At 37.4% G+C, this 144179-nt stretch overlaps 11 protein-coding genes and 1 long non-coding RNA gene across 21 annotated transcripts in view; 1 reads left to right on the top strand and 11 right to left on the bottom strand.

Annotated features, from left to right (window-relative positions):
* Positions 1–28059: 28059 nt before the first annotated feature.
* Positions 28060–31499, bottom strand: hoxb1a (homeobox B1a). The gene is made up of 2 exons (XM_007232243.4): positions 30156–31499; positions 28060–29458 (listed from the first exon to the last, which is right to left on the bottom strand). Exons 1-2 carry the CDS (start codon positions 30781–30783, stop codon positions 29142–29144), a joined length of 945 nt encoding a protein of 314 aa, XP_007232305.2. The 5' UTR covers positions 30784–31499; the 3' UTR covers positions 28060–29141.
* Positions 31500–42030: 10531 nt separating this feature from the next.
* On the bottom strand, positions 42031–45408 carry hoxb2a (homeobox B2a). The gene is made up of 2 exons (XM_007232242.4): positions 44107–45408; positions 42031–43283 (listed from the first exon to the last, which is right to left on the bottom strand). Exons 1-2 carry the CDS (start codon positions 44561–44563, stop codon positions 42544–42546), a joined length of 1197 nt encoding a protein of 398 aa, XP_007232304.3. The 5' UTR covers positions 44564–45408; the 3' UTR covers positions 42031–42543.
* A 1631-nt stretch (positions 45409–47039) lies between these two features.
* On the bottom strand, positions 47040–95388 carry hoxb3a (homeobox B3a). 8 transcript variants are annotated; one of them, XM_022668450.2, is made up of 5 exons: positions 94972–95388; positions 69140–69349; positions 55674–55737; positions 49998–50595; positions 47040–49245 (listed from the first exon to the last, which is right to left on the bottom strand). In XM_022668450.2, the coding sequence occupies exons 4-5, from the start codon at positions 50485–50487 to the stop codon at positions 48485–48487; spliced, it is 1251 nt and encodes a 416-aa protein (XP_022524171.1). In that variant the 5' UTR covers positions 50488–50595; positions 55674–55737; positions 69140–69349; positions 94972–95388; the 3' UTR covers positions 47040–48484. The 8 variants fall into 8 exon arrangements, with proteins under 8 accessions (XP_022524171.1, XP_022524172.1, XP_022524169.1 ...); XM_022668451.2 differs by having other exon boundaries at positions 69140–69346; XM_022668448.2 differs by lacking the exon at positions 94972–95388 and adding an exon at positions 82919–83051.
* hoxb4a (homeobox B4a) lies at positions 70820–74948 on the bottom strand. Its single transcript, XM_007232239.4, has 2 exons — positions 73397–74948; positions 70820–72479 (listed from the first exon to the last, which is right to left on the bottom strand). Exons 1-2 carry the CDS (start codon positions 73815–73817, stop codon positions 72166–72168), a joined length of 735 nt encoding a protein of 244 aa, XP_007232301.2. The 5' UTR covers positions 73818–74948; the 3' UTR covers positions 70820–72165.
* Positions 83872–86725, bottom strand: hoxb5a (homeobox B5a). Its single transcript, XM_022668460.2, has 2 exons — positions 85678–86725; positions 83872–85011 (listed from the first exon to the last, which is right to left on the bottom strand). Exons 1-2 carry the CDS (start codon positions 86255–86257, stop codon positions 84764–84766), a joined length of 828 nt encoding a protein of 275 aa, XP_022524181.1. The 5' UTR covers positions 86258–86725; the 3' UTR covers positions 83872–84763.
* On the bottom strand, positions 87772–90384 carry hoxb6a (homeobox B6a). Its single transcript, XM_007232237.4, has 2 exons — positions 89593–90384; positions 87772–88560 (listed from the first exon to the last, which is right to left on the bottom strand). The coding sequence occupies exons 1-2, from the start codon at positions 90014–90016 to the stop codon at positions 88304–88306; spliced, it is 681 nt and encodes a 226-aa protein (XP_007232299.1). The 5' UTR covers positions 90017–90384; the 3' UTR covers positions 87772–88303.
* Positions 95389–97581: 2193 nt separating the features above from the next.
* hoxb7a (homeobox B7a) lies at positions 97582–101648 on the bottom strand. Its single transcript, XM_007232235.4, has 2 exons — positions 101154–101648; positions 97582–98398 (listed from the first exon to the last, which is right to left on the bottom strand). The coding sequence occupies exons 1-2, from the start codon at positions 101581–101583 to the stop codon at positions 98133–98135; spliced, it is 696 nt and encodes a 231-aa protein (XP_007232297.2). The 5' UTR covers positions 101584–101648; the 3' UTR covers positions 97582–98132.
* A 1161-nt stretch (positions 101649–102809) lies between these two features.
* hoxb8a (homeobox B8a) lies at positions 102810–105591 on the bottom strand. Of its 2 annotated transcripts, none has more exons than XM_007232233.4 (2): positions 104649–105591; positions 102810–103865 (listed from the first exon to the last, which is right to left on the bottom strand). In XM_007232233.4, exons 1-2 carry the CDS (start codon positions 105070–105072, stop codon positions 103549–103551), a joined length of 741 nt encoding a protein of 246 aa, XP_007232295.1. In that variant the 5' UTR covers positions 105073–105591; the 3' UTR covers positions 102810–103548. The 2 variants fall into 2 exon arrangements, with proteins under 2 accessions (XP_007232295.1, XP_007232296.1); XM_007232234.4 differs by having other exon boundaries at positions 102810–103862; positions 104649–105590.
* Positions 105592–109942: 4351 nt separating this feature from the next.
* On the bottom strand, positions 109943–114959 carry hoxb9a (homeobox B9a). The gene is made up of 2 exons (XM_007232232.4): positions 114132–114959; positions 109943–112020 (listed from the first exon to the last, which is right to left on the bottom strand). Exons 1-2 carry the CDS (start codon positions 114643–114645, stop codon positions 111785–111787), a joined length of 750 nt encoding a protein of 249 aa, XP_007232294.1. The 5' UTR covers positions 114646–114959; the 3' UTR covers positions 109943–111784.
* Positions 114960–119175: 4216 nt separating this feature from the next.
* On the bottom strand, positions 119176–121094 carry LOC125784431 (uncharacterized). Its single transcript, XR_007427230.1, has 2 exons — positions 120342–121094; positions 119176–119694 (listed from the first exon to the last, which is right to left on the bottom strand). It is a non-coding gene; the product is annotated as an uncharacterized LOC125784431 (long non-coding RNA).
* An 11009-nt stretch (positions 121095–132103) lies between these two features.
* On the bottom strand, positions 132104–133771 carry hoxb13a (homeobox B13a). Its single transcript, XM_007232231.4, has 2 exons — positions 133025–133771; positions 132104–132773 (listed from the first exon to the last, which is right to left on the bottom strand). Exons 1-2 carry the CDS (start codon positions 133689–133691, stop codon positions 132526–132528), a joined length of 915 nt encoding a protein of 304 aa, XP_007232293.1. The 5' UTR covers positions 133692–133771; the 3' UTR covers positions 132104–132525.
* A 1409-nt stretch (positions 133772–135180) lies between these two features.
* eve1 (even-skipped-like1) overlaps positions 135181–144179 on the top strand; it is a 10007-nt gene continuing 1008 nt past the window's right edge. Inside the window, exons 1-2 of one of the 2 annotated variants that reach the window (XM_022668515.2) lie at positions 135181–135910; positions 143703–143947. In XM_022668515.2, coding sequence (XP_022524236.1) covers positions 143783–143947 — 165 coding nt within the window. In that variant the 5' untranslated portion in view covers positions 135181–135910; positions 143703–143782. Of the gene's footprint in view, positions 135911–142825; positions 143319–143702; positions 143948–144179 lie in introns of those variants that run through there. The other variant, XM_007232230.3, reaches the window with a different exon arrangement.

Genomic DNA, 144179 nt, shown 5'->3' with positions numbered 1-144179 from the left:
CAGATTGGAATGAATTTGTTGATGAATTGTGATAAATGTGGATTGTCGTGTATATCATTGGTGTAATTAGTCCTGTTTAATTGCATGAAGTGCAGCACATTTTGAATGAAAAAAAATATTTTTAAGTAACCTTTTTTTAAGAATATACCACTACTAATGCACTTTGTCAATGTGAAAATAGAAGTATCGTATATTATGATGATTAAGTACTTTATTTATTTATTTATTTACCATATCGCCCAGTCCTAGGTATAGTATAAGTGACACCCAATACACCCAAAAAACACTATAATTAAAAAATATATTTTTGCAGCCAATTTGCATATTACAACCTTTTGCAGTGGCAGTTTTTGCAAAGACCGATATTGTGACAACAGTTTACAGGTTAAATAGGCTACTGTGCCGCCCCAGTACAAGCTACTGAAAGATACAGAGATGTGTACACTGTAATCTATTCTTAGCATTCCAGCAACGGAATGTACAAACAAATCCTCGGGGTGTGAAGATGGCACAGCGATCAAAAGCTGTTGGAATGATCAGTGTGAGGGGACTGCGTGTAGCATGACAGGAAAAAAAACAACTACAGCGCATTGCTCTCAGTAGAGCTAAACCCTTTCAGCCTCACCTGTTACAAACATTCAAAAGCTGTTGGTGTCATTCGCGGGCTTACACTCCATCCCACACAGGCCAGTATGGCTTAGCCAATTGGTCCCCGAAGAGCCCTGTCACGAGATAAGGTCCCGCCTCCACTCTGCTGTCAGGGTAACGGTTGCCGGTGCAGTTACTGTTGGCAGGGCGACCAGCAGGGGAGCAGGCGAGTGAGAGCGACAAATACTGTCAGCAGCGAAAATGAACTGTCACCTCAGATTTTTCAGCACTGCACCGCTGCTGTATTGCTACCCTGAACCCGCACGACCCAGCCCTGATTGAGTTCCGCTGTCTCGTTTTTCCACACACACGCGTGCACACATCCATACACACACACACACACACACAGGGAGGAGTAGACTCCCATAAGCCTCATAGCCAGTGTCTCCGAGTGCATCAATTTAGAGCTAAAAGCGGGATGTTTTTTTTTTTTTTTTTTTCTTCTTCTCCCCGTCCAGGGTTTCCTCATTTACTCTTTATACATGCGTACAGTGTATATTTTGAAATACAGCACTTTTAGCTGATTTTCCTAACAGGCTTACAATGCTAACGATAGAAGGAATTTTAAGAAATGGCAATTTTTACAACATTAGCAAGCTCAAAGTATCTCTGCACTTCATTGGTTGATTTCTGAAGGCTCCGACATTTAAAACTAAGCACTGAGACCTTTGAAAGTGTACATGTATACCCCAAAGTACCCAAAGTTAGGATTATGTCACAATAATTCGACTGACGGGCATGAATGAAATCGTGTAATATTCATGCATTGCCATTAAATTAATTTTGCAATCTGTTCAATACAACCCATTTGTTTGTGCTTGTCAGTCACTTACTGTGACTTAATTTCAAGGTTCCAGTAACTGGCCTTAAGTTACTGTATGTATAAACAGTGTTTTTTAAGACTCAATTGTAGTAGACTATGGAATTGTCTAACAAGGTTTTGTTGTGTCACCAGGTTCTTAAAAAAAAACTAGAAAAACTAGCCTTTTTTCTTTTTTTTGGAGCTGTATTATTTACCTCATTTGCAATGTATATTTCCAGAGAGTTGTGGGTAACTTAAATCAGAAAGTCAGAAAATGCCTCAGAACGTCAGCTTTTTTTTTTTTTATCATCAGCATCTTTAAAGTAGCAGCCTTATCTCTGCTGCACTCTAGGCTTTGGAACACAGCTAGTGTCTTGCTTCCCAGTTTTCCTATGAACTCTACTTTCCCTACAAGCTCCAATTCCCAGAATTCTAAGCTGCTAAATGCTGCTCATGGAAACAAACTTGCATCTGCCCAACGCCTCACAGACAGTTCTCTAGATCATCACCTGAGTTCTTGTCATACGCTTTTATCATTTAGCTGTTTGTATAAATACCTGTTGATTATTATATTTTTTACTTATATATTAGTTTGTGTGAACTTAGGTCTTTTCTAAAACATCACAGAAACTTATCCAGATTGTTAAGGACGTTCCCAGTGCACAATAGCACACAATAAAAAAAATAATATAATAATAAATAATTTGTTACAGTGCTCAGTTTTGTATTATAGTTTTCTGCAGTATCAATATAATAAATGCTTTCTACACATTTTAGTATTCTAACAATTCATATTCTAACATTGACCAATCAGCCACAGCATTAAGACCTCTCACAAGTGAAGTAAATAACATTTGATCATCTCAGTATTCAGTGGCACCTGCCAATGGTCTGGAAATATTAGGAAACAAATGAGCAGTGATTTCTTGAATGTGACGTGTTGGAAGCATAAAAAAATAGTAAAAAAGTAAGGATCTAACCCACTTTGTCAAAGGCGAGTTTATAAGGTCTAGACATCTGTGTCATAACGTCTTCAAAAAGGACTAGTTTTGTGGAGTTGTTCCTGTATGCAGTGAGCAGTTGCTACCAAAAGTGCTCAAAGGAACGACAGCTAGTGAATCAGCGACACGGTCATGGGCACCTAAGGCTCACTGTGGAGGCCCACCTCATAATTTATGTGATTTAACCCCTTATGCTCGGTGACTTTTATGACACCCCGAGGATTGCTAATCGGTAAACGCCTTCTAAGCAGTGCAAACTGGCTTGAGTTATTCGCAAGTGGGGAAAAAACCCGGAACCACTCGTGGTTCTACAAAAAAGCTAATGTTTTGCTACAGGATATCACAAGACGAGTCCATGCCTCGATGGACCAAAACTGTTTTGGCAGCCCAAGGGGGACCTACACAATATTAGGCAAGTGGTTTTAATGTATATTTAGATGAAACTACAGCTAATGTTTAATCTTTTTCTGGCTTTTCCCTCATACGTGTGTATTTGTTATTTGTGTGCATGTTTGTGTATCTGTTCTTATCAGTGCATTTGTGTCTTTAATAATAATGAGCTGAGAATAAGAACACTGCATGTTTAGCCAGTTAGCTCTAGCTTCCATGGGCTAACTGTGATTTATCACTGTGGGAAGTGGGACCTTAACATGCTAGTAACATTGCTTTTAGAGACAGGATATATATCTTCATAGCATTTACATTCAGCATGGGGCGGTTTGTACTTGGATGGTTTGGTTCACCTTCCTTTACCTACCACTGAAATGTAGCTCTTCTGTAATAGCTGAGCTGTTCATGTTCATCCCATTATGGGGGTTTATGGGGACCTTTTAGCATAATCTGTTTCCACTCTAATTTTGAAAAACATTTAACACATTACAAACACATAACAAAGCATTACAGTACAAAGGAGGCATGCAATTTTAATCCTGATGTTTAACCCCGATTTACAAGATGATCATGTTAAGACGGTTACTTATTGCTTTTATTTTCATGTTAGTAATACTCAGAAGTATTAATATGCCACATATTCCATGTAGGTTAATTTGTTAGCAATAACAACGGTTTTCAACATAGGGAACTGTTCCTTGATCCAGTCCTGCGCTGATGTTTTACTTTCACCACCTAGATTAGCTTAACTACCTTGATGGGAGATTTCATACACTGTAGAAAATTATCTTAATAATTTGGTACCACATATCCCCAATTTTTCCTTGCTAATTCAACTTTTTGCTTAACCAACTTAATAAAAAATCGTCATTCAAACTTTTACGTTTTTTTTTTTTTTTTAAACAATGTGAACATGTATATTTTAATATTTTATCTTTAATTATGTTGCAAGGGAATCTCTAATAGGATTCCTTCTTTGGCTTTCGTTTGCATGTTTTTCACACACATTCACATATTTTACTCTGCCCATAACCCATTAATTGCATGCAAGAGTCAATTTGTCAGTACATTCTTGTTTTTACTGTGTTTTAACTAGAAGTGTAAGTTGAAGTGAATGCATTTTAATAATATAAAAATGAAATGGGATTACCATGTGTTAATTGCTTATAAAGTGTTACCTCAGGAAACAACTTGGGAATGCCCACACCTGTGTAAGCTGTGTGGTGTTATCTTGTGAGTGAGGTTGAACACTGGCCAGTGGGACCTAATTGTAGGTGGCAGATGGATGTGGCATTCCATTTCTGACATTGTGTGGCCATTAACATTCCTTGATCTACAGAACTGTGTGTTCCAGGAATATGTCATTATGAATATAAAATTATTACTGCCCACAGTGGGCAGTGCGAGTACAGTGAGTGATAATGATATAGTAACTGGCAGCATCTGGCTAGAAATGTCCATGCGAACAGATGAACAATTACACCAACATGCAATGCAGTAGGCCCTATACACACACATCCAGCAGGTGAGTGCTGCATTATTTAGCTTCTATGGGACATGGCAGAACTATGGGACATACCAGTTCCTCTGCCATGACATGGCATTTTAGTGTATGTTTAAATAAAAATAATAAAAAAAAAAAGTTTTCTTTACATACCCTGGAACTTTCTCTTGAGAATCCAAGTAGATTAATTGATTAATATCAACTTTCCTGTGTTAAGAGATACCCAAAGAAGACACAATCATCATCAAACCTCTTCACTGAGATTTCTACTGAGAAGTTTCTCTCACCTGTCAGTTCTTGGCCAGCACTTCTGTGCTTTCTTTTGAAGGGGTGTCCCTACGGAGAGACATCAGTGGCTCCGGCACAAGGCCCAGGAAATGAAGCCAAAGAGTATGTTTGATAAAGAGCTCTGTGACAACTGCACCCAGCATGGAGTCTATTGTGTTTCAAACGTCCTCTCTCTCTTTCTCTCTCTTTCTCTGTTTCCCCCTCAACTCTTTCTGCTGTCTCAGCTGCTCCTAGCTACTGTACAGAACGTGTGATGTGCTAGAATTACAGGTTGTGTGCGCAAAAGGCTTCAAGTTTGGTTCCTATATAACATCCTTCTGAGTAGATACAGGCATGTATTATCATTATCTGTATGTATGCATGCATGCATGCATGCATGTTCTGTGCATGCGTAAAAAAACATATCTTTGACATTCTGTGTGTATGTGTGTCTGTGTGCTTTTTTTTTTTTACAGCCTACTGCATTCTTCCCCTGGGAAGCATCAGCCATGATACCGTGCCTGCGCTCTTTGAGCGTCTGGGTCTCGCAGGAACAATCACATCCTTACAGCGCAGCCTCATAAAAACTCTGAGCATTCACGGGCCAAGCAAACCCTGTCCCACGCCAGCCAAGTCCCTTATAAAGCCGTCATCCCTCGAGTTATAAGAGCGGCGCGCTGAAAAGAGACCACAAACGTGATTTATCTCGCTCCGTTCTCTGTCTCCTTTCCACAACAAGAGCAGGCATAAAGCAGCGCAGGAATAAATATAATATGCAGGAGCGCCCCGTAGCCCAAGAGTCCCACTGTGCGATGGGAGACGCCTCGTAAAACAGAATTTGTGAGCGGGATCTGAAATCATTGCTGCGTTTAATCTCTATGGCTCATCTGGCTTCTGTTCCATGACTAAAACACGGCGATTGTCTTTCTTTCACATACAGTAGCAGTCCGAATTGAATAGATTGTCCATGAGGGGATTGTAAATTCTCAGCGTTTCCCACAGCCAAATAACATTCCGTGGGATTGGGAAAACAAGCCAGTACGCAGTGCAGTGCTGTGCCGTGCAGTAGGGGAAGAGCTAGAGGTTGAGCCGTAAAGCAGATACAGTGTATACTACTGTATCAGTGAGAGGCTGATTGATGAGTAGATTAATAAACACATTAAAGTGGACTGCAATAAACATTCAGATTAAGATTTGAGACTGCTGTGTGAAGACAAATCACCTTCTGCTCTGTAAACAGGGATATATGTCCATTCTTTCTGTTTCTCTGCTCATTGTGCTTTCTGCTCTTTTTTTCTGCTTTCTTTAATTTCCCTCATCCACACATGTATGCATCAGCAACGTAAGCAGTATTTCAAGCTGTTTTTGTGGAACATGACTGGACTAGGATGCTCCAAGACCCCCTTAGTTAAAAACAACTAGATAAAGAGGGGTATAATATGTGTCGTTCCCCAGCATTATTATCTGCTCTGTAATATATTTTATATAAATTTCTGCATTTTTATAATCAAAGTCATCCTTGTATAAGCTTTTCTCCTCTGCTGTTGCCTCTATGCTCATTTGTTTGGTCCGCAACCATGACAAGCCTTGTTTAAAAGTGTTCCGCTCTGATTGGTTAACCTGATTTTTAACACATCCGACACTGCAGAACACAGGATCTTTTTAAAAAGGTTTTGCAATTGCAATTTGTCATGTTTGGACTGGACTTTTGTTTGATAGACAACATTAATATGTCTGTGTTTATTTATTTTTTTTTTAAACTTAACATGCATTTTATATGTTGGCCAAAAAAAAAAAATGTAATCTCTGTGAATGGGCCTTGAGACATTGTCACAACTTTGTAGCACAGCTCCTGAACCCAAAATCATAAATTCTACACTTTTGGAACCTGTCTCACTCATGTGTTCACCAGATGAGCAAGCCAAAGCTTGTCAGTGGCTCATGCTCTAAATGATTTAACTCACTGTATGATTACAGCAGTACTTTCTCTTTTCCCAGCAGTAAGCATATCAGTGATCTAACATAATCTAAGAGAACCAGTTTTGCAGGCTCATTCAAGATGATCAAGATTATATATCTTGGGTGGAGAATCACCACTGAAAGTTTGATTTAAGGAAATTTTACACCTGAGTGACTAAACCAAGGTTCATGTATTTGTTACATTGTTTGCAGAGCGCATTTGAGCAAGGGCACTGTAGAACACCTGTCATTGTCTTTGTGGGCTACATATTCCTGTACTTGAGTATAGTTAGTTTGTAGAAGGGTATTCGTCAGATATACAGGGGTTGGATAATGAAACTGAAACACCTGTCATTTTAGTGTGGGAGGTTTCATGGCTAAATTGGACCAACCTGGTGGCCAATTTTCATTAATTGCACATTGCACCAGTAAGAGCTCAATTAGCAGGGTTTTGCTCAAAATTTTGCAATGCACACAACATTATGGGTGACATACCAGAGTTCAAAAGATGACAAATTGTTGGTGCACGTCTTGCTGGCGCATCTGTGACCAAGACATCAAGTCTTTGTGATGTATCAAGAGCCACGATATCCAGGGTAATGTCAGCGAGATACCATCAAGAAGGACCAACCACATCCAACAGGATTAACTGTGGACGCAAGAGGGAACTGTCTGAAATGCTCGGGTGCTAACCTGGATTGTATCCAAAAAAACCTCTAGAACTCTCCGTCAGGACAATAAATTATTGTGGTCTAAAACCAGGTGTTTTAGTTTCATTGTCCAACCCCTGTAGATATGTTGGCAACTCAGCCAATTATCTTCTATGCTGTTCTGCTAAATTCTGATACCTGCCGATATCCAACTCTCTATGTATGCGTGTCGTGGCAAACTAAGTGTAATAGATTACAGAAACATTGGATTCCCTTTATTACTGTTTACAAATATGTAATACCTGAAGGAGTAAAGTGACCTAAGTGATTTTTTTATGTTCATTGTTGACTTTGTTGATTATTGCAAAGTTAGTTCGCTCTGTTGTAGTATCTTCAGCTTGAATGCAGACAGTATACTTTACTATATTTGCTTTAGAGCCACTACAGATTCTTACTATGCTTGAAAAAACTCAAAAAAATAATAATAATCTAGATTCCATTCAACACCAGGTTTTCCTGCTGAACTTACTACCAAACTAGCCTTAACAGATCCTGTAAGGATAAATCTGAGCTCAAGTACATGTTTTAAAATGAAGGCATATTCTGATGAATCGTTTATGAACCCACTGCGTCCAAGCGAGGCACCAGGCCAAAACTCACCGCAGGCAGGCGTAAAGCAGGTCCACCGTTCTGCGCCGGCAAAAGCACAGCGATTAGGCACTACTTAATGAATTATGGAAGGTGTTCTGTGAAACCACAGGATGTGTGGGCTCTTAAATGGGGATGCGGGCACTTTCCCTACCATCGCCATTTTTCAAAGGCCAGCCAAGTCCTGATGTTCCATGCTGGTCTGCAAGCTTTGCATCTCCATTTAATTGTTTGAGTGCTTGTTCATGTGTGAATTCATACTCGCCGGGTAAATATACGAAAGGCGTTGCTGTAATTCCTCCACAGTGCGGGGTTGGGATCACTTTGGGCCTTTGACATCCTATTTAGGTTGCCAGGGCAACATAACCAGAGAGTCTCACGGCCAAAAAGAGCCCACCTGGACCTGCTGTTGCCTCTCAGCACCTCTGGGGGGGACGAGAGGAGAGAAAGAGAAAAGGAGGTAGAAGAAACGGGGGAGGAGGGTGGAGATAAAACGAGAGGCAGAGCAGAAACGGCAGCCAGGAGCGCGTGCCAAGAAACCCCGGAGACAGCGCTTCACTGCCAGATGTTGTGTCGTTTGGCCTTGCGTCGCCCAGCAAAGAGATCTGAGCTGACGAACCATTTTTCACTGTCATGCCGCGAACAACGAGCAAGAGCGCACAGGGAAATTAAGACGCTCCACAATGCTCCCTCGCAGAATGGAAAGAACAAGAGAAGAGGAAAAAAATAAAGAGACAGAGAGACCTAGACACTGTCTGTGTACCATCTACAAATTTGGAAGAGTGCGGAGGGAGGGAACGCCACCTGGTCTGTGACAGTCCTGTCAGATCACATCAGGTACCCTGCAGCGAGCTGGGAGGTTCCGATCCGAGGCCTGGTAGCCCTGAAGACAGCGGAGAAGCTACAGAAGGACAGTATGGGGGGATCCAGCTGCCAGCCGAGCACCTATCGATCTGCCGCTCATACAGCTCTTACTGCTGAAATGGCTGAAATCATCCCCTGTTGCACATGCTGTTGCTGTTTCTTAACACCTGTCTAGCTAAAACAAAGGACGAGTGCAGTGACACAGTTCCCAGGACTAAATCCAGTGTAAAATCTTTCCAAACCATCTTGATCCCAGCCAAGGTCAGGAAGCCGGAGTTGATTTTGAAATGGCGTCAACTTGAAATGGTACCCAAAAGGATAATTATGTGTTGGTGTCCGAGGCAGCAGCATTAGAATCATATCTGCATTCAACACGTTCTATATTTATCATATACTGTATGTAGGCCTATCACAAAATCAACTTATCGCACAGTGTGTGGACATAACCTTAATACTTTCTGCTGACCTCAATATCGTCTATTGTGTTTCTACTGTGTTTGCTTACCTACAAAAAACATCATCTATATTATAGCCTGTTGCATATCAACCAATACATTAAAGAGTGAACTGCGGCAGGTAAATGGTCTTTAAATGTCAGTAATATTGTTAATCGCAATTATTTCTAGGGCAATATGTCATCCAAACAAAAATAGTAAAATCATGTTTAATTTACCCTGGAAAATAAAATATAGGTAAAACATTAGCTTACAGATTATCGGATTAGTCTTCAGTTCTTAGGAATATTCTGTTAGTCCCTTTATTGCCCCTGAAAAACTGAAAGTTCAAGCTTTTTGAGGGAAGTGCTGTTTTGACTGGTTTCATTTGATTGGTTTTCCCTTTCAATTGAAACTCTGGGATCTTCTAATAAAAACCTTCTGGCTGAGACCTCAGTAAAGTCAGCTGTATTTTTGGACTTGTTTCGGACATTTTTTCAGTTGTCCTCCCTAGTCAGGCACATGTTTGTACAACTGTTTTGGTCTACTCTCCAGGGCCTCCAGACTTTATTTAGTTGTCCGCCATAAATCTGTTTCTCCATTTAAAATCCTTAACTGGGACACAGTAGCTCTTCCCTGACAGAGCAGAGAAGCATTGTCTTGGATTCTGGATCAGTAGCTCACATGTGATTAATGTTATTAGCAAGATATTGTCAGCCGATAACACTCATAACAGCATAAATGAGTCTTTGGCTTGGACAGCTGGAACACTTGGCACTATGTGGAATCATGTTTTAAAAAGAAAATCATAGAGAAAAACAAAGAAAAACTTTGGTTATAGTATCACACAGAACCATTACTTTTAATATAGGGCTGCAACGATTATGTAGATTATTTAAATTTGTCAACTACACATTTTATTGTCGACTAATTGTTCATTTGTAACTGTCCCGCATTACACAAAGTGCTGAGGACAGAAACGAGAAATGAGAGATGGGTAAATGGCTCACTCACACAGTTCATACTCAACTCCAAAAGTGCCCAAACACAAATGATTACATTTGTACTCACTAAGTAAGTATCAGTCCTTTCCATGTTTAAACCACATCCAGACATTTAAATGGCTTTAAATCTCATGTTCAGCTGTTTTTATTGTTTTAGGAGATGGAGAACATGGCAGAAATAATCGATGACTGATCGACTAATTGAAAAAATAATCATCAGATTAGACGACTGCCGACAGCCCTATTTTACAAAAAGTCCCCTGATACAGATAAAAGTGCAACATTTATTTTAAATTATTATTTGAAAGAATTAATCTTTCAGTGATTGCTATGTTGTATGATTTTTAAATGCTTGTTTGATCGCGTGCCCCACACTTAACATAGATGATTATGTTCATTCAAATATATTAACAAATTCTCCATCCCAGATCTTCATTTAGACATGCTCAGATGTTCATGCTGTCACCCAAAACGCACCATACCCTGCCACGTATACATCAATTGCTCTCATCCCAACTCTGGACAGTTCCTCCAGCTGTGTCGTATTCATCGGATCAGAAAGGGAGGGAGTCCCCATTGCCTGCCTGTCCCATCAATAACACCAAACTGACAACAGAGTGGTCTGGGAGGGGGCATGGGGTGGGACAGTTCCTCTGGCCTGAGGCCTGTGCACCAAGGACACACACACCAGCCCTCTTCACCGTGTCAGAGGCCACAAAGCTGTCTCCAAAGCCTGCTCAACCTGGTCTGGACAGCAGCACCTAAACCCCCCACTCAAACCAAGACATCTCCTATTCACTCAGTCACTTTACACAAAACCACAACTCTTTTTTTTTTCTTTCTTTCTTTTTTTGGGTGGGGTGTTGCAATCTGGCCTGTAAGACACAGTTAGGATTCCTGATAATGGCTGAGACTAATAAGGCAGCATCTGGGCTAATGAATGCAGTGCCTGTTTTACATAATTTCCACTGTCTTCATCTTGGTATATCTATGTCTGGTATAAATAAGAAGTGCACAAGAGAGATAAAACACTGATTCCTGATTACATTGTTACATTTTAGGCTATTGACTATATTTTCTTTCCAAAGGAAAATCTCCATTTAAAATGCTGTGTAGTCCAAGACTAGGCTTAATCTGTCTGTAAAACTGCAACATAGTGATTTGCAAAACCTAGCCATATAGTAACAAATCAGTAATTCAATAATGTGACAAAGCAATGTGTAGGTCTGCTCTACATCAGTGGTGCTCAATTCTTTTGTACAAACAACTGGAGTACTATAGTTGTTCTCAATCAGTCTCTTCTCTCAACACACTTAAGGCACCAGATTTACAAAATATTTAGGATTTTCTAAATATTGGTGAACTGATTGTGAACTGAGAATGGAGAAAACACTAGGACAGTGGGACACAGCCTGGAAGTGAGAATCACCTACATTGTTTTCGACCAAAATTACATAAAGATATTAAAACAACTACATAACACTTAAGTGGAATTGGGACTGCTCCAGATTCAGTAAAAAAAAAGGAAGTGTTATTTCTACTGTAAATAACCAGAATTGTAGTAATGGTTAACAATCAGACAGAATGTGCATCTCTGCTGTAAGTGTTAGAAATGTGAAATGCGCAGGCATAAAGATGAGGGCTTTTACAAAGGGCAGGTTGTTTTGGCCAGTCTAATCTCTGAGATGGGAAGACAGTTGTGGTGCTTCCAGTCAACAGTGGTGAAGATTTATTGACAGCGGTCCAGGGAGGGACGAGACGCATACCAGAAACAGACTGGTCGAAGGCCATCTCATCTGGTTTGAACCAACAAAAAGGCTACTATGGCATAAGTTGCAGTAGTCTTCGTTGATACTTATAAAAGGAATGTGTCGCATCACAGTGTTTCTGTCATCAAAAGAGGTAACAATGGGCATGAAAAGTGCCTCAATTTTCAGGGTATTATATGAAATAGAATTATTTATAAAAAAAAAAATAAAAAAAACAGTTGTTTAAGGCCAATTTTGCACTGGACCCTTGTTGGAACTACTGGTTTGTCAGAAAGTACTGGAATCACAAGCTTACTGTAAATTGGGGTATTGGGGTTGTGTGCATGTTTCCAATTTGGTATTGTGAAAGATGATAATTTTGTTTTTAAATGATATTAAAAAGCTGTTTTTATTTCATTTTCCCCATATCTGCAGATATCCTGCCTGTGGAACATGCTGGCTCCACCACTTAATGTGAAGTACTTAAAGAATCTGCTGCTACTTTCCTGGTGCAAGAGACCATAGGGCATCTTCACCTTTGTCTCTTTCTTCTTCTTTTATCCCTCGATCCAGCTGGTTTTGTGAGTACAGCTGTGGTTCATCTTCTCATGGCAGACTTGACTTTTTCTTTCCATCACCACACGTGCTTTCTGGAAACACGCTTGTTTGATTACATGGGGAGCTGAATAAATTCAAAAACACTTCAGTTTACAAGTAGAAGTGTAGCATAAAGTAATTCATCATCGGTTTATTAGTCAGCATCCTTTGATCAGTGTCCTCTTTGACAGATCTGGTTAGTTTGTATAGAGACAGCATTCTAATAGATCATAATTAGTCAGTCAATCTGCAACAGGGAGAGAGGTCCTAGAGCTATAAACAAAATACCACATCACAACACCTTCCTAACATTGCATCCTTTCTTTCAATCGTTGCATGTCTACAGTGTCGGTTTTATGTTTCTGTTGTTTTCCAGTGTTTGGTAAGGTTGCTTATGTGAACGTGCGTGTTCATGCTTTTATCTGGCACACTAGAAAGCTGTATAGAATTACAGATCCTTCTGATTAGACCAACAACTGTTCCCCAGCCATTCCTAATGACCCTTACACAGGGAAATTAACGCTAACATGTTTCCGCCTAAATATTTCATTCTTCTCCATCTGATCACACGCACACTCTCACACCGATGTTGGAGGATATCAAATGCGAAAGCCGTCTGTTTGCTGCTGTTCCAGCTGTTGTTGATTACAGTTGGAGACGAGGGGATCTGTATTGACGCAGCATCAATGTTTCAGTCTTACAGAGAAAACTTCTCAAATATATTACCCAGCCTTTACCATTAGTTTGTGAATACAAGACCACTTTAAACATCCACTCAGCTCTTGGAGGCTTTTAGGGAATGGAGCCCTGATCTCCTGAAATCAAATTTCTTGTCCATTATGTCATATGTCGATGTTCTGTTGTTCAGACAAGGCTGCTGATGTGTTGCAGAAGATACTGTGCATTTAAACTGTTGGAAGTATTATGCTTTACATGGTTAGAACAAAATCACTTTGTAAAAAAAAAAAAAAAAAGTATTACACTGAAGTCACTTGGTTCAAAACTCATGGTTCATAACTATTTTTTATGCCTCTCACAAACTAAATTAAGTCCACTTTCACAATACCAATGTCAAAAAAACAAATTCATGCTTTCATAACTAGCAGGACTATTGTCTATTGTAACGCTCTCCTCTCTGTCCTACCAAAAGCTATAACACACCAGCTACAGTTCATTCAAAACTTTGCCAAAATAAGAGCATACATTACACCGATTTTAAAGTCTTTACACTGGTTGCCTGTTTGTTTTCGTATTGGTTTCTCTTATTTCATAAAGCACTACATGGTCTTTCACCAGACTATCTCACTGAAATGCTTTAGACTTATGAACCAGGAAGACCCCTCAGATCCTCCAAATCTACAACTTTTCGTCGTTCCACAAAAAAAAAAAACTTTGGTGAAGCTGCTTTTAGCCACTACGCTCCAAAATGTTGGAACAACCAACTGACGTGAGAGAAGCTCAAAACTTAGACATTTTAAGCACCAACTTAAAACACATTTGTTCAGCCTGGCTTTTATGTAGTGCTGGTAACATTTAATATTATATATATTATTTTGTCTATTTTATATTAAATAATAATTAAGTTATGTTTTTTTTTTCTCAATCCCCTGTGAAGTACCTTGAATTTTAATCTTATTTGTCTAAAAAGTTCGATATAATGTTCTTTTGACAAAGATTTGCACACGCAAAATAAAAGCAGGAACCAGTGCCTATGCCTAAAGTAATGTATAAGCTAGCTAGCCAATTTCAAACTTGCATAAGAACTTTTGGAAATTGCAAAATTAAGGGTTCAACAGTAAAAACAAAAAAAAACATTTTATTTGTACTGCCTGGAAGACTTTTGGCAGGGAAATTAAGGATTCGCAGATACCCTTTAAATATAATGCGGTATCGTATATTTCAAATTCAGTTATAAAAATTATGCTGCAACTTACTTCATACAAAAAGAAAGTTCAGAATTCCTGTGCTGTGATATTTATAGGCATAAATATCAGAGAGCAACAGAATATCGCAGCAATTGGCTCTAATTGGTTGCCAAAAAGAATAGATTTTAATCTTAAATATATGTTTAAAAAAACATACAGCAGTATTTTTTCTTTCTGTTCATTTAAATCAGCATGTTTTTTTCAGTCAAGTTTTAAAACATATATGTGGGTCCTTAAATGACTTATAACTTTGAAATAGTTGATTTGGTTGAAGAAAATAGCAAAGTACCATTTCTCTTTTCCCAAAAGGCACTTTTTATTTAATTTTTTTGCCATTTTTATTTTAGAAGTGTTGCCATCTTTCATTCTTCCATAAGCAGCATGCTCATCAGGCCAAGGGCTATAATATGTCCGTTTAGTTGATTAATGGTGATGAGAGTGTCCCCAGGGCAGAGCTGCACGGTGGGGCTCACCTGAGTGAGCTGTGTGGGTTGGCCACTGCTGAGCCAGGAGCGTGTGAGGACCTCAGGACGCAGCTCTGTGTCGGAGCCCTGGGAGGGAACTGGAGCTGGGCCAGAGAAAGAGGAGAAGTGGAATGGAGCCACGCTAGCTCATGTTTGGCTGGTCAGGAGGGTATTGTTGAAAGGAATTGCCTATTGAAATTAAGTGACTTCCATGTTGTGCACTTGTTTAGCCACATTGTCACATGCTGTGAGCTCTGAGCTGTAATTATCCATGATATCCCTGGCTACATGTCTCAGACTGAGACAGATGGTAATGTACAATACATTTCCTCAAATTAAGCCATAATTCTGTGTTATTGCAAGAAACTGTCAAAGAGGAAAAGAGAAAAGCCAGAAGGTATTAGAGGCAGTGAGAGAGTCTGGGGATGCGCCTTTTTACAGAGAGGTGTGTGTGTTACTGGTAGCCTATATGTGTGTGCAAGTGTGGGTTTTGTGTGTGTGGGTAAAGGGTTCAGCTGCAGGTTAGCTGTCATACGTAGCCAGACTAAGTGTAGTTGAAGACTAAAGTAAACCAAACTCTCTCTAGTGGAACCTCCCAGACCCTATGAATCAATAGCACAATGCCATAAATTTAATCTCATCCCACGTCTTTACAGCGCCAGGTTAATGGCAGAAAGTGTGAGTGAGCAATATGGAAAATATATATCAAAACATGTACTTATATATTTTGTTCTATTCCAATAGAAAAGTTATATCTTTTCCATTCAAGATGTATTTCCAGTGTTAAATTGGTTAATCGAGACATTTGTGAGAACTGGTTGGTCAGTAACTTTTCGGGTCTGTTAATGTGCTAGCCTGTACCGACGCAGTGCATAAAAACACCTGTAACTATTTAAAACAAATCTATATTTGTAGTAAATTAATAGACTACAAATATCTGTAATTGATGCAGCACTGTTTTGCCGAGTTTGATAAGTCTTGAAGAGTGTTTACATAATTGGGGCTGTGTATTCACATTCAAGTACTTAGTGATACAACTTTTATCACGATGCAGTGAGTATGATTCAATAAATTGCAATATATTGTTGACATTGATTCTATAAACAGGATATTGTGCATTTTTTTTTTATTTTTTAATCTTAAAATTTTAAGAAAAAACTGTTGTAGTATAAAAATATATATATAAAAACTGAGTAAAAAAGAGTAAAAAAAAGTTGAGACTCCAGGTGGTCTAAAGTGCTGCCACTATGAGCGGGAGATTGCTGGTTCGAATCCCAGTCATGTAGCTTGCCATCAGCTGTCAACAGCTCCAAAGGGTGATGTCTGTCAGCACAAGGCGTCTGTGAGCTGATGTATACTTTATTGATCCCAAAGGAAATTTAGCAAATGTATGCAAAACTGTCGATCTGTCTCAATTTTTCAACTCACTTTTACCTGAAACTACTCTTGTTGGCAATTAAAAATAATGTGTTCAATGGTATTGCATTTTTAAGAATTTGCCGTTTCATACAGTTTATTACCTGTACATTGGTTTGCATGGCACTTCAATTCAGCTTAGCCTTAAGTCCCCTGGTCTCTCATATGTTTTTTTTTTTGTTTGTTTTTTACTAAAATGCTAAGCAGCAGTGGTTTCACAGCGCAAATTCCCCTCCACCTTGGTCTGAATGACTGATTCTGTTTGATTCTATTACCCTATTCTTCGTTCCCCTCCCTCAACTTCCTCTCTTTTTTTCTTGCTCTTTCAGCGTAAATTTTTAATGTCCCGATTTAGAGACTTTAAATTGGTTTCTATTTGATTAGCCGTTATGTTCTGCTACCCGTTGGCAACTATGACAGACGAAGGGGAAAGAGAGAGAGTGGGGGTAGTGACAGAAAAGCACATGCATATTGTCTGTCTTCCTCTTTCTCTCTCTCTCTCTCTCTCCCTCTCTCTCTCTCTCTTCCCCTCTCTGGCTCTCCCCGAGAGTTCAAATCTGAGTTCTCATTATGGATTTGATTCATAGGAAGCTGCCTGTAGGGGCAATGGATCTCCCTCCATTAACCCACTCTTCTCAATGTCTCTCTGTCTCAGGCTGCAAAGCTGCACTTCTGTCAACTCACCAGCAGAAGCAGCAAGAGCAGGAGAGCTACAGGCTGCAGGAAACAAGAAAGCAAGATAGTAGATACAGTGGAACATAGATATGAACAGGTAAGGAAAGAGGGAGGGACCATAACCATGAAGTCAGTGTAGTACTGTATTAATTTGGCTGATTTCAGTTCACTTACTTTTTAAATGTGATTTTCAAAATGGGATATTGTTTACAAATAGAAGCTGCCAGATGGATCTAAGTAGAAAGACTTCTATTTCTACTTGCACTCCTTTCAGAAACCTGTAAAAAAAAAAAAACTCTTATGTGACCGTGATTTTCATATTTTACATTTTTGTAACTGAAATATAAGGAGTTTATGTTTGCCCCTTCTTCAGTATAAAACTCGTTTCAAACAAGTTATATTGTGCTTTTTTGACTCCCTTCAACATAATTGTAAAGTAAACGTTAGTTTACATCTTGTTATGTTTAAGTAAAATGAACAGTGTTGTTTTATTCTATAAACTACGGACAACATTTTTCCCAAATTCCAAATAAAAATATTTAAAGCATTTATTTGTGGAAAATGAGTAATGTCTGAATTTAAAAAAAAAATACAAAGCTTCCAGACCTCAAATAATGCAAAGAAAACAAGCTCATTTTCATAAAAATTTAAGAGTTCAGAAATCAATATTCAGTGCAATAATCCTGGTTTTTAATCACAGTTTTCATGCATCTTTGCATTATCTCCTCCACCAGTCTTACACACTGCTTTTGGATAACTTTATGCCAATTCTGGCGCAAAAATTCAAGCAGTTCAGCTTAGTTTTGATGGCTTCTGATCATCCATCTTTCTTTTGATCATATTCCAGAGGTTTTCAATTTGGTAAAATCAAAGAAACTCATCTTTTTTTTAAGTGGTGTCTTATTTTTCCAGAGCTGTATATGAACTAATAAAAATGAAATCATAATCGAGAATAAATAAAATTATGAGATACATATATTATTAATTATTGCCCAACCTTACTTTACAGTAGACATTAATATCTACTATAAACTAGTTCAGCATAATCATTGAAATCATATTGCATGGCTTGCAACTTCAAATAAGGCAAATAAAACAAATGTATCATTTATCATGCTACAACTCGCCTGACACCAAAGCAGAATTCGTATTGTGCTCATTTTCAGTGTCATATCTAGCACAGGCATCATTTATTATTCTGGAATCTTTGATGTGCTGAATGCAGTATTAATGTCATGAAATCTGGGGGAAATTCTTGTAGTTTTAAGGCAAAGTGTGATAATTTACGCTTGCACTTTTCATAGTGATACCCTGGTGGCTATAAGTTTTCGTAAGTTATTGGCTATAATGACTTTGAATGTTTTCAGACTTTGGACATTTTGCCCTTTTGTTGGTTTTGTAAATGGAATCATGGCCAATATTATTTGAAGGTGAATATTTTTAGAGGCACTGTAGCTAAAGATATTAGCCTAAAAGTTTTAGAGAGGATAGTTCACAATCGATTTTTATCCAAAGTCTCACTTTAATAAACAAGAACATGTGGAGTAGGTTAAACTGATCATCCAGGGAGCAGGTGGAACATGAGCAGTTGGGATATAAATAAATGATACAGACAGGGAAGGAGAGATCAGATAAGAAAAACAACAGCTGCCCTCCAGAGCTGGCCCTTCACACCTCCAGAGTCTTGGGCCCACCTTGTGTTTCTGTCCTCACTTACACACACACACATGCATACACACACAAACACCTCTCTTTGGTTCCTATCATGCCTTGCCTCAGTATGGAGGTGTTGAAGACGGGAGGAGTAAGTTTTTTAGGCAAAGGGAGAGAGGGGGGCGTGACCTTTGGTGTCACATGGAACCTCCTTTTAAGCTGTCAGGAAGGTGTCGATGTAACGTTGTGTCTCTAATTACCTTTTAACAGCAAGCTAGCTGACTTCAGATCAGCTCCGCGAACCCTGCCGCCTCAATTCTGATCACTGTAGCTTGATCCATCAGAATGGGCTGAGGTCAGTATGAGCAGGCGGCGCAAATCGAACTCTTACATATGAACTCTATGGCAGTTCAATGGAAGGTCATAATACAGATGAATGAAAGACAAATATATGATGTGTGTGTGGGTGTGGGTGTGCATGTGTGTGCAAGAGGTCAGAGGGTGAAGGCATGGCCTGGCTATGAACTTTGTTGACGAGCAGGCGATGAAGTGTGCTCGGTTTCTTTTTTCCAAATACACACTCCCATGCCTGTTCTGCTAAAAAGAGACAGAGACAAATAAGGCAGAATCACAAGCTGGAATGCTAGAAGTAAAAGGTCAACATGAAGGAATTTGCATTTTTTTTTTATTTACAGAAAGGTTTTTGTACATAAAAAGAATTTGATGCCTGAAAACATTAAAGTTTTAAATGCTACCCCTCATTCCATACAGTATTATATTCCAATGTGTAGAAATGACCAGAGGTGGAAAGTAATCAATTACATTTACTCAAATTACTGTAATTGAGTAGATTTTATGAGTAATTTGTAATTTTTAAGTGGTTTTTAAAATAGGTAATTTTACTTTTACTCAAATACATTTTGACACAAGTAATTTACTTCACTACATTGGAAAACTCCCCATTACTGAGTAAATAATTAAATGGCGGGGGGGGGGACAAATTGTCTGAATAAAAAAATTTAATTGAGTTTTGTTCTCCATGGCAGCGCAGCTGAATTTTTCCCAGCAGTGTTTATTACGGTTAGCGGGAGGGACCCTGTGTGAATCAGCTGTGCTCGGGGGAACCGGTGTTCTGTCGAGTTATGCTACCCATCGATATGTGCTTCTTTACGGAAATGCGCATGCGCAGACAGTTTTTTTTTGTATGATTTATGTTTTTCATGATAATTCCTTAATTTTTTTATTGGAAACATTAAATAATCTGCTTAAATATAAAAAAACATGTAAATAGCAGTTAAAGCAAAGAAATGGCAATTTAAACAATAATAATGCTGTAAAACTATAAAAATACAGTTTATAGTCATCTATATGATCATAACTTTTTAACAGTAAAGAAAAAAAATGGATCATAGAAACCTATGCCACTTGTTCTTGAAAGTGTTTTATGGGGTGGTCTGAACAAATACTGCCTGAAAGGTCCAAATTATTTTGTGGAATAATAGTTCGTTTAAAACGATTTAATTTATGATTTATTGTGCTTTTTTATATCAAATAATTAAAATAACTATGTAACTTTTACTCAAAGTACATTTTAAATTGAGTACTTTTTTACTTTTACTCGAGTAGATTTTTAGATGGGTACTTTTACTTTTACTTGAGTAGAATTTTAGCTGAGTAAAGGTACTTTAACTTCAGTACGTTTTCCACCTCTGGAAATGACCCATAATAAATAAAATGTTATTGTAATGTCACAAATGTACGTGTGAAGATAAATATTAACCAAACATAGTAGTACATTGACACTTTACTACAGTACAGTTGGTTGATATTTGTGTAGTTTGTTTTCTACACTGTAAGAGAAAAGAAAGGTGAGGAGAATCCATACACACAAACACACAACCATTTGGGTTGTCAATATTTAAAAGAAGGTTTATTTCCATCTTGCAGTTCACATACACACACACAGACACACACACACTCCATCTAGATGCTTAAGTTTCACTCCTGTCCTGCCTGTCCGCAGCATTTCATCTGGACCTCTAAATATTGCACTCTAACATTCACACACCCATCTCTTGAACCCCCCACTGGGGATTCTGACAGTCCTGAAGGGTCACACACCCCATAACGCAGGGAGGGGGTCCCACTGATGGGTCTTCTCAGTAGTTTAATCTCACCATGCACCTACAGACAGCACACACATCAGTTTTTTTCCTACTGAGATAACCAATTTTAGTGTGAAATAACAGCCCTTTAAACAACAGATGCATTAAGCGTTGAGAGATATTGCCTCAAAGACTCAATAAGTAAATAAAATGGCATGGCATGGTGGACAGGTCGAGCATGACAAACAATCAGAAAATTGTTGCACTTAGATAGGTGTAGCCCTGGCTGTCTAGAAACAGGCAGGCCCACTGTATCAGAATCACTTATTAATTTAGTTTGCTTTCATTGCTGGCATTAGGGAATGTTCAGAGTCAATTGACTGTATAATGTTTTATGTTTGTATGTTTTTAATATTAATATTAGTACACTGCCTAGCCAAAAAAAGTAGTCACCTGTATTTTACTAAGGAAATAATGTGGGGTTGATGCTGCAGTTGGTCTGCAGGTTTAGGTTCAGCAACAGTATGTGCTGAAAGAATGAGGTCAGATGACTACCTGAATATACTGAATATAGACCGGGTTATTCCATCAATGGATTTTTTCTTCCCTGATGACACGAGCATATTCCAAGATGAGAAGGCTGGAATTGTGAAAGAGTTCAGGGTTCAGGGAGCATGAGATCATCTTTTTCACACATGGATTGTTCACCACAGAGCCTAGACCATAACTCCATAACAATTTTTGGGATGTGCCGGATGGAGAAGACTGTGTGCAGCGGTTGGTCAGACTCTACCATCATCAATGCTGCAAGATCTTGGTGAAAAATTAATGCAACACTGAATTGAAATAAATCTTGTGATATTGCAGAAGCTTATTGAAACAATGCCGCAGCGAATGCGTACCGTAGTCAAAGCTAAAAGCGGTCCAACAAAATATTAGTGTGATTTTTTTTTTTTTTTTGGTGCTGACTTTTTAATATCGCATTCCTTGTGGCAGACTGAGCAAGATCTTTAGTGCTACATTTGCCTATCCCATTAGATATTTCATGTTAACAGTGTTGTCTACTATATTACTATATTATAGTTGTTTAATGCAGTTGTTGCACTCCTGATCCCAAACCAATAAAATGCATCAAAGCCCTGCAGCTGAGACCTGTTAAAGAACCTTCACTGGAATGTATTTCACCCAACCCAGATAGTAGTTCTTGATGTTTTTGATCAGACTCAAGGCTTAGTTCCTTATATCAGGCTCTCTTAGCATGCCCTGTCCATTAAAGACGAGTTAGCTGTGCAGACAGTTGGACGAGGTGAGGTGAAGATGGGGAAAGGAGAGGAAGAGTTTGCATGTTTTTCTTGGCAAGAAGCGGAGGACAAGGACTTAGAGTGGAAGAGGAGAGGGAGGAGGGGTTGTTACGGATACCAACCCAGCACACTGCAGGGGAAACATGGCAGTTAGTAAGTCATCCCCCTGCAGCGTCACTCCCTCTTCCTTTAAACCACTGGGTCTTTCTCTATCTTTCCAACCATAGCACCCCACCCCACCCCCACCCCTCTTTATGTACTTCATAATTCATATGTTATTGTCCCTTTAACATATGTTCCCTTTTCTCTTTTTATTTTATTTTCCCTTTCACCGCTCTATCATGCATAAGTTTGTGATTTTATGTTTTATCTGACTTTTTTGAGAAAAATTGCTTTTATTAAAAATATATATATTTAATTTAAATTGGTTATGTGAAATTAAATTTATTAAACGTAATATAAGATTATTCTTATGTTAATTGAAGGAAAGTTCAAACTTTCAAGGCAACTATGCAACTTACCGACTTTCTCCCCCTGAGTGGTTAGAAACCTTTTTAATGGAGTGCACTCCCTCAAACCCATCATGCATGTCAGACTGTTGTCTTCTAATATATAAACACCCACAGGGCACACACAGGCAGTCACAGACTCACTGCATGTCCATCTAGAGTATTCGCTTTTAAACCATGTTCAGGATTTTAATTGCTCAAATGTTAACCTTAAATATATGCATGTTTTGAGTGATATATTTAACTAAAAAAATAAATACTTTTTTGTTTATAATACTTTTTTCCGGTTATCTTTTAATAGATACACAAAAAAAGTTTACTTCAGTAGTTGGAAAAAGAGTATGACCAGAACTGCAAAATAGTTGCAAGCACTGTTCTGTGCAAAGCACTGATGTTTTCTGATTTACTTTAGAATTAAAAAGTTTGAATTAGGGCTTAGTTCATAATATTCTCAGATTCCTATTCAGTTACAAATAACATGAGAAAATGCTGTCTTTGTGCCAGGTAAGTAAAACGAAGTTGCAGTTTGTTTTTATGTTGTGTGATTTTCAGATAATCGGAGCATCAGTTCAAGTCTACCAAACTGTTTGGAAAAGTAAATAAATAAATAAAAGTGCTGTTTGTACAGTAGAGCAGCGCTGTTAGTGCCTAATTTGGGCTTTATAAATTAGGTGTTGACATGGTGACTGAACAGCGGAGACAAATACATTCTCACTAAACAAGGCTGAACAGCTTCAGTGACCTGCCTGTTTCCAAACTGAGCTATTAATAATGGGCTTCTAGTATGTCACCATCGCAGAGCACTGTATTATTTAATAGCCTAAATGTCTTTGGATCTCAGCCTGCCAGTCAGCTGGCTGACTTTTTCCCTGGCCTTCCTCATGAGTTAAGGAATGAAGGAATGTTTTTCAGATAACCTTTTGCTCTGGATTCACCTAAGAATGTGAGAAGATGCAGAAGTTGGTCTGTTTTTTCCGTTCTTTTCTGCATTAAGGGCATTTAAATAATTAAAAAGTTGTTTTGTGAATTTGATGTTTTAATTTAAGAATATACGGTTAATACAAGCTAAATATACATCGTTGAAATGTTAAATATCTTGGAACTTTTTCAAGTTATTTAGTGGTAATTGGTGTAGATTGTAAATGAATTACTGTTAATTACTTTATAAATTAGTAGTCGGTGTGAATTATTTTAGTAAATGAATTATTTTCTTGCCGATTGTATTACGTGCCTGTGCGGCCGGTCAGTGCATGGGTTTGGTGAGATCACCGCCATTATGACACATTCAGGAGCAAGTTAATAATAATACTCATTATTATTATTATTAGTAGTAGTAGTAGTAGTAGCAGTAGTAGTAGTATTCCCTTTTTGTGCTGTCTATTGGTGTTGATGTAATTAAACGAGTTTGTTATTATTTTTAAAGTTTATGATGTTTTTACTTATTTTCTAGTAAGTAAGAAATCATATATTCTAAACGAGTTATAAATATTGACCGTCACATTTTAGTGGTAATTTCGTAAATAGGTTTTAGACATAATGTTCCTTACAAGCATGTCTGGGCTAAAATCGAAACAGCTAATGTATTTAAGTAGTCTGAAACTAGTTTGTCGTCATGATGTTACAAATGTTTTTTTTTTTTTCCAACTAGAATTAAATTCGAAATTCCGTGCATATTTTCTGAACTTAGCAAATAAGTAATATATTATTATTTAAACATGAATTATAGATTCAAATAAATTAAGAAAACGATATGTAATTTGTGTATTTAAACTTTTTTCAATTATATTTTGATTCTTAGGTTTACATTGTCCCATTTATTTGTTTTTATTTATTTATTTGTTTATTTTGTCTTTTTCTATATATGAATGTGAATTATTTGATGGTAACGGCAACAACATTATCCCCAACTAAATCTCTCTGTTTTAGCCTTACATAAAAACTGGTGACAATGTGCTTTTTTATATGTTAACATGCAAAGGAATGGGACAATCCGTCACTTTTATTTAGATTCAAATGTTACTGAAAAATACTATTACTACCTATATAATTGAATATGCGGTCGATAATTTGTGTGGAAGCCCAGGGAATGTTATAGTTTTTGTCTACAGAAACCCTATAAAAGAAATACGATATACGTAAAACAATACACTTCATTGCAATTCATAATAAACGTGGGTATTTTTTTATAGTAGGAGTGGAGTGGACAGAGTGAAGCTGCAAAGTAGGAAAGATAAGAGAGGTGACCAGGGCGAGGTGATGGCCCGGAGTGGCGCTGAGGGGAGGGACCCACGTTTGACCTCGATGAGGCTGAGCTAGAGCAGCTCCTCTCAGGCTGCCCCACTACGCCTCTACAGAATTAATTTGGGCCTGAACTCTAGGTGAACCGAGGCCGCAGAGAGCGGGACTGGCAGGCCGGAGCTGTTTGAGGCCGGGGCCCGGGGCAAAGCCATCCTCCTGTGCAAATATTGAGGCAGTCCGTCAGAGGGTCGGTGGATGAAATGGACCTGTCAAGTCCGCGTAAACTTTGGGGAAGGGGTGAGCCCACGAGAGAGGGAGAGCCGGAGTGAGAAAAAATCTTTGGTAAAGTCGTTTCCTCAAATGTTGGTAAAAAAGCCGCCCCTCCAAACTTTAACGACCTCCTCACACTCTTCCCATCTTTCGCCACACCCGCTTGTCAGCACCCTTCCAGTCATTCCCCTCGAACCTTTCACCAGAGCCTTTAGAGGAGCGGTCTGAATCTTGGTAATATAAATGTGATGTCTAATTTTAAGAAATGTCTATAAAATGCTGTAACTTGGTGTGCGCATTTTAGCGTTGAATGAGATTTTTGATTGGGGAGATGTAGAGGGATAAATAAAAATTACAAACATAGCACTCAACACCAATTATATTCATTAATATAAAGACCACACATTAGAGGATTGATTCCAAATAAAAAAATATATATTTCACTTCACCCAAGTTATTCTGTTTTAGTGTATTGCATTTAACAGAAATTATGCGAACGTCATTTGATGCAAATCATTTATTTCATGCATATATAATATACAGGCAATTAAAGGTAAATCAAATTACATTTTACATCTTTTAATTGATTAAAATCCATTGGTGAGTTAAAACTAGTTTGTTAAAGGATTTGTACGTTTTTAAATAATATTTTACCTTAGGTGTATGGAGAAAAAAAACAATTACAATGCTTTAATAGTATTCAATCGTAACAGCTTTTGTACGTCATTGTCTTTTGAAAGTTTAATATGTTCTATTCCACAAAGATGCAATTAAGAACAACATAATAACAGTTCTCATTTAGTTATTAAAGAAGTGACAACATTTTTACTTGAGCATCAGGTTGTGTTGAAATGTTATGTACTTAATTACAGCTCTTGTGTTTATGATGACATGTGATTAATAGCTTTTCTCTTCTGTACTTCCTTTACCACACCACGCATTATGATAGTTGACGTTCGTTATTTTGTATTGAATTTGAACGTCAATAAAACTGCATCTCAGTACAGTGCAGATATGTAGACCTAATATAGTTTACTGCAGTGTTATGCTGGAAAGCTACTTAATGAAAGTTGATAAACACTGGTGTGTGTACAAAGTTTCAGCTTTGTGATTTTAACACAAAGCATGTTGAGTAGTGTTTGTAAAACGAATGAAATACAGTTTTAGCGTGGAAACTTCCAAAGTGGAAGGGTTCACCTGAAGTTAAGTGTGACCTTTGGTTAAACCCGCCACTGTGTGTGCTGGGCTGCTTTGCGTTTCAATGCAGGCTCGAGATGGTGACCGCGGGGAACAGGGATTTGATCAAAGGCCGTTTTAGGGGGTACAGGACAAACGCCCTGAACAGCGTGACTGAAATCCACACCAACTGGGCCAGCAGATGGTCAGGAAAGACTTTTTTCTGGAGAATGTTAGGCGATGTTTCTAGTTATGATTTAAGACAATTTGTCCTATAAAGTGTTACGAGCCACCGATGCTACGCCCTCGCGTACTGGAGCGTAGTATGTAAGATGAACTGTGTGTTAAACGCAGTAAAACTAATTAGAAACTTGAATTATGAGCTTCATAGGCAGACCACAAAATATCTGTCTTTGTATTTTGATGCTTGAGGTCTAGCTGTAATCCATTCTTTCAGCAAGAAAACCACCCAGGGAGTGAAACAGTAAATAAATAAAAAATAGCCAAAGTGCAATAAAGTTTAAATTGATATTATTCCCACTTTCCTCTGTGTTTAAATCTGCACACCTTAAAAAATATTCACAATTCACAAAAAATTCTGAGTTGTAGAGTACTGTACTTTGAGTATTTTGGGGGCGGGGGGGTATACATATCTTTTGTCTTCTAAGTGGCACATCTCATTTGCAAAACTAGTTCTATAAAAAACACTTTAAAGTGTATATAAGGCAAAAAAAAAAATACCTTATTGGTTGCGTCTAAAATTAAGAAAGTTATGAATCGAATTCAGGTTTCAGGTTGTATGGTAGGCAGTAGATTTTTGTAATCGTGTTTGATGTTAATAATAATAATAATAGTAATAATAATAATTTATTCAGTTCAGCACGTTGATAGTTAATTGGACAGGGATAAAGCAAAGTTGTAGACTATATTTTTCTTTCAATAGAAAAACTCCATTAAAAAAACTTTATTGTCCAATACTAGGCTTAATCCATGTCTGAGAAAATGTCCCAATGAGTTTGGCTTTATATCAGAGCAGGTTTGCTGCTGTAGTGCCACTAATACAACTAATGTGACAGGGTTTACTTATTTACTTGTTTAGAGATTGCAGAGGTAAAAAGGTCAGCTTGAGCCACCCGGGACGTAGAGCAACATTCCTGTACCGAAAACAACACTACCTAGCTGGTGGTCGCTTTCTCAACCTGTCTGAATGGCGTCAAACCAAGCTACGGCTCTGTGCCTACATTAGAGCACATTAAAGCCTAGGCAGACGTGAACACTGAGCATGGTGCACCAAAAAAAAATGTCTCATTTTAATCACTTGCCAAAATTATTTATACACTAATAAAGTGTGTTTAAAAGATTGGACCTTTTTAAAGATAAGCGCTGACTGTTTTTTTTTTTAATTAAAATGATTTTGTTGCTTCTATGTATTTTACTTTCCTATTTTAGGGGTATATGTTTGTCAACGTTAAATAATAGCAGTTACATTGTTTATTACATGAGTAAAAGATTAGATTCAGTTGACATAATTTTTTGCACTGACTGTCTTACATATTAAATATTTCCGATGAAAAGTTATTCAGTAGAACAGTAATCATGTTTACATGTTTATTTGTAAAATTATTCTCTGAATTTAAATACTACTTTGCTAAAATAACCAAATTTAACATAGGGCAATTACTTTTTAAAGTTTAAAGATAAAAATCAGGCAGTGTAAAAATGTATCCCTACATTAGAGCAATACATAAATATATAAGATTCAACATATTAAAAACATTACATACACGCCCAAACTTTAAATGTTCATAATCGACTGTGTAAAATATTTTTTATTATTGTTTGAGGTAGATACACAATTAAAATACGATTTTCATAAAATAATACAGACATAAACTAATAAAACTCAGCCAGTCTGTTTTTACACAATAAAAGAAAAAAAAATACAGCTTTATCCAAGTTGTTGGTCATTTGCAGTTAGGATGCACATTTTGTTGATTTTCTAAGTTCAACACATTTCTAAAAACGTTGTTTTTCCATGTTCAAATTAAGCGGATAAACAATCGTTTTGTTTTTTTCAATGTGCACAATGAGCATGTTTTTAATGTATTTACACTTAGAAAATCAACAACATATAAATTACCAGATACCCAAACTTTTGCATACGACTGTATCAATTTCTGAAACGATTTTTAAAACAAAAAGTAACCCTGTATTTGTTCTAAAAAGTGATCGCTAACATTCTCAAAATTAATTGTCCGTGACATGGTGTTGAATGGGCTCACTAAAACAGACCTCCAAGTTAAGAAATCCCCATTTAGTACATTGCACCGTGCTTTTGGTTGCAGTTCACTGAAATCCAGTTAAAATAACATACATGTTCATGAAAAAAAATCGTCCATAGATTCCCATCTGAGGTGCATCGCTCCAGTGGAGGCCTACCCTGTAACCGTGTAGTGCAAACGGTTAGATTAACCTTTATAACATAGCTAGGCATACTATCCACCATCAAATCTCAAAATTACATCTAAATAATCACAAAAACACTATAACAGCAATAAGTCACTATTTGCCTTTATAGGCTCCCTGTATTAAAAAAGGCCAATTTAGAGATTTGTAAACATGCTAAAAGTGCACTGCCCTAGAGCAAACCCTGAATTACTTTACTTTCAGCACTGCAGAAGTGGTCCTTCACTTAAAACTAATAGTCAGAATGTTTTCACCTCAGCAGTATAGGATGCTCTGTTCATATTTCCCTCAGTCCTTATGCATAAAATATATAGTACGATTATTGCATGTAAAGTGTGTTCGTTTACAAATTGTAATGTTTAAGATATAATTATGACGTAGAGCTTGTCGGTTGATTTAGTGCATTAGGTTCTGCCTATATAATTCTTCAAGACTCAGGACTTGGGGATGCGCCTGGGGACGTGGAGGTGGAATGGTCTGAGTTCTCTTCGAAGTCCCTTGACACAGAAGATGAGGCAGTCGCGAGTCCCTCTTTTTCGCGCTTCTTCTGCTTCATTCGCCGGTTCTGGAACCATATCTTCACTTGAGTCTCATTCAGCTCTAGCGTTGCGGCGATTTCTACGCGCCGCGCGCGGGTGAGATACTTGCTGAAGTGAAACTCCTTCTCTAGCTCTGTAAGTTGCTTCGTGGTGAAGTTAGTGCGGATTGTGTTTTGTGGACCCAGTCCAAACTCGGCCACTTTCGCTGCAAAAAAAGAGATAAAAAAAAGTTTGAATAGTTGTGCAACAACATTTATGCTTTTAACAATGGTCAGTATTTTTTTCTGCATAGGAATCGTGTAAAGTGTAAAAAAGTACACACATATATACACACACGCTTATGTTTTAGAAGTGTGAGTGGCTACATTGAAACTGAGGAAAATTACTGATGGTGACAAAAAAACTTTGTATTTACTTTTATTATTTTTTAGTGAGCTCACAGCAGGACACATCCACGCGCATGATGTATGTAAATCAATACCGCCGAAGATGCGTTTTACTACTACACTATTTTGTACAATGAGTCAAAATCGGGGTCCCCTGCGTAAGAGGTGGTATTTTTAATCATTGTCAGACAGCTATTGATAGGGTTCTGGGGGAAATCCTAAGAACACAACCAAGGCCAACGAAAACGAATGGAGCACAGCAAGAGTCGGGGACAAACTAAATATAACAAAGTTGGGGCATTTCCTAGGGCGTAAGAAAGCATGTCTGCTGGATGCATTAGCGCGAGGGGTAACGGGCAAGGAAGGAAGGATTTTTGAGTTTTTCTTCGACCGTCCCCTGTAAGCTGGCATGGATTTAACAAATTTGATTAATTAACTATATGTAAAGCAGTGATTACATGACTGAAGTGATTTCTTTATAACCATTGCGATAAAAGAGGGGGGAAGCCAACCCACCAGTTTTAGGAGGGTTTCTTTTTACTTTCATCCAGTCGAAGGTCTTCCCTGGTATTTGATCCGAGTCCCTCTCCTTTTCCTGGAAGGATGAAAGGTCGGCGTATGTGCCCTGGCTGTAAAGTCTCTGGTGGTCTTGGCCCTCGAGGCCGTGATGTTGATATGGCGCAGCCGGAACTGCACCCTGCGTCCCGCAGTATGCACCGGCCAACGTCCCATAATTAGGCCCCACGTTTGGAGCTACAAAGCCAGCAGATTGATAATACATTCCATCCTGGTCGTGGTTCATGAAATACTGGTGGTGACCATAATCCTGGTTAGCTGAGGCCTGTGCTCCATAGCCCGAGTTTCCGGTGCCACCGTAAGATAGGCCCATACCACTGTGAGAAGTTTGGTGCTGGTGATGCGCGTAGCCTCCGCCATGGTGCTGATGTTGTGCCGTGGACTGCGACGCACTCCCCCCTCCGTAAAGTCGTCCATCAGCGTTATAGCTGTCATTTGCTTGAGCAGACTGGAAGGGGCCCGAGAAAGCCTGATCCAAGTGATGGTATCCAGACTTGGACGAGTAGCCGTTGGTTCCACGGTTACAAATTGTGTACTCCAAGAAAGAGTTCATTCTGGAATTGTCCATGCGCAGCTAACCGATGAGGGGAACTTGGAAATGTAGGATTTGCCTGTCGTGCGACCCGGTAGCAGTATGACATGAGAAAAAGGGGAATGCTTACATCCAGAGTATTTGCCTGTGCTTCCCTATAACACATCTTTACCTCAGCTGCTTGTCACGTGACCCATCACGGCGCCAATGGTGAGGGGACCTCCAGAAGTTTGTCAGCACACGGCGACCATCCATCACGCGCTTGACATTTGCATGACAAAGCCACTTCAATCAAACTGGCCCATCAATCTGATAACAGCACGAATATGTCAAACCCCGCGTGAAAGACTCGGCCGAAAGAGAGAATGAGAAACGAAGAAAGGGAGTTACAAATGTTCTTTTGAGATTTCAAACCTTCTTCCCCTCTTTTCTCTTGCGTCTCCGTATCACTGTGGAGATGCATTTATGTAAACTGCTTTAAGATATTGTGATAATTTTGTTCGTTTCGTCTCTGTTTAATGTATAAAAGCGTGCACTGTATTGCTTAATGCCGTTTATTTCTTGTTGGTGTTCTGATATCACAGAAGGTTTATAGAGAGTTCAATATCTGCATTCTGGTTTGAAATCTATTTAACACTTGAATTGGAAGTGACGGCATCGTTTTCAGCCCGGGTCCCAGATAGGCTTTGGACCCTTCTAATTAAATCAATAGCCTGATCCGTTACCAAAACGAGGTTAGACCGACAGCAAGCCTTCTGTTGAGCCCGGACCAACAGGAAAACATCGCGAAAAGAGTTTCCCCCGCGTTGCTTCATCACATAACTATGTGGAGTGTTAATTTTTGCATCTGCATATCTGATTGCGCATATGCATTTTTACCAAACCCATTTAGCCTAGGCTCGCTCTAGCCAGTACACGCGACCACACTTCGGATTACCTGACAGGCGTTGGCGGAGAACACGGAAAGCACGAAAGGGCTGCAGCTAATTATTAATGGCACTGACAATAGTCTAGCAAATCTCCCTGTTCATAAAAAGACCCACGCTCAAAGGAGGGGGCTGAAGGATCTCGAATATATTTGCTCACGGGTACATGGAAAGACAAGAGCAACTAACAATATGACGCCCACAGCAATTTGTTACTTGTCAGGATGTTTACTGCCGTATCGCATGTCTTAAGAAGTGATGGTTGTGCGGCCAAAAGTTCAGAGCTTGTTAACCACACTTAACTGGCGATAACTTCTCTATGAAGCGTGCTGAAATCTGAAATTCCCTCCAGCTAAGTATCCTATTGAAACATACTACATTTGTCAATGGGTAAATAATTATTGGATGAATTACCCTGAAGCCTGCTCATTTTCTGTCTACACGTCACCTCCACAGGTTATGAAACACCGTGGGATAGTGGAATATTGTAGACATTAGCAGGTAGACATTAGCACCCCCCTCCACATCTGTGGATTTTTGTAGTGACACATTAGAGCTAGACTTAAATTTGACTTTAAAATCCATTAAATAATTTCTAAAAAAAAAAAAAAAAAAAAAAAGGCAAGGCAAAAACAGAATAACCGACCTTAGTGTTTTTACGTCAAAACTGAAGTTATGATTTTGATAATTAAGTTTTTTTTTCTGTGTCGAATTCGTTTTGTTTTTGTTTTTAAGTTAAATAGCAAAATATATTTTATTCACGTGTCAGTCTTAATTTTCGTTAACATTTTAAAAAACATCAGTGGTACTTACTAAAGCTGGATTCCTTATCAGATTGTTGTTAATAGTCCGGTTGTTAATAGTTCTATAAATAATTACGGGAATACCATTCCTAATTAATTGTCATTTAAAAAATGTCTTGCTGCCATGTGCCTGTATAATCTGTATTGCAAGGATCGATCGGTTTAGTTATGTGTGTATAATCATAGTTACCGTAGAAAAGTAGAAAACGAATCTAACAAGAATAATTATTTACATCAGAAGTAGCTATGTTTCACACTATTGACTTGCTACGTGTTTGCTACGCACTTTTATCCACCTAGTGGTGAAAATGAGGAGGCACAAGGAAAGCAACAAAGCCATTGCATTGTCGCCTGGGTGCGCACTTTTGTGGTTCCATGAATATGTGCTAAGCAGCTTTAGTTAGCCTGGTATTTTAAACACATACTGCATGATTTTTGGATTAATATGTATGAACCTTGTCATGTCAAGCAACTAAACCAATATGATAATATACATGATAAAAACAAATACAGCAAAACAAAAAATAAATTAAACACATTGGTCTAAATTGTTATACTTTAGACCAATACATATCATTTGATAAGTAAATTACCAAAGCTCCTCAAGTATTCAAATTATTTTTATTTTACATTTAGGACATCAATATATACTATTTATTGGTAAGAGAATGACTGCTTGTCTTTGTTAGAAACAGCAGTTTAAGGTTATAAATGCTATCCAAAGTTCTAGAAATGTAAAAGTTATTACAACAAAAAATCCCAGTAAACTTGAATGTATTGTGCTTGTGGACAGTTGGAGTATTCACCAAAAAACTGATCAACGTAATGCTTTACTAACTTTAAAGAAAAGTTTAAATGAGCTTCTGGTTACTTGTCTTAGTTTTCTCACCCTATTTTGAAGACTGCCAGTTAGAGTTTTTGGATGTAGTAATATGTAAGACACTTACAAATATGTTCATTGTTAAGCCTGGAAATAAAAAACACAATTACATTAGATAAAATGTTGTAAAATGTATTATGTATTGTGAAATTGTTACCATGAGGCCTTACACATGGCATTCAACCAAAGTTTTTAGAATATGGTGAAAAATGCAGTCATTAATTACAATCAATACTCTCTGTGACAGCTTTTTTTTTAATAATACACAACATATAGTAATCTCTCAGGTTGAGAACTCCTAGGAATTGTTGAAACTAAATAAAAGTTTTCTATACTAACAGTGAATAGGATAAACAGCATATGGGTGATTGACATTACGTGGCCTTTTTTTTTGGTCCAGTGTGTCAGAAATATGTAAATAATTGAAGAATATGTTAAAAACTGTGATTTTGTTAACAATGCTGTTTTATATGAACTTACAGAGCATTCGTGAGATTAACATTTAACATTTTGTTTAATCAATCATTTATTAATAATCCTGGTGTCTACTTGTGAGTCTGCATGACACCATGTCATTTGGTGTGACATTCAGAATTGTAAAAAAAAATAAATTAATAACATTGAAAAAAACATTTTGGTTATTTATCATAAACTCTTCAATGTGACATTTAGGGAATAGTGCCAGCAAAGGTTACAAGAATTTTGTTACTTTTCTAACAATACATTCGCAACATAATTTTAAATATTTTGAAAGAATTATGAAAATAATGCAAAAGGTAACATATTTTCATGTGAACAATGCTATACTTTTACTTAGTAATGATAATGAATCAGGATAAATTGACTTACATTATCACATTATACCCATTTTTAATTTAATACACAATAAATGTCAGGTCACACCATATGACAAGACCGTAAACTAGTGAATAAATGTATATTATATATATATATATATATATATATATATATATATATATATATATATATATTTATACCCATTTATATATATATATATATATATATATATATATATATATATATATATATATATATATATATATATATATAAATGGGTATATATATATATATATATATATATATATATATATATATATATATATATATACACACAAAGAATCGGTAGTGATTTCTGTTTTAATTTTAATATTTTTTTTATAAACATGTTTTAAACATGCATATACAAAAGTTTGTAATGTGATACTATTTGTGTAGCATCAACTAACTGAGACCATATTAACTAGCATTACACAAAGTGGTAGAGAGGGAAATGGGAGGCCATCCTTCCCACCCAAAGAGAGTACATATATGTTCTGATAGACTCCCAGTCACAGATGTGGTAAGACTGGCTTAACAGTAAAGTGTCCAACAGATGACTTGCTGTGCCTAGGCCCTGAGTCATTAGATTTTCGCATACTTTTTAAAACTGGCCAGTCCAGTTACAGCAGATTCAGGCCATCTCACATTACTTCACTAACAATGGTGCTCATGCAGCATGCAACTGTAATTAACTGTTAAATGTACTTCACAGAAAAGTCACTACCCCCTCTAAGTTAAATCATTAGACTTTTGGTAAAAGGATGGCACACTTTGAAAGAAACAAAATATTATTTGACACTACAAAGCCTGTAGTAGCATTTACTGTGTTCCAGTGCACAACAATGCTGTTCTCACCATGGTGTGTTAGGGTTTAAATTCCTGACTGGCAGGTATATTATGCTATACCACTAAAAGTCCTTGGGTGAGACCCTTAATGCTATATTCAGCTACCTCTTTTAATATCTTCTGATTTATATTATATTGTTGTGTAACTTATACATATACATGGCGTCCATGTATATTTTATACATTCGTTTTGGTGTAGCATAGTAAATAGGAACACTGCCTTCCCTGAATAGGATTTGATTCCCTGCTCAGTCTAGTACACCATGGTACATCAATATCCTTTGGCAAAACTCTGCTACACTATATAGCCTGTGATTACTAACAGATCACTGATTTACCTTGCAGGGCTTATTGTAAATAGTCACTGTTCAGTCTCCATTTTTGTAGATCTGTAGTTGGTAACACTTGGGTGGTTCATTTGATGATGCTCAACTGACATTCAACTAACATTCAACTGCATGTCTATTAAATATTTGAACTGAAGGGTGAAAGTAAATTATTCTCTATTAAATGTAACCCTACATCCAACTTTAACCCAAACTCCAATCTTAACATTTTAGCATCGGGTTTAGAGTTACATTTAAAGTTTAGATTAGGGTTAGATGTAGCGTTCTATGTTCTATTTTGAATCATTTACATTCAACATTAAGTTAAATTGCAGTGTATAGATATTCAGTTGAATGTCAGTTGAGCATCATCAAATAGACCATCCAAGTAAAGTGTTACCTTGTAGCTTACTAAACAATTTAAACACACAAACTATCCCATACTATGTGCAATGACAGTGTAATGATAGACCAATAGAAATTCTCCAGAGAGACTTTTGAATTCCGTGTTAAGGTTTTATCTCTCTCCTGTAAAACTGCTGGTTTAGACATACATATTTTCATTGGACAGCAATGGTGTAGTTGACATTCGTGAGCATTACTTAGTTTTAAAGGTGCTAAAAATAATAAAAGGCAAATCTTATGTGCTGTGTTATTTATTTGTCTGTTTTCTACTATAATGTTCTGGTTAGGTTTAGGTTAAGTAATTAAGGTCTTAATAGTGAACATTTTAACTCAATCTACCATGTTGACTCAAATAAAAATCCAAAATGATCCCCTATCATGTCAAGTGCTGCAGTACGTGTAATACCTTTTAGTAGATCTATTAACAGTTTTACTTATCAGTCTACATTACCAGTGTAGAAAGTTACATTGAGTCTCCAGAATCTTTGTCATAAACAACTATATGGAAACTGAGGATTGGTGCCCTCATTTCACCTGTTCATGTGTAGAGTATTGCTGTCCCCCACTCACCTATATGCAAATGAGATGTAAACCCTTTCCAGAGATGTTGTCGTTTCAGGTGGGTGAGCACCGAAGTGGTGGTGGGCCATGCATGACTGAATTTGGAGTGCTTTAGCCAGATATGAACACCAACATTTCCATACAAGCAAAGCTTTCTCAATCACCATGCAGCCAGAACATTTCCTGTATCTGCTTTCTATTTATTTACTAGTTTTTGCAAAGCTTCCTTGTAAATCACACATGATTAGCATTAGCATTCCATTGTAAGATAATACAAAACCTAAATTGTTTTTGGCCAATTCACAGTAAATATATAAATCACAGTTCTGTTCAGAAAGTTCCTTTTCTCCTGCTATGTGACATTTTTATTTAGACATTTTTATTGTCTGAGGTGACATGTTGTGGTTTTCCCTAAAGGGTGAGCTTGCATAATCTGTGGTGTATGACACATTCTTATACGACAGATATTTGTGTTCTTATATATACCTGTTACCATTTCATGCTGTCTATGTTCAATAGGCGAGACTATTGTAGCCAAAACTTAATGTTTTATTTTAATAAACATTTTAATAGATAACTCTCAGTGGGCAAATTAAGCCGCATTTGCACAACCCTCATTCTCACTTGGATTTAAGTTTTGCATTATGTGTCTGATTTGCATAAGTTTTAACTGCATTGCAAATATTTGTGGGTTGTGTATATGCTGTATATGCCAATAATAAGTCTACATGTTATTGTACTATGTTTTGTGGCTATATGCCTTTGACCTGGATCTCTTCCCAACATATATGCTTAGTTTTTCTCAACATTTTGTTTAAATCAAATGTGCAGTGTACACAAGCATTACATATATGAATACAAAGAATCAGTACAATTATTAAAAATTCTAATTTACCGGGAGGCATCTTACTAGTAGTCTCAGACATTTTTATGTAATCAGTCTTAACTGACCCTGTTCCAATCTTTCATCAGGTCACATGATATGCTGAATGGCAATCATTACCACTTTACTGTACACAGGAGCTGGCTTACAGGACAGTGGAATATGATGGGCCCTCTCTAAGTAGATGTTCCTCTATTGTCCATTTTAGTGGGCTTTTTCCTTTATAGCATAAAAGATGATAGATAGATGTATTTTATTGAGATTTTAAGTGATAAACCAACATAAAGTAGCACACCCCGTGCAATCAATTGCCTTTAGATGTCACTTGATCTGGTCCAGCTGTGTGTAATTTAGTCCCAGTATAAATACACCTGTTTTGTGAAGGACTCTGTGGTTTGTTAGAGAACCCTAGTGAACAAACAACATCATGAAGACCAAGAAACTAACCAGAAGTTTAAGGCAAAGTTAGGTTATAAAAACATATCCCAAGCTTTGAGCATTCCAATGAACTCTACAAATACAAACCTACCAAGACACCCAAACTGACACATCAAGCAAGCAGAGCACTGGTCAGAGAAGCAGTCAAGAGGCCCATGGTCACTCTAGAGGAGCTGCAGAAATCCACAACTCAGGTGGGATAATCTGTCCAAAGGACTACTATAGGTGGTGTGTTACACAAATCTGCCCATTATGGAAGATTGGCAAGAAGAAAATGATTGTTGAAAAATCATAAGAAGGTGCTATGTTCAGATGCTTCAGTAGAATTCTTTAGTAGGGTCTTGGAAGCTGGTCAGAGTCGATGGGAAGATGGATAGAGCTAAATACAGGGCAATCCTAAAAGAAGACCTAAAAGACTTGAGACTGGAAAGGAGATTTCCCTTTCAACAAAGGCCCTGAACATACAGTCAGATCTACAGTGGAATGGTTTAGATTAAATATTGTTCACCTTTTGTCAAATGGCCCAGTCAAATTTTTGACCTAAAGGCTGCAATAATAATTGAGAACATTAAAAATCACTGAAATGAATGTAATTTTTGTTACTGTGCCTTTAAGACTGATAAAAGATAAAGGCTACCAGGATCAATACATGATTCGAAAAAATAAGGCTGATATAAGCAAAATTTTGGAGTTTTACAGGTTTGTAATAGTGTCCTGTAATAATCAATCCAATGCAGCTAGAATATTCGCATGCATTACCTGCAGATTTTGCAGTAGGGATGGTGTGTTGATAGCACTTCCAACAGCCTCTCACAGGTTTTGAATTAGGTATAGATCTGGCAGTGTGTTTGGCTATGACATAGCATATATTTTGTCAAGATAAGCTTTATAGCAGCAGTATGCATTGTCCTGTTGAATTAGCACAATGATCTGTGAGTTTAGAACAATTAAGATTGCACAGGTTGCAAGGCCTTATTAACTAACAATGGGCTTTCAAATTGCCTTTAATGAAGACCAAATGTGATCTGGTATCACACAAAATTGCACCCCACACCATGACATCTTCTGATTTGTGATGTGTGACAACAATTTATTCTGACCACAGTGCTTTCACATAAGGATTCGTTGGTTGTATCCACCAAGGCAAAAGCTTATGACTGAAACATGTCTTTCACGACACCACTGGTGTCTTGGGAAACATTAATGTGGTGTTATGGGCTGCTGTCATAATGGTTTGCCTGCATGCATGTTGTCTTGTAGTCCTGCATAGGCCCATTACTTATTACTTGCTGGGTTTTTCAGATATGTAATTTCATTTTCCTTTTGTTTCTGAAATAATAATGTCCTACAACTTTTGACTTGTGCATCGACTTCTCAAAACATGACCCCTCTCTGACTCTTTCATCTGCTTGATTTGCTTTGCTTGCAATGGATGCTACCAATGGAGCCAATTCTTTCTTACATCACATGAATGGCCGAACATACCCACAAAGTTTAATTCCTGTTGGTTGATTCTTTCTAGTTGCAACAACTTTTTTTAATGATTAGTGTATTCAATCTTGTAGCTGTTCCTGAATGCTAACTTCATATCTCTTGCTAGTACACTGCACCCATCTTGAGTGCCTAAGTCTAGCATATTGTTTGGCAGCCTTTATGATCCAGACTAAATGCTGACTTGTAATGTTGGGGCATCGTGCCATTTATGATCATTGATTAGGATAACATTGTTGGTGTTGGCATGAACTTACTTTTATTGTACCCAATTGTACATATGGATAAACAGAAGTGACTGGATGAAGTCTATATCTTGAGTGTTTGCTGTGCATAAATGGATAATTAGGACTGGCAGTATTTTCTCTGTACTGGTCTTTTGAGATCTTATATTTTGTATTTTAGATACTAATGAGATCACTGAAAAGCAAAACTGCATTCCAGTCAACACAAGCTGTATTAGATTTGTATAACAATATTTTAGTATAGACTACCAATAATTAATGTGCATTGACTTATAAACTTTGGTAGTACTTACTCAAAAATTGTCTGATTCTTAGAGAATGTTGTAATATTATTTGTAATATAACTGTAAATATAACTTTAAATGAATTGTATTTAAACAAACTGTACCAGGCTAATAATCACACAAATATGTGTAATTTGTAAGATAACAGTAGATATATAGAAATGTGAACATTTGTTTTAAAAGGATAACATTTGTATGTCATATTTGCATTTTTATGCTGTCTCAATGAGTAATCTGATGGCACCTTTGCTTATTTAAGACAACTCCTTACATTAAGAGGAAGCTAAAACATGCACACTAGAAAATAAACAATCAGGCTACTGATTATGGCAAAGCAAGACTGAGAATGCATACCACTGAGTTGGCCAAACCGGGATTAAGATATTAGTTGACCTGGCACCACACCTTAAATTTTATGTTGTTCAGGAGAAAATGTAGCTTGTAGACATGTAAATGTTCACAAGACAGCCTCAAGTGGTGTATTGTTGATTGTGTTTTAAGGACAGTGTGTCTGGCTCATCTAGCACATACTAAAACAAAAATAAAGTGTTTTTTTTTAAAGAAGCATAAAGTGAATTGACATGTCTATTTTGGGAAGTGAAGGATTGAGCAGCTTGCTGGAGACTTGCCTAAGTGGCCCAGGTGAGGATTAAATGGCCCTCAGGAAGAAATATGTCTATCTGTTTCGCTGTCTGTCTACCTTTTTTGATTTGTTGTTTTGACTACATTATTTTAATTAAATTTTGCAGTAATTTACACGCACATTGTGTTTCAAAAACACTGTTGCTGCTTTTTAGGTAACCTCTTTGGCAAAAGCTGGACTGGTTTAAATCAGTTTAGTTATTTGCAACCAATGTTTCAGTATGTCCTAAATTTGTCTGTCTGCTTTACCTGATGTTTATGTGTAAATGTATCTGTCAGACACTTCCTCGCCTTGACGCAATTGTATCATTCAAAATGTGACAGGAGATCGAAGTTCATTTAGTCTCCTTATTCTTTCAATGTCAAATTGATTCATATCTGTCAAAAATTTGTCCCTGCATTTGTTTTGCTAGACCGAGGTATTAAATGTATATTGATGAGACTTGCACACACTTGAGCTTTGGTTTGATTTTGTTAATGCTAATATGTTAAATTTAGCCTACCCCCTATCAGCTGATAAATATATATATATATATATATATATATATATATATATATATATATATATATATATATATATATATATATATATATATACTTAATAGTACTATCATAATTTAGTGCCATCACTGAACCTTTCATAAATGGTGTCCTCATATGTAAGTGTTATAACATTTAAAAGTGTCATTGCATATTTAATTTGCTTATTGTTTATTATTTTTGCTGTTCTTTGCCAAACAAATCTATATATTTTAAAATACTGTTTGCACAAAAGGTTTAGGTATTACCTATATGAAATGTTCTTGTAGTATTTATCCCACTTAATGATTTGAAAAATACAGAATGGCAAGTCACTTTGTCCAGTATTATTGTTTTTGCAACAATGTGGTTTTCTTCAGAATTATTGTGATGTTAAAAAGACTGCATTTGGGTCAGGTCCAGCTATTACATAGGGCGTTTAATATTGATTATCATGTCAAAAAGAATCATAATTATTTATTATTAAGTGTAGGTTAAAATTTTCGTTTTAAATGGATGTATTCAACTAAAGGCTTCCAGGTTCCCCTCTCAGCCTCAACCAACACGTTCAATAATGGCCGCCGCGTTATTGTTCATATCCTTCATTGTGTGCCCACCGCCATTTTGGGCTGCATCTCAGCCTATGCAGCCATAAGCGCATAGCTCAAAGAAGATGAAGACCTTGTAAAAGAACGGTCTACATAAAACGTTTTTTCTAAATAGCCCATTTAGTAATTTTGTTAGTGAAAAAAATAAATCAGAATTAAATAATACCTAAAAAATGCTACTTATGCATTATGCATAAGATATTTCTGATGTGATGGGTTTATGCTACTCATATGCAATAAAATGTGATAGGTTAATTTTTTTCAAAAGTTTATTACTACTACTACTATTAATATTAATACTACTACTACTACTACTACTAATAATAATAATAATAATAATAATAATTATTATTATTATTATTACTATTATTATTGTTGTTGTTGTTATTGTCATAATAATGATTTTCTTGTATTAATAATTGTTCTGATTTTATAGTTTGAAGCCCATACAATAAATATGACTGCCAAATGTAATGTTTTAATTACTAGAGTAATTATTTCTTCATTCATAATTATAGTGACAACAAAATAACATACTGCTGCTGAAGTTCTTTCAGTTTGACCTTTGAAAATCATCCACACTGTGTTCCAGCTTATAAATGTTTTATTTTCAACTATGAAAATAATGTACAATAAATAATTTGAAATTTACTATTAAAGAATCTCAATAAATAAACTAGTTCTAAAATTCATCATTGGGGCAACGCCCGTCTCGGGAGAATTTCCTAAAAGCAGTTCAGCTAGCCTCATTTCTGACACATTTCCTGAGAATTCAATGATTGAGCTCCACTGAAAACAAGTCCCCACAACATTTATCTGCATAAGTCAGCCCCAAAACTAAAAGCGAGACAAACAAAAGACAGTAAAATACCTGAAACTGGCCATGGGTAATCCCGTGGTAGATTCGCTATAATAGGTCACCGTAATACTGTCAAAGCAATATTTTTTTCCCGCCACGGCTTCGTCTCACAACTATGCCTGCATATAACCCAGAAGGGAATTTGTCCTTCTTTTTCAGGAATGTTGTAGTCAACAAAATCATTAAACTGTGATGAGATGCATTTGGATTTGAATTGTTCTTTCTAAACGTTACAGTCAATTAGAACTGTAAATGTTGTAAATCTATGGTACAAAGAGTACTCGTAAACAGGTCAAAATCCTCTTCGGAAAAGTCTACGGGGCTGTCCAGTGAGCTTTGCAGACTCGGTGATAAAGCGTCCGAAATCTGTAGGCAGGAGTCAGTGGAAAAGAAATTCAAGTCAGCAAGTGAGTTGGTGTCCTGCGGCTCAGGGAACGCGCTGTGCTCTCGGCCTTCGCTGCCCATTGTAGCCGAAGTCTCTGCAGTGGGCGTTGGGTACGGGGGGGAGTGCATCGCTGTGTCAGGAACAGATGTGCACTTCGGCCGCATCGCCTGACCTTCCTCAGGCGTGGGCTGGCTATTGTCGGCACTGTTCGTGTAGCAGGCGGCAGGGGGGCATGATTCGCTCTCCGAAGCTGCCGCCGAACCTGAGCTGGATCCCGGACCCGACGATTCCGGGGGCTGGTTCGAGTAAGGCGAGGCGGCGTCGGTGCCGTCTAGGGGCTCAAAGCCGCTAGGTTCGCCCTCTTGGCCATCTCGGTGATGCGTCGTCTGTCGCTTGTGCTTCATGCGCCGGTTCTGAAACCACACTTTGACTTGTCGTTCGGTTAGATCCAATAGTGCTGCGATTTCCACTCTCCTGGGTCGACAGAGGTATTTATTAAAGTGGAACTCCTTCTCCAGCTCGAGCAGCTGTGTGTTGGTGTAGGCAGTCCTCAGACGCCGCGAACCACTACTATTGTCCAGCCCTCCTTGTATGTCTGCAACAAAAAAAACGATAAATTACTAAATTGCGCAAAAAGTCTATTCAAAAGCTGGTCCGCTTTTTGGATGACTGCGCGGCACTGTTTTGCAGAACCAAGTTCCCAAGCGATGGAACCGCCTTGCAGTATGTAGGCAGCAAGCCCCATATTTTGTTTTGTTCAACTGCCCTCACAGTGCATACTGACATCCAAAATGGCTACCCCAAGCCATGAGACATGGTTGTGAATATATATCATTAAGACAGCGCTGACATCAACTGCGATTAAACAGTCATTCCAGAGAAAGATTTACTATCTACATCAAAGTAACGGCAATTTTGTCTGCCAGAATGCACATCGAATATTAGCACAAAAAATATGGGGAGATGACAATAGTTATCTTATGAGTACACCTTAATCACAATGATTTTAAAAATATTAATTCAATTACTTATGTACTGTGAAATTATTTTTTAAATAACTGACAATTTGATATTAAAAGATAGTAACATAATTTGAACAATTCACAGTACTGGCACACTGTATTTCAAATTAATGTTAGGGATAAAAGGCATATCAGAAATGTTGCCAAAAATGTCCTATATAATATAGCAGCAGGGAACATTTTCGATGAGAGACCATTTGAATATAAAAGCTTGGAAAATTTCATTATTGTTCTGAATCGCTTAGAATGGACGACAGTTGATGCTTTTTGTAGCTGCACTACATGTTATTCATGAATTATTTTGATATCACCCTTATATAATTACAGAAAGCATGTGTTCAGAAACAAAACAGAAAATTACGGGGAAAATATATATATATATATTGATAAACTGACCTGTCGGGGACTCAAGTCCCGCTGTGGTATAGCCAGAGGATGCTGGAGATGGGGAGGCAGCTGCAGAGGCTGCTGCCGCTGCCGCTGCCGCTGTTCCGGGCTTGGGGCACTTCTTTGACGATTTCTTCTCCTTCATCCATGGGAACTCGTGGGCCAGAGGACAACCGCCCGATAGTGCAGCCGGGCCCTGCTGCTGCTGTTGCGTTGGCGGTGTTGCCTGCGTCCGGAGCTGGAGGCCATTGGAGGCGGTTCGCTTTTGGCTCTTCGGTCGCGCCTGGTTGCCTGTGCAAGGGCTCAGGCTGGGGATGGTGTTCTCGAAAGGAGGTGGAATTACTGTCGAGTCCTTGATTGATGAAGTTTGAAATGACTCCAGGACAGCGGGGAAAGACGTCAGGCACTCAGCAAGGGAAGGCTGGCTGTTGATGAACCCAATCTCCCTCTCAAATTCAAAATTCATCGCTTCGCCTAGTCAAGAAGGGCGATCAGCGACACCAAAACGCACAAAAATCACATCCAAAAGGCGTCGTTTTATTTTGCGCTCTCGCTATGGCTGCATTTGCGGGCTTTAATAATTGTGTATATTGGTGATATTACTAGCGTATGGGGACCTGTGTCTACTAAACTGAAGACTATGGGCGAAATTGCAGCCAATTCCTGATCACATGACTGCTATCAGCCAATCGAAATGCGGGGCCTTGTGGCAAAAAGAAAGCATTATTTTTCTGATTTGATCAAATATTCAAGATGATCATAGAATTGGGATGTAAGCGGGGGCTTACATATAAATAAAATGTACACGGTTGCCATGTGTTTATCCAGTGCTTGTCTGCGTGGGTGGTTAAGTACGGTCCTACTGAGACAATGACCATATGAATACACAGCTCGTGGTGATGTAATCCTCAGGCCTAAAGCGACTGTTAAGTGCACATCCACAATATGGCTAACTGCGCATTTTAGTGAGAGTCATTAATCTTAAAAGTTTTGACAAGAGTAACAGACAAGACATGTCTGAATATACGGCCTGTCTATGAAAATCTACATGTATTGTGTTATTAAATATAAATACATCGAGAGACTTTGAGATTCGTAGTCATTTCTGTCGGACAAGGGGGTTCCTAATTACACCTAGACGATGCGAATCCTGTATGTAGATATAATTTAATAATCATTTAAGCCTGTTCATCTACCATGAGACTCATTCGGAAAATGGATTCACGTAAGTAGCAGCTGAAGTCTTGTTTTGACTAGACTAAATTAAATAAAATTCACATACAGATATTGTATTACATGTTCTTACCAAACAATAACTATTTAATTGCTATATATATATATATATATATATATATATATATATATATATATATATATATATATATATATATATATATATATATATATATATATAGTAAAAAGGAAAATAGCACAGTTTACTATACATGCTAGTTAACCGAGTCACCTTTAGCAATATACGACATTTCCGTTGAAATACATTTATAGAGCACAGCCAATTTTTTGCAAATTTAAAGCGAATGAGATATGGGGTAGATATTCTTAGAAACTAAGTAGTAAAGGAGCAGCGGTGATCAATCTTTTCTCAGGCAATGCGCTTGACAGGAACCACCCTCAAGAATTCGCGTCTACCCTCCAGGATCACAACAAAGAAAACCCCCATTATTCCTACACATGATTAGATATTTTTCTTGTTTTTTTTGTTTTGTTTTTTTTTTGCAAAAATGCTTTATTTGCTTGGGATCTAAATCAAAAGGATTAAATCGCTGATTGAGCAAGACTAAACGTATATCATGGCACAATATGAAAGCACAAGTTGCTGTTTATATGTGCAGTTTGTTGCACAAGCTCGTCTCGTCGCTCATTTCGTTGCTGGAAGAAGCATAGGAAAGAATAAAATGTGTGTGGGAGTTTGGGTATTAGAGCATTCAAACAGAGCTGGGGGAAGTGGGCATGTGAAAAAGAGGAGGTCAATTCAAGAGGCCCATTTCTAGAATGGAGCTGGTGCGGGTTACTGGGATACATCGATCTCTCCTTCTGTCTTTTATTTTACCCAGGATAAAAGAAATGCTGATTAAGAAAAAATATTTGTAGACATTTTTTGACGAAAGGATTTACCGTGTTCTGTGGACGTTTTTTTAAAGGGTACTACCGTATCTATCTATCTATCTATCTATCTATCTATCTATCTATCTATCTATCTATCTATCTATCTATCTATCTATCTATCTATCTATCTATCTATCTATCTATCTATCTATCTATCGATTTTACTTATTACTATTTGTTTTATTACTGTTGGTTACAAAATATATGAGGGATATTACATTTATTAAGATATGAAAATGTAGTTATTTGATACGTGAATTGTCCCTGCTTGCTTTACTTATTTTGTTTTGGCTTTAGTCATTGTAATCCTGGTCTGTTTACCTTTGTATGTTTTAATGAAGCTGTCGAAAATTAATTAAAAAAAAAATACTCAGCGAACCTTCGTTTTGTTTGTATTTTGCAAGAACAGATAAATGCCACTTATATGCGCTCACTGCAAATGATATATTTATAAGACAATGTGATTCAAAATATTTCATTCAATTTGATACTATTAGAATAGTTGGGTGTTTTGTAAGTGATAATGTTTATTTTAATTGAATAAATTATGATTAATGTTGTTTAAACCCTACGACAAAAAATATTGAATAAACAAAATCTTCTTTGTTTTATCTTTTAATGTACTGTTTTTTATGTTAACTTTTTAAAGGGGCTTTTGATTTACAGAGGGAACTCAGAGAGTAGACCTGGGTTAACCTCACCTCACGTGACCAGTGCTTTGCGTGCTGCCTTGAGGGCAGTTCTTGAGAAGCCATGAGGACAGATGTACCACGTGTGTGTGTTGTGTGAAAAGTTGAAGCGACGTAGGACAAGAATGGAAATGAATAACATAACATTTATTAAAGAATTGTTCAACAGCCAACTGTTAACAAGAAAATCAAAGTAGCTACAAAGAACAAATAAAGATTCCAAAAGAAATGTTCGCTATAATGTCTATTTTCCGACTAAGCAGGAACGGTTCGAGTCCGCTCTCACGTACCCTGTACAAGTCAAATCATTGCTTATGTACAAAGGTAACAAAAACCTACGTTTCTCTAAAATACAGAAACTAAAATTAGTTACAATGACAAGAACACAATGTCTGCTTTTTATAACAGGTAAATACTAAAAAAGTACACTTTCTCGATATAAATACATGGGGGATAAATAATACAAAAAAGAAAGTATTTAAACTGGCTATAACAAATAAATATATATTTATGAATGTTCATTTGAACACACATACTGAAAGACGCTGATTGAAGGTCTTTCGCTTCAAAATAAGATTTACTTTTTCCCATACCCATCAAAATGTAAACTCTAAGTGCAACAACGATGCCCAGAGAAGAAAGCAATCGGCGTAAACCGAAACGTCTACACCACTGCCTGGTTTCTCGGACATGCATTTTGTTCAATTATACCCTGTTTCCACGTTAAGTCAAGACATGAGAAAGTGTGGGCCTTCCGCATTAGTGTGGGCTAATGTAAGCAAACCCAGAGAGAGAGAGGGGGGAGGGGGCGCAGGAGAGCAAGAGTAGGAGGGCGAAGGAGGGGCTTAATCAGTTAAAAAATGTAGGGATGGCCATGAACGCCCACTGATCTTTTTTTTTTTTACTCTTTTTTTTTGTTATACCCTGTACCAACGTCAAAGCAATTATTTAATTCTAGCCAGTTTACGAGAGAATGCCCAGGTAGCATAGATTGAAAACGTTCCTCAACTTATCAAAGTGAAAAAACAAGTATGGACTTCTACCATGTCTTGCCAAAGACACTGCACACATTTTGTTTTTGTTTTTTTCAGGCTGACAAGTTTAAATAAGACAGAAAAAAAGCAAATGTTTAATGAGCTGTTTAAAAAAGAGGTATGTAAAAGAAGGGAACTGAATGAAAAACAGTCCAGTGGTTTCCTAATGCCAGTTTCAGAAATACAATAACATTCCACACTTAAGCAGTCCTAAGTTTGGAGAACTCTGTGATGTATGGCACAAATGCTCATGATGACCTAAACAAGGGCCTCACTGGTTCATACAGTAAAATAATCTATTTCTTGGCATAAACTAGCCATATTTAACCAACCTTTTTCTTTAAAAGGGCCTTTACGGGTTCTATGTAGTGGATTCCTCTGAATTAACAATTGTGCTCACAGGTGAATAAAGGACAATACTGACACCAACTGCAGTTCTAGAGATGGCAAGAAACCACTGGATCATGTTTTTCAACCCCATTGCATCATCCCATGGGTTTTTGTTTCTATTTTTCCTTTTTGTTTTGTCCAAACCTGCTACAGATGAGTCAACTTGGGTGCTTCTTGAATTCTACCCTGAGAAGAATGGTGCGCTGACAGATCCGTGTATGTCGGGTGTGTATCGCACGGTCCATGATGTTGGTTGGCTGACATCTGTGTGGCACCATTGTAGTCCATGCTGGCAGACTGGTGGTGTGGTAAGTGATTGAGACCATACATGGATGGCCCAGTGGCAGGCATGGCATCCACATAATTACCTCCCACATAAACAGGACTACCCTGCATGTTAGGCGTCCCGTAATTGCCACTGTTACCCTGTAGAACGTGTGGGTCATATTCCGATGCTGTGCTACCGTACTTCTGTTGTGATGGGCATCCTTTCATGGGATTTTGATAAGCTGTTGACATGGCATAAGCATTTTGATGAGGCTTGTTAAAAGATGGTGGTGACGGTGCATCATAGCTGCCCATAGAGTGCATGGAGTTCATAAAACCAGCAGAGGACTGCATTGAGAGGGGAGGGCTTCCAGTGGGAGATGGCCCTCCTGAGGAGGAACCCATACCTTTCGATTTCTGATCCTTCTTGTACTTCATGCGTCGATTCTGGAACCAGATCTTGATCTGCCTTTCACTAAGGTTGAGAAGATTGGCCATCTCCACACGTCGAGGCCTGCACAAGTACCGATTGAAATGGAACTCCTTCTCAAGCTCCACAAGCTGAGCACTCGTGTAGGCTGTGCGTGCTCTCTTGGAAGCCGCAGAACCCGGAGGGCTTTTCTCACCACCACTGCTCTCCGCTGGGGTGGGAATGAAATAAAACATAATTACTACATGCAGCAATTGAATGCGTCATTCCCCTTAATAAAGCTGGTCACATAAAGAAAAGCTTACCCCTGCCCCCACCTTTGATATTGGTTGTCAACATATCATAACTGGCACTTATTAAGAGGTGTATGCCCTAACATTGACCGGGTATATGTAAATTGTATTAAGACCAATGCCCACGGCCACAATCGTCCTGTGCAACATGCAATTATATTTGCTCTCTATTCACTGACTATCATTAAATAACTTAGCTGCCCTGTGAACCAGTCTTAGTAAACAAGTGTATGTTTATCAAAAAGGCTCTATATGATATTGAATCAAATATTGATTAAATGTTTTCCATCATATGTGTGTGTACTGAAGAGTCCATATGATGGAATGCATTTACTTCAATATTATGTAGAGCCTTTCAAAATCATATGAACCATTAAGGAACCAAGTTTCAGGTAACAGATAGTCCACTTAACCAATATAACACTTAACTGTTGGTTTTACTGCAGTTATTCTAAACATTTTTATGATCCTTTTGTCCACACCCACAATGCAAAAATTATTATTGCTACTGCTTGAACATTGTAAGCAATTTAGCAACAGTTTCTGTTTCTGTTTTAATCCTAGTTCAGGGTATGGCTAAAACATGTCTTCGAGGGAAACAAAATCAGGTGGGGTTGTAATTGGGAAGGGGTGGGTGATCATTGATGGGTAGGGAGGGGTTGGCACACACCGTTAGCTGAGCTTGCGCTGGGGGAGCTGTTTTTTTGCTTGGTGTTCTGACGCGACTCTTTCATCCAGGGGAAGATCTGCTTGCTGATGGTCGGATTCGGGGCAAGCGTAGATGACTTTGATGAGGATTTGGTCGTGTTTCCACTGCCAGCCCCACCACTGCTGCTGCCACCTTGCTGCTGGGGGGCGCTAGATCCAGTTGGATTCACAGGGTTTTGAGGAGGGGAGACTTGGGGCGGTGGGTGGTGCTCAGGTGGCAGACTAGGCCGCATACAGCTGCCGTTGAGCTCTTTCGTCTTGGCATGCTGCGACTGTGTGGGTGCGCTGGTGCCGAGGGACTGCAGAGAGCAGGCAGACCTCTGGTAATCACCCTCGAGGTGCGCCGAGCTCTGGAAGGCGGCTGGCTGGGACTCATAGCCGAAACCATTGGCCCCCTGGTACGAGTAACCTCCGAATAGTGTCGAGTTGTCGTAGTAGGTCGTTTTCTGCATTTCCAAAAGTCGCGTTACCGGCTACCAGGGTCCTGACGACCTTCTGGAAGAACATTGGCACCAGATGTCACGTGACGATCTTTTTCCAACGGCCTCTTGGAAGCTGACCTGAAAGGTTATAAGAGGCACATAATAAGAGCGGCGCGAGGTAAATCCATCTTACTGCGCTGAAAGGCACCATGACATGAATAGCACGTTCCCACAACGCGGCTTGCAGATGCTATGTCAGGAAACGGTGCATTTTTTCTCTGTTTCGTACACACAATAAACAACTGCTGAAGTATTAAAACTGCCATTTTCTTTATATGGCTTTATATTTATATATATATATATATATTCGATGAATGTACTTTGATTTTAATGTATTATTTCTCCGGTGCTAATAAAAGACCTGTGCTTTTTGTTGGCCTGTTATTTCTGTAATTAACACACCCACGTGTGTGCGTGCGTGTGTGTGTAAAATAATATATGAATTTAATAAATACAATATATAATTGTATTATTATTATTGCCAGCCTTGTGTGAATATATAGCCTTATTAATAAACAACAACAACAAAAAACACAACAATAATAATAATAATAATAATAATAATAATAATAATAATAAACAGTCTGAAATTGTTTTAAAAACTAATAAGTATTTTAAAAACATAAGAATGCTAATTGTACCATAAAAAGCATCAAGAAGCATCGTCAATAAATGGCCTGAGCTCTGCAAAGTAGGCTAGCAGCTCAGACAAATCGATAAATATGCCCCATGAACAGAGAATGTTTTTAGAGGGGTTTCAGTTACATACAATATATTTCGTCAACATTAAAAACCTGAAAAACTTTATTTTGTTCCAAGAACAATGTGGTGAACTTAGTAGTGGACCCTAGGGCTATGGGGTGAAAGGAGGTATCCGGAAACCCTCGCTAGATATGATTCATGATGGTCGCTGAACCGAAATAGACAAATCTAATCCCGGAAAGAACCCAAGACCTCTTCTTCTAGTGTTGGGGTGGTTGAAAGCACAGGGCAAGGGCAATCAGTCAAACACTTACAGGCACCTGGCATTCATTTACGGTTAATATTCAGAAGGGAGTCGTATATATATCCCCAGCAGATACAACACTAAATAATTCTGTTTAACACTGGGGGTTGAAATTGAACAAAATATTTCAGCATAATTTTACCGACTTTTGACCCGATTATGAATGTAATTGTCAAAACCAGCGGCTGTGTTTATGTTAAATAAATACAATCACCATGAGACCTATTTTTAGCCTGACGTTGTGCACATGGTAGGTATAGCCAATCCACTTTAAACAACAGGAAATATTAAATATTATCAATTCTGACCAAATATTGATTGATATTGGTTTATTAAATACTACTACAAAAGATCAAATATATAAAAAATATGTTTTGCATGCAAAATAATCAACCAATAAATCTAACCCGAACCCAGTTTGAAATCTACAAAAATTGCAGTCAATAAAACGAATTTTACAAAACAAAGAAATACAGCAGCTTCGATCAAATATATTTTTGTATTGTATTTTTACATAATGAAATATTATGAGATGTTGCACAAAACGGGGCAAGGTTTTCATCCGTCTGTTTATAAAACCAAGAACCAGAGCTACAGCTTTTGGACATCAGCTCTCAACACGTCACAAATGTAGCTCATTTATCTTCGAAGAGGACGGATGGAATCCTAATCATTTACTCCAAGGAATTGTTCAAGGGAGAGAGGGGGAGCGGGAGGGAGAAAAAACAAGGGACATTACAGATATCAAATCATATCGCAGTTCCATTAAATGTCCTGACCCTCTTGTTACGGTAACACAATAACCAACTTTTCTCTAGATTTAACCTTAACACAGTTATGATGTCGGGAGCGGACGTGGTTGGGGGAAGAGACCCGTGCAACGTCAACAACAACATGGGAGAGAACATTGCTTGAACGTTCCTTAGCTCGGACATGGGAGCCTGAGAATTATACAAATTTCCTAACGGCTGTATCCAAATATTGACCCACTTTTCCTTGCATTATATGTTATTTTTTGCGATATATATATATATATAGTGTGCGTGTGTGTGTTCGTCTGTATATGAGTATGCTGCATAGCCTCATAGCTCATAGCCCTAATGTTTGTTGATTCAGTCCTTACAATTTGGTAATGTGGCCCAGCACTTCTATATTAAACTAAATAACACTATGGTGGGAAGGTGAATGTAAAAAAGACTAAGTCGCTTAGCTACAGCATTCAGTCGCCCCTAAAAGATCACTTGTCTGTTATATTAAATTGAAACATATCCTTCGCGTCAGAAGCGATAGGACAATATACAGTCTCCCGACACCGATTCTTCCTGGTCCTGAAAATAAAAGAGCATAAAGGAATGATTTCTATAGGCTTTGGAACATGCTAAAGAGGAAGAACGAAAGCTGCTGCGTGGAAGGAAGCTTAAAGCCTTGTGAACTCTTCTTGAACCGCGTTTGGAGTCATACGGTCATAAATCACTAGGACATACATACCGCCATTCACAAACTGATAGCCCATTTCAAAGCGGCTTACCTTAGCCTCTGACGAGCGACGTCCGAACAGCCATCATATTTTTTCACATTCGGCCACCGTGCAATCAATAAAAAAACATAGGGCTCGTCGCCGCCGCGATATTTCAGCCCTCCAGCGAGCGTTAGACGCCGGGTATCTCGAGCACGGCTGCCCCGCGCCAGAGTGCGGGCGCTCCTTAACGGATCCCCTCGGCTCGCGAAAGGGGGGAGACGGTCTAGCATGAAAGATCTGAGGTATGCGAGGGGGGCTGCAAATGGACAGGCAGCGCTACTCCTGGCCGCCCTGTCGACTGGTACGCCCTGCTCGCTGATAACAATGGCCTCAGATTTCGCCTCCTTTCTTCCTTCTTCTCTCGCTCATGGTGCAAACCAGCACATCATAATCCGAGCAGCGTTGCTAGCTTGCCGCCGTCACATCTCCCCGTTGCATGTCGGGGCCCAAGCCGTTTCACTCGTGTTATTTTCGCCCTTTTGCTCCTCTTTTGGCGGCTTGTTGTATTGTCAATACAGGCCTTCCCACCTATTTGAAAATAAAGGAGCTGGCTGAGGTGCCAAGCGCAAGCGTTAATCCCTATCAAACAGCGTCACCAATGAAAAATTATGCTAATTACAGGCACGCAAGACAGGCTAAGGGCCTACTAACGGACAGTCTTGCAGCGTTTTTCCAACCCACTTTTTCCCCTAGTTTACGTGTCAGGCTATGCTAATGCTATTTAGTTATGCACGTTCAGTTCCCCTTGCTTATTCCACTGGTACATATTAAATGACTAGGAACTGCGTATTCTGCGCTGGCTTTCTGTTAGCCCCAGGCACAAACAGCGTTCGGTCTTTATTGTTAATATTACATCACATCTCTGCCAACACACCCAACTAGTATAACTTATGCGCAAAACACGAAAACAGGTGGGGAGGGGGCGACAGTGTAAGAGAACAGACAACAGGCGGACTTGAAAGCGAGGGAGGAGTGTGAAAACAAATCATCAAATAGAAAAAAAGCAAAGATATTTTTTTATATATTTAACAGCACCGAGGTTCCCTGATCACTAGTCTAACTTGGATAGCAGGCACGAGTTAAATGGGGCACACGAGGTTTCGTCTGATTTTTTTTTTTTTACCTGAGACTTCATTAAGTCAATACAGGATAAAATACAGGAAAGAAAAATGCGAAAGGGAAACGTGGATTAGAGATTAAAATTATTCGTGACACTACCCTAGTAATTTATGGCTTCGTAAGATTTATTATAATCTCTACCACACACAGGCTGTAAATAGGCAAGTTTGCTTTTCGGCTAGGTGCCTGAAAAGAGAACAACACAAGCGTCGTGGGAGGAAGGCAGGAGGCAAAAATGTAGGTGTCTGCAACTTTTTTTCGAAAACAGCATTGTTCCCAGTTCTGCAACTATTGCTAAAAGGGTGAAATGAAGCACTTAAAAGATTACTTATTAACTAATCCGTGGGTTGTAAAACAAAAACCTGACCTCTCCTTTACAACGAACAAGGAAAGATATACGCGGTGTACTCTGGATGATATGCTTTTTTTACGTAATGCGAATTATAGTCCATCTTTGAAGAAGAAAATGGCAAGGGGGTCATGGCGGATACCCTTTCGTCAAACGATGGAATACAACATAATACACTAAAGCATCATTTTCTTATTCTGACGAGTTTTTCTATATACATGTTATACCGTATATACTTTCACATATCCATTTATGATATGAAATGTGTACCTTTTAATTTAATTGAGTTTGTTTAACTGGTATTTTACGATAAGGGTAATCAAAAAATCGTATTCGAGTAGAATAATAATCCAATTTCCCAAGGTTATCAGCCTTTGTGTCTATATAATGTTGTAATGGTTTCAATGCGTCTCAATGGCGAAATAATTACTGAGCTGCTGTTATTTTTGTTATTGTTGATCTTGTTGTTCTCATGTTTACTCACACGTGAAAACAGATTGGGAATGTTATTTCAGCGTTCTTCAGCAAAAAGTGTTTGTGTGTTTGTTCACCTTTTGTTGGGCCATTATTTGTCATTTGATTCTTTGAATTCCCACGATTAGTGGAAAGTCACACATGGTCAATATTTGAAAATGTGGCTCATGGCCTATGATATGCCATCAAATGCAGTTTCTTAGTGTTAAATTGTAGTATCAAGTTATTTATTAGATAAGTGAATGTAATCGGACATATGGCCATTGCAGCAACGCCAAGGACATGCACACAAAAGATTAACATTGATGAATCGTCCTATACACACCGTTGTTAATAATTGCACCATTTATACATTTTCCTTGATATGTTAGTGTGCAGTTCACATGTTTTTTTTTGTCAGCAAATGTATACAACCATTTGTTATTTCTATTTCAATGTAATTAAATGTATCACGAAAATGTTTCTTTGTTATTAACATCGATTTCAATAAAACATAAACATTTCTAGTCCACTTCATGGGTCAGCAATATTTCATATTGATAATGAATATAAATCAATAATGTACATAATAGAATGTCAATGTAAACGCACAGGCGAGAAAACACAGTCTCTCTACCAGAAGTACACAGACTAAACATGTGAATTATGGGCACACGTAGCAGTGTAAAAACAGAGATTGGATCACTTACCGAGATAACGTCTTTCACGTCTAGATTTTATACAGGGATACAGCTTCCTGATAACCCAAAGGAACTAAAAATAAAAACACACAGACACACACAGAAAGATGCAATCAAAAAAGGTCGCCAAAAATCCAATAACAAGCATACGACCTTGTGTACACAAATCGACCTCGGAAGCGAAGTAAGAGTTGTGCATTAGTGACAGATATTGTCAGTTTTTAATCATGTAAGGGAATACAGAAAAAAACTAGGCCATCTAAAATATGCAAGATGCGTAAGTTAATCATATATATATATATGTGTGTATATATATATATATATATTTTTTTTTTCATTTCAATAGTTTCTTTAATTATGTGCCGTAATAAAAAAATCGTTTCAAAACCTTGCTTGGTTCTACTGAAATATTAGAGATTTGGAAATGAAACGAAATCAGTTTTAATGACCTTCATATTTTATGTGTATATTTAAAATAAGGGTGCATAATGGTTATATATATTTATTTACATAAGAATATCAAATGCGATATTTCATCTAGCTCAAATGTGTATTTATATAAAAAAGGCAAGCATTGAGACTGTTATAACTGTACCAAACAAACGTATTCCCTTACTCTGGTGATGTGTTCTTGATTACTGTTACAAAATAAATAAATGCGATAATTAACAGAAAATAATATATGTATATATATATATATATATATATATATATATATATATATATATATATATATATATATATATATATATATATATATATTATTTAAACAATGACAATAATAATAATAATAATAATAATAATAATAATAATAATAACAACAACGAACACGTACACTGAAAAAGTACAGATAAAATGCAGTGTTGAGAAATTAACAAAAAATAAATCGAAAGTGTTAAGCGAGGTGCAGCGACCACAAAGGAAAAAACATAAAACATAAGCCCCACCATTCTGGTAAAAAATCCACCCATAAACTTGGTAAACACAGCTCTTAATCCAAACTGAAGCCTTGGAGAAGCGAAAATAGATATATACAGTAGATGAGGGCCTGGGTAGAAATGGAATGAAATGGCCTTGCTGGTGTGCATAGTAGCGCTTATTAAAAGTGGAATAAAAACGTTGGACGCTCCCGTTCGCCGGCTCCTGACAGCTACCCCAAACACATAAATCAAAACGAGGATTCCCCCGACCTCCCCGACTCTGCGGCCTATAGCGCTATAAAGTTATTTATTGCATCCCCGCACTCACGCACGCCGTTGGCTCGCGTCCATCCCCGGCGCCTGGGCCACTTTCAAACGCTAAACGGACAGTTTTTGGTGGTTTTTCGTCCCAGCTAACACTCCAGCGACCTGCAATCTTGCTGGACTAACCTAAAGTTACCTACAAAGTGAAGGGTACTCCTGCCCCCGCAAGCAGGAACGCTGCTGCGCTCAGAACAAAGGGAGGAGGCAGCTTCCAACCAGAAGAGCTGATGAGCCAATTTTAGTGGGGGAAATGGGGAAGAGAGAAGCCAGGGAGCCACGAAATTCTAGCCGAACCAGAACCGGACCCGACTTAGCAGAACGAAAGCCTCCAGACGGGCTTGATTATTGTGCAGGAGTTAAAGCAACAGAGGGAAACAACAGCGGGGTTTGCTAGGGTTAATTTCTGCAGGCTTTGCAACAAAGGGCTCCTGCATAATTTATCAAAATGCATATTAAGTGAATGTACAGGCATTGGGGAGCTGTGGTCTGTTTGCCGAGCAGAGATTTTCAATAAAAGCGATGCAATACTTATATCCCATTGTATAAACACTGCACACTCCGACCATCTCATGTAGTAAACATCTAAACGTCCTACTTTTACTGGCACTACTTTATCTCTCTTTCTACCTCTCATTCTCTCTCTCTCTCTCTCTCTTCTTTTGCTATTGCATCACTCCTCTTCTGCATGTGTACGGTGCAGTCTCTAAAAAGGCTTTCTGTGGCTTGCATGCAGTACCTAAACATCACAAATGCTAGAAAAATACATTAGCGAAACTAACATAGGCATGGTGTGTCAGATGGACAGGCATGGACAGATTGGCATTGCGTGACCTTTAAATGAAGGCGCGATAACTCACCAGATTAATGATCAATCGAGTACTTTGGAATCCCCTTGTAATGTCTTACATATCTGTATCAATCCTCGATGTGTACGTCCACGGGCTGCGTGGGGCTCGTAAGGCATTTTGTAGAATTCAGAGCATTGCCGATCTCATATTTTCCGTATTCTTATCAGACAGTTGTGAACAGCAGAGTTACAGAGAAAAAGAAACCAGAAAGGCCCTGTCCGCAAATCCAAAATAATTTCCCAACTCTTGCGCTCACGTGACACGCATGCGCCAGATGCACGCTCTGTAAAAACTTAATCACGATGGTACTCCATTGCATCCAAAAATGCCAGATATTTAATCCATTATCCACAGCTGTTGGAACCCACGAAGTTTTTTTTTCTTCAAATAAATAATTTTGGTTCCAAAACCAGGCGTTGGTGTGCTTTCATCAAATCAGCTAGTGGAATTTATCAACCAAAACGCTAGCCACAAGATTGCTTTAAGCTGAGAAAGCCTCGATATGTCTTCTTTTCGTTTGCATGCTGGCGAATGACATGGAACTTTCAACACTTCCCACTTGTAAGCACCCTTTTTGATCGTTAAATGGCTTTCTGCCATTACTGAGAGAGTGGGAGAGCAGTGGGCTTGGTTTTTGACACCCACGCTTATATCGCCATAGTAAACATGCCGGGATTACAATTAACTTTCATAGGAGCCTCAATGACCTTCTGAAGATGTCCTTATCGATCCCTATTAAACTGCCTGTCAGGAAATGGTAAGAGTATGTTTAGAGGAACATTTAGCTTTTTTTTTAATAATTTTCTATTAAAATGCGTTTTCTTATAACCTGGAACTACTTTACGATTCTGGAGTTTTCTTATATTTATGTGTGTATTATTTATTTATTGATATACTGTTTGTTTGTGTGTGGTGTAAATAAAGATGGAGAGAGATCTTTCTTCGTCTACACCAACCTCAGAATTCACGCCATTAACTGTTTTGTAAAAAAAGTTAATTTTTAAATAGGAACTAGGCGAGCAGTGGGTAATTTTTAACCTGGCCTGAATGCAGACCCACATTGAGGACAAGTGGGGGGATCTGGGTCAACTTAGCCCTATGCCCTCTGGCTGTAAAAAGTGCCAACCTCACCAAATATGCCAAAGGTCTCACAAGAAAATAACTCCAGTGTGTTAGTTGACTTAACAATACATGGAATTATTTAATTAAACATTTAAAGATAGTATTATAATGCAACGCTTTTGTGTATGGAGTTGTATCCCGTATATTTAAATACACTTATCTGAACCCCAAAACTAGCACGTCATGTGCCACAGTGAGGTAACAATTCTTGTGATAATCTATAATAAGATAGGAATCTGAACTGTGTACCGAAGGCTATATGTACTCTTTAAAAGATCGTGTATAGAATGGAGAATATATACAATCTTGCAGGTCATTAACAGCATGGCTACTCTAATTTTCTCCCTGCATCTGGTGCTCTATCAACTATTGGTTGTTCATTTAAAATCAATTAAGTCATAGTCATTTTTGTTTTTGTGGGTTATTTTTTATTTTTTATAAAGCGTTGAAACACGTTTTTTGTTGGTCTTAAGAGGCGGAATACCAAAGTACAATGGCGATCTCTGAATGCCTGCATTTTATAAGTAGTAAATATAGATCAGGTTCTCATACAGGGTATTGGTCTAAACATGATTGGAGTATGACAGTAGTTTAGCATAACCTTCTCCTTCCATGAAAATGCGAAAACATTCTTAATTCAAGCCCTGTTGTGTACTGGCTTGCAGTGACCAGGTTCAAACGATTGGGAAGTCTAAATATAGATTGGCAAATTACATTTGGATTTATGACATGTAGATTTGAACAGGAATGTCATAGGCCTAGAAATACGAGATTGATCGCTTTATATTCCTAGAAATAACGGAATGAGAGATTCATTACATGCACAACCTGTGAATTCATGAAATATGTACACCATTAAAACGCCAATTAATGATGTGTGGTGTGCTCAAATGCAACGCAAAAGTCATATTGTTTTATTTCTCTAAAGTGCTCTTGTTTACACACAGGAGACATTAGGTTTCAATATAACCATCCACCTTCAGGCCATATTTGAATGATTAGCCGTCCTCCTGATCACCAAAGCAGCTCGCATCTGCTGTATCATACGTTTTCGAAAAGCTAGTTGTTTCACACTTAGCAACCTCAAACCTAATATCAAAAAAGATCCCATAGTAATCACATGGTGCGATTTTGGGATTTCCGTGGAGTAAACTGGGAAAGGAAGAAACTGAAAACTGCCTTAGTACGCAATCCTCGGTCATAAATCACCAACACATATTCTTTTTGCACCTAACAAGCAACTTTCATATATCGACTCCCTGGGCCAGTCTAAACAACTTCTCCATGCTGAAGACTTCCTGACTTTCATAATCTGGAAACTATATAAGATAATGTACGTGGTAAAAGAAACTTTAGCAAATAGGCTCGACTAGTTTAAAAGCAGAGAAAGACTAAGAACGGAGACATACAACCTTTAGCCCTACTCGGTTACCTATTTGAAGGCATCTGTCCTCAGCTGTTTGAAAACAAAAGGTTTTCGAGTCTGGGCACACCCTGAGATGGCTTTAGCCGGGGCCACAAGACGGATAATTAATGACTTGTCGGCAGAGGAGCTCGGGACTCTAGGAAGAATCCTGGCATGCAGCGTCAGTTGGAGCTTGAAAACCTTACCTGACTTCCAGCATTCCTTCGATCTCTACAGCGAAGAAGAGGTTTTGGAATATTTGTTCAAGACGCCCCATGGATGGACAAACCAAGGACTGGATTTGGAAGGTCTGAGGTGGTGCAGAGTGGCAGCCTAGCACTTGTATTATATTAAAAGTCATGCAAATAATTCAGAAGCCGATTCGACTGTTAGCATAGTGAAAATTGGGCCAGAGAGAGGCAACACACGCGTATGTTTTTCCTCTGCAGAATTCCGGACTTCAAATCTCGGCGTGTGACTCCTCAGGCGCAGCAGTCACCAGCAGGCGAAAGATTCCACCTCTACCCTCTAGCTGTCTTCGCGCCTCTCGCTGCCTGCGCGAAGCAGCGTGGATTGACACGGTGAACTAGTGAACCAGTGGACTGACAGGACACACAGGGTGGAGAAGGCACCGGGGTTGATCTATCCAATAGGGAACTGCACGAATTCGGAGCCAACACATGGGCCATATGGTTATTGCAACCTGGGGTCTTCAGAAAGGGCGAAAATGGCTAGTCTTTTTCTAGCAAGCCATTTTCATCTTCATTTGACGAGCCCAGGAAAGGTGGTTTGTTTGTGAAGACTACAATACAACAGTTTAATATTTAAATTCGAGAAGGCTGTACATGTTTTGGTGAGAGACATTGCTCAGTTACTGTGAATTGGTAGCATTTTTAAAAGTGTTATTAGATAATAGTTTTTAATTTGACAAATTGCTTGGCCTTGTTCCTCTGAAGCTTTTGTTAGCTGGGTTGTACTTCTACCCACGCAGATACGAGAAAACACCTACACGAGCTCTTACTGCCGTTCTCTCTCTTTCTTTCTTTCTTTCTCTCTCTCTCTCTCTCTCTCTCTCTCTCTCTCTCTCTCTCTCTCTCTCTCTCTCTCTCTCTCTCTCTCTCTCTCTCTCTCTCTCTCTCAGTCTCTTTCAAATTCACACACACAGCCTGAGTCAATTATAGCGATTTAAAAATGTGGTGATAGTGTCCGTACTATTCATAAACGCTGCATAAAAATGTGGCCGTCCTTCGAACATTTCTGGCTTGGTTTTCTTATCACTCTCAACATGAACCTCAGCCGCTTGAAAACCTTCCGCGTTGCCTCTGGATATCGTTTCTGCGCTCATTTTTCATGCGTTCTCAATCGCTTCTCTGTAAGGGCCGTTATGAATTAGCGCGAGCTTTGATATTGATTTATTTTAGACGGGTAATAATTCCAGCATTATGAGGCCAGGGAAACACCTGGTCAAGCTAAAATGAGATAATACGCAGACGATAGTGCGTAAAACACCTTCCACAGGCCTATTACGTGGTATCAGTAACACACTATGACATCTTACCAAGCACAAAACTTAATATAAATGCTCTTATTTTAAAATTGCACTGTGGTCAATCTGTAAATGCTTAAAACACAAATATAGTTTTAATCGTTTTATTACTTTTCTTTTCGATAGCATATCTTTTTATTTGTGTCCTGGGTATTTAGAGTGTGTGATTGTTTATCTTACATTAATACGTAAGCAACCCCCCCCCTAAAAAAAATAAAGCGTTTCTTAAACCTTGTCTTGCGTCATTTTGTAAAAAATATTTTCTTTTTATATTATATATTTATATTATTTTTATTTGATTTCTCGCCTAGATTTTTTAGACTACTACTGTATATTGCGAGTTTCTCTTGTGCTAGTTGTGTTTATATTTTTTTACTTATTCTTGTAGTTAAAAAAACTGGAAGAAATTAAACAACATAAATGCAGCTTATTTAAGGTCGCCCAATATGGCCGCCACACATGGGTCTATTGTTTCAGGAGTTTGGTTTTCTTGTTTGCGGAATGGTGCTGCAATAATGTTGGATAATAAATTACTAGATAGTTTAGCACGTCCCTCCTTTACCACAGTTGAGCACACCTTCCCTACACGAATTATCACAAAGCAGCCAAATGTCGGCGCGTGGCATGTGTGTGTTTTTGCTTCTACGGTCGTAAATCTCGGCCTCTAGTTGTTTTTCTCTAAGGCATGGTGTATTGAGAAGTGTATTGTCCTCAAATTCATTACTATGACCACTGGTATTACTACGAATGCTACTGTTGACTACTACTACTACTACTACTACTACTACTACTACTACTACTACTACTACTAATAATAATAATAATAATAATAATAATAATAATAATAATAATAGTAATAATAATAATACCATCAATAATAATAATAATAATAATAATAATAATAAGAAGAAGAAGAAGAAGAAGAAGTAGAAAAAGAAGAAGAAGAAGAAGAAGAATATGTGTACAGTTGCCTGTCCCTGTACTTTTGCATAAACATGGCTGTTTTAAATTTCGACTCAAACTGACTACTCTTGTACATCCTTTACTCAACCTCCAATCCAATGTCACCCAACACATATCAGATATGAGATATGCCCTGCATGAGAGGTGTCCAATTTCCTTGCCCTTAAGCATCTTCCGAAATGAGCTTAGAAATTGTTTTTGACACTGCGCCCGCAACAAGGAGCGCCGCTGCAATTACACATTTCGAAAGTGTTCACCTCATGAAGCTGCGCCCGTTAATATTTAATAGCAGCATCCGGGTAGTTCTAATTTTGCTACAAAAAGGTTTGTACTACCAAGATGAAGAGGGGAAAAGGGCATGGGAAATAAATATAAGCAAAATTACTGCACTTTTGATTTCGGCATGTTTGAATGTATTTATTATTATTATTATTATTATTATTATTATTATTATTATTATTATTATTATTATTACTGCTAATAATAATAATAAGAAGAAGAAGAATATGATGTTGCTGTTAGCCAACATTGTATTTTTGAATAGCATTTTCGTAGTCAGTAACAGTTCGTTTATTGTTATTTATGTAACTTTTGAATTCTGTGAGACTAAGAATAATTAATAATAATTAATAATAAGTTTTTTTAAATTAATGGAAACATAGGCCTCTTTGTCTCGTCGTCAGCAGTCCATGTGTACCGTAATGCTTACAATTTCAACGAAGAAATCGTCATAAGCTGGGTTTACTGGAGATACAACCCCCGCCCCGCCCTCTTGTCTAGAACCTAAAGGACTGTTTTAGCTCATAAATTTTCAGCCGGTACGAAGGCTGTCCCTTATACTGGAACTGGACAAAAGTAGGAGAATCGACGGGAAAGTATTTTAAAAAGGCCACAAATTCTCTGTCTCCGATTATCACGCTCTCTCTCTCTCTCTTTCTCTCTTTGTCCATGCACATTAAAACGCAGAAGAGTTCTATCAGAAAAGTGTCAAAATATGAAGAAAAATGCCTTCTTGGTTTGATGGCTCGAGGCTCACCGAGAACCGTCGCGTGGTTATATTTTGCCCAAGCCGGAGCAGACCACCTTCTACTAAGTTCGTATTCCAATTAACTTTTTTAATGCTCTGACGAAAAACGGCTGCAGCCCAAGTGCAAGACCCCTGGCTATGAATTTGCAGGCGGGCGCGAAAGCTTTTATGAGATTTGCATAGCGACGAGGCGTTCCCGTTTTGCCAAATTTAAACAAATCTTCCCTTAATTGGTAATCGCATATGCAGTAACTCAAGACCTGCAGCTACTTAGCCCTCATATTAGTCGCTGATCCATTGCCGTATATATCGCTCGCGATAATCAACTTTAGGGCAAAAGGGGGAGGAAGTAGAAAGACGTAGAGCAGCACCGCGTCGTTTTGCACATCGAAAAAGTCGGTGAGCTAGGCGCGCATATACAGGAATCTCTCCCTCATTCCTGCGTATCATCGCTCGCCCATCATTTTCCGAGAGGGATGATTTATCGCGAAGACCGCCATAAACAACACAACTCCCTCACAAATACACAATGGCAGCCCCGCTGCCACTGACACACATATCACTATAAATCAAGGGAAGTAGTTGGCTGAAAAGAGGAAGAAAGACAGGGGAGAGAGAGGGACATGCACGAGGAAGAGAGAAGGATGGGTTATGCTGGTGTGCTGGTGAGCAGAAGACGAAGAAGCCACTTTAGGAAAAAATGTATATGATTTGATATGAATGGAGTACAGTGCAATGAAATGACACGTTGTATCACTGTTGCCACTTGAATACAAATGATGGAATGGGCTTTGTGAGACATGCGGGATGACAAGGAATGGTGAGGATGGATATTTCCGGACGATATTTACCAGAATAACATAAAGAGCGAATAAATGCAGGGAGACGGGCAAGCCTGGACACAGTGGCGGCTGTGGTTCTCGAGTGCTTCCCCGGTTTCCGTTATACTCACAAGCTCCACGACGGTGAGATGCTCCCCCGTCCAAAATTGTTTTATTGCAGCCTCCGTGAGGGTCTGTGCCTTGGTTTTTTTCGCTCTGCTATAGGGCTTGTTTTTAAAAGGACAGTTGAATTTCACGTCAGACACTAGGAGACCATGTCTGCGATATTCCTGACGAATACATATCTATTCTGCAACCACTGCATTAATTATTTAATGAATCACGTGACCATGAGGGGGATGGGGTACCTCGGCTTGCACGCTCGCGGGACCACTATGACCCAACACTGCACAGCTATGCTCTAAGTTGCATTTCGTTTTTCTTGCAGCAAGAAATTCACGTCAGACCATGAATGGCATGTATTTTCCAGTTTTATTCGTTTATAAAAAATGGTAAGTGAACATGGTCTGGTGAATAGGGTATATTAAATTAATTGTGATGTGCAAATTTGAACTGTGTTGTTGAGTGTTACATGTCCATGGTTCCTTTTATTACTGTGTTTTCCGTTCTATCTATAGTTTATGTTTTATATCTTTAGACAATACAAATTTGATATGTCGTCACAATATACAGTTCCTTTTGAATTTGTTCACCTGTATTGTGGTCTGTTCGTGTTAAAATAATGTATGTAACACCGTAACGATATCTCATACTTGCAATAAACTGATAAAAAAATGTTAGCTTTTCTCTCTGAATTCAATGTTCACAATAACAAGTTGTCTGACAAATGGCTCCTGGAAATACAGTTGATATCACATTCCCCTTTTCAATACTATTATCATGCCAGAAATTTTTAAACAGCTTTCAACTTTTGTAGGTTCATTAAGGGTGTATTAGCACAAAATATAAAATTCAAACCTAAGTTAGAGATAGATAGGAGCAAAAGAAAGAGAGACACTCGTGAAGACCCTGCTTGTGAGCGCCTGAAAACAATAGCCCCGATGCCCTTCTGCACAGAGAAGAAGACAAAACCGAAACAATAGGCATGGGGTTTAGTCAAAAGAAACGGAGTCGAAGACTTCTGAAGGTCAAACAATAGCAAGACTGCCTCGAAAATCTACTAAAGAAATAGCATGCACTTTTCCTTTCACTACAAACAGAAATCAAAACAGCCCGGGGAACGAAATTAAACAACGTTTTTTTTTGTAAAAACGTAATCGCCTTAGCACAATTCGACTAAGAAGGTTAATGCGACAACAGTCTCACGTACATCAACAAAAAAGACAATGAAACGCGCAAATGCCATAAACTTTATCAAGATTGCAGTTTATTTGATATTAGACACACAAGCCTCTGTCTATAAATCTAATGAAGAAACTGAAAAAAGATATAATAATAATAATAATAATAATAATAATAATAATAATAATAATCGATACTGATAAAAATGTATACAGTAAGAAATAGCATTATTATATAACGTATAGAAAAGATCCGAAAAAAATAATTTGCTATAATTTAGTCTGTTATACAACAATGCCGCAAATGAAGATGCAGAATATGAATTGTCGAAAAACTAAGTATGGTAATACTAAAGCCTGCAGTGCTAAATATCATACAAACAGACCCAATAAAATATATTGGGAATGAAACCATGTGCCAGGTGCATATAGCAATGTGAAACAATATGCTATTCTACAAGGATAGTGCCCTCAAATCTGTTTTTGTGTGTTTTATATGCGATGCTATTAAAACCTAGGTTACATAAACAAAACATTTAGCAAAAGCTACGTTTAAACAGAGCAGCGGAGATTGATTTACGGAGCCGAGCATCACTTCTTTTATTGCGGACCGTAAATCTGTCAAACGCAGAAGAACGCACAGCGACTTTTTAAAATATGTTCCTGTAAGCGCGCAACACCACGGCACAGCAGCACATATTTGTGAGATCTTTAAATCAGTAAAGTAAACTCATGTAAATATTTTGATAAACTGACAGAGGCAGTGTTTTTAAATTATTATTATTATTATTATTATTATTATTATTATTATTATTATTATTATAATAATAATAATAATAATAATAATAATAATAATAATAATAATAATAATAATAATAATAATAATTTCACAATTTTGAAATGATCAAATACTAAATACTGAAGTTGTTAGTCAAAATATCTTATCATATTTTATCACTGTATGCAGCAGCTACTAAATATGCAAGTTGGTGATTTTATATTAAATCATCCTACACAATTTCGGAAGCTTTGGAGTAAAAATAAAGCTTCTTTGGAATCCAGAATATTCATCTTTAGTGAATGTGCTCATTACTCTTCTCTTTTCGTAGCCATAATGGAATCTCTATCACAGCAACCACTGAGTTAGTTAAATATTAATATCAAATGAAGAGCACAAGAGATCAGGCTAAAATAAATTGATGCACGTATTGCTCTGCGTCTCTCGAAATAAAGGAAAATACATATTTACTAAATAGTTTTAGTTGCTTGTGTAATGAAAGAAAGAGGAAGAATACTACAATACAGTAATATTGGGAGATTACTAAAGCAGCAGGGAAGACAGTTGGCGTTCTTCTGACAATATTATCAATGGTTTTTTGCCTTAGTTAAAATGTGTCTTTTAAAACAAACACACACACACACACAGGCAAGCTCCTGGTCCAGAAGCACAAAGCTGGCGCACGCGGGCCATATATCTCTGTGACTACGCTGCTCTGACCTCCGCTCCGCGGCTTTTCAGAATAATAATTCAACAATGCGCGAGGGCTATTTGTTTCGCAATTAGCGGCGTGAGCTAAAACAGGCAACACACCGCCACATGCCTGCTGCAGGGCCAAATGACCAAGCTTTCCAACAAGTCTTGAAGAGCTTTAAAAAGGAGCAGTGGAAAGCAGAGGACGGCTAGCATGGAGTGGGTGGAGGTCCATGATATAATACCAGGCGTGTCACACAATATAACCGTTATATCTCTAAGAAGAAAGGTCCCGGGTTTAATCTATCTAATATTTGCCAAAAAGACCTTTGCATGCACCGGATCTGTGGTAGAATACTATAGTAAGTGTGGGTACGAGCCGCGGGACATAGAGACATGTGGTTAACGCACTGTCTATGTACGGGGTTTGAAATTGAAACAAGGAAGATGTTTGGAAGAAAGGTCTTGCCAAGGCCGCGACTCCTGTTGTTTTAAGAGCCCAGTTGGTTTACACGACTGTCTGAGAAGAGATAGCATATTGCCCTCAGGTTACAGTGCCCCGACCGTGCTGTTATGACAAACTCGCCCCCGGGCTTTGTTGACCATGTAACACAGAGCGTAGTCCGGCCTATGCCGGGTCAAGGGTTTCAAAGGGTCAGTCTGTGCCTTCGCAACAGACCTAATCGGTCAGAAACAACGTGTCCCCTGGTTGAACCCAGCGCAGCCCATCCTACTGCCCACTCCAGGAATTGATTTTCCCCTCATCCCTCAACTTCTCCCAATAGGAATACCTATATTTTTACCATTTGTTTCTGTTACTTCACCACGGTTCATGCCACACTGGTCCACAGAGGGATGCAGACGCCGTAAGCCAGAACTGTCTTCCTTTTCCAATGCGCGCTACAGATTGATTCACAGGGGTTAAACGTCGGTGACTACGAATCAGAGGCAGTCGTGCTCATCTAAGCACACAGCAACATGTGACATCATCAAAGCAATTTGCTACATGTCGTTTGTTTTAGGCAAATTGTTTCTGCTTTCAAAACATTGTTCCCGTCATTTTAATTCCTTTCTAACCCACAGGCCATTCAACAATTCATCCTCGAAGCCAACCGTTTTTGCACCTGTGTGCCACCCAGGCGCTGTAAAAGAAGAAAACTGCAACGCAGTGCAAAACAACATGAACTGCAAAATAAATAAATAGCTATAAACTACAAGCATTACCAGGTCAGTAAGTTACCCAAAAAATCTAATCTATAGTGCATTCGAAGAAAATGGAAACAGCAATGTATGTGACAACTGTTCTTCGTTTACATGTTGTATGTTCGATATAATGTGGCCTCATACACAACCCACGCGCACACATGGGCGTGGGCTAATCTCTTTCTCCTCTCTCTCTCTCTCTCTCTCTCTCTCTCTCTCTCTCTTTCTGTCTGCTTTTCTTTTTTAAGCCAAACTATACACTCTACTTAATACACCACTTGTAAATATCTAGGTGGTACTAGATATAAAGACAACAACAGTTGCATTTTTACGTTCAGCTCTCTCCCCAAAATATAGCCAGATACACACAAAACAGAGCACCCACCCACACCACAACCCCCCCCCCCCCACCCCACCCCCCCAAACACAGACGCAGCACACTGCGACATTTGTGCAGATGCTACCCAACTGTGAGGACAGGGTCATAAAGCAATACAATTTTCAAACGAAACAAAGTACTTTACCTTCATGGCTGACATCTCTTGTCGTGTGAAGAGTTTCACTTGCGTAAGCATTTCTCTCTAGGATTCTAGTTCATGGGACACCCCTCACCAAAAAGTTTTCTTGTGGCATGATATGTTGAATAGAAGAAGGTAAAGGAAGGGAGGGGGTGTCTTCAAGTGTCCTCCAAGACTTCACTGCCGTCCTAGCAGAAGGTCCATGCAGTTGAGCTGCTGAATGACAATAGAGAGAAGACTTGTTTAAAGAGAAGCGGTGATTAATGATTTTTCTGTATAATTCTCACATTTTTCTTAGGGCCTCTGTCTGCAAATAATGCCGATGAACTTTTGAAACCCTTAAAGAAAATCTGTTCGCCTCTTTTCAGACCTCCGTGGCAGAAGCCTCTTTATTCTTTAAAAATATGGCAGGGTTTGGGTAAGAAAAGAATTCCAAGGTGCACATTGTAGCAGATGCCACACGCAAATTCTAAACTCAAAAGCAGTCATTTCTTTGAAGAGCAAATATACATACATATATATATATATATATATGTATATATGTGTATATACATATATATATATATATATATATATATATATATATATATATATATATATATATATATATATATATATATATACGTATATATATATATATATATATATATATATATATATATATACGTATATATATATATATATATATATATATACGTATATATATATATAGTGTATGACATATCTTGGCTCATTTACATTTGTTACTTTCTTATATTTGCTCTTTAAAGACGTAATGCCTGCTTTTGATTTAATGTCATTAATGTGAGTGTGTCGTCTGCTACAATGTGTATATATATAATTTATTTTTGCATTATGAAATACTTTAGTATTTACTGTGACGTTTCTAATTTTAAGACAGCTTTTAATAAATAAAGAATAGAAAACAGACAAATGACTCCAGCGGCGAAAAGACCCGCTGATATAAACGAGCAAGTAATAGGAAATTTTCTAGGTGCCGCGGAATGCTAGCAGACCAATTTAAGACCATACTTTTGTTTAAAGTTCAACGCTGGCAAACGGAATGTTATTTTCTCCAGCTATGTATTTTCGATACCTGCTCCAAGAAACGAAAATGAAAATTAATACAAGGGCTGCGCCATCCAAAAGAAGCCATTTGTCTTCTTGATTATCTATTTGGTTGTCAGCGTTTGAGCTATGGCACTGGCCCTCTCCTTTGTAATATAAAAAACACACAGCTCGCTGGCAAATACACTCGAAACGGTTGTGCAAAAATTACACTCATTAAAGCATTAAAAACCTACGAGCCGAGAAAGCTTTTCACCTTGTTTTCGAAAGGAAATGCACATTTGGAATACTTTTCTCGGCTTCGACGAGCAGCGGGTGTGTGCACCGTTAAATTAAGGAGAGAGCAGACTGAAACGAAGGGTTTTGTGATTTAGAACAAGATTACAAGACGTAATGTACCAGGATTACTCGCGGTCTGGCGATATAAATCACGCTAGAGATATGCAGTGATATTCAAGACAGGACAACACTAAGCCTAAGCCACGAAAATTAGCTATAGCTTTTTTAAAATAGAATCAAAAAGGGTTTATTCTGCATATATAATTTCCTATTGCATGTTTAGGGAATTGGTGCAATCCTGCCTTCAAAATGCTCAGAAAGACAGGACACAAGAAGAAATATTTTTTGTCTGTGATTTATTAAATTTCTATAACTATTTACAAATAACAAATAAGACAGTGGAAAGCATAAGCAGAAAATGGACGACATACAAATATGAATTATAGAAAATACATTGTGTCAAGTGGCAGGCTTGATCTTTGGAATGTGAAAAATATATATATAAAAAATAAAATACAAAAAAAAACATGGCACAGGTAAGAACACGAAAAAAAGAAAGGTGCACAGCATGTGCATGTGTTTACTTGACGCAAAATGCAGAGGTTTGCAGACGAAAATATCAAGGGAAATAAAAAATAAAGTGTAACATTTCATGCTATATTGGCACCTTCTCTATACAACCCTGGCCACACAAAGGTTTAAATTACATTTCAACTTGCAACCAAATGCAGACTTTTTGCAGATATTTGCATTTTAATAAAATGAACAAAAAATTACACTTCATAAATCTAGATAACAAAGACATCAACACAATTGCAACTGAGGTAATTAAAATAGAATCTAGCAGAGCTCTTTTTAAAATACTTTGCATTGTACCACTTTTGGTTATGTATATGCCCAGCTTTATTTAAGTCATATTACTTTCCATCGAATCTCAATAAAACATCTATGAGACATTGCAAACAAACGTCTGAATATCCTCTTCTCAGTCTAAACTGCGCCAAACAAACCAGACATCAAAAAATGAAACGAGTCCCCGTTGTCTGAATGACAATTGAACCGCACACGATCTTTTATCTGTCCCATTGGCAAATAAAAACATTACATGTGAGATTACCTTTATACAAGAAAAATATCTTCATATTACGAGAACAGTGTCCAGCTATGTTTTATGCTTTAAGTCAGCAAAGAATAGGAGTTAGAAAATGGCCCTTGACAAAACAAGGCGACTCATTTATTAAGCACAACGCTAGACGTCGAGGTAATGGGCAGGCCTACGGTTCATCCTTTGTACCACAGAGTAAACATGACAAATGGGGCTGCGTTTGGCATGATTAAAGATGAAACACGGATCCATCTTCACCAAATCTGAAAACTATCTGCTGCCTTCTGTTGTTGTGGACAGGGCGAGGGAGCAGGAGATGGGTACGGGATAAAAATGGGAACTGAACAGAGAGAGAGGCCATCTGTGGAAGTGTTTTAAGTTCGAGTCTTCACCCCATTTGTGTTTAAAAGACATTTCTTTGCTATTTTTTCACCTTCACATCCCACCACACCTCGTGTTCTACCCAAGTTACGAGTTTTCATAAGAAGATTGTATGAGACAATGTGGCTAGAATCCTTGCGCCTCATTCCTGAAACTGAGTTTTTTTTAATGAGCGTCTATCTGGAGAAGTGCAATGGAGCTATAGACTCGGTGGAGGTCCGCTAGGCCGGTTTTGACTGCCCAGTGGGCCGCCACTTGAATTTGAGTTAGCAGAGTGACTGGACCGTATCTTCGTGTTGGGCAGCTTGTGGTCTTTCTTCCACTTCATGCGCCGGTTCTGAAACCAGATTTTTATCTGTCGCTCAGAAAGGCAAAGAGTGTGGGCAATCTCCACCCTGCGCCTCCGAGTAAGATAGCGGTTGTAGTGAAACTCTTTCTCCAGCTCGAGTACTTGTTGGCGTGTGTAAGCTGTGCGCGAGCGCTTTGGCTCTCCCCCCGAATAGTTCGGGCTCACTGTGGGAGAAACAGAGCGACACGTTACCAAAAGTCACACATGAACTCACTCACATGCAAAAATAAGCATAAAGAATGGGTATGCACCCACATGCAGAGCAGTCTACATACACTATATGAACTACAAGAACTACATGATATGCTATTTACTAACTGTACATTTAAATAGATGAAGCATAGTCTATACACAATGTAATAAACGACGGTTCACACTGGTGTATACGAACTGACAAGCGATTTTTATTTAAATAATGCAGCCACTACCCTTTTAAAACATTACATCACTTTTAAAATGCAAAAAAATACATGTAAATCCACATCCCGATCTGTTGTGAACTCAATTACTTTATTGGACCAGTTAAAAGTATTTGGCCATTAGAGTATAAGACGTAACACTGGCGTTACATTAGGCTCTTTTGCCTTCATTTCAGCGCACTTCGTAGTCACTTTAAAAATGTGCTAATTATTGCACATTGAGTCGTAGCACATGCCCTTTAATAGACTTCTGTTTGCTGTCCAATTACTATTTTATTATTATATTCATAAATGGGGATATTTTATCTGTCATAAAACTTCTCAGGAACAGTAGCGAAGTGACAGATGAAAGTATATGTTTATACATCCAACCACTTAAAATCAAATTACAAAAAGATAAAACCTAACTTATGGGTTACAAGAGTACTCATAAAACCTTCCCGGGAAGAAATTAGAACGAGGAGGTCGCATAGACTTCAAAGGTACTTGGAGAAGTAGTGCAATAAAAATTTATGGAGGGTGTAATTATATTGCCCTGCAAACAGTCGATCGTAAATCTCAACCAAGGGCTACTTTACAGGGGGAGCGATAGATTTAGTATCCGACATTCGGAGCTCTAGCGCACGGCGACGCACGAGTAATGGAAGTTTAGCTGCACTTACCGATGTTTACGTGCACTTTCTTCATCCAGGGGTAAACCACGGGGTCTTTTCGTGAAGTGGACGAAGGAGTACTTTGGCTGATGGGAGTCTGACCGCAGGCGGGCGGAGGGCTCGGGGTTACCGAGTCGCAGTGATGACTTGGTTCTGGAAGAGGAGTCGGGAGTGCTGGGCTTAAGACGTGACCCCGAGGAGACATGACCACGGCCGGCTGCCCCGGACCCTGGCACGAAGTGTAGGGTGGGTCAGCACAGCCCGACCGCTGGTGGTAGATCGTCTCATGCTGGAACGATGGCTCTTGCCTCTGGGCGCTATAGTAGTCCGGAGAGTGACTGGGTAGGTAGTCGCTCTGGGAGTATTCCTCGCAGGGGGGAAACTTGGGGTCCACATAGTTGGAGTTGATCAAATAGGAACTCATGGCCATTTATTTCTTTGAATTGCACTCAAAATATACTAAAATTTATATCTATCCCTTTACTCGTTTTCCTGTTTCGTAGAACCCTCCTACTTTCTGTCAAGTGAACAAAGTTAAGAGTCCATGTGACAGCGACAGCCAATGGCGTGGAAGCTTGCGATTCCCGGATAAGGAAATGGGAATGGGCGCCCTTAGACAGCGCTCAGCATCGACACATAGTTATGAACAGACGCACGTTTCATTTTTTATGTCTTGGCATTGACTTAATACGCTAATGAGAGAACCACAACAATAATAAAGCTAAAGCTGACCGGCCGAAACAGCACTTCGGACTTTTGTAAACGCGTGGACCTCTTAGCCTAAACGACACCCCCACCCCTCCCCATCCCCTTCAACTCCTCACTGCAGAAAGAAACATTAGCACTGCCATCTGAAGCATAGTTTAAAGGTTTAGAATATAAATACGCCTTATGTTTTGGACCAGTCTTCAAGAAAGCGGTACCAAGGAGAGTGATGCAAGAGGCTAGCTCCAGCCAAGCTCTTATGCACTCGCTAATAACGGGGAAAGAATGGAGGTGGCGTGATCTGCGTGTCAGAGATGAATCTGAGCTTGTTTAGGATCGATAGAAAATTCATCAACTAATTCAGGTTACAAAGCCTCCTAAATCAAAACCGAGACCTTTTGCATTTAAGCGCAGTCTGCAGTCATTGCCCTCTAAACAGTGCGTTTATCCTGCTCTCCCATTTACACACCACGCATAGTAATTGGAATGCACATTACCATTAGCATTGCCTTTACATTGTCTTTGTCTTTTCTTCCTCTTCTTCCAGTGATGCAAGTGCTCTAATATCCACTACAGTACTACCTGCTGCTTAACGTTACTCTTAAGACTAAGAATTGTTTTGTGCTTGCAATGCAAGTCAGTCACATGGTAGCTAGGGTGACATCACAAGGTGTTGCACAATAAAAAGTGACTTTAAGTACATACGGTAAATAGCTGAAGTCACTGAAGCAACAACGAAAACATTCATTGTTTTCATGGAGCTACACTTTCGAGCTTTTGATATTTAAAACATGGGAAAACGAAAAATCTCATCTTCATCTTCTGCTGATGTTGCTGTTTGATTGTGGTCTATACATCAACTACATACTCCCCTAGATACGAATTTGTGACTGTGAGTTTGTTCACACAAATCCGGATCTACAGGGTATATATAGATGACAGGTATCCTCTTGACAGGTATTGATGGAGTCGGCCACCTTGACTTTTCCTCTATGTCGAGATGTTACACCTGGAGCCAGAGTATTATCATTCTGTTTAGCACCGTAATTGATCGCTCTAATAAATAATGCTAAATGTTTATATTTCTATAACTGTTTTAAACATTTCCCCAAAAATGGATATCAAACACCTCTGATATCTCAGGACACGTTAAACTCGTAAACAAATATGTCAATAAATAACCAAGAAAGCCAAAAACAAAACAGTACTGCATCTATTTTTCATATGTATTCCATATTTTACTGAAGAGCTTTGAAAAACAGAGCGTTCTGAATGCCAAAACAAAGCAGCAACTAATATATGATAAAACGTGTGTTAATGGCAGATCCACACTTTTTACAGACTCAGACAGCAGGTAAAGTAAGGATTTTTTCGCAGACGATGGGTATAGCACTTTAAAATATGCACAGAGAAAAACGAAACATTTTATGAATTCTATAACAAATATTCCCGTGCCATAAGCAGTTGGTTCAATATTTGTGTTTTTTTTAAACGCCTTGAAATTAATGCTTACAGTTTGGAAGGTGATGCTTTTGTTTAAATAAAGAGAACTATGCAAAACCAGGTAAGATCCGAGTTCCAAATGTTAGGTCAAGGTGCATGTGAGAAATAAAATATATACTTCGATCCAAAATGGATCAACTTTAAAATAAACCACTATGATCTGTTTTCATCAACATAGCCAAAAATTAAACGTTACATCTAAACAACAAACACACAAGCGCAGCTGTGCACATATGTAATCGGAATCCAAAATCAAAAACAAGATTATTATCAGACCCTGACAGACAGGGCAAAAATATGCCAAAAGAGCGTGGTTGTAAAAACCTATATATATAAGAAAATATGTGTCAAGAAAATATGATTATTTTAATATTTTTTTCGTTATTCACAATTTCCCTCTTAAATGAGAAAGCGTCAAGTTTTCGTTCATTTATATTGCAATGTGCTGAAGCTGTTGTCTATATAGTAACATTGATTATTTTCATTTTCGTTTTATCTTCGTATTTCATTAGATTTAATTTTATATATTCAGGACTACACATTTGTGATCACAAAAGACTGCGAATAAGAGTCTTTGTTCTCAGTTATTGAGCCTCCTTCTTTTAGAGATTCACGAAAAGAAACAAAAATAACGGGATTCTACTCCTCATATAGCCTAAATAAATGCCTAAAAATCGAAATCTTCTTTTATGAATCCACATTGTATTAAATGTGAAAACAGTTTCAACGTTATAAGATATATATGTAGCACACCTTTGGTAATTACTGTTTGCTTTTCTTTATAGGCCTCTGTGCCCTTTTCTAACTCACTTTTTCTCCACATCAGACAATTCTTTCTGACTTTCTGTATTATTAAAATAATTCTGTCAATATTCCTTGCAATAATGGGCAATTTGTAAACAACACACCGGAAACAAATTTTGTGCTAAACAGTGCGTCTCATATTTATCTCCACTGCAATATGTACTGTTAGAACCGAATACATTTATGGAACAAAAAGGAGAAAGTTCACGTTGTCCACTCTAACCCTTTCACCCCCTGAAGTCCCCGACCTCGCCTTCACCCCCATGAGCCATCTCCCTCTGAAAAAGTATAGGGACCTCGAACCATCTGCCTCATTATGGGGTTAATGTGTACACCCACAGGCTTTCAAAGCCCAGGCTCGGTCATATAGCCAAGGTAAATATTCACCATAAAAAAAAACTCACACGCACGCAAGATTGCGACTTAGTAGGACTTGAAATCATACTCATAACTCCGTTATGAAAGGAGGGGGCACTTACACTCACCACAGTGCGCAAAAGCACGTGGTCCGCCCAAGCAAAGCACCTGCAGAAGAGAGCGCTGCGATATGTAAATGAATGGCCAATTTCTTTACTTACTTTTCGCCTCCGCGCGTAGCCCCTTAAGTCCTCTTCCCACGAATCCTCTCGCTCTCCTTTCGCAGTGAGCAGACGAAAACGAAGCCGCTACTCCGAAGCCTTTCTTGCTGCTACGACCATCCCGCAAACCTCTCCGCCTAACCCCCCTTTTCTCCTTTCTCTAACGCCACAGGTTTAGCCCGTGACCTCGCCGTGATACCTTTGTACGTGCAACTCCCTCTCATTTCCGCGGTCCCTCAAGCTTCTCCCAGCTGCTCTTGGCGACAATGGCCAGGCAGACATTAAAAGGGATCCAAGATCATCTCCAAATGATAACAACCTTAAAAAAATCAAAAACGGGCAAAGTAAATTGTAAAAAAAAAAACATCGAGCGTACAACCTTGTACGTTTAAACGACTGTCGTGTCCGTTCCCCAGTGTCTCTTTATCCCCTTTTCTTGGCGACAACAAGGGGGTTTCCCTGCATAATGCAGCCTACTGCCTCCTAAAATAGCTAAAAATAAAATGAACGTTAGTCTTGCGCCGTTGTGAACACTACAATACCATTGGACGCTTTCAGGCATTTTGTTGTGGACTCTCAAGTTTTCGTATTAATCTCGCACTTTGGCAGTCTTTGTTAAACAGCGAGGCGTGTCACAAGTCCCAGTACATTTTAATATTTGTTAGACGCGTTGACCTGCGGTTCACCCCTTTTTCGGGTCTCTCCCACTCGCAAGTTCTATAGTAATGCATGCACAGTTTGCGCGCTCATATTGAATTGTGCCCAGGTCATTACTTTGAAGAAAAATGGCTTGGGCTATGTAGGGGGGGTCATTCTAAAAGCCTTTTGAAACACACAAATCAGGCCAACCACAGAACATTTTTATTTTCTTCTTGCATTTATATAGCTGAAGTAGGCAAACACGCTTTAATTTGTTCATTGTCCGGTTTACCTGTATTTAAATCATTTTTTTATCTTACGATATTTCATTGTTTTCAATTATTCTGTCAACACAAAACCTTTGTAATACGATTCAACTCTGAAAGACAAAATAGTATGTCAGTCTAGTATATGTAAGCGTAATATAGTAGAGTTTTCTACGCAGTACACAACAATAAGGAAATTCAGACATTAATCTTCTGTTCTCCATTCGACGTTTTCAATGAAACAAGTGATTTCAATACAGGTGCCAGATCGTTTTTTTAGAAAGAACTTTAACTACATATCATAGTGAAGCACTTTACAATAACCAAAACGCAAAACTTAATTCTGTCTTATGTCTGATGATACTGTGTGTGCACTTAATGCACAGCATATCCCTGCCAGGCAACAGCACATGTTACGATGGAATGGAAATTAATTCAATGAACTTTGAGTGAACTCGAACGGGGACCTGCTTTCTAACACAATTATTCACCACTTACGCACTTTGTTTTTCAAAATACCAATCTGGCTAGAATTCTATCAACCCAAGCTCCCATCATTTGTTACAAGATATGTTCTTGTAACGCAATTATATATTTACTGAATTACCCAATTACAAATTTCATTCTACACGTCTCTCGTGTGAAATACATGCACATAAGACATTTGCAGCTTTTGTATTTCCTACCACAGTTGTGCGTTTATTCAAATATATATAATGGCTTCAAATGTAGAAGTGAAAGACGCTTTTCCTGTGTTTCTGCAACGATTTGGTTTCTACATACAGTTATTTAAAACTATTGCTAATGTAGTCTCCGTGACGAAGGGAAACTTACGAGAGGACGTCTCTTACAAGTCTTTACTTTACTTTACTTTATCTGTAGGTGGGGGGAAACGACCTTGCATATTTTACGAATGTAAACAAAAAAGTCCCGATTACCTTCTTCCGCAAAAGTGGTTAATTTTTTGCAATTCTAAAAACGACCTGGTGTCACATACATACACACACACACACACAAATAAAATTACATTTAGAAAATATTTTAAGTTATTCGTTCAACTTTTGCGAAAAAAGCATAATTTATAACCTGGCCGTACTGTATTATTTATATATTATAGTAAATGGAGGACAAATTTAACTGATCAGATACTATCTGTCTGCATTTATATATAATAGTAAATGGAGGACGAATTTAACTGACCAAATACTATCTACTATATAAACATTATGCTCATATCGACAAGCCCAAGCGTAATTAAAATAGAAATAAATAAAAATTAAATAACAACCACAACAATACTACTACTACTACTACTACTATTAATAATAATAATAATAATAATAATAATAATAATAACAACAAAAACAACAGCAATACGTAAAATGTGATTTAATAATCAACACCTTTACATAGATATTACATCACGCAATAAAGTAATTATTATTTTTTAAGCTTTTTTAAGGGAGCATCCGGTAAAAGAGAATGGCTTTGCTTTTTTTATTAGGGCCCTTTTTTCCTTTTTTGCTTATTTACCAAAGGACCCCCCCCAAAAAAAAAAAAACATGCTTTCAATATCATTTCTCTCATCTTTCCGCTTGAGACAGTCTGCAACCTCTCTCTCACTCCCTCGACCTCCCCCATTTCTCCCTCTTTCCCTCTCCCACTTTGCCATTGACATCCAGCAATTGGTCTAGTGCATGCACACCCGAAAGCGGACAGTCGAGTCATGCACCGCATAAACTTTTGACCCCTCAACTTTCTGACCCCACGCACCTCTCTCGCCAGTCTGGAAAATTTAAATTGTCTCTTATATCTAAGTTCTTTGCTGCGTGTAATTGTTGTTTTGCTTGCTTCCTGATCTTCAACAAGGGTCGCACAATTTCGCCGAATTCCGAGCGCTTAATTTATGCTATTTTATTACTATTTTGTTTTCTATGATTTAGTGAGGGACACCAGGGTCCAAAGAATAGGGTGTATGGTGTAATTGGAATACTGATCATTTTAAACGGCTGTTTAACAATTTCCTAGCCGGGTGCTTAGAAAACAGTGCCTGCTTTTGTGAAGTTGGTATAAAGCGGGCTCTGCTGGTCATAGGGCAGCGTTGCATATAAAAATCCATCTGTGCACAGCTCAAACACCAAACGGGCTGCAATTCTCGCGCAGGAAAAAAATGCTAATTTTAATAATTCAATCTTAATTTACAAGGTAAATTTGACTAAATGTATTCTGTCTAACATGTTCTTTTTCCTTTGCTAGTTGTTCTTCTTATTCTGGTATGTCGAGCAGAACAACTATTTAAAGAGCCTTTACACTCACTAAACTCAGCAGGATCGTCACATTAAATTATATAAATTATTAAATTACTAAACTGTATCTCTCCCACTGACTTTAGCCATCTAGTAATGTAACTTTATTGCAAAATGATTTAATTAAATAATTTTAAGTCAACTCATATTCAGCAGTATTTTCAAAAAACTAAATTCACAAGTTCCTAACTTACTGTCTTAACAACAGACAACCAATAAGAAATGCACGTGCAGTAACGTCAAATTTAACTTTAGGATGTTTTGCTTGGGCTCCCCGACGGATTTATCCCATCACATGTCGGATACAGTGAATGAGGAGGAGGAAAACGTAAGTAAATAAAAACATTCCTTTAAACATTTTACCCTTTTTCGAAGATAAACATGGTGTAATGATAGATGGAGGACAAGCTGCATTGTTTCGCGCCTGCGCCTTCGCAGCAGCGTTCGTCTGCTGACCTCTGGATGATCCCGTCCTCATGCATTATGGATGAGATACGCTTGTAGATTGCCCCTATCAATATGCAAAACGCATTAGGCTGGTAAAATGGCAATTTAATCTTTCAGAATCGCTGCGTCGATGTAGCTGAGACAAACACACAATAATAGAACACAATAACTATATTGTTAAATAATTTATATAATAGTTTTAAATGTATTGTGTTAAGGAAAACTTAAAGAAAAGCCAGAATTGATATGCGATTTATTTTTAGGTGTTTTTTCTCTCCTTAATGTTTTATTCATAATTCCATGTAAGACATGGAATGTGCAATACAAGGTCAGTGTGTTGTCTAAAACTTGTTTAAAATTAAAAAGGTTTAGTCGTATTATTTAGTTTGTATTTGTCCTTTCTTAAATATATTAACACTAGCCTGCTGTTCTTTTTGGTCCCCTGAGTTTGTATCGAAGCGTGTCCAACACACCTCATTTCTCTGGCGCCTAAAAATATTCAAAACTACGTCCAATATACAACGCATACAAACAACACTGCTAATTCTCTTTTATGCAAAATTTCAAACATGAATAAAAGGCGTTTGAAGTGTAACAAAAATATAAAAGTCTTAATGTCAGATAAATGGTCACCTTTTTAGTATTTAGATCTTCGCACAAAATAGTTTATCAAAATTAAATAAAAAAACCCGACTCGTGCATGCGACAAAAAATTGCCTTCCTGTTTACGACCTAAGACTTCCTCTATGTCTCTCTCTCTGTCTCTCTCTCTCTTTCACACACACACACACACACACACATACACACGCACACACAAAACCTAAAGGGCAAATGGCAAGCAATAAAACCTCCAACACAAACTGAAAGTAGAGTGTTAGGTTGTAAAACACTGGGATGCAAAATATTCAGTCCTTGATTGTAAAGCGTGCAATAATATAAGTATTCATGACACGTAGGTACAATATATATATACGTATATATATATATATATATATACGTATATATATATATATATATACGTATATATATATATATATATATATATATATATATATATATATATATATATATATATATATATATATACGTATATATATATATATATATAAGTATATATATATATATACGTATATATATATATATATATATATATATATATATATATATATATATATATATGCGCACGGAATATTTCTTATCACTGACAGAACTGCAGAATTGTAAGAGTAAAGTTGGGTATAATTTAAATGTATGTAAAATGTACAAATTTGAGAGGACAATTGTCAAATGCCATAATAACTGGTAATAACTTCAAAATGCAATGTTTGTGCCATTCGCTATTGAGAAAATTGTTTTATAAGGGGCATCCTTTTGCTCATCACTGACTGTTCTTTAATGATGTTCAGTTTGAAAAAAATACACTGAAGCTGAACTTGATTTGACCCGAGATAAAGTTGCACTATTTGCATGGAACATATACAAGATAATTATTCTGCACGTTTCTAAAATGTTTTTTTTAAACATTATATAATTTACAAAAGGTTTATATGCACCTATTTACATATCCAAATATATAAAAAAAATACTTTACATGTTCTAAGAAACAGCTGCCACTGTAATTCAAACGAAAAATGCATGGGCGGGGAAGGAACAAAAGATTTGCTTGTAGAACTAGAGGACTTATATTGTCGTGTGTGTGTGTGTGTGTGTGTGGGTGTGGGTGTGTGTGTGTGTGTGTGGGTGTTTGTGATAGAAAACCGAATTTAAAGGTTATGCTCCTAATTTATGTTTAAGACTAGGTACCAGTATTATAAATACCCTCACTCTTTCTATGTTATCGATGTACAAGTTAATAAACTACATCGTACTTTCATACTAATAACAGCAATACCTTGGTATTGTATATAGTTAGTGGACTCCGTACGTACACCTTTGGAGTTTTGTGGCCTATTACAACACATCAAAACAAATGTTTTGAACACTTAATCTTTAATGAACTTTTAATCAGAGCAGTTGAGTCCAGTGCATTATCGTTTTTGTATTTCAATTGTTTGCGTGTAATGTCCGTCTTTGAAAAAAAAAACAGTCAATTTTACTCGCTAGTAGTACATGATTTTATAGTGCGCCAAATGTTTCCATGAACAAAATTCTGAAAAAACGTATTTGCTATGACTCAACAATAGAGAGACGAAAATGATTGACACCGCTACTAGAGCGGGTCACTTCCTCTATTTCCCACCTCTTCTCAGACCATCTACCAATGTAGGCTTAAACTGAACTTACTGTGAGTACGCACGGTCCACTATCCTTATATCCGCTTCCAAATGGGTAGAACCAGAGAGACAGTGGATCAGACACGGGCAGTGTACTGGCCTACTTGTGCGCTCTTCCCCTTACTACTGACCCTTTAGAATCCCTTCGAAGCAGTTAAACCGTCACTTGTATTCTAGAATGTGAAATATATAGTACATTGTCAACTCCCCAAAACCATAAAACTAACTTTATGGACCCCACGTGACTTTTGAGAGCCAGTAAGGGGTATCTGTCTGAGGCCTGGCCGATTTTTACGATCTAACTTCAAGATAAAACGTTCATCCGTTTGACATGTAAATGTCATAGCTACTTTTGGTATAGTTTAGTCAAAGGCAAAAGCTAAATTGCAAAACGCAAGCAGCTCGGTGCGGCCAGCTGGTTCTCTTTTAGGACGTTCACTCGGGTCTCAAAAGTCGTCTTAGAGGTAACGAAACGGTTGGGCACTCGTGGTAAGTTTAAAAGTTCAGTACTGGTTATCTAAAAGTAGCACTGCATAGTAATAATACAAACGGCAGATCTTGTAAATGTCAAATATGTAGGTAGAATATATATATTTTTTCAGATTTATTCTGTAATGCTAGATGTGTTCGTCTGTTAAGATATTACTCAACAAATCTAAAACAGTTCTGGGATTTGTGTTACAAGTTGTGTTGAGTTGCTTTAATTTACTGTTGAATGTTATTCGTTAAAGTTGAATGACTTAGTATTCCATGCAATATTTAGAACAATACTCTGTAACAAGCCACGGTTTTCATTTTTGACTGCGTATTGCCTTCAGTTCTACGGAGAGTTTTAGGAATATGTTTAGAACAATAATTGATCCGTTATGAAACAAGTTGTTCTGTATTGACACGAGACATCTTTGATACAGACCAACATAATGGCAGATATATCAAACAGAGTAAAACACAGCTCTGGATGTGTTGGATCTGAATATGGGGAACTTTATTTTTTACTCCAAGTTAAGCTACAAACAAATACAAAAAGCTTATTGGCAAATGCTTACAGGCAGTTCAACATGACAATAGCTTTTGTCGCTTTCCATACACGTTTGCCATTAACTCTGCCTACTACAAATAGCCAACTAGTCACAATAAAAATGTTCAGTATGTACAACGTTTTTGAGGGGAACATAAACATGATTCAGTAATATACAATTACATTTTTCGAATATAACTATACACACGTATGACCGGATACAGGAATCGAATGAGAACTATTTACATTATTTCCCCTTTTCAAAAACAAAAAATATATAATCATTGAAGAACTTGAACACATTAAAAAGGTTCGATGAATTTATCCAGACAATGACGTTAAAACATATAGGACCAATGAACACATTTAGGCTTCTGCTGAACTTGCTGCAGTCACCACTAAACTAGAGCTTCACTTCATATTTGGGCAGAGGCTTCTCTAAGCTGTAAACTCAAAGGTATATACGTTTATAGGTAGTAAATAAGTTATAACATTTAAGAGCTCACATGCTAACTCTCAAGAAAGCATTAACATAGCACTTGCACAAACAATATTCATAACAAGGACAACTGGCGGCATTTTAGATTTTTCTACCCCCCCCCCCCCCCCCCCCCCCCCCAAATAATAATCATAGTATTAAAAGAACAGGCTATGCACACTAACTTCCTTTTAATTTTAGCAGTACCACAGTAGAAGATTAAGTTGCTTTAAACATCAAACAACATGCCGAAAGGTGCCGCTTTTACAGTACTCTTTGTAGTGTATTGAAATCTATTTTCTTCTAATTTTCCTGCTGATTTCATTTGCACAACACTTAGAGTAGGGTTTGCGTTACCACTATGGCTGAAAAGCGCTACCTGCGGTAGCCAGGCTCATGCTCTTCAACTTATTGTCCTTTTTCCATTTCATCCGCCGATTTTGGAACCAGATCTTAATCTGTCGTTCTGAGAGGCATAGAGCATGGGCTATCTCTATCCTCCTCCTCCGGGTGAGATACCTATTGAAATGGAACTCTTTTTCCAGCTCTAGCGTCTGATAGCGGGTATAGGCAGTTCGGGCCCTTTTGCCGTCTGGTCCAGTCATATCTGAATGGCATGGATAAAATGCAAAAGTGAATAAAATGTTAGCGAGAATGGAATCAACACAGCAGTTTGCCAACACATTTTTGTGCAGTTTGAAAAAGAACACACAAATACCAATGTCTTCCTGACGATTTATGACTGAATGCGTACAGTGCAGTCACCAAATGGTACAGTGCATATATGCATCACAATCCAACAATCAGTTTGGGTTTCTTGCTTATTAGCAACTATATATATATATATATATATATATATATATATATATATATATATATATATATATATATATATATATATATATACAAACTTCACGAAGTACGTTTAACTTTTTTTGTTTTTCATTTTCCCTCTTTTCTCCATCTCGCCTTTCTCAGTTTTATTGCTTCTCCTCTCCCCCCACATTCCCCACACATTCCATCCATACAGCAGAACTTTTTAAACAATCTACAACTTCTAAGCTTTCATACGTTGCTGCACTCTCTTCTCCTCACATTATTTCTCTCTCACAGTTTTGGCTACTACAGACCTGAAAGATTTATGACACTATCGTGAACATCTAAAATAAAGGCTAATTACGGGACCTCCGTGTAGCTGTAAAGGGCACAGAAACTCGACACAGACAATCATATTTCGATTAAAAACAGAGGCGAAAAGATAATACGGGAGTACCATGACTAATATGTAGTTTCCGCATCCAGGGAAATATCTGTGGTGCTTGGCCATCCGTAGTCGCAGGAGTGGTGGAGGTTGCCGTAGACTCTTGCTTCTGTTGCGTCCGGGGAGCTGTGTTGGCCGCTCTGTGGGAGCTTTCCTCGGTCTCGGATGAAGCACTGGCCTCGTCGATTTCTGTGAAATGTGTGCTGTTGGTAAGGTTACTACCCGCAGCGGAGACGCTTTGGTCGGAGGGGGGCGAAGTGCCTTTGGGTCCCAGGCTTTCGCTGTTGGAGCAGGGCAGCGGTTCCGGAGACGCGAGAGAGCAGCTTGACGGCTGCCGGAATCGCGTCTCCGGCGCTGGAGACTGGAAGCCGCGGGAGTTGTCCCCAACAGCCCCGAAATGGCCCGTGTTGGTTGAACGATTGACGGTTAGGTCCATCCCATTGTAGTTGTAGCCGTAAGAGCCTGAATGCATGGTGCCGGAGTCCCTGTACGAAGCGTTCATAGCGCTGCTGCTAGTTCCATAATTTAGTAACTGATAGTCGGGGCCATTTGGGTAGCGCCCTGAGAACGAGTTTACAAAGTAAGAGCTCATTTAGGTTGTTTTAGAGGGCTTGATTTGTAGATCTTGGTCGTTATAACGCTGTGCTTCACGATTTATGATGTATTAATGAATTATAGCAATGCACTGTACTTCGTTTTTGCTATGTATGCGGCCAAATATGGGGGTGGGGGTGCGTTTGGGAATCACGTGCTTTTGTTGACCAGTCGTAAATTCTCACTGATGACTTCAAGAGGTAATTCATGCTCTATGGTTACAAATGATGACGAGACGGGGAGTCGTTAGGCTGGAGTCAACGTGTGCCTCCCATGGCATGGATATGCTGCATGTGAGCCGACAGCGTCACCTACTGGGGAAATAAATTATAGCACAGGGAAGACATTTTCTCTACACATTTTATTTTCTTTACGTGAAAGTAAAACCTCAGCATCTGGTCAAATACATTGCCTTCTGGGAATGTTAAGGTTAAAAAAACTAAAATTTTCTTAATAAAAAAATCTAAATTGTATTCGTTAATAGATTTTTTATAAACAAAATTTTTAATCAGTGTATTCACCTCCTAAAATGATTTTATCAGTTAAATTAATCAATCAGTTGAATTAAAATAATAATAATAATACTAATACTAATACTAATACTAATAATAATAATAATAATAATAATAATAATAATAATAATAATAATGTACCGTATCTTTAAAATTATATTTTAACGTGATTTCTTATAAACTAGCTAGATATATGTGAATATCCAATGTTTAGTTCATTGTGAATGCATAGAACCTTAGAAGAGTCTCCTACTAAACAAATATGGACTGAGTAGCACACAAGGAATTTAGGGCTGTGATAGATGGCTCAAGCTGATATATGGTTTGTTAACATAAAGGCACAAGTTATTTCATGTATGTACATTATGACATGCAGTGTGCCACATATATATATATAATTAACTGTGGCAGTGTGTAAAATGCAGTCTTTTCAATATTTGAAAAAATCAAAAAATTATATTAGGAATACATTTGAATACGTATTCACAATATTCAGAATTTTTACATTTTACTTTGTTAATGTAGTGTCTAAACCGGATGAGATTTTGCTTGCTCACTTAGGCCTTCACCTGAGAAGACTACTAAGTGGTTCAAGCTTCGAGGCTTTTGTGAGTGCTTGGCGCGGACAGGTCAGCTTTCTCCTTTGGCCATCTATTAAGACCACTGACCTCTTCCTTTCACTTTATAAGGACCATTTTACAATCGAGTTCTTGGTCACTTTGCCTTTCATTGTTTAAAAACGAAACAATTCACTTGACGGGTTGTTTGAGTGCGTGCACCTTGTAATTCACTGTCTGGCTCTAAAGCGGTGAGAACACGTGGCAGTGGGATTTTCTTGAATAATTTTGTCTTTCCCCCGAATAAAGTCCAGATTCAAGTCCATTTCCAGACCACTTCTACACATTTACAATGGACATACTATTACTATAATCGCATAAGCTAAGTGCCTTACAAATTCAGAGTACTAATAAAATAACACTATGTGTTACCAACACATATCGCAGGTGGAATATGCTGTCAGTTTATTTCGTTTTATTTCTTCGGATGAAATGAAAAACAAATGACAACCACGTACAAAAGTCATACTTTCTAGTGTCTTTATATAGTTCTCATCTTCGAACTAGTTTGGGACATGTAGGAAAGCTCATTTTTACCGATATACTATTCATCACAACAGTGTCTAAATGATCATTGCTCTTAGAAATAAAAAAACGTTATTACATACAATGAGAATTCCATTTTATTTTCACATAGCTTAAATATGAACATGAATATAACATTTGAAATAGCTTCATTAAACATGGCCGTCAAGTGTAAGACCAAATAGTAAGTCAAGATATGCTTGCACACAAACACATTAATTAGACATGTAAAAATAATGATGATAAAAACGACAATAAGAGGAATGCTACAACGAATTTACCAACACAACTCCACCGGTGTGCATTTATGTACAAAAGGAAAGTTCGTTTCTGATGATACATGTAAATGTATCTTATTATGCCATTTAGATTTTTCTTGCGTCCACAATTTTATTCTGTCCTCTTCTCCTCTTCTTCCTCCCCACTGGTTTGTGAAGAGTTGATAAGTTTGTTCTCTTTTTTCCATTTCATGCGCCGGTTTTGGAACCAGATCTTGATCTGGCGTTCCGTCAGGCACAATGCGTGCGCGATTTCAATACGGCGCCTCCGGGTCAGATACCTGTTAAAATGAAACTCTTTCTCCAGCTCTAACGTCTGGTAACGGGTGTACGTCTGACGACCTCTCCTACCGGGGTTACCGAAGGTCCCTGTCCGAAAAAAGGGAAGAAAGTGTGAAAAAAGAAAGTCAAACATTAACACGAAAAGCGTGCATATTACAATGACAAATGCATCCGAGAAAAAGGCCTGAAGGCAGAAAGCAGTTTTTCAAAGTTTATGCCTCGGATTTTTTTTTTAAAGCTCTCTGCTTCATAACTTAGGAGACGTTGCTGTAACAACCAGTTGAGGTAGTATAAGTACAAAACTTTAAGCTAGTGAATTTTGACGTTACAACTCAAAGTCGAATCTATATAAATGCCTGGGCTCTACTGCAAGTACCTCTTGCATTAAAAATATTTATCTGATATTGAGGAGGAATACAGCGCCCACTACCAATGAAACTTTTAACTGTTGACATATGGGAAAATGCAGAGCTTTTTAAGGCAGCAAATCAACACATAGAGGTCATATTATCCTTAAAAATTATGGAGCGTTAGGCAGGTCACATGATGATATTCTGTTATGATATTCTGTCTGAATGGGTTAATTTTGCTTTCATGTCATGTTGCCTGGGCTGATTGTTTTCGCACTAAATCTCACTAAATACTCAATAAAACTAGTGCAGTGGTTTGGTTTCAAAATACTTTATCACTTTGTTTTTTGCGATGTGTACAAGAGCACGTGAACAGCTGGACATTGTCAAAAAAACACGATCCATTTTATGACAATAGGCACCCACTAAAACAACAACTGCAGCGGTCTTACATGGCATTGCGCGGTTAATTTTATTATTTGAATATATGTATAGCAACAACCGAAGTAAATTGTTCGCAATCAACAGTGGAATTTATTCGAATATGCCACCATATGATATATAACAGGTGGAATGTGTGATCTCTGCTGTCAATGTGACAGTACGGTGGGGACGAACATAATGGTTAGAGTATTTTCACTGAGCGGGCTTCCGGCATTGTACAGTCGGTCAGTTAGTCACGTAACACGCCTGAGCTCTGCGTGTCAACAGTGAGAGAAAAATATTAAAGAGCAGTAAGCGACAAATAGTTTTAAAGCGTGAACCTTACCGTTGCACGAATTCATTCGCTGCATCCATGGGTAAACCGGCGCCGTCGGCTTCTGATCGTCAACCTCGTTGTAGATGCTTTTCATCGACGGCCCTGTGCAGTCTGTTTTACGGTGGTCCTGACTGAGGACGAGAGAGTGTTCCTCTATGCTGGCCAGAGCACAAGCGGGGTCCTTTTCCCTGTAGAAGCTGGCCGTCGCGTAATCGCAGGCACCGGCGGCGCTCGCTCTGCCGTACGCACCATTCTGGTAAAAGGAGGAGGGGTACGCCTTCTCCTGGACACTGCTAGCTCCATAACCAGCACCGGGGTAGTGTCGTAAAGGGTCTGTGTATCCGGAGGGGTATAAAGGTATCTGTCCCAAGAACGACTCCTGTCCTCCGGGCAGAGTCACAGGGAAAGTTGAGTTTACAAAATAGGAACTCATTGGGAGGGCACGGCTCTTTTCCTTGCTTTATGATTTGTTGTGTTTTATAGTCCAAGTGGTTTAGCTATTAGTAGTTTATCGGAGATTGGGTTTTAGTTGAGGGGGGGGGGGTTGCTGGGTGGCTATGTGCCAGTGCGGGACAGAGGGAAACCGTACCATCTGACCAGTCACTGACCAATCGCAAGCGGTTGTGCCTTCAAAATAGCACCCTTGAGGGGGGCTGTGATTGCATGCGCCGGGGGACCGCAGAGCATAAAGCTGTATTTTTTTCAGACATTCTGCTTTCCCTTTCCCTTCCAATGAGATTGCCCAATGCAAGTCACATAGGAACTTTAAAACACAAAATTGAATAAACAGACCCCCCCCCCCCCCCCCACAACTGTTTTGGCTGAGGTGCGCCAGTACACAGTAGATTATGGTCTGATCCACTTGCATGAGACAAAGGATCTGCCAGCAAAAATAGGCCAAAATATACATACAAGCGGTTGAAATCCCAAGCACATATTAAAATTACTCTTGTCGTATTTTTCATATGTGTTTATACCTTTAGATATGTGATTAATTTCATCTTATCGCAGAGTTACTGTGGATAAACATCCAAATTCATATATACGTTGTGTATGATTGTTATAATAAATAACATTTACAACTAAAGAATAGACATAAGAAATGCACTATTCTGCGAACAGCAGGTTAAATAGTCAGACAACAGGTTATAGCAGTTTTAGTGCATTGTGTAAATGATGCGTAATATGTAACCGTGACGTGACTGTATTTAATCATTAACTGAATCGCATTTATTTTTCCTATTTTTCCTAGTTTTATTCCCTTTTTTAGTGCCGTAACAAAATATTAACGCATATATATGAATATATGCGTTAATGTTTTGTTATATATATATATATATATATATATATATATATATATATATATATATATATATATATATATATATATATATATATATATATATTGAACATGCTTTTGTGGCGGTATGTCTTTGATGCTTTCAACACTGTCTTAAAAATTCATTGCATGTGAGTACTAGCAAATGTTAGTCCTATTACTCAGCTTCTATCGACTGTTCAGCACACAAGTCAAGCATGCGTGCGTTTTGCATTAACCAGTACAGTTATACTGCCGGTGTCCTGTCGCTCGACGACCAATAAACCATTTGCGCCCTACAAGTGGATATTTTTATTGGGTCAAGAGAGGGGGTTGCGTGCGTTAACTTTCATTTTAGTTTCCTTTTGGTATGACGAGGATGCTGCATTTCCTTTTGCATTGCGCGATTTTTTTCTGAACGGGAAGCATCTATTGTTTTTTCACTTGTAAGAGAAATCAAGGGGAAACCCTGCTCTGTCAAAGTCTTTGTTCATTATTAATGAGTGATAACTGTTGTTAGTTATTCTTTAGTATTATTTTATTGTATTTAGTGTTGCAAAAGTATGGAAATAATGTAATGTTTAATATTTTTTTTCTGCATATATATATTTCTTTCACTTAGGCCATAAATGCAAACGGCTCAATGCACTGTTCCAGGAGTGGAAGGATCTCTGAAATACGCTGTTTTAGATCTACAAATCACGTCTATGCTTTGGACATGGAAAGTCACTTAAAATACAACCTGATAAGGAAGATAAGTTTTTTTTTTCTCACACGGACTCGGACAAGGAGCTTATTTATTTTGGTTGTTTTGTTTGCTGGTTTGCTGTTCTCTGTGCGTGTGTTTATGGTAAAACAGTTCTGTTGCTTTTAATAATTATTTTATAAAACTGGATAATATATTTTATTAAAATATTTAGGAATCAGTTTATTAGCAATTTGACTCTAGGTTTGGGTCATATACTTATAATGAATACAACATAATAGTAGCGCCGTCATGAATGCTTCAAATTCATGCTACATTAAAATTGTTCAGCGTGGGAATTCTTCTTTCTCTTTTTTCACTTGTCGCTGACAAACATTGATTTGTGTAAAGGTAGGTTTATCTATACACTTATTTTCTTTGCATTTCAGTTTTTTTACACTGTTCCACTAAGCAATATATTTAAGCAATTTCAATTAACTATGAAACTAATTTAACATTATGCTATTCAAATAACTTGATTGTGCTAGTACATGTCTGATTTTTTGTTATACATTGTCGACAGCATCACAGTATGTATTCTATGTAATATATCTATGTATATCTTTTTTTTATTAATTGTGTTTAGCAATGTTGCTATATTTATATTGCATATGAGAATAAATGAAGAAAACGTTAACCAATAATGTAAATAAAACAATGTACACAGTGTTATAGACAAAAAGAGCTATTAATGAATTATACTTGAATTATACTTTGTGTTGTGTCTCGGGTTTATACTTGTCTCGGAATTATACTTTGTGTTGTGTCGAGTGTTTCTCGAGTGTGTGTGTGTATATATATATATATATATATGCTTTAAATATGCTTCATGAGGCTTTGGCGACATTTTGTTAAAAAGTGTCAACACGAAACTTATGAAATTATTGCTATAAAATGTGTGACATGTAAAACTTGTATTTGATTGCCGTTTGCAAATGTATGTTATACGTGTTTGTTGTATATATTACTGCAAATAAACAACATTAAACTGTCTACTTTTTATATCACGGAAATAAAGTATTTACCTTGAAAAGCAAAATGTTTTCCAGTAATTACTTTAGGTGTTTAAGCCCCCTATGACAAATATGTTCATACTGGTATATATTACGTAAATTCATGAGGAGTGTACACACTAAAGCAGTAGACTTGTAGATGCAGTAGATTTGACTGCGAGCATCGTGCACACTCGGAACGTTTTTCGTTTTGTTGCTCTAAATATAGGGACTTAGCCATAGCATAAACGTGGACTTTATAAGGTTATGTGTACATTAAGTGTGTGTGTGTGTGTGTTTTGCCGGTGTGTTAAATGGGGTTAAATTTCCGGTGAGTGAACACTCAGGTCAGACAGCGCTTGAGCCTCGACGCGCTTCATTCGCTGCAGAATGCAATAACCTTGGAACGGTCATCTGCTGACGTTCAGAAGGGGTTTAAGAGGCAGGAGAGAGTATGAAGGGATATCGGGCCTTAAGGCTCCGCTTTTCTGGGCGAGCACCACAAATCTCCCCCGAATGCAGACACTTCAAAGAGCGGCAACAACAGCCTGGAGAATTTACAGCCTCTGCATTCTTTTACGTTTCACTGCCATCGGGCCGAGGCCTGTACCCCTCCCATCTTTACTTCTTATCTACACCCCGGTGCGGCGTGCGCTTTAATTTTAGAGATATTCTATCAGCATTTGCATATTACAAGTGTGCTTGGTGAGAGTGATATTGAATATAAGTAAAGAAAGGAGCAAAGACAGAGGGACAATATTTAGATAGACGAAAGCACAGGCACATGCGCGTTCACACAGCAATTTATGTAGAGAACAGACAAATACGCAGAGAAAGAGGTGAACATTTTCACACTGCTATAGAATGTCAGGTCACACTCACGCAAAGAAACACAGACACACGCACACACATACGGTGCGCTAAACAAATGCACACTGCCATAAACCAAGTCTCTCTCTCTCACTCTTTCTACCTCCCCCTTTTCTCGCTCTCACACACACAGTTGTAAACCTCTCCCTTCTTTTTACATGCGCACACACAAAATATCAGGTCACACTCACTCAAGGAAACGCACACACACACTGTGCGACAAACAAATGCACACTGCCATAAACCATGCCTCTCTTTCTCTGTCTTCCTTTCTTCCGTTACACACACAGCGGCGCTCGAGAGCGCACGCATACACACTGCAAAACTTGAGGAGGCACGCTGTCAAAGGAGAAACAGGACGCTAGATGGCACCAAACGATGAGAAAAACGGGCGAGCCTAAAAAGCTGCGTCAAAGACTAATTTTCATCAACCAAGGGCAGATGCCTACAGTGACCACGCAGTCAAACATCTTGATTGTCCAGTGCTTTTCTCATATGTCAAAACTATAATTTCCCCAGTATCACCATAAAAGTACAATAAATCAATCACGATGCATTCATGTGTTATGTATGTTATGTATGACTCTGTGTCTGAGCACCTTATGTATTATATATGTATACTTTTACTTATGAGCATCTTAACAAGAAAAATAGGTACACCATTACTTGAAAACAATTAAGTATCCGAATTTTCATCATAGTCAAATTTTGTTTAAGTTAGTCCCTATATAAAGGCTGTGAAGGGCAGTATAAACAAGTTAAAAATAAGTGTCACAGGCCAGGTGTAAACGTGCTAAACAAAGGTTTTGCAATATGTATACTTTTTGTTAGTAAAACACAAGGACATTAGTTGCATAAATTGAAAGATTTTCTTGTGTGTGTGTGTGTGTGTGTGTGTGTGAGTGTGTGAGGCAGGGTAAGGACCTTCGATGCGTATTGCAAGCTCGACTGTAGAACTGAGCAAAGAATCCACACATGTCTAGGCATTCAGCACTCATCCAGGAATGTGTTAAGATGTTTAGGAGCTCAAGTGGATTGTTTTTAATCTTAATATTCTGTGTTCGCATTGTCTCCATGTATTTCATAGTGGGTAGAATGTCGCATTGCCTCGTGCTACTTAATTAAGCATTCCACGTAGTAAATGATCCAGGAGTCGAGCTACAATCTGATTGGTAACAAAGCTGGTCCAACAAACCATATCATAGCATCTCGGAGCGTACTATGCATGTCACAAAAACTGAATTGATCATACAAAAACCGTAACGATGAACAAACTTATGGTTTAATAAATCCTTAAAAGCACATGTCTGTTGCATTATAATGGAAACGAACAACACCAAAAGATGTTTACAAAAAGTCCACGCGCCTAATTTTAATAGAATCCAGCCCAAATAGGTTGTATTTTAAATAGCTTAAAATAAAGAAAATTAAGCATTTTGCTTGGTGGTGACAGAACGCCTTACCTTTGTTGATAATTCGTCACCCAGCGCCAGGACAGTGAGAAGAACCTCTCGTTGTTGCTCGCGCTGGGGAAGCCCTGCTGCCCTACCCGCTCCCGCCATTAGCACGAAGCAGTGTCTATGACAGCAGCGCCGTCCCATCAATCCGTTTCGTTCGCGTTAGTCAACGGGAGTCAGATCCCCGTATGAAAAATTATATGAGAACCTACTGCGTGTCCAGAACTCAGGCAGGCTCTTCATTGCAGCGGAAATCCCAATCATTGTCGGCCACATTAGCATAGCGTAGCGCAGAGGAGGCTGGTCTCCCTCTTTAATACATTGAAGCAGATGAGCAGATTTGAGTTGCATACGTGCTTTTGTATGCCAAAATACACCATAAAACGAAACGAGAACCTTGAAACAACACAGCGAAGCTTCATAAGCTGCAGCAGCCAAAAGAATGCTGCAATATAACCACTTGGGAAATCATAAAAAGTTCATGTTCACGGTTACCCATCCACATGACCATCCTCGGCCAATCCCAGGACCCAGGCACTCATAAAGTTCTATCACAAAGTTGTAAATTTTCATAAAACAACAAGGAATTTATTGCATTTCTTCATGACTGCTTTAGCAGCAGTGCATCGGCCGTCGCCATCTTTTTCTTTCACAAAGGCATTTTTCAGTTTGTTTCACGCAGGACTTTGTAGTGATTAAATATTTATTCGACGATTGATGAGAAGTGAAGAAAGAATCTGCCGCACTTCCCTCCAAAAGCTCAGCATCATTTGATGAGTATATGTACAAGTATATATATGTATATATATATATATATATATATATATATATATATATATATATATATATATATATATATATATATATATATATATATATATATATATATATATATATATATATAATGTTTTACCTGATTATTATTATTATGTTCTGCAATATATATAGATATATACACAAACCATCTATATATATTGCAGAACATAATAATAATAATCAGGTAAAACATTATATATATATGTATATATATATATATATATATATATATATATATATATATATATATATATATATATATATATATATATATATATATATATATATATACGTATATATATATATATATATATATATATATATATATATATATATATATATATATAAGTATATATATATACATATATATATATATATATATAATGTTTTACCTGATTATTATTATTATGTTCTGCAATATATATAGATATATACACAAACCATCCGCTTGTATGATTACATCAATATATATATATATATATATATATATATATATATATATATATATATATATATATATATATATATATATACGTATATATACGTATATATATATATATGATAAACCAAATGTATTTATCTATTTTTTACAGAAACCGTTCGCTTGTTTTTTCAAGGTGTGTTTGCAGAACAATAAATACATTTGGTTTATCATATATAATATATATATGATAAACCAAATGTATTTATCTATTTTTTACACAAACCGTCCGCTTGTTTTATCAAGGTCTGGTTGCAGAACAATATATATATATATATATATATTGATGTAATCATACACAATGCGACCAGTTTTGTAAAACAATATATGAGTACATGATTGTAGGATTTTATTGTGTGTATTATGTTCTTTGTAGCCCGTCCGATTATAGGTAAATAATTTATTTATGCATCATATTGGTGCACCTACCCACATAGCAGAATCTAAATCTGAACTACGTAGGGATATGTCAGTGCACTATTTGAGAAAGATACGCTACCTTAAATACCTTCCTGAGTTGTGATGCTTGACACTTTTATAATATAGTCCATATGAAAATTAAAATTTAAATACGTGTTTGAATAATTAAACAATAGAAATACCAACAATGAATGTGTTTCGCTGTCACACTGGCCAAACCGTAAAAAGTCTACACTAAAACAAAGCTTTATTTTTCAATTATACAGCACGATAAACATATATGCAAAATATATATTTTCATATATGATGAAACCATTTACCGAACTCGATTGCACGAGAGCATCGCTTTCATTCTGAAAGGTAAAAGCTATTCTTTGTTAAACGAACAGCCAGTACTGACATACGGACTGACCCTAGAAAAAAGAGAGACCTGTTGTCTATTCTGTTGACTTTTTTGTTCTTTTTATGGCGTTTTCCGGCTTGTTTATTGATGCACTAAACACATTAGTTTACAGCCCCTAATGAAACTACACTCCTTTGGCCGCTTCCTGACATAAGGTTAGTCTACAGAAAGAGCGCAAACGATGTTGCTTAACAATTGAACATGCAGAATGTATTTGTGAAATAAACTATTGCACATGTACTGTTAATAGTACATTATTACAACTACGTAACTAAAATTTATAAAGAAAATAAAAACATAATATAAATACATATTTGGTGCATACACTCTTGATTTGTGGCAGACAATAATGCAAATTTATTTAGAATAAGCGATTATTCTATCACATCTATAAACATAAGTTATTCATTTATTATTATTTTATTTTTTGTGTGTGTTTTTTTTTTGCTGTGAAAAAAATGCATAAAGGACAAAGTATGATAATCATAAGGTGAAATTTAGATTGTTTAAAATCACGTTCGTTTTATTGGAACAAATCCATGTGACAACATAATCCATACAACTAAATTCATCTTATGGTCCAATGTACACGATTTAGAGAATTACAAACAAAAAAGACATACATTTAGGAGGCTAAAAACACACACACACTCACACTCTTTCACACACACACACACACACACATATATATATATATATATATATATATATATATATATATATATATATATATATATATATATATATATATACATATATTAAATATGGAACACAGTAAAATTGTCAGGCTCCCTTTTCCATGTTTAAGTACTAACATTTGGAGGACATAAAGTAGCATATTTAATACAACTGCAAGAAACGAAATATTGCTTATACCAAAGAATTCTTAATGTTTTAGTGCCTTTACGAGTTTTAAACAATAAACATAAGTTTACATTTATAGGGCAGAAACTTTATAGGTAGTACTGTTTGTTTTACTCAGTGTATCACCAAATCACATCACTTATTTTGTTGCAACGAGTTTCTTTCTTCCGTCTTTTGTCGCTGCTATTCCTCATCCTCATCTTCTTCTTCCTCATCTCCTCCAGTCGGTTCCGCAGCAGGAGAGCTGGGGTGAGCTGTCTTGTTCTCTTTTTTCCATTTCATTCTTCGGTTTTGGAACCATATTTTAATCTGGCGCTCTGTTAGACACAGGGCATGAGCGATCTCTATGCGCCTTCTGCGAGTCAAGTAGCGGTTAAAGTGGAATTCTTTCTCCAGCTCCAGTGTCTGATAGCGACTGTAGGTCTGGCGGCCTCTCTTTCTGTCCGCACCTGTGAAGTAACACGAGGTGTAAGTGACGAGCAGGAAAATTCACGGAACAAAATAACTTAGCAGGTTCATACAACTAAGCAATTCAAATTCAGCTAAAAACGTTATTTTGAACGAATAGTCTATGTATAAAAATAATAAGATTCAAAACAATAGCATCAACACAAAATGTCACGAAATGGCATTGCAGTTTTGTGCAGGTAAAAAAAAAGTTTTTACCTACAAATTGTGGTAAAAACAATAGGACTGTGTTGATTCTTATGCATTCTTTACATTTAAAAGTGGATTATTAAACCCTAGGTATTTTTGGCCCATAAGAAATAGTGATATATTTATATATTTCCCAATGATTCCTGCTGTATGTTTAATAGGTTGATATGTTTCTCCCTTCTCTAAATTAATGCTTTAAACCAGAAAAAAATGTTTTATGCCAACATATTAATGCGACGTGTGACATTGTGATATTAACACATTCAGCTGCAGCAAAAATAAAAGTTAATTTTTTAGTTAACTATATATATATATAGTATATCCTTAAGAGAATGAACACAGAAGTAAAGTCTACAAGTACCCTTGAAAACCGGTGCACTGTGCTCTCGCACTTTGGAAAGTCTAGCGTTTGGACCTCCTGCGAAACATGCCCATAGTCAACTATACGGTTGTTTCTTTTCCCAGAGACTTTGTAGCATTCGCGGATCCATCTTGGTATGACTCAACTCCAACGGTATTAAAATAGAAAAGAAATCTTCCTGGTGCGGTTCAGCGCCCCCGCCGATGAGAACCAGACTGCTTTCCACCCGTTTCCGTTTTGGACTGACCGTCGACAAATGGAGTCTGTTTTACGTTTGTGTGCTTTTTGAACTTTTTTATTGCTCTCCTTGGTCAGTGTGTTTCTTATTTCAGTATGTGGCGACGTGTCACTTTCTGTGTGATAAGCCTGCTGGCTGCATACATGTTAAATTAAGTTCTTGAGAAATCGGAAGAGGAAACAGAAAGAGAAACAGAAGCATAAGGCTCTTCTTATGAGTTAAGTTCACGATGGTGAAGCAGCTATTTTTAAATGGAGTGGCATATTTGCTGTGCTGGTGTCTCTGATGAACACAATTGTAAACAACTGAAAAAGACCTTCTTAATAATATTGCTCGAGGAAGGAAAACTGAAAGTGTACGCGTGTGTGTGTTTGTGTAAAAAAAGAATGTGAACTGAAAAGAAAAAACTGTAATAATAAATATTATATACATCATATATAAAACACCAACGTTGTCTATTTACATTATGCAATAATAAAACGATATAGCCCTTGCATCTATGTTTATCGATGTGTGGGTGTGTCTTTATAGTTAATTCTGTTGGTGCAATTCAATTGATGCCTGCACATAATTGTGCTTATTATGAATTATTCCATTTAAATTAAAGAGACACATTGATATATTTTGTTTAAAAATTAAACAAACAAACAAAATATGGGTAGACCCAAACAACAGAGCCGCATAAAAAATGCATCCACAAATGCATAGACAAATAACAGCATGGTGATACGAAGAGTTAACTTGCAAAAACAGATAAAGGTTTTATCAGATACAGTTTTTTTAAAGTTTAAAGGATATCACCTGTCTGTTTTAGCAAATGAGCTCTTCATATTAATATACAAAGCAAAAAAAATACGGCCTATATATAATAAATAAAAATGGTTGGTTAATGTTTAATAAAACCACATATACCAGTAAATATACCCACTAGAAAGAATGTAAATATTTTAACTATGTAAAATATTTAGGAGGTATTTTATGGTTTTAACGAACTAGATGAGAGGTGGTGAATAGATATTATCTTTGGTGTTCATTGAGTCTCAAGTGCTTACAACAAAAGGCCAAAACTATTGTTGGAAAAAAACATTTCCAGTAAGTCCAAAAATGTCTCTCCTGGCTATTCAAAAAAGCACATGCAAAAATGTAGACTTAATAACAGTGAACAACAGAAAAACAGTTTATGTTACCGAAGCTACTTACCTTGACACACACAGAAACACACACTCCCTACTCCTTCAACACCACACCACACACATACTTGATGTGGTTATACAACTGTACAAGCGTACTCTTTGCAATCACATGCAGCAATACTTTCGTATAATTTATCAAACATTTTGACAGCTCATAAAACACATCCAGAGCAAAGCTATACGTCCCACTCTGCAACTTTATAAGATAATTAGCTCAATTTTTTACAATAAACAATCTGGAGTCACTTATTTTTGCATTAAATACCAATGTTTTGCCTGTCGATGGCGTATTGCTCGGTTCGTCTGGAAATACTGTTTTACTGTTTTACTTCCTACTCAGACATGCCATAGTAAACAACGACATGTTAGTCCTTAGCCTTGGTATTTCCGAAAGCCAAAACAGCACTGTCGCCCCCTCCCTCCTCCCTATACCACCCATATCTTTTTTTCATCACAAGGCTGCCTTATGCATAATCCAAAGTCCAAAATTGTGGTTTTAATGAAGTCGTATATGCATAAAAGTCTGAGCAGTCGGGGAACGCTGCAGGCAGATTTCTGGAAGTTTCCCTGGCCACTTCGACATGCACAGTTAAAGAGAGTTCTTTGTAATCGACCCCCCCCCCCCACACACACACACACACACACACACTCACACACACAGACACATACATTCTCACATATACACGTGCGCATATACACTCTTCAGCACTGACACACTCACATTCTGTCATTTATAAACGTTCGTTACCACAAACCTGTACTTCTCATCCACGGATATATTCTGAGGTTATCCTCGTTTCGTTGAGTGCAGCTCCGCTGTTCCTCCTTTCCGCAGCTGGTCGTCTTGGAAGGGTCGATGGCGCACATTACGGACAGACTTGGGTGCTCAAAGGGTGAGCCCTGCACTTTCAAAGAGCCAGCGCCCAGCCCATACGCTACGGAGTACATGCCTTGGTTTTGGGTGGAAAGGCTTCCACAGTTAGTGTACAAACTCGGCTGAAATGCGGAGGACGAGGGGGTGGAGGTAGAGAACGACGAACTGGTACCCGAGCCATAGGCGCTGGCCCGTTGTGAACTAGACGCAAAGGCGCAAGAAGTTTGCTCAGGAAACACTCCAGTCGGGAAAACCGAACTTGCTGCTTGGTATTGAGGGAAAAAAGCGTTGGCATAATACAGTGAACTCATAATTTGAGGGAGGGGGTTAGTGTCTGTTTTACGAGGTCCAGTGATATATTATGGAATTACAGACTAGATTTACACCAAAAAATCATCCGTTTCCAAACGGACCACGTGACATTTGGCACGTGACGGTGAACCCTCCAATGAATACCAGACGTCTTGCAGCTCTGTCTAATGTAGACTAAAAGAAAAAAATGTACACCGCCCGACCATCCACGTAAAGTACGTTAAATTATTCACTTCCAGACAAGGATAACCACAGGCAAAGGCACAGTAGAACGTAAAAATAGATGAGCTTTTGAGTAGCCTATGCTTCTATAATCACCTAACGTCATGTCCAGCGATAAACAACACGAAAGTGGGTAAATATGTCCAGATTTAAAAAGGTGTCCGAGGTTTGTTGGACACTACACAAATAACAATAAAAAAAAAATATTAGAGCAACGATTTCAAGCTCTGTAGATATCTCACCTTGATTTGCACCCTTACGGACGTCATTACTGGGGTCTGTGCTGTGTGTCCACATTCTGGTGTGCCTGTTTAGAACCCCTATAAGGTATAATGGTTCAGGCCCTTACTTGAAGGAAGTTTCTGCTTCAACGCATCCCTATAGCCGGAATAATCACCACCAGCAAACCATTTCCACGGAGACCGGTTGGCTTAGTGTATTGCTAAAACCTCTTTCCACAGCTTTTACCGTTGTCTAGAGCTTGTGTGTGTGTTTGCCATTGTACCTGCTCTCTGTCTGCCAGTACCCGTGTAAATAACAGAGATGCTTGCAAAAGTTTACCAAACGCTTAACACTGCCTTTACTCGAGCCAGCGTCCAATATAATAATACAACCTTCATAAAATGCACTGTTCGGCAAAACTGATGAAATATACTTGTCTGATATTATTAGTTATATGCTTGGCTTGTCGTTTAAATTTGGTTAACATGGCTTCCCAGTCTTTGTTTACTTCAACTAATATAGTAAATGAACATTTGTACCCAATTATTTGACAAGTACCTGAGGTATACATCCTCAGGAATGTTTATTCAGTAACAATAACGTTTTCTACATTTTATTTTATTTTATACAGTCTTCAGTATTTTATCACATTTGCAAAAGTGTTAAAGTTAGACAGTGCTATACGACCTAGTGGTATTAATTAATATAGTGGGCTGATGGTGACAGGGCGTTGTACGTCATTTGTACAGCTCAAGTATAAATGAAGCAGAGCAAACAAGTGTTGTCATGATTCTCGCTTGTAAACTTTATTGTGCCCGTTTTTTGTCTTTTTTCAGGTTTAGACAAGAGAACAAAGTGATGATGAACAATGAAAGCATATCGTAAGTTCCCAAAAACCAATTCACGAATACAGTACAAAATCTGTTTCACAGTAAACAATGGGTCACATGACATCTTTTTATTTTCATTTTTTATTTTTTTATTCACTGTGCGCATGCTTAACCCAAGAAAGAAAGACAACAAAATAACATCAATCTGAGAGAAAACTAAAGTAGTGTAAAATATATTCTACGGCATAAATAGGCAGTTTCATGTTGTTGGAAGTCATTAATCGCTACATAATCATCATAACATATAAGTGAGAACAGTTAAAAGTGCACCATTTAACTTAAGAACTATACAGCTGCCAAGGTAATTGTTAATGTCAAAATTCTAACAATAGAAACGGAGTTTTCACAATAAGTATTCCACAAAGAAAGGAGGCTAGTTAATAATAGGCCTACTCTCTGGACATTAGGGAAAAAACGTAGAAATGCTTCATGTCGTTCGTCATCATAAAGTTCGGTGGTCACACATGAGATTTAAGGTCCTTTCTTTCCACAATCTCTCGTCTTTTTCATTCAAGTGAAATATTAAAGACCCGTCGCGGATTGAAGTGTCAATTTTGTTAAATTTCGTCTTTTTAATATATCTTTTTTTAGTTTTGATCTCCTGATTGCTGTATGCACTCCATGCCTCCTTTATATTTGCTCAGTCTTCTCGCAGTCTTCACTTGCCGACTGAGCCCCAGTGGCCTGCTCCTTCTCCCGTTTTTCCTTTTCAATAGCCTCCTGCTCTGACTTACTGCTGGGAAACTTGTCCTTGTTGTTTTCTTTTTTCCATTTCATTCGGCGGTTCTGGAACCAGATTTTGACCTGCCGCTCGGTGAGTCCTAAGGCATGCGACACCTCGATGCGCCGCTTGCGCGTCAAGTAGGGATTGAAGAGGAACTCCTTCTCCAGCTCAAGCGTCTGGTAGCGGCTGTAAGTCTGGCGTCCTCGCCTGCGTCCGGCAGCTACTGGCAAAAACAAGGTCAAACACGTTAGATACGTTAGAAAAAAAAGGTTTGGTTAATCAGAAAATTGTTTTGTGAGGTTAGGAATAACTTTAAAGTATATTTTCTGGGGCAACCTCTGATAGTGTTAAACGTCTTATTCAAATGTTTTGATAATCCGCTAGCTCGAACACATTATCAGTTTATCATCAGGTTTATAGTGCACCTCCGGAGACCACCTAACCAGTTTTGCCTTGATTAACTTGAATATCTGCGTTATTAAATACAAAAAAAAATCATATTTTATACGATTATCTACTAATAGGGACATCACACCCTGTAACAGAGCTGTCATATGACAGGTTCACGTCCCATGTGTAGTCTGATAAAAAACAGAACCTGTGTGAAACGGCCACCCTGTAGTGAAATAAGCCTCGACATCACTGTAAGTCGTAAAATAGCTGCAGTAAAACTTTGACTGGGGTGAAAAGTGAAAGATCAGCTGTAGGCCAGAGTCTCACACATTAGAATAGAAGTAAATGGTATGAGACTTCCTCTGTCTCACTCTCTCGCGCTTGCTCTCTTTTCTTTCTATAGCAGGGTCATTAAACTATAAAGGGATTCACAAGTTTTGGACACCATAAAACAATAAAACACCACTATTGTCTCCCTTTCGCGGACACACAGGAAATGTGGCTTCTTGGACTAAATTGCTCTACGATGTTGTGCGTAGACAGCTCAGATTGATCCCACTCCCACCAACGCACACGAGAGTGGGCAACTGGAGTGCCTGCAACTGGAACTCACCTTGCGGTCGCATCCAGGGGAAGAGCTGCGTTGGGGACGGACTCTGCTCGGCGTTGTCTGTCTCGTCGCCTATGCCTCCCGTGGCGAGTTTACAGTCGTTATACTGGACTAGGTCGGGGTCCTGAGCGCCAAAGAGAGTTTGCCTTTGCAGAGCATCGTAACCGTAGAAGTTGCCCGGTTCGCCGTGACAAGTCACTGCACAGGGGCTTTGCTGGTAAGGAGCAGCGGAGAGCGTAGACGCGCCGTGGTGGTAGAACTCCTGGATCTGTGGCGCATGCTGGAAAGTTGCCCCGGTGCCTGGACCGTACACGACGGTGGGTCTAGTTCCCAGGTCCTGCGCAAAACCGCACTCGTAATAATTAGGGCGTAACGATTCTCCACTTTTGTATTTGGAGAAGAGTGAGTTGACGAAATAAGAGCTCATCTTTTTTTCTGCAGTCGATGTTTTTTTTATTTGAGGAGGGGAATTAGTTGATTGTTTTGTGTCAATGAAGAAGCCAGAGCCAGAGTGGTCACACCTGGTGGTTCTAAATGAAAAAATATAAATACCACAATCTGCGTTGATTCCAATCAAAGGATGACTTTTGATTTTATATCTTGTTTTTACAGCTTCTTTGAAACCACGGATGTTCAGCTTCCACTGATAAAGCGCCACTCAAAAGATCCAGCATCACAATTCCGGTGCAGGGAGCCAGTTTTCAAACAGTTTTCTGTGATTTACTCCGTTGAAAATGAGTTGTTTCATATTTTGCGGTGTCCTTTCACGATAATTTGCATCTATTATTGAGTCCTCATTGCATTGGCTTCTTGCGTCCCCACACGGTCACCGCTCGACGCGCTTCTGATATGGAGCGAGTGAGGATGAAAAAGAGAGTAAAAGAGAAAGGGAGAGGGTACGGTGGGGAGCGAGGGAGCAGGGGAGAGAGAAAGGGGGGCTACGGGAGAGAGGAGGGGAGAATATGCCCATTAATATATTCAAGCGGGTAAGTTAATGAGAAATCTGCCGCTTTGCATCAGATCAAATGCAAAGCCTCCACCCTCCCCTTCCCAACTTACCCACTTTAAACCACCCATTCAGAGATTGATTTTGGATGTTGATCGCACACAACCTAAAGAAAATTGAATTGTTAATACACAACTGTAACGAAATAGTGTCCTATTCTTTATTAATGTCAGGGTCCCCGTAGCGAAAAACATATAAGGAAACACTTTAATTGGTATCAGATTTAACAAGTACTGTCAACCTAACAGCCTCCCTTAAGCAACTTGTTAAAGCATCTTCTCTCAAAGCATCCGAGGGTGAGTTAGTCATATGTAGCACTTTGATAATCGTGTTTGAATATATTTAAAAAGATGTTAAGACGACAGAAATTAAGTGCACAGCAGGCATTACGGAGAATGTGTCTGTAAATGGTTGAACAAACTATACAACGCAATAAACGCCTCGCCTGTGTATTGTTTACATCGTGCATCAAAAAAGCTGTTAGAGTTTTATGAGATCCCACGGCCAGAGCCGTAAATGGCTCACTCAATGTAATTTCTCGGGGCAGGAATGTTAAAGTATTTAATCGCCATTTTCCATATGACCATGCTAAGTATATAAGTATACCTAAAATCCTGAAAAAAACTGACGGTGGTATAATGAGTCTGGACTGACTTACATATTTGCATGAATGCAGGAGTGAAAAAACAACAGTTCATATCGAAAAGTGAAAGTAATATTTTTTGAGATCTTTAGACGTATTAGGAGAGAAAAAATGGTTTGTTATTTAAATTACTAGTATGTAGTGAGTTGTGGTTCAATATTAAAATCACGAATTGATATAAATAAATGAAAATATATATACATTATACATTTATTTTTTACAACGATTAATCAATTCTGAATACTTCAACGTACTCATTATTTTTTTAAATAAAATATCAGTCAATGCTTTTGATTCAATGTCTTTAGTTTCTCAAGCAACTCGTACAGTAAACATATTTTTTTACATTATTTGTTTTGCTGATAAAAATCTTACATGACGGAAAACTTTAAAGTTGCAAAATTAAACGGGTTTTTTTCGTAAACCTGTCCAAAAAATAGAATTATGCTGATTATATAAGTTTAGTTATTTTGTTAAAAACCAATTAAAAACAGGCTTTTCGCTTCATCTGCAATGGTGCGTTGACACGAAACACTTGTCAATAGGTCGTAACTATCAAATTAGTGTCATTGAGAAAAAATGATTTAGGATAATTTCATGAATGTTTCACTGTAAAAAAAATATTTTTATACGATATCAATGAAACAATAAAATATACCAAATGGAATGATGTTCTCACTTGTTTTATTTCATGGTTTTAGGGTTATCAATCATATTTTTATACAAATATTATGTATTTTTTTTAACATAGATAGTTAGACCGGATGACGGTATTAATTAAACCTGGTAAAGTTCACTGCGTCACACATTTAAATTAGAAACCTAATATAGAGGTCCACAAAAATGTTGTGTAAGTCCTTTTTGTTCTTAAGAGAATAAAACGTTGTTTTTTTCTGGTGTAATGCAGAGTAGATGCTTCCTTCATTTTTAAGTTAAGTGTAAAAGAGGCTCTCTATTGCCTCTGGTTTCGAGCTCAGAGAAACAAAGCGTCAGACAGGTTATTTTTGGTAGAGCAACATTGCCATCATGTGGCCACTTTGTGTCACGCCAAGAGGAAACGTAGAATCAGTGGGACGGAAGTGCAGGAGCGAATGGTTCTATAAACAACAGACATAAACCAGAAATGAGGGTAATAACAGATCCTTACGTGCAAATTCACTCATGTAAGATGCTGTGTCATTTAATTCACCATAACAGGAAACTTAATGTAAAAGACAACTTATCTTATACCTGAGTCCTGTTTAAAACTCTCTTGATAAAAAATCAGTTCGTATTTGTATTGTTTAAATACGTTTGTGAATTAGCAAATCTAAACGATTTGTCTATGCACAAGCAAGTATCTTTGTGTATAGGCCACAATGTATTAATTCAAATATTCAACACACACATATATCATATCATATTATTTATTATTTTATATATTATGTATTGTGTGTGTGTTGAATATTTGAATTAACACAGCCTTAACATGGCCTATATACAAAGGTAATTACTTGTGCTTAAAACAAATTATAGACAAATCGTTTAGATGTTCAGTTCAGTTGTTTTATTTCATGGTTTACGGATTATCAATCACACAATTACAAATATTTTAAGTATTTCTTTAAACATAAATTAAGTTAGACCGGATGACAGTACTCATCAAACCTGCTAAAGTCCAATGTTACATACATTACATTACATACAACCCTAATATAGAGGTCCACAAAACTGTTGTGTGTTGTAAGAGAATGAAACGTTGATTTATTCTGGTGTCCAGGGTGAAAGAGACTCTTTTAATCTTTGTTGGACTAATGTTTAATAATTTATGTCGTGTTTATTATAAAGATAATATGGGTTTCGTTGTTAGGCTTTTAATTTGGCTTCTTTAGAGAGCTAGAAATACAGGTCAGTATACATAGGTATTTTGATCTGTCCAAAACACATTTAAAGCGTAGACTTAAATTGCATCTAATATGTTTATTCTTGATCGCTATAATTAAAACTTACTTCCTCTACTGCGAGTATAGGACACGGGCAAATCGCAATTATACCACAGGCATTTCATTCGTTAAATCTACAATTTAATTTTAATTTCTGCTTCGATGCTGTTGAAAACTAAACTGTATCACTTTAAATTCTTCAAGTAGAGAATTGGAGAAGTCGCACATTTTTAATGCGAGAAGTGCTGTTCTTTAGCAACCTTCCATTGTATCAGTCCTTACCACTGCCCAATCGGATGTGAGTTCACAAAATGGAGTCGAGTTTGGTCGCAAGGGCTGTAAACAAATTAAGGTTGCTCATCCCAGACGTCTCGCCAGAGATCCTTTTTGTGTCATTTATGGCCCCCACTATAAGATGGCAGCGGTGCGCTCGGAAATGGAACAAAGGGTGGGCGTCAAACGAACTGGACTCCGAGCACTCATCTGGAAGTCCTGATCTCAATGCACGCGGCCCCCTACTCTGCAAGGAATCTGGAGGTCTACAAAACAAACGCTGCGAACAATAAAACGACAAACGCAAGAAAGGGGTCAAAATAAAACAAGTCAAAGGATTTCTCCGTTCAGAGAGCAGCGTCATCAAATTGCCATGCTTACCATTATTGGTGATTCGAAAGCTCTCTCTCCTGTTTCGCACAGTATTTGCTTTACAGCCATTTAGTTCTTAACCTTCAGAAATGTATACCCTATAAAGTTTTATTGCAGTCATATTCTTTTATTGCAGCACACTGAATTGAATCTTCTTTCTCCTTTTTATGACAGTGGACTTCCTCCTTTAAAGTGCGAATGCACATCTTTTCTTGTAGTTTGTTTTCTGTCAAAACATTCAAAAGGAACATAGGTGTAAATACGATAATCAAAACGTGTCAGCTTGCGATGAAAGAAAATAATATTATGGAGTTAACTGCAAATGCATATTGGCTGAAACACACATCTGTGTGCCAGGAATGCTGACAATGTATTCAGATATGTTAAATTGCTATATGTGGTACAATTCAGAATGCAATAGCTTTATAGCAAACGGCAATTGAATGCATTTAAACGACTTTAAAAATCGTTTTAAACGTGCGTGTATTTGAATCTGGCAAAGCCATATACATGCATTTGATAGTCATTTACCATATAAGTAAGATTACAAAACTCTTATTTCTGTTAATAATTTAGTTTTCAATCCTACATTTTTTTATTTTCACAAAAATTGTTCAGTGTATCTCTAACAAAGATATTATTTGGGGTGTGAAAAACCAGACATAGCTTGCGTTTAACATCGCCATTTAAATACAGCCCGTTATTAAGCAAAAACTGTCTACAAATGACACACACGTTCCCTCATCCCCAATGTGAGACAAATGCTTCACGCACGAGAGCATATTTCCAACATATGCCCCTGGTTATCTCACAAAATGAATGTGGTACTGAAAACTACAGAGCATTTCTCTTCGATATGCAGTGGAGGGCACTTGAGGATAAGCGTTGATTTACTGCCAGTAGTTACCAAATGGATTTTAGACTTGCACTAAAGAAAACACTTTTGCACCTAAACATGTATTTTTGCGTTGTTCACTATAGAAAGATATGTTCTGTAAGACAATAATACAATTTAATGCATGAATGGCCTAGCTGTACATCCTGTCTTGAAAAAAAAAATGTAATGCACAAGTAGTAAAAGTGCCATGCAATAGGCTGTTATGTTGGTGTTTATTCAGTACAGTGTTATGAACAGGGGAGAGTTGCAGCATTTTTAGAAATACCGGAAGCAAAAACAATTAGTTATTGATACCTAAATGACAAGAACAGACCGTTTTCTGTGTAAACTTTTAATATGTGTCCAGCATTCGTTGTTCCATTGCACACAAGAAAAAGGGAGCGATTGTGTACAAAAAGAACTTTTGGTTTTGTGACTGAAATAACTTTTGGCTGAGATTGACAAAATCCAGATTTTTTTTGTTTACAGAAACGCTGTAACAAATAAAGGAAGAGAAAAGGAAAAAGGAGTCAATGCAGCATGCCAAATGAAAATGTGTGTGTGAGTGTTCTGCGTGTGTGTGTGTGTGTGTGTGTGTGTTCTGCATCTGTCTGTGATTTTGACACCGTTAGAGAGAGATGGGTCAATAGTGTCACATTCTCCAAGGATGCTTTGGAAATTTGCAGACAGACGTGCACGCGACTGCAGAAAAGTCCAGGCAATTAGAAACATAGACAAATGCAAACATGTTGAGATACCAATCAGGACCTCCGCACAAGCAAAGCAATACAACATCGAGCGACCAATACTTGAATAATAGTTATCTCTGACAACACAAATAGACATCAACATGTAAACAATATTTAAAAAGAATAAAGAATATGTATAATACCTGCTAAATCAAGTATGAGATCTCGTTAAACGCTCCACCTTTTTAACACATTGTAAAACGCATTCCACCAAAAGAAATCGTATTTACAATAAATTAGAATTGCCCTACTAAGACTACACATAAATGAACGCCCACTTTTACAAACTAACTTTAAAATCACACAAGAGAGAAGGTAAACATATCAACGATACATGCGCTAATGTAGGTAAACATTTATACACATATATATATAACTTAAAGTGTATTTAGCTGAGTTTGTTTTACTTATCTACGGCCGAATTATTTAGTTACTGACAAGCTATACGCACATAAACACATCTAGCAGATCTTTACCTTAAATCCGTTCGTTCTTCGACTTCATATCATATTTCAATTTAAAACAGAAATGCATAAGGGCCTGTACAGTTAAACGTTGATATCACTATATAATTTATAATACAAGTGTTAAGATGTAGTCAAATAAGCAATGATATATGTACCATTAAAATGTACAACGCAAAGCAACTATGGATGAAGTACATCATACCTAAAATCAAAAAGACTTGCATAAATAATGAACTATTAGAGAATTTCAGTTGGTATGCTGTAACAGATTTAAAAAGGTACCCACTGTTTTTGTTCCAGTATTCAGATTATCAAAGACATTATGATAAAATAAAAAGCGTAAAATAGTGAATACCTGAATGCCTGCCCATAAATGGCACTCCTAAAGATATAATGATAATAATAATGACAATAATAATAATAATAATAATAATAATAATAATAGTAATGCCGATTTGTTGATAAAGGCGCAACCTGCAACCCTGCTGCTGCAAAAAAAAAATACGTTAGAAAAAACTTTCTTATAGTAAAAATATACGTAGCTGTATTTATATTTCCGTAAAGAAGGAATGGTGGAAACACAAAGTAAAAAAAACACGCATTACATAGTTTCATTTTGCTATAGGCAACCTACTCATATAAAAAAGAAAACCTATTCTTAAATATTCCCTCAGTTGGTCTGCATCCCAAAAAAATTATATTCTTTTTGTGGGCTGGGGTGATGTAGGGAATAAACAAAGGCTACAAACACTCCTTGTTTCACTGTCCAGAGGTAAGCACATTTTGATAAAAGAGACGGAGGAGGAGGCTGAGTGTACACACTTTTGCCCTCATTCCTTGGACTGATCCTTGTTCATTTTCTTCATTTTCATCCGTCGGTTTTGGAACCAAATTTTAACTTGACGTTCCGTCAAGTTCAGCAAACGCGCTACCTCATGTCGCCGATCTCGGGTAAGGTACATGTTAAAGAGAAATTCCTTCTCGAGCTCCAGGGTTTGATATTTCGTGTAAGGACATCGCTTCTTCCTGGACGAACGGGCGTGCAACCAGTTGGCCGATGGATCATCTGCAAATGACAACACAATCAACGTTTGGTAATGAGAAAACTGTACAAAAGATCAGATGGTTATATCAAAACTTGAGATAAAATTTAGAGATGCGTGCAGACTACTATTACAAGCAGACATAGTGGTCCTTTGAGTTCATTGAATGTAAAACATAACTTGCAACTACTACCATTACCTTAAATAAGCCTATACAAATTGCCTAAATGGCTGGTGTCCACAATCAAAACATTAATCCGACTAATTCAATTGTGTTGCGACTTTCCAGTCATGGCTTTGTGTCATTCTAAACCATACTGGAATGCATTTGAAACCGCGATCCGTTGAGCCATGATATTATCTCCTTTTAGGGAGAAATATGAAGAGAATTGTGACGAGAGTGTAGGGCTCCTTTTCCTCTGTGGCTTTCTCGGGAATGCAGATGGGAATGTTTAAAAAATGTTTCCATTAAATTGCCTTTGGGATGAGACAGCAGACTGTATCGCGTGCTCTGTTAGCAACAATGTTACTGCTCAAGACTCTATGTATGAATTAAAAATCAATATCATTGAAAACGGGTACCATTCAGTTGTGGACTACTAATGTAGAAGAACATTCTTATCCATATAACAGAGGTCAACATTTTCCCCAAACTCGGAATCACTTTATCTACAATCCAGCAACGTCTTGTCGTCGAATGACAAACTATCAAATGCTGGAGACATAACTCGGCCCCAGCGAGGGTCACGAGCTTGAACGTTAGAGACTCACAGAAAGCTTTTCTTGCTGCAGCAATTTTCTTCCACGCATACATCGTCTAACACATTGAACCGCTCACTCCAGTCTTACATTAACTGTCTTAGATATCTCTTGTGACGCACTTTCTTTATATCACGAATAGGAAGAAACCCCTATCAAGAATTAGGCATGTGTCATTTATCTAGGCCTTATGTACATGTATGAGAAATATGAAGTCACCCACACTTGCTGAAATAATAAACACTGCCTGGATGCATGATGCTATTCGTTTTATAGCGAGAAAAACATTCCTATTTCCTGTTTGAAGTTTCTTTTTTGGCAACGTCTCCTGTCAAATTAGTTTTAGTACAAATGGGGGTTTCATAGTTGAAACACGCTATTGCATTTCCTCGAGGTCAGATATAGTATAGTTGGTCATGTACATATTTTGCATTATACATCCAATAAAGGACACACAGAACAATAAATGGATATGTTGGTTCCCCTTAACTTAATAAACTTGGTGGGCAATAAGCTTTATCCTTCTCCTGGGCATCCACGAGCACAACGTGTGCCATGTAATTCTCAACATTCATTTTTTCTACAGTTTATACTGGAGCGACGCCCAGGGCAGCACAATGGGGATTTCTGTTGCGCTCAATTCCATTAATGTTTGTGTTGATCGAGCCTACTTCGGGAATTAAAATCGATGTTCTTTCCACGTATTGGAACATAGGCTACGTATTCCAGTCACCTTTGTAGTGGATCATTTATGAACATTGCCAAATATAGCACATATTAAAAAGGACTGTTGCTCATGCTTTACTTCTGAGTTGGTTCCGGGGTAGCTCTTATTGTCTGTGCTTTCCATACCCACACATGAATTGGTGTAAGTGATAATATACCAATAGTCAACATCCAGACACATGGTCAATTACAACAGTTGCGGAGTAGTTTGTGGTGTTCCATTGTCGTTGCTATCTTACAACTCACTATGCAAGTATTTTTATATTTAAAAATATATATAGCCTCTGGCTACAAATATGGAATACGAAAGACAAGAATCTAAGTAGTACTGAAGCGCAAGTAACAAGCGTTGACGCAGAGAGAGGGAGAGAGTGGGGAAAGAGAGATAGAGAGATTAATTATCTAAACGAGGAACAACAAAGTCACAGTAACTGCACTAAACATTCGCTTTTAAAATCACAAGCATGCTCAACTTCTCATGAGTTCTGTATTCATGTTGCCTACAAACATGCCTGCTCTCGAGCTCTGCTTGCCACATGAGCAAACTTGGCAGGGTGGGGAGGCTGTGGGTCTCAGCAGTTGCTTTGTTCGCGTTTTATGGCAGCATTAAAAGCTTTACAGACTGTTTACTTCCTCTTTTATAACTTACTTTGATCTGGTCCTTCTTTGTCCTCGCTACCTTCACAAATGTCCTTACTGTCTTCAAATCCCGAGCTGTGGCCAGAATTCATCTCCCGAGCCGAGGAGGATTCCAAAACATATTCGTGCTGCCCTCCGAGTTTTGGGGGCTCCCCGAGATGTCCCAACAGTGGCTCCATCTTGACCTGACTCTGACCAGGCAACGGCTCGGCTCTCGGAGCGCAGTCGAGCCATGAACGAAGATACCGTGTATCCGTTGAAGGCACGGGCTGCGTTGGGATATAAGGATGGTAGACCGCCGGTAAGCCATTGGACGTGTGCGGACTGAAAGGACTCCATGACGAACTGAATACTGGAGGCTTGGGCTGAAAACTACACGAAGGGAATTCGGGATGCTCCCCGGTTCCCGGCTGCCTAGAATTGGAGTACTGTACATTGGCAAATCGGGCAGCGCTCGGATCTTCTCCCTCATGACTTATAATGGAATCGACATAGTAGTTGCTTAAAGTTCCAGAAATGGACATTCTCGGACATTATACACCTTACGGTTCAGTGAAGGGAAAACATGTACCATAGAAATGGGCTTCCCCCTTTTCAAAATGCTACCGCTACTCGTTCGCCAGCAAGTAGAGCCAGGCTGCTCTGTTGTGAGCTCCGAGCGAAATGATTGGTCAGTCTTTTTGCGAGCCTGATAAAGAGTCAATGGGGCGTAAATCAATCCGCCAAGGGGCTGCGCTGAGCTCTCCTCCTCTTGCGCTATCCATATTTTCGCCTCTAAATAAACTGTCTTGTTTATGTAATATGCAAAGTGGGAGTATGTGAATATATCCTAAGATATCTACAACCTGTCGGGGAAATATCCGCTTAAATTACACAACGTTTTGACAATATGAATAAAAATGCAAAGGCCTGTGCATACCAGTTACATAGTAAATATATTTTGTGTATATTTACATTAGAAAATGTAAGCATTTTTATATATTTAGAGCATTCCTAATCCTAAATCTGCAAAACAGTTTTCGTTAGTTTGAAAAAACATTCCAAAAAGCTTAAAAAGGTATCTACGAGCTCTAGTGAGGACAACATAATCCGTCTGTCAAGTTCATCTATCTTTAACGCAGTTTTTCTCTATTGTAACATCTTTGGGAACATTTTACAGCATTTCCTGGGCTTTTATTGTTGACTGGTCTTATTCGGGGCGCGTGGAGATAATACTGGGGTTTATAAGGAAATTAACGGTAATTTTTCTTAACGAGTGTGTTAAACAGTACCTAACGACAATTCTCTTGTATTTATGGAAGAAACTACTTGAACTTTTTCGTCGTTTAATACTATAATAAAATACTACATCAGCCAGCTTTGATTTTTATAGACCTGATATACTGCCTGTGGCAAAGACCGTAAACGAGTCTGCCGTAGGATTTAGCGCACGCGCTCATGAGGAAAAAAAAGATTCAGACACACTTGGTTTGAGAAATGAGTGCTAATTTAAAAAAAAATTCTATGAAAATATGACGTCATTTTTGGTGACTCCCTTTGTACAACAAAAATATATATATTTAGCCACGTTCCTCAATCACATACAAAATATAAACAGCATTAACCCACGTGCGCCAAATTATTTTCAGTTATGTTTTACATCACAGGCCCACAAAATAAATATATAAGCAAAGACCTTTCCAAAAGATGTGCTTTCATCATCACATGTATTGTTCTATTCTTTTTCATACAGTTCATTTGTTATATATTTTGAGTCTGAATGGTAAGTAAATACGTGTCTTTATTTACATTTCACCATTTAAATGTGTTATTTAAGAAACAAAGCACAACATTATAAAATTACCTCAAGGCCAAACACACTCTGCAACTATATACAAACAGTGTTAACTTCATAATGAAATACATTTGTGCAATAAGCTTTGGGAAAGCAAGCAACCACAAAAATGTTAAGCTCCTAAACACTAAATGCTAATCGCAATATTTCTACATTCCTTTGAGGTAAATTAGTACTTAGAATTTAAACACACTTTTTGAGTCTTCATGTTCTCCCATTTAGGGTTCATCTAGCCTGTTAAAATTAACACCATATATATCGTTTAACATTGGGAACATGTGTGGGCAGGGATTAAGCCTAGTTCTAGATTTTTTTTTCCTTTCAAAGGAAAATCTCCATTCAGAAATGTGGGTTTGAAGATGGATGGAGGCCTATTTTAACCATGCTTGCACAAGGTACCACTGCTATTCAACTAATTTGTGTAGTGTGTATCTGTAGTAGGAATTCCTACTATAGATACATATTCAGTATCTTCCAGTATGTCGGTCATGTTAATTTCTACAATTAATCATCAGACGATTATATATCTGCTTTTCTAAGCAGCTCTCAACGCTAATAACGTAGTACTACAGATATTGCCTTTATTTAGGTAAAGCTACATGCTATGAAATAATCAAATTACAGAATGCACGATTTCATTATTTTATTATAGGTATAGTACACATAATGCAAAATAACATAAAAAAAGTAATGGATTAAATTTACAAAGGTATACATTTACAAATTAGCGTCACACATTTAGAATTATTGACGAAATAACTTATGTATATATTTATTTTCATTTAGTTTAGTCAAGTTAAGCAATTTTGCTGCATGTTTTATTTTACTACACGCTAAAAACTAATAACTAAATGATTTTGAGAAAGTGCTGATTCTGAAAATAAAAATAAACAACATCTATTGAAAAACATCTGTTGTGTAGACAAACTATAACTCCAGTCATGGAGTCATTAAAAAAATGCATTTAAAAACTAAACTGCTTGTGTTTGATGGTTCATTGCTTCTGGTTTAATACTTTACAAAGTGTTTACTTATTTTGCTCACTTTTCTTATTGGTTTGTACTTTAGTCGATAGTGTGATCCACAATAAATACGACCCGTAAATAATGTCGACGCGGTCTATATATATAAACTGTAATTAATTTTGCATTAACCTTTTTATTTTTGTCAAGGCACAAGAAATACGTGTCCCTAACAAATACCACTATGCGCTTACCTATATGAGACTAAGCACCAAACTTAACGACACACACATACAAATGGACAGTTAGACACATTCATGCAGATTCATGAAAATAAATAAATATAATCCCGCTTTCGGTGTGGGCAGATTTACAACTGCTGCGCGCTTGAACATTCATAAAAGGTATTATGCTTGTGAACGAATTAATGACCGCACAGGAACGGCTGGGAAATATATTTTAGTTCTCCGCGCTGTTGTTTGTGCAACAGGTTGGCTTATATCAGCAAGATCTTCAAATCTTTTAGAGCTAAAGATAAAAATACTACGTAGGTTCCCAGTCAAGAATAATGCTTCTTTGTAAAATCAATTTGTTGCGCCAGTGCATCGATGTGTAATAACTGGAGTGATTCAGACAGTTTAAGGTTTCTGTGTTATTAAATGTTCAGCCCAACAATGTGAAACTACCTGATCACACATAAGCTCCAATTAACGCTGGAAGCACACCAGCAGACATGCAAGAGGGAGCTTGTGGGCTGCAGCGGATTTTAGGATGGGGACCAATGCAAGAAATCACACAGTTAAGCGAGCATAATACATGTAAATGTTAAATCAAAAATAGAAAATAATAAGATAAATAACAAAAAGACGGAACGTATGTTAGCATGCATGCGTTGTAGTTTTCAAATCATGGGCTGTGTCCCAGTATATAGTAACTTAAGTTCACAAACGCATCCGGTTTTTTTTTTACTTCAACAGCCGAGCCCGGTAGTAAAAGCGACTCGATTGCCACTGGTTCAAAAAAGGACCTCCTGTCCTGCTTGGCCTATGACGTTGGGACCTGTGGGCTCTAAACATGGCGACTCCCAGAAGCAGAGATCTAGTTCTCTCTCGCTCAGACAAAAAGGCAGCAGCTGTATTTTTTTGTGTTATATCCGCATATGTTTTGAATTAGTTTTCACTCTCAAATCATTCAAGGCAAGCTCTACAGCTTGGGAAAAATTAAAAACACACGACAATAGAGATACATTTCAACGTTGCCTTAAACAGGAATGCAACGTCTTTGACAATGCAATAACATGAAGGTCAAACCTCATTTCAACATTGTAAAATGTCATTTGTTCTGATATTTTACTGGCAGTCCATGTAAAAAATAAAAGGTAAACACTGGCGTTGTTTCTAAGACGGTACCAACGTTTCTGTGAGCCCGACTTTCACTGATACTCAAAGTCATGCTGAATGACTAACAAGCCGCATGGACTTCAAAAGCTAAATTAATAAATCCCTGAACATTGTTGTTGGTGATTTCACTTTTGAACTTCGGACTTTTGTATATTTGAGATCACAAGGCAGGATTCAATACAGAAAGAGCATAGACATCTCCTATGTACACATGCAATCCAATAACAGTACTAGCTCTATTTTGAGTTTTAAGGATCAAGAATCTAAAGATCTAAAGATAATCGGTTTATTTTAAAGTGCAGAAATGCAAACAATAAGAAACAGCCTTGGCATTAGTGTAATATATGGTGTGCAATATGTCAGTATTGGATTATAATGTGTTTTACAGTTTTTATTAATTTGATAACTAAACATCGACTGGCATCGACCTTAATTATCAACGTGGGTTTTAATAAAAGCGAACATGTATGTATAAAAAGCAAACCTGATTGTCCAATTTCCCTTCGGAATTAACTAGCACTACCACAATAATTTAAAATACATTCTATTAGAATGTTAAACGGAGTGCAAAGAAATAAAGGCCTTAAAGCTAAGGTTTTCAGTTGAAATGTCAAATTATTTGTAATGCCTGCTGTGGTGTTTGTTTCTAAAACTAAATGTAAGGTACAAAGCCAGTCTACGTTATTGTAAAATAACCTGTGGGAATTAGAGAAAAAATATATAAAAACGGAAAACTGCTTCATTTTCAAAAAGTGCTGATTCTGAAAATTCAAAATGACCAATATTGAAAAACATCTGTTGTGTACGACAAACTGTATCCCCAATCATTAAAAAATAAGTATTTAAAAACTAAATCGCTTGTGTTTGATGTTTAATTGCTTCTGGTTAAATACTTTACAACCTGTTTTACAACTTATTGGACCTTACTTATATGAACACGTATATAGAATTAATAATCAAGTCCATGAAAAACATTGATATGCCAACAGTAAAAACACCATGCAATTTATTATTTTAGCTATGCCAAGACACTGCTCTTCATGAGAAATATCTTGAATTGTCTTATCCGCTGTATTCAACGCAATTAAACAACTGTTCTCAATATTCAGTCAGAGGAAAGTATTATCGGCAACAAGCGTACATGTTTTGCACGATTAAAACATCTTTTGAGCACTCGTGTCTTTCCGCCCACGTTTGTAATTTTATTTAGTTTCGTCCTGCGGTTTTGAAATCAGATTTTGATCTCCAGGTGGCGCTCTCGAGTCAGGTACAATAAGACAAATTCCAGGATTTGGTTATTGGTGTAGGCATCGCTTTCTCCTCCAGCTTTCGCAGACATTCATGTGTTTGTAGCGTTCTCCAAGCTCACGTCTTTAGCTGAAATGAGAGAACATTTGCTTTTTAGGTTTTATAAAAAAAAAACACTGTTATGCTTGTTTTAGTACATTACCTTGAAATTGGATACAGTTATGTGTGGCTGAGCCAATGAATATGAGAGAATAAATAATTAGTATGTGTGTGTGTGCGTTTTTGCTCATACGATTTAAAATAATATTTACATATTTAGATGAATAGATGTATAGATTCAAGAGCTACAATCAAAACAAGAAGAACATAGGCATTAAATTACTGGCACGGCCTACATTATGATTTAGAAGTAGATTGTATCTCTGATAAATAAACTGTAATGTCGAACGGTTTTATAACTCTGTTGTGTTTAAACTAACTCAAACTAAATATGTGGTCACACGTAGACTTCTGCGGGTAAATCTCCAGTCTCAGGTGTGCCCAGGAAATGCTCAAAGAATGTGCTGTTTTCTTTCAAATAAATCCAATTCCACTGTTTAACTATTTAACCACGCCGTCCACTTCTGTCAGGATGGTTTTTGCAAAATGTGAACCCATTCGACTAAATTATGCAATCACAACTCTCTACTATTAATTACTTTTAACAACATTTAGATAAAAATAAGAAAACTAGTTTGGTCGACTGAAACATGTTATCTAGTGTTATGTATACTCACTGTGTGTATCATCTCCTCGAGTTATTGTCCTCAATGAAGGCTGCTGCTTTGACTTAATGTGCATATGCTGCCACGGCACTTTTAGCGTCCCCTCCGTTGTTTTGGACATTCCCGTAAAGTTTTGTCCGAGAAGGGTGTACTAGAGATGCGGATAGGTAGAACTGTGAATGCTATATGTGCGACGGGCTAACTGTAAGAGTGCTGGCAATGTAAGTTTTGAAGTTTTTTTGTCCAAGGTTATGGGACGGTTCTGGAAGAGAATAGCCCGCGACTGCGTCGTTCATAGAATCCATGTCTGCCAAAAGGCTTCTGGAAACTGGGCTGTCTGTAGGCTGCTGGGTTGAGATTTCTTTCAAATCCAGGGTAAGACGGATCGTATTTTCGGCCTAATTCACTAACAGGACCCATGCTGACACGTGGAGCTCGGGCCGGACTCAAGTGCGAATCTTCCCAGGTCCTAGCTCCATGGTTGTTTTGGTGCCTTTTGAAAGAAGCATAGCTTCCTAGGTTAGTGACGGATGATGCTAGTTTACTGTCTGCAGTGCTGCTTACTCTAACCAACTGACCGTCCGTGCAGGATAGGAGTCTTGTTTTTGGTACAATAGTCCTTTTATTTTGACTAACAAAATTAGCTGAAAAAAAGGACATAACGACGCATGACGCTGATACGGCCGTCTTGCCAATTAAGGCGAAGGCTCACAGGTTTTAAGCAGGCGTTTGGTGGTGATAATGTTTTCCTGCACCAAGCACCACAGTGGCTGCTGTGGTTTAAGGCAAACTCCTCCCCAGTAGAAGTGTTAATTTGATTGCTTGATCAAACCATGCAGGTCTCGGACGCTTTTTTATCATTTTAACCCCTTCCGTACCTAACTGTATTATAATAATAATAATAATAATAATAATAATAAGGAGAAGAAGGAGGTGAAGAGGTAGACTACTTACGTATAACGAATAGGCTTACCTTGTGCATCTTTTGATGATTAATTGCAATAATGTATTTGCAACTTTTTATGTATTGCTGACATTACGTTGTACATGGCTCTATGTTGTTGTTTTTTTTAATAAAAATCTTAAAAGGCCAACATCGGACATATTTGATTTTAGATAAATATATAGACATATAATTTGCTAATCATTCTGCTTAAGTTTCTATTCAAGCCTTCGGTTTTTATTTAAATTTTACAGGGAGTTCCAACTTTTTTGGAATTGGCCTTGTAGATGATGATATATCAGTAAAGCATATTTCCTGATTTAAACAACATTACAACACTACTGGTAAATGTAGTGTTTTTTCAACAAAGGGTGAGTGTAAAATGAAAATGAAAATATCTCTTATTTTTTTTCTTCACATTATTTTAAGAAGGAGATGGTGTAAAAGAAGAATAAGAACGGCAACATCAGCAGCAGCAACAGCAACCATAATGTTAAATGCAGTGAATGTGAAATACCAGCTTTCATTTTCAATTGTATTAATTGTTGTTGGATTAATCAAATCGATCCAAATTTATCCGGAAGTTTGGGGAATTTTCAGATGGATTAGGTTTCGAATATTTGTTGTATACACTGTTTGACATTGTTTACAAAAAATAATTACATTCCTAAATAAAAAAAATACACAAAACAAAACAGTAGTCTTTTGCACTATTTGCTAAACAAATCTCTACCCCCAGAGGTCGCTCCAAATCCACGTTTTCATTTAGTTCTGTTTTTATTCATTAACATAACATACACAAGTGAACTTATTTCAGCACTAAGTTGTGCTGTCAAAAATATGTAAAAGTTCATTTTTAATAAAGAGACAGTCAAAAATATCTCATAGCTATACAATTTTTTAAATTAAGAAACTTAAATTAGATTCTGACCAATTAAATTCTACATCAATAAATTCTACATAAGTCATCAGCAGGCGGATAACTTCTGAATCCATTTTATTTTATATTTCGAATTGGTTCCTCAGAACATAAGCGGACTATCAAAAAAAGACCCAAAAAGAGGTTTTGAAGTTAACACCGGGAAGGTTAGTAGCCGTTGTTAAGTTTTTGTCAGACTGACAGACGTCAAAATTCCAGACACCACATTATTGCACGTTTATTTTTGGATGAATGTAAATAAACTAAATTATATAAAAAAAATACTATTTATTTGCATTCCTTGCGTTTCAGTGTTTAATCAAGAACAAATTTGCTAGTCCCACCCAAATGGCGAGACGATCTTTGACCAAACTCACGCAGGCTAACTGTAGCCATGACAACTGAACCCCCATTTGCTGTAAAGTTTTACTGCCAGACACTAAACAGCATGTGTCTGGCGAGGAAAGGAGAAGAGATCAGTGTTATTATAATTTTTTCCACGCAAGGCCCGTGAACTACAATTCCTTTTTGAAAGGACACCCCATCTTCTTGAGAGCTTTCAAGCAGAAACTGGAAGGCATCTGATGTTTTCCGGTATGTTTAGGCTGTAGTCTTAAATAAAATAGCACTATCCTAGTAGCCTTTAAAACAAAAGGCCACGAAACTATTGCCGTGCCATATATAGTATAAATGAATAAGCTTAGATGAGCTTCCACAACTTGTATGTTTTTCAATATGCGCCTGTTAGGTATGATTATAGAAAATGACAAAATGTATATGTTCATGAGAAAATGTGTCAGTATTTGTCAGTAGTTTGTTTGGTTAACCGTAATTTAATGCGGACAACTTAATTCCGTTTGCATTAAGTCGCCTTACATTAAATTAAATTACATCAGTGTCAAATTCCTACGAAAAATATTCTACATTCAATTTCAACAGCAAATACAAAGCACTTAAACATGTTTTATCTAAAATGATAGATCGACTTGGTAATTTTTTTTGATAAATTAAACAGTTTTAAAAGCGCCATAAAACGCATTTGTACAACTAAAAGGCAATCGCGAAGTTGTTAAGAAGGACCACAAAGCTCTCTGGGAGCAAATATGCCTTAGAGCAGACTTAACCAAATACTACTCTAAATTACTTGATTTGTTTTAAGAGCATTTTAATTTATTTCTGAAACCACTGTAAAATATTTAACTGATAAATAGCGCTAAAATTCAAAATTTATTATAAAGCACTGATGTGTTTTGTCGGGTTTTAAAATCAGTCGGACAAAACTTTTAGAAATTAATGACTTTGACATTAATAACTATTTTCCCCAAAAATTGTGCTTGTACTTCACAAATGTGTGCATTGTTTTGATATATATATATATATATATATATATATATATATATATATATATATATATATATATATATATATATATTTTTTTTTTTTTTTTTTTTTTTTTTTGGATGCTTTCCCACAATGATGTTTCTTCCATAATTATGTTATATTTGGCCAATTCTATGGAGTCATATAGATTGACCTTCTCTAGAGACTGACAGTTCTTTTAATGGTTTTAAATAACATTTTATAATGGTATACCACTATACTTTTGGGGTCATTTGGGCACGATAACAACTCCTGATTTCTACACAATGACCATCTCACTGTGGTTCATTAATGCTTAAATATATTAAACATTTATATTTTAAGCTTTCTTTGACTGTGATTTGTAAATGACAGGATGGCTTGCACTTTGTTTAGTTGATTTTTACATTTTTAGTAAGAGTATGATAAAAAATGTCATTTTTTGCATTCGGGAAGGGGCACACATTTGCCTGCTGCTTACTTACTTAAGTTGTGGAAAATATAATTGTCAATTTCAATTAAATATTTTAATTATTTTTTTAACAACATGCAATAGCACAGGTACAAGGCATGTCACTACACTGTAAACTCTGATAAGTTGAATTTACTTTAAAAATTTGAGGAAACCGGTTGCCTTAAAAAAGTTAAGTAATGGGGAACAAAAACTTGAGATAGCATAAATTAAAACATCCAGTTATCACAACTTAAGGAGAATTAGATTTATTTCTAAGGTAGCGCAGGGGGAATCACTACACACTGATGGTGAGTGTTAGTCAGAAACTGTTGGACACACCCAGTATGCAAATAGATTGTGACAGGAGCCAATGAAAAAGAAGCTGCCAATGGAAAAAGACTAAACTCAGTTATTATAAGTTGTTCGACTCAAAGATCTCAGTTTGAATGTAATTGTGCCCACAAATGTTCAACTAACTCAAAATAGTTGAGTAATGTTTAGAAATATCCAATTTTATGTAAAAACAGACTTAAATCATTTGAGTTCAAACAACATATGGGTTTACAGTGTAACTGTATTTATGAGTTGTCAGCTGACTCGAATTTCCAAGCTTTATGTAAACTGTGAGCCTTGTACCAACACCGTTTAAAGATTAAATTTTAAGATAAAAAAAAGTACTAAATGCCCACAAAGCAGGAAACTGCATAAAAATACAGACATAATACAGTGCACAGTGTTAAGAAATTACAGTTAACGGAAATTGTGGAAGTCCCGAGGAGATCTGGAAGAGAACTGCTTGTCTGCAAAAAAGTCAGTAAATTTTAAACTCCTATTTGACTGCCAAAAACTTGCCTAAATGTTTAAGTTGCATTGTTTAAAATTATCTTTCCAATCTTCTGACCTAAACAACAGAATTTCTATAAAAAAATAAATGCTGGAAATATTTTGGAAATATATATTTTGGAAGAGAATTTGCAACAAAAATGTTTTCCATATTTGATTAGCTACAAGAGCCACGATTTCTATAAACAAAAAGTGCCATTTGGCCTAGGGTGCCTAAATATTTTCATAAAACTAGAAAAAATCTGAATTTCACTGTGGGTAATTAGCAAATAAATAATGTGTTTAAAGTAAACAGCCCACACCCCATACTTCCCCTTTAAACTAAACACATACACTTGTGCAAGATGCTTACAGTTGGTTATTTGAATAATGATATATAACGTCTTTTAGTGTGTGAGAGTAAAGGACCTTTATATAAAGCAAAAATCATTTAAACTCTGAAATGTTGTTCTTACACCTCTTATACTTCTTTATGGACTCAATTCTTCAGTTACAGTGTTAAAACAGACATTTGTAACATTTATATTTTAATAGAGTTTAACGGTTCTAATATTTTGAGGAATCGAATTCCTTAAAGACGCAAATTTCTAAACTGTTATTTTTGCCAACGGCCACAAGATGTCGACATTGTTGAAGGATAGTGATTTAAAGCCAAAAAGAAAGAAAGAAAGAAAGAAAGAAAGAAAGACTATGATAACTGCCACTACAACACAACAGCTTTAACCTATAGCATGAAAATTGATAATGGAAAAATACACGAGTTAAGTGATAATTCTCTACTCCAATATATGCAGATTGAACAGCCAGCCATTATCGCTAGACAGGGAAGATTAAATGTATTGTTGTGATTTCAGTGTCTTTTTACAGGTGCCAATAGAGAATTAAGTCAATGAACGTACGCACAATGCCCCGTATGACTATGAGAATGAGAATAATTTAATGAAGAGACTTGCTGTAAAACATACTGTCAGTGTCTACTTTTACGTTTTTTCCCCTATTTTCACGTTCATAAAACTTCAAGTCAGTGTTCAGATCAGAGCCTAAGTTGTTGGCGTAACCTTGTTTCACTTTGAAAGACGAACACCAGAGAATTCATGTCTTCGGTTGACTGAAACCGCTCATCACGGGGAAAAAAAAATTACGTCTGGGCCAAGGACACTTCTACTTCTATGTAAGTTGTCGTGGCAGCGTTTGGCCATAGGGTGGCAGAAGAGAATTGAACAAATATGGTCATTAAGTATATATTGATAAATCCAGTTTTAATCCAGTGTAGCTCTGCGTATGTTTGTGTGAATCACGTTTATGCATTAGAAAAAAACCCTATATAAAATGTAGATAATTAAAATTTGAATGCAACAAATTTGCATGTTTTCTTTTCTGACTGCTGGGTTCCTCTCGATGTTCTGCAGTTCAAAGCAATAGCTTTCTAAGGAATTAGATAAAATTGTACAATAGATAAACTTAATTAGGTAAAAACTTATTGTGCAAAATCATTTGTACTATTGTACGAGAATTGACAATGGAGAAGTTACAAAATATGGTGAGTTGGTGACCAAGTGTAATTCCAAAAACATTTATATAATACAAAAATGAGGTCCATGATTAGTTTTTTTTTTTTACAAATGCTTAACATACTTCATTCTGTTTATAAAAATTGAGCATTGGGTGGAGGGGAGACACTAGAGTACCCAGAGGAATCCCACATAGCCACGGGAATACTGGACAAGAATTAAACCCCTATATCAGGCTCCTGAAGACACATGCTAGCAGCATACAACACACACCACCCTTGCTTGCAGAAATTCCTTTAAAAAATATTTGGTTGAGTTTCATTAACCACAAGACTTGCAACAGTGCAAACTATATACCTTTAAATTAAAATTATTAAATTCAGTTCTACTGATACTGTAGCATTACAGAATACAAGATCTGCTCTGCTTTTTAACATAATATTTACTTCAATATGGTTAAAATACATAAAATAGGACCATAAATAAACCATAAACTGGTCGGTACAGTCTAACCTTCTTGTATGTTTTGTATTTAAAAATATGTGTTTAGTGCTTATATTATTTACTGTAAAAAAAATATATGAAAAATATATGCAATTCTTTAGTAATTAATTAAGAATGGAGAAGTTGCATTTTACTACATATTTTCAGGTAAAGCAGGTAAAGCAACTGTTGCTTTTTATAAAATGTCTTGGATTAAAGGACGTAATGATTCAACATGCATATGATAGTAGAGTCTTCAGCCAAAACAAATAATCCAACTAACATTGTCATTAACTAAGTGATGATAGCTACAAGTGGTTACAGATCTCTAGAATATCAGGTTAACTGATTTTCACCGAGTTTCAGTGATTTTTCCTTTTGGGCAGTGCAAAAAATATTAAAAAGGTTTTCAATAATGGTATGTCGGCACCCTACATTGCAACATTTATTTATTCGTTAATATATGATAAATGCAACACAGTCTGCACGAAAACATAAAAAGACAAACAATTTACATATGATAAATGTAATTACAGCTTTACATTTTACAACAAGGGTTTAAGTTTTATTTTAGCCCATATTTTTGACTTATAACACAAATGTGTGTGTGTGTGTGTGTTACATTGTGTACTAGCTCTCTATAATGATTGCAAGATAAATAAGTAAAAAAAATAATAATAATGTTTTCAGATTCTTGCAGAGCTTACTCGAAAATAGCAATTCTATAAGACAAAGATAAAACCAGGGCTACGAGTTTTAAAAGTAAGTCTCATCAAATAAAAAAAGGTTTTATGATTACTTTTTGAACAGTTTTAGCATTTTACTATTAGTCGAAGTAGTAGCAGTACTGTTATAAATGTACTGTTATAAACTACATATATAAATGTACTGTGCAGATGACACGAAAAAAGTAATTATATGAGCGACTCATAATTAATATTTACATTCTTTTTCATATCACTAATCAATAAGTCTCGATTTATGAGAAACTATAAACTTCTGGTGACATTTTGAATAATTACAAAATAATTAGCTATTTATCCCTGCATAGATTTTAGTTAAACTTTACTTTCAGTTGGGGTCATTTCTATATTGCACTTCACCATGACAGCAATGAGTTTGGCATCTCTACAATCAACGATTTTAGCAGACCACATATGAACCACATTCACAGAGCACCAGCGATTTGGAGCAACTGCAGCTAAACTGTTGCTTTAAGCGCATATTTGCGTGAATGTATATGATTCTGACATGCGTGGCAGTACATTTTACTTTGACCAACATCGCATGTTAAACGGAGTTTAAAGTGACTCGCAAATCATAGGTGAAACCAACTGGGTGTCAGTTGTGCAACTAATCACGACGTCAAATATCAGCTGTGGCTATAGAAAGAAAACTTCAGTGAACATTTTACCGCAATTTGCATACCGCAGTATTTACTGATTTCGCCGCGGCAAATTACTTCAGTGACATGGGAAACAAAGGAAAAAATAAAGAGACATCATACAAGAGAACCCCAATTCATTCCAAACAATTCAACCTTATATGGTCAACATAATTGTAGTGCCCTGTAAAATTTCACACATGAGTTGTGTGCTGCATGCCAATACATTTGGTTATTTTATTGCATTGCCCTAAAGTTATGTTGAAGTGTTTGAAGCAGCCTGAAATTAAGTTGCAACGGGACAAGAGTCATCATGTAATGTCATCACTTACGGGTGGCCTGGTGCTCATTTGCTTGACCAAGGTTTTTTGTCGCTGTTTGCTCTACATGCAAGCCCGGTAATAAACGTGTTGAGCATGCGTAATCTAGTTTTTCCAATGACACTAAACACCAAAATTATACTTCTGTTCAGTTTCGGATACTTGTTATGCAATGAAAAAGTGTTTACGGAGCATTGATAATTGTCAGTAGCGTTAAATTCAGCATGCATGAGTAAGGCAGTAAGGCAGAAAGAAACGAAGGCAGAGGGGGAACACTTATGGGTAACCATTTAATTTCTTCGTTAAGTTTTTATACAGTTTATTGCCACAATTTGTACATAATTTTGTTGAAACTGTATCTGACCTATTTCAGTTCAGAAATAGAAATATTTAACACATGTAGTCCTATTGCACATTTCCTTTATTCATTTTGAGATGAAGGGTTTTGGATAGTTGGATAGTTGCCATCTAACCATCAGCCAACCCTGTGTAAATAAAAAAATATTTTATTTAATTCCCAACAACTCTTATAATTTTCTTTCTTTCTTGAGGAAAAAAAAAGACAAAACAATTTTACTTAAAAAAATGTGCCAATTTAGTTTTTAACTGACTGCACAATTTGATTAAATAGAAACCTATTCAAAGGCAATATATTTAAAATGCTCTTAACCTTAATTGACCTAAAGTCCACCGAGCTAAATTAATGCAGAAGAATGCAGAGGCTTGTAAACAGCTCTCAGTTTACATCACTTCAAGGGAAAACACACACACACACTTAATGGAAAAGTTACCATTGCATCGCAGTTTAGAACCTGCATGACCGATTATATATATATATATATATATATATATATATATATATATATATATATATATATATATATATATATATATATATATATATATGCCCTAGTACTATACTGGTAGCTGTCAAAGCAGTGCATTATTTTGAGTTAAAGCCACATAAACATTTCCCGCGCATGGTTTGGTGCTTTCGTGTTTAGTCCTCTTTTCCCTTTCTAGTTATTTGGACAAAGGTGGTCAGTGAGTCCGGGAAGCAGACAGGGGCCAGACTACTTATTGTTTACAAGATGTCTCAAGTTCAACTGCAAACTCCACCACGTAACAAAAGCCTGTCAGAGACGCAGACGGGGCTGGAAGGGTTGATGATCCTGGGGAGGTGTTAGGGTGGGGGAAGGGATCTGGACGTGAACTTGAGAGGGAGACTGTCTCGCAATTGTAAATAACACAGCAGCAAAGTGCATTCAGTTATTTTCACTGGATTGGCACAAATCGACATTTAACATTCAATACACAATTATTATCCATCAATAGGATTAACGACTTCTTTAGTGGTCCCTGGCAAACTAATGAGGTGACCACCGTTCTACTTTTCACCTCTGGTCAGTCATACTGATGCAAAAACAGCCTAATAATTTGCCTTTGCATTGTATTTGTGTTTATTTATTATGTTATCATTTAGTACTGGAAAATAGCTCAACTGTGTCCAATAGCACAAATGTAGAATAATTTAAATTAATCTGCGTATGTAGAACTGCGCCAAAAACAACTATTACAATTCTGAAACTATTATTTTTAACAAACTTTAAACAGACTCACAGAAAAACAACTTAGTAATATCACATTGCTGCAGCAAATTTGTAGCATAAGTCAAACATTCACTGAAGGAATACGTCAATGTCAGCGTATGTCTTTGCTGTATTTAAGTAATGTCAAAATGTATACATTGCTTGGGCATATAGTTTACGTAAATGTGGGAAATTCAACATTTCTGCAGAGAAATCGTTTATTGCCGAATTCTGTGACTGCTTTGTGACCGTGGATTTGCTAAATAAAAAGAGCAACCACAGTAAAATCACAGTGTAAACGGCAGACAGGCGCACCGTTTGTTAGAATGCTTTTGTCAAGTTCAGTGTTAACTAGGAATGGACGGAAGGGCCTGCCTGCTTTATTGCCAGTTCTGTTGCCTGAGTGTAGATAAAATCACGTCTACATTCGTGGCTTTGTGTGGTAAAAACCCTAGTTGCTAGGCTTAGGTTTTCTTAGGGAAATGGAATCATATTTTGTTAATAAAGCTGGCCTACACTTTTAAAGCAGGGAAACTGTGGCGTTGTTAATATTACTTTTATACATTTTTGTGGTTATTTCTTGATGCTTATTAATTAATTATGCAGCTAAGTAAAATGATTATCAGTGGGCAAATGTTTGAACTGAATATCAACATAGAAGCATATATTCTAGCACACCTAAGAACCTTCAGAACTGGTGCTTTACATTTTACATTTCCCTCTTTATTACCGCAGGTACATTGTTTTTAAAGTAATTAGTAAATAATAAGTATTAGTGCACAACAAGAATTTATAGACGGAAAGAGGCGTGAAGGACATCAACAGATATTCAAAAAAACTTGCGCTCACATCAAACAGAGCAAAATAATACGTGAATTGGGGTGACGAAGGTGATGAGTAATGATGGCCCGTTTACATAATCACTAATCCACATCGTCGTAAAACGTAGAGTTGCACGAGCAGCAAGTAAAGATACTCACTCTCACGCGGCTCCGGACAGGAGCATAAATTCCGCCCTTAAGAGATTATAAGTTAGATCTGGGTGCATAAATCTGTTTACCTGAATGCGATACGTAAAGGGAGATATTTATATCTTTAAGCTCAAGGTTTAAGGTGCCATAAAATGCTTTCAACAGGCAGGAAACAGAGGGTGCTTTTAAATGCTTGGTCCTACAGCCACAGAGAGAATTAAGAGCTGTTAGTTGGCGAAAGAAAAATGATGGATAACTTTATCGAACCCACACCTTCTTCCAGGAAAATAACAAAAACACCCACGTAATCTACCCATGTGCTAACAAGATTTCAAGATTTAGATTATAATTTAGATTAATCCTAAAAAAGAAACGACATTACATATCGGAAGAGGACGTGACTTTCAAGGTCAAGGTTAAGGGCTGATTTAGTGGGTCTGTCTACAAGTCGCCCTCCCCGCCCCCAAAAGCAAATATCCCTGCTTTCAACCTCCAATAGTCCATTTCAGATTTCAGTGTTTTGTGCATGAGAGCTCATCTTTTTATTTGCGTATTAAAAGCAGTCAGCATACGTTTAGAAATTTGGATTACTAAAACGTGTGGTTTATATATGCTGAAGCCAAGTTAAAAAATAAAAGTGTAAAAAATAAAACCATTTTAAAAGATTGTCAGAAGAATGTTAAAGTAGCAACGAAATGGAATGAGAACACTACATTATTCCAGCTTGAAGGATTTTACATCCTGATTTGATTGAAGTATACATGCATGTAAATGCTACACCTATGAGAGAGCCATTAAAAAGAAATTAGGCAGTCAGTTTATTTTAATATTATGTCAGATTAATGAGTGTTCAACATGGTATTATCAAACATTAAACTGATTTCGATATACTTAGCACATCCTTAATAACATTTAGAAGTCTATGAATAAAAAAGTTCTGCATGCAATCAAGAAGTAAAAAACATGTATTTATGTAATTCATAAAATCCATAAGCCTGTGAGAGTTTAACATTTATTAAGCATTTCTCTTTATATAAGTTTTTGTTTCATACTGTATTACAAGCAACAGTTATAATGAATATTGAAGGGAATTGTATAATAAGATATAGCCCTGCAGCAAGAACACTGGCATGCTTAACATTTAGTCTATATGCAAAACGTTCATATAAAACACAATTAAAGGGCTTTAAGTACACAAAATCTTACGTTTAGACAGGCATATTTACAAGTTAATTTACAAAGTCGTTTTAATTCTTTTTGCGTTTTATCATAATCCTTCCATATAGTCGTTCGCGGCGCAAAAACGCAATCAAATGAAGCACAAACAAGCCCTGTAAAAAAAAAGAAATACATGAAGTCGACATTTTGTTTTCTTCAAGCTGGAGTTACAGCGAGAAAAGTCTGTTTACTGAAATCCGCACTACGGCGCGCTGGTCTTCACTTTCGCAATAAATTTCTTTTCTTTTACCCTCCTGTTTTGAAACCAGATTGTAATCTGCCTTTCGGACAAGTTGGTCACGGCAGAAATCTTTCTCCTCTTGTCTTTTGTGATGAATTTGTTGGCAGCGTACTCTTTCTCCAGTTCCTTGAGCTGCACTTTGGTGTATGGTATCCTTTTCTTTCTACCTCGTCGGAAAGAGCCTCCTTCATGTTGGTGGGCCACAACATCTGAAAGGAAAAACAAACAGGGTTATTGCTGAGGGACTTGTTAGTTGCCCGTCAATTCTACGATCCAACAGAGATATCAACAGTCATTACACCACACAACAGTGGGGAAGCTATTGTTTTCTAAAATTAAGAGTGATCAAGATCTTCGTTGAATATTGTATTTTTAGATTAAACCGACTAAACTCCTCAGTACACTGACCTGTCGCTCTGTAAATAAGAATTTTAAATTTAAAAAGTAGTTATATCAATACCTGCTAGAGCAGATTTCCACAGATGGCCCGCTTGGCTCTGGTCCTTGGAGCAGTACATTTGACCCCCCCAACCATTTGCCAGAGCCCAAGGTTGGTAACTGTCCATGGGCAGGAGACTGTCGTGCCGAGGCTCCCCCGTTCCAAGGGTCTGGACCACCGACACGTCCAAATAACTGGCCATGGACTGGTAGGGGCTGGGATAGCCGTGGTAGAAGGCGAACTCTTTGGCCCTGCTGGGATATTCTTCAGACGTGACCGGGGTGTCCATATATTTTTCTGCAGTGTAGCTAAGCGCGCTCGGCTGAGTGCAAGACTTGAGCGAACCCCGCCCCATTCTGCAGGGATAGTAGCTGTTGCCAAAGTAGCCATAAGGAATAGGCCCAGTGGACGAGGCTTGGGGAACCGTCGGGCATGGAGTGCACTGTTTGCTCGTTTCGGCGGCACTCGAAGTCGATACCTCCACAGTGGAATAACTGGAGCCGTGCACAAGGCTAGAAGGGTGAGCGCTCAAAGCCGAGTGGGCCATCAAATTCCTGCACTGGTTGGCCGCGAAATTGCCGCTACCAACCAGACCTTCCATGTTCTTGTTCAGCTCATCCAAGTTGTTTTCATAAACAAACATTACCGTGTCCGCCCAGCGAGGATTCAGTAGCAGGGAGGTGGTCATAGCACGCCTACCATTCGGCCGGAGAAATATTTTGCAAAGACCTGAGCTAGAAGCAGGACACACGGTTACATCGACACAGCTGCATTGACGCAATGGAGTAGCGTGTGGTTAGGCGAGTAGTCATTGGTCAAAAAATGTGTCACGTGACACTCAAAACTAACCCCGTTGAATGCACATCAGTTCAGTTTTTTTGTCGCCCTGCAGCTCAGACCCAGCGAAATGGTGCGCATCTGCATACCCCCTGTACAAGTCTATTTAGGCATCTACATAACCCCTGCCTACGCCAGTGTTTTCACTGCCATTGTGCCAGAACAGTACGAGAGTTTAATATCGTTTTAGTAGTCCTTTGTCCAAAATAGTACTTTTTTGTACATTTGAACATATTTGTATAAATGTGCAAATGATATGTTCTTTAGAAAAGCAATAAAACGAAATACATGAACTGTATATCTACTATTGCGTGGCAAAAATAGTAAATATATAGAGAACACCAAATACTGGATCTCTCACTTTAAAACCGTGTTCAGTTACATGATATAAGAGGCTTGGTAATTATGCTGCATTTTTAAAATGGGTTTAGTCTACGCAAATATCCAGTTGATTTATATGGATTGAGAACAATTTCTGAAAAACACGCAAATAAAATTTCACATTTGGAAACTTCTGATTGCAAATACTGTCGGAATACTGAACACATTGAATACATCAAAGTTACACTAATCAATGAGGATGTTTTGTACGTAACATAATATGAAAAAAATTATATATATATATATATTTTTTAAAAATTAAGCCTTTTAAAAATCACCCCTTTCACAGCTTTTCCTAAATTGTTTTCCGAGGGTATCCTTGGTGCATTGTGCGTGCCGCTTAAAATCCTCCCGTTTTAAAATGTACGAAAATCGCAGATGCCCGTGGATTGGTGTGTAGCAGTTACAGACAACTGTACTAAAATGGTAGCGTAGGAAGACTTTATATACTTAAAAGAAATTATGCCGGACCTTGAAAAACAAATATTATACGAATCAAATGATTTCGAATATAAATGTAAATAAATACAATATATTATTCAAGATTGCATTTCCTTGGCTTAACCTGTTTTATGAACATTTGATACGTTATTGTTTAAACGAGCCTTGAGGTTGCACTAGATATATCTTTTGTATGCATAATATATTGTTTAACATATTGTAAAAAAAAATGTGCATAGGTCATAAGCTTTGAACTGAACCACAAAGAAAGCGGTTTTATGCTGAACAATAATCAATGTTCATATTTTATCTAATGTTAGTACATTATTACAAACGACGGTACCGACATGTTTTTGGAGTAATTGCACTATGGACAAGTTATACTTGAACATTACAGTTGAAAGGTTTTGTGGTTATAAGTAAATATTGTACATTCTAGTAAAATAATATATGTGGTACCAAAATGTATCCGCGACCGTTTGGTGGTAAAACCATTTTTTAATAATGAGCCTGTTTGTTTGCTGGATTCATATTTGTTTTAAAGGATTTTAAATAGTAGCTATTTTAAAAACATGCTTCTTCTTTTTATGATATAGGTTGGAGACTAGAACTTGAATATTTTGTAGGGGATGAGTGGAAGCCCCACCCCCCTCACACACACATCCAGACGGTCGTCTTTTACAGGTCAGGCAGGGCCTTCAAGGTCAAGGCCAAGTTTAAAGTGAGGAGCCTGGCCCTCCCTGAAGGGCTTGTTCAAGCGGCAGAGATAGACACAGTGCCTATTTAAACAAACCGTCCAAGTTCAAGGCCTCTGGTCTGCGCCTGTCATCACAGTCATACACTCTAAAAGCATAAATACAGCCGGAGGGCAAAGCGACCAGTCTACAAAATACACAAATAAGACCATTGGGTGTTGTTGAATTCCGATGGCATTTGATAAAAAACAATATAATTTATTTACCCAAAACCCTTACTATTTCACCCCTCCGAAATGTTGCTTCAGTTCAAGTTCCGACAGCGCCGTCGTGCTTCCAGAGATATTACCAGAGACATGCCCTCGTGGCAACTACTGTGCCCAGGAAATGCCTTAAAGGACTTACTGTTAAACTTCCTGCTCACTTGTAAAACTCCATTACGAGACCACGTTGAAATAAGCTGGTTACATGTGAAAAGCCTCCCGTTTTTCAAGATTGAAATAAACCAACATACAACTTCAAGCTTAATCATAGTCTACTCCGGGAAGTCAAGGTAAGGTTGCTATCTAACTTTAGAACCTTAGACTCCTATTATGAAAGGTGCGGAGTTTAAATAAATGACCTGGACTTTGCCGACAGTCACATGCTTGTGTTACGGTGTAAACTCTTTCATTGTGACCATTTTCAATCATGAGCTGTGTTGAGTTTATATATGTTTATAATATAATTTTGTACCTAATAAACGTAACATTCAACTTGACATTACAACAACAACTATTGTCTCGTTTAAACACTGCCAACTATCGCTGAACGTTTAGTATAGTTTGTTCTGACTTCTATAACACGTTAATAAGTATAAAACACAGCTCTTGCTAGAGCTAACACGTACATTCTTGACAGTGCAAATGAGATTCCGTTAACGTGACATAACGACGTTGCACTAGGGAATGACAAAATGAATTTTACCACAATGGATTAAGTGTGTGTTTTACATTATATTACATGCAATGTGTATTAATCCAGGTCAAATCAACTAAATGATGAAGTTGTACATGCAATTAAATTCTATTGTTTAAGCTGCTACAGTAAATGGCAGAATTCACTGATCAACAGTTCGTTAAAACAACACAAATGTACATTACTTTATATTGACAAAAAACCCTAACTGCTACTTCGCTTTCAACAATTCTCCCATATTAATAATTTATATGTACTTCAGTGGCACAATGAAGTGCAATCTTTCTGTACACAAGTAGATGAAAATCTCTATTTAGATAGAATAATGATATTGGCTATGTAGTCTAACGTAAACTTTGGTAACCCAGCTGGCCACCAACGTCAAAGGGAATATGAGCATGAGATATCACTATTGATATTTAAAGTATATACATCAGGCTACATCAGGCTAGTCAGGCTAGTCATCAGATGGACATCAGATGGACAAAATGCCATGCTTCACTGTGTGACCTGGGTTGTGATGTCCAGATTAAAGTCAGTATTGGTTGAAGGACAATTAAATAGACAATACCTGAACACTGAAAATGCGTAACTCCCGAAGCGAGGGTGAATTCTTTGTCGTGCAAATAGTAGTTTCCTTAGTTAGGATAAGAACAGGTAATTGCTTGATTAATCACTTAAAATCACACAAATGTTCTGTGGAATCTGCTGTCGCTAACAAAGCTAACGTTCTGAAACTCGGTAGTATTTTTATTCATTGGCAACTAACTGCCACATTTAATTCGATATTTCAAAGATGAGTATTGTCACTGTAAGAAATGAAAAGGATATTTAAACGCATTATACTGAAAAAAAGAAATTACATCATTTAGTTGTAGCAAGTTATTTCAAGTGGCAAAAATGTATTCAAATTAACCGTTTTTGACAACCTTATTTAACTTGGAAAAATGGACTGATATAACATTGTACTTATGTACAAGCACTCTTGTAGAACTTTAACGTCAGTGCATTAAACACTAATAAATAATTACATTTGCCTGGGAAGCATATCGTGGCTGTTACGCAAATACATTTCCAAGAGACAACTTCGTTTAAAAATGAATACGTTTGTAAAATTAAAAATAGTTTACTCTGTAGAACCCGTCTTGGAGCATTTCTAAAATGTTCTATTTATAGTGAATTGAAAAAATAATTAAAAAGTAAGGAAATTAAAAAGTAAAAAAAAAAACACGGAGATTTATAGAAAATATAATTTTGCAAATATACACAAAGCTGGGCATGAGCCGTGTTAAAAAAATGATTAAAAAGGACGTGTTTTTTTTTTTAAGGAAAATAGATATTTTGACACATTTCATTTTAAGATTAATGGGAATTCAGTGATATGTTAAAATACCAGTCCAAAATGACAACTTTGACTATATTTAATTAACTTTATTCGAATGGAAAATCAGAAAGCTAAGAAATAAAGATTCAATTGTATGTGATATCCGTAACAATTATTAACTTATTCCCGTGGGTGTTGGTTTGATGTGGTAATTGTAAGAATGTTAACATAATGTACCAGGGGATTCGTTTTGACCTAAATGAATCCAACTGTAAGATTAACGAGTCTTCATTATTATATTCAAGATTTCATTATTATATACAAAGACTACACACACATATAAATAATGTAAATTCAACACACATTTTCAGTCAATGAGTAAGATAATTACTTATCAAGTTCAATAGGTCCATTTCATAATATATGTCAACTTTATTTCAGTCAAAATAGCATGTAAAAGGATGAACCACAATCGAGGCCAAAATAATATTAGGAAGCACTATAAGTTGACATAGGAAGTAAATATTAATACTAAAAACGTTTTTTTCCCTCAAAAGCATTTCAACATATTTGTAGTGTAAAAAAAATCTACAAAAATGTCTGGCAAAATTAAAAATCTTTGTTATGATTCTATTTAGATATATAGAATATCCTAATCTTTTGCAACAACCTAAAGCACAGGCCTTTAATAAGAGAAAAGGTGTTGAAACACCAGTGTCACTGTCTAGTTGACAGCTGACCCCACAGAATGCATTCTAGTTGAAGACTTTATGGTCAGATGAGAAACATTGTCAGAGTTGTTTTGACACAGTGAACAAAGATATGTCTGGTGGAGTGAGGGTGAATTATTCATCCCCAAAAACACTGGGGATCAGCTGTTAAGCATGGCAGTGATATGATTATATAGGTCATCAGTTTACAGTGGAAGACAGGCTGGCTAAATATTAATCAGGAATAAGAATTCCTTAGCATAAACTACAAACATCAAATAAGCCGTACCCAAGTACAAACTAAAGGTGGGCATGAAAAAGATTATATTAAGAGAACTTCCAAAATCCTTATCTCAGTTGTGTCAGAAATACTGTCAGGTCTGTGCTAGGAAATCAGCAAATTTTACTGAACTCTATTAATTGTGCCAAGAGAATTGGCCAAATAGCAAAGCAGAATTTTGCCAAAGTGGTATTAACAGTTACGAAAGTGTGGTCAAGGTGTAAACTTTTATTGGATACTTAACCAAATATTAGACATACCATGTGTATTTATCTTGTGTGAATTTTAGAAAAATCACAAATGAAAATTTAGATGCCTGCACCCATTTAATCTAGAAAGACTGTTGCACATTCATTCTTTCCCAAAAATCAAACACTTTAAAGAAATCATCACAGCCCAATACTGACAATCAGGTCAGTGGGAAATGTATGTAAACTTCCATACATAACTAAATCAAACTCAATAGGTGGGCTCATTTACTGTTTCTTAAAAAAAAAAACAATGGTCTTATATAGTCATCCTTTTGTTGTTGGAGTAACTTTAACATATATAAACGTCTTTCTACTAAAATATGGAGCACTGCTGTAAGGATTTGATCGCATTTAGTGACAAGAGCATCAGAAAGGTCTCTCCATTCCAGAGAACAGTTCAACTGCTCCACAGCACAATTCTGGTGATCTTTTAATCCCTCAAGCCCAAATCTGCCATTAGGCATGGTGCAAACATGGTGCAAATCTGCTTCTAAAATGCTAGTGCATCTTTGTCTGCAATTTAATGTATCAGAAAGCATTTATTAGCTGTGTCTACAATATTTGGGCATAAGGTGTACATAAATAGTTCAAGTTGAGTTCAATAGTAGTATACAGAATACACTGCATCTATTACACTGAGTCCCATATCTTTAGTTTATTTTAAATATATATTCTTTCTTTCTCTTGTCATCTCACAAAGTCACAGGCAATAAGCATGCATTTAGACAGATTCTTTGTTCTGAACATTTTTGGCTGAGAGGAGTTGACTTATAAATGCATGCAAGTAATGCAAACAGAGTTTACTTTGACTAATAAAAAGGTACTTTCTCAATGTTAAAAAAGACTCTTCCCATCCCATAATTAAAGCCTTTTCGAAGATAAAACATAAAATTAACAGTTGTCAACACATTCAGAAAAACTTATGGACGCTGAAAGCAACGCAAACAGCCCATGGATGTGGTAATATCAAAAATACAAAATACAAAAAATAAAGATGACAGAAAGGGTTTTTTGGGGTGCCCCAGTGTACAGGTGAATTTTAAGAACAGTTCTATACAAAATAAAAGTTTATCCAAGATGCTTATATCCAGGCCAAATTACATTGGCTATTGTATAACAGGGAATGTATCAATTTCCTCCACAATGTTCATCATTATTAGACGCTTTATTTTGGCTATTAGCTAATGGTATTTAGCGTGACGTCCAGCACAACGTGAATGCTGGAATGATTTGAAGGACAACCACGCTATAACGTTAATGCGCGAGTGACAAACGCATTTTTACTCCAGATTCTCCAGAAAAGTAAGCCATATTTCATTATAGTCAGCAATTGTTTTCACTGCTGACCATTATAAAGCTTTCCAAACTCACACGAACATTTGAAAATGATTTTGCATTATGTCTGGATGAGCGAGAGAATCGCCATTCCACGCGATGAAAAAGTTTTTTTTTAATGTGAAATGAAAAATACTGTCTGTCCATGAAATTCATATTCTGAACTTCTCTGTGCCGTTGCAATGTTTTTTTAAATAAATAATTATTAATGAACAAACTGAATCATAGGTATTTATTCATGAAGGACAAGCGGTTGCTTATAAAATATTTATGAGAATATGATGTAAAGAAGTACCTGTTTGGACTGTATGGATCTGTAATGATTTATTTTAAATTACAATGCACTATTTTTACGAGGTATTACACTTCAGTTTTGATTAGTTATTCACATATACATCCTTAGCAGGCTCTCAGATGAAGCGCAAAATAAATATGAACGTTTAATTTTGTTAAGCCACATCAACACCTATCTATAGGTCACCCACCCTTCACACACACACACACACACACACACACACTTAAGCCTTTCAATTAATTATTTAAAGATTGGTGTTAGATTTTTCCTTTCTTCATTTTTAAACAGTTTGCAGAGGTATATCGAAAACTGAGGGATGCAAAATGATTAATAACCGAATTTGAGCAAGATTCTCATGCTTCTCACTTAAGGTAATAAATGCAATTTAGGTGAGAAAAAACAATGAATAGATTAAAACATTGGTGGTGGTATATCAAGTTTGGAATTTATTATTATTTGTAATCTGATTGTTTCGTTCTATTTGCTCGCTAGAAATGATAACAATAGAGTGTAATTTAATAATCGAATAAACACTTTTCTTTTGTTCAAACTGAGCAGAAAGCCTTTAATGACCTTGTTACTGGGAGGTAAAGGCGATGCAACTATTAAATGTCTTAAATAGACAGGTTATATGATTATAACAATCTTTAGCAAATAAACAACATACAATGTGCACAAATAATGGAGTGAGGGGCAATTGTTGAATTAGCAGCTGCACAGATCCGAAGGACTAGCAGAAGCTTACTCGGAAATTGTTCTTGCAATAAATTATAGCGGTATAGCATAATTATTTCTACCTGTGTTGATTAAGTGCAATTGGATTTATTTTTCCCAGACAATACAGATTTATACAGTAACTGTACTTAGTTATGTGTGTATCCTAACACAATTATTGTATCTATTTACAATAATTATGTTAGGATACACATCTAATTATGTATTATATAAATTATAATCTAATTATAAATTATAGCTATACTGCTATAATTTGTAGCAGTCAAATCAATCTTTTTTTACTATTTTTCTGATAGTTACATTTATCTTTACATAAGTGATTATTGCTTCGATTTGTCCTCTACCCACTTTTGATTAGTTCTAAAGAGCAGATTCTGATTTTGTTCTATATATGCAGTACCAGGCCTTATGTCTCAAAACATGGCAGAAAAAAGCGGCAGGCCTGTGCTACATGTAACAATCTAACACATCTGGTTAAGTCTGACCGCCAGGGCCATGGACGTTCGCCAAGTGTCATTAAATTAACAAACTTCACTTTCAGTCAGGGGAGACGGACTGGCGCAGGCTCCGAAATTTGCATCTGCTGTGATTCCTTCACCCCCAGAGGGAGCAGAGTGTGCATTCAAAAGTTTCAACAATTTAAGAGAGATGTGATGGAGATGAAAGGGTAATGAACACGGAGACTTTGTCAACTTGATAAAAATCATAACATTCTGTAGAACATGTGGCTAAGAAATGTGGATTTATTCGCTCTATTTCTTCAGTAAATGCAATATCTACGTAATTTTGCTTATTATCATAACCTCCTTCACGCCAGTCACGTCAGACCGTTTTAGCCTATAGATCAACACATACCTGAAATGGAACGCCGGAGCTGACCGATTAAACGAACTCAGGTGTGTGCACGCCTATTGTTCGACTACATAAAGCGCAGTTCTGCCACCAAGGCGTGATTCCGCTCCAGTCTTGGTGGAGCCGCAGGCGCGGACTGCACTCCAGAGCGGAAATACAAGCGACAAGCCACCATATTAGGGTGGACTTAGAAATTATGCTACGACAGGCAGTTTATTTTACCTATTTAAAGTAGCCTACTTTCTTTTGCGCTTTTAGAATCAGTACAGTAACTAAATGAAACCGGAATAAACAAGATTCTAATAAAATCTTTCAAATCCACCATACCCGGATCAGAAAAAAAATTCTAAGCAGTTTGTGCGTTTAATTCAAATAATACAAACTGCTGGTATTAAACATGTCTAATATCAGAGATTTTCTCACTATCGCAAAACTTTGTTTCCATTTTTTTTTCAATTATTCCGCAGTGAATAGTTTATTATATCTAGGCTATTTAGTAATAAAGTAAGCGAGTAATTCCGTTAATCACAGATTAAAAATTAGGTGAGCAACCAACTTACGCGTCCCCTTTTCCTTACTCATTGTCTCCCACCCTTTTTCTCATGACACACTTTCATGCAGCCTACCCAACCTAAATAAGAGAAATACGCAGGCACACTGTCATTACCCTCCCTGCAATATGCTGAAAATACAGTTTATGCGGACAAGCGATTCACAGGTTAGTGAACCAATTCATAATTTTCCTATAAAATTGAATAGTCTTGCGCACATAACAATCCAAAAATGCTAACATCAAACAGCGCGAATACATCCCCCCTCCCTTCATTTTCTGACGGTAAGCAATAGGGAGGTCGAACTTAATTCTCCATAACAAAAAAGTACAAAGGCGGGTCGGAGACCAAAGGCACTTTAACACCTCCCTATGTCCGCGCGCCCAGGCGGCGCCGCGGCGGATAGCGCGCGCCTCTTATTAGTGGAAGACGGGACGAGTGGAGAGAGCACGTAAGGGGGGTGGTGCGGGGGTGGGCAGAGGCTACAAAAACAACTCATCGTTTCCCCTATAAACGAACTTGGCTCGGATCTACAAAGGTCCTTTCAGCGGCGGAGAGAGCAACAGGGACATTTATATAAAAGCTTCCGTTTTGGACATATTTGAACTGATATCATCTCTTGTTCTGTCCGGAGGTCAAAGTTCAGTTGGGAAATTAGTGGAGAAAGATGCGTAAGTAAAACTATGTGACTTGTTTTATTTTTGCTCGTTCGGTGAAACTGAAATACAATTAAGCTGAATACCAAACATATTTAAAGCATTTGCTTCAGAGCAAATTTCGTCTAATATATGTTAGCGAGAGAGAGAGTTTACTCAATCAGCGTTTATAACGCAAACATATGCTCCAGAAAAGCACTAGGGCTTGACGAGGCCTAAGCCTTTAAATTTCCGATATAGTGTTGTGTCTTCTTGTTTCTTGTGGACTCCTCTTTGGGTGTTCTTGGAAGGCTGTTGTTTCTTGAAATAAAACTCATTACACACTAATACACCTCAATAGCTTAGCTGTGTATACGTTTAATGCCGTACCACTTACTTTGTGTTTTGTATGCTTTGCAGTAGCGGAGGGCAGGGAGTCTCCAGTCACCTCCTTGTCGCATGCTTACAGTGATAATGGGGAAGAAGACGCGTGCCCGCGCATGGCCTTGCTAGCCGGAGTGGAACACAGCCGGCGGCACAGGACCGCGTTTACGCGCGAGCAGCTGTCCCGTTTGGAGCAGGAGTACGGAAAAGAGAGCTACGTGTCCCGAGCTAGACGGTGTGAACTGGCAGCTGCGCTCAACCTCCCCGAGACCACCATTAAGGTCATTAATGCATCACTTTTTGCCTTACTGGTGGCACATAAAACGCACACACACACAAACATTAAAATAATGAGGTTTTTTTTCCCTCTTAAATATCAATGGTCAGTGTGTTGTACCAGAAATCACTTCCTTCTTCTGCCAGCTGTTATATAATCATTTTGTAGTGGTTAATAAATGGGCCTTACCAAATGTATTACAGGTGTTTAGTTATACCTCCTAAATCAAAGTACCT

The sequence above is a fragment of the Astyanax mexicanus genome, chromosome 19, assembly GCF_023375975.1.
Source record: "Astyanax mexicanus isolate ESR-SI-001 chromosome 19, AstMex3_surface, whole genome shotgun sequence".
NCBI classification, from domain to species: domain Eukaryota; kingdom Metazoa; phylum Chordata; class Actinopteri; order Characiformes; family Acestrorhamphidae; genus Astyanax; species Astyanax mexicanus.
This window is presented reverse-complemented; position numbering and strand designations above follow the sequence as displayed.

Coding starts and splice junctions, on each gene's coding strand:
- hoxb7a (XM_007232235.4), bottom strand. CDS start 101,583: ATGAGTTCACTGTATTATGCCAACGCTTTTTTCCCTCAATACCAAGCA. Junction 98,399..101,153: donor TCCGTGGATGAGAAGTACAG/GTTTGTGGTAAC, acceptor GTTACTTCACAG/GTGCGGACAGAAAGAGAGGC.
- hoxb3a (XM_022668450.2), bottom strand. CDS start 50,487: ATGCAGAAAACGACCTACTACGACAACTCGACACTATTCGGAGGTTAC. Junction 49,246..49,997: donor CAGCGCAAGCTCAGCTAACG/GTGTGTGCCAAC, acceptor TTCCCACCCCAG/CGGAGAGCAGTGGTGGTGAG.
- hoxb8a (XM_007232233.4), bottom strand. CDS start 105,072: ATGAGCTCTTATTTCGTCAACTCACTCTTCTCCAAATACAAAAGTGGA. Junction 103,866..104,648: donor CCCCTGGATGCGACCGCAAG/GTGAGTTCCAGT, acceptor TGTTTTTGCCAG/TAGCTGCCGGACGCAGGCGA.
- hoxb5a (XM_022668460.2), bottom strand. CDS start 86,257: ATGAGCTCTTACTTTGTAAACTCGTTCTCAGGGCGCTACCCAAATGGC. Junction 85,012..85,677: donor GAAACTACATATTAGTCATG/GTACTCCCGTAT, acceptor CATGCCATTCAG/ATATGACTGGACCAGACGGC.
- hoxb4a (XM_007232239.4), bottom strand. CDS start 73,817: ATGGCCATGAGTTCCTATTTGATCAACTCCAACTATGTGGACCCCAAG. Junction 72,480..73,396: donor GAAAGTGCACGTAAACATCG/GTAAGTGCAGCT, acceptor TTTCTCCCACAG/TGAGCCCGAACTATTCGGGG.
- hoxb1a (XM_007232243.4), bottom strand. CDS start 30,783: ATGGACAATTCCAGAATGAACTCTTTCTTGGAGTACACAATTTGTAAC. Junction 29,459..30,155: donor AAGAAACCCTCCTAAAACTG/GTGGGTTGGCTT, acceptor CTTTTTTTGCAG/CGAAAGTGGCCGAGTTTGGA.
- hoxb6a (XM_007232237.4), bottom strand. CDS start 90,016: ATGAGTTCCTATTTTGTAAACTCAACTTTCCCTGTGACTCTGCCCGGA. Junction 88,561..89,592: donor GCGAATGAATTCGTGCAACG/GTAAGGTTCACG, acceptor TTTTTCGGACAG/GGACCTTCGGTAACCCCGGT.
- hoxb9a (XM_007232232.4), bottom strand. CDS start 114,645: ATGTCCATTTCTGGAACTTTAAGCAACTACTATGTCGATTCCATTATA. Junction 112,021..114,131: donor CAAAGAAGGACCAGATCAAA/GTAAGTTATAAA, acceptor TGTCATTTGCAG/ATGATCCATCGGCCAACTGG.
- hoxb2a (XM_007232242.4), bottom strand. CDS start 44,563: ATGAATTTTGAATTTGAGAGGGAGATTGGGTTCATCAACAGCCAGCCT. Junction 43,284..44,106: donor GGGACTTGAGTCCCCGACAG/GTCAGTTTATCA, acceptor TTTTTGTTGCAG/ACATACAAGGAGGGCTGGAC.
- hoxb13a (XM_007232231.4), bottom strand. CDS start 133,691: ATGACCACCTCCCTGCTACTGAATCCTCGCTGGGCGGACACGGTAATG. Junction 132,774..133,024: donor GTGGAAATCTGCTCTAGCAG/GTATTGATATAA, acceptor TTTTCCTTTCAG/ATGTTGTGGCCCACCAACAT.